Source organism: Orbicella faveolata, unplaced genomic scaffold (assembly GCF_042242905.1).
Source record: "Orbicella faveolata isolate gen_17 unplaced genomic scaffold, um_ofav_v1 contig_24, whole genome shotgun sequence".
NCBI lineage: Eukaryota > Metazoa > Cnidaria > Anthozoa > Scleractinia > Merulinidae > Orbicella > Orbicella faveolata.
In genome coordinates, this window is record NW_028301552.1 from 35,241,349 (window position 1) to 35,383,420 (window position 142,072).

General features: G+C 39.2%; 10 protein-coding genes, 1 non-coding gene and 3 pseudogenes across 15 annotated transcripts in view; 5 read left to right on the forward strand and 9 right to left on the reverse strand.

The window, feature by feature from the left end:
* Positions 1-8,827: 8,827 nt before the first annotated feature.
* Positions 8,828-10,388, reverse strand: LOC110056862 (uncharacterized). Its single transcript, XM_020763419.2, has one exon. It carries the CDS (start codon positions 9,979-9,981, stop codon positions 9,229-9,231), a length of 753 nt encoding a protein of 250 aa, XP_020619078.1. The 5' UTR covers positions 9,982-10,388; the 3' UTR covers positions 8,828-9,228.
* A 206-nt stretch (positions 10,389-10,594) lies between these two features.
* Positions 10,595-18,724, forward strand: LOC149111410 (uncharacterized; annotated as a pseudogene).
* Positions 18,725-20,616: 1,892 nt separating this feature from the next.
* On the forward strand, positions 20,617-23,007 carry LOC149111411 (uncharacterized; annotated as a pseudogene).
* Positions 23,008-23,083: 76 nt separating this feature from the next.
* LOC110056653 (endoribonuclease Dicer-like) lies at positions 23,084-41,431 on the reverse strand. 2 transcript variants are annotated; one of them, XM_089291040.1, is made up of 11 exons: positions 41,094-41,431; positions 34,446-35,812; positions 33,805-33,971; positions 33,027-33,168; positions 32,343-32,488; positions 31,267-31,378; positions 30,430-30,609; positions 27,040-29,661; positions 26,329-26,506; positions 25,410-25,485; positions 23,084-24,627 (listed from the first exon to the last, which is right to left on the reverse strand). In XM_089291040.1, the coding sequence occupies exons 1-11, from the start codon at positions 41,305-41,307 to the stop codon at positions 24,456-24,458; spliced, it is 5,376 nt and encodes a 1,791-aa protein (XP_089147166.1). In that variant the 5' UTR covers positions 41,308-41,431; the 3' UTR covers positions 23,084-24,455. The 2 variants fall into 2 exon arrangements, with proteins under 2 accessions (XP_089147166.1, XP_089147167.1); XM_089291041.1 differs by lacking the exon at positions 41,094-41,431 and adding an exon at positions 36,070-36,167.
* A 2,032-nt stretch (positions 41,432-43,463) lies between these two features.
* LOC110056839 (putative RNA/DNA demethylase ALKBH6) lies at positions 43,464-52,692 on the reverse strand. Of its 2 annotated transcripts, none has more exons than XM_089291053.1 (9): positions 52,622-52,692; positions 49,763-49,870; positions 49,601-49,669; positions 49,288-49,348; positions 48,683-48,702; positions 47,999-48,025; positions 47,421-47,525; positions 46,820-46,933; positions 43,464-45,642 (listed from the first exon to the last, which is right to left on the reverse strand). In XM_089291053.1, the coding sequence occupies exons 2-9, from the start codon at positions 49,811-49,813 to the stop codon at positions 45,367-45,369; spliced, it is 723 nt and encodes a 240-aa protein (XP_089147179.1). In that variant the 5' UTR covers positions 49,814-49,870; positions 52,622-52,692; the 3' UTR covers positions 43,464-45,366. The 2 variants fall into 2 exon arrangements, with proteins under 2 accessions (XP_089147179.1, XP_089147180.1); XM_089291054.1 differs by lacking the exon at positions 52,622-52,692 and adding an exon at positions 49,983-50,032.
* On the reverse strand, positions 50,005-50,076 carry Trnag-ccc (transfer RNA glycine (anticodon CCC)). The gene has a single exon. It is a non-coding gene; the product is annotated as a tRNA-Gly (tRNA).
* Positions 50,619-53,504, forward strand: LOC110056840 (uncharacterized). The gene is made up of 2 exons (XM_089291052.1): positions 50,619-50,843; positions 52,454-53,504. The coding sequence occupies exon 2, from the start codon at positions 52,540-52,542 to the stop codon at positions 53,266-53,268; it is 729 nt and encodes a 242-aa protein (XP_089147178.1). The 5' UTR covers positions 50,619-50,843; positions 52,454-52,539; the 3' UTR covers positions 53,269-53,504.
* Positions 53,505-54,108: 604 nt separating this feature from the next.
* On the reverse strand, positions 54,109-55,817 carry LOC149111412 (uncharacterized). Its single transcript, XM_089291051.1, has one exon. It carries the CDS (start codon positions 55,643-55,645, stop codon positions 54,494-54,496), a length of 1,152 nt encoding a protein of 383 aa, XP_089147177.1. The 5' UTR covers positions 55,646-55,817; the 3' UTR covers positions 54,109-54,493.
* A 2,225-nt stretch (positions 55,818-58,042) lies between these two features.
* LOC110049057 (uncharacterized) lies at positions 58,043-60,741 on the reverse strand. The gene is made up of 5 exons (XM_089291400.1): positions 60,604-60,741; positions 60,479-60,522; positions 60,299-60,376; positions 59,901-59,952; positions 58,043-59,084 (listed from the first exon to the last, which is right to left on the reverse strand). Exons 1-5 carry the CDS (start codon positions 60,670-60,672, stop codon positions 58,344-58,346), a joined length of 984 nt encoding a protein of 327 aa, XP_089147526.1. The 5' UTR covers positions 60,673-60,741; the 3' UTR covers positions 58,043-58,343.
* Positions 60,742-63,146: 2,405 nt separating this feature from the next.
* Positions 63,147-67,130, reverse strand: LOC149111413 (uncharacterized; annotated as a pseudogene). Its single transcript, XR_016207817.1, has 5 exons — positions 66,985-67,130; positions 66,860-66,903; positions 66,680-66,757; positions 66,282-66,333; positions 63,147-65,465 (listed from the first exon to the last, which is right to left on the reverse strand). The product of XR_016207817.1 is annotated as an uncharacterized LOC149111413 (transcript).
* Positions 67,131-69,501: 2,371 nt separating this feature from the next.
* On the reverse strand, positions 69,502-80,850 carry LOC110049059 (uncharacterized). Its single transcript, XM_089291401.1, has 7 exons — positions 80,686-80,850; positions 79,334-79,831; positions 78,741-78,824; positions 75,221-75,449; positions 74,551-74,772; positions 72,986-73,540; positions 69,502-72,268 (listed from the first exon to the last, which is right to left on the reverse strand). Exons 2-7 carry the CDS (start codon positions 79,823-79,825, stop codon positions 71,175-71,177), a joined length of 2,676 nt encoding a protein of 891 aa, XP_089147527.1. The 5' UTR covers positions 79,826-79,831; positions 80,686-80,850; the 3' UTR covers positions 69,502-71,174.
* Positions 80,851-88,921: 8,071 nt separating this feature from the next.
* On the forward strand, positions 88,922-109,698 carry LOC110056719 (disheveled-associated activator of morphogenesis 2-like). Its single transcript, XM_020763233.2, has 31 exons — positions 88,922-89,245; positions 90,315-90,404; positions 92,692-92,760; positions 93,865-93,953; positions 94,345-94,422; positions 94,838-94,895; positions 95,586-95,676; positions 95,958-96,064; positions 96,689-96,799; positions 97,139-97,242; positions 97,702-97,768; positions 98,020-98,137; positions 98,510-98,642; positions 98,748-98,794; positions 98,999-99,063; positions 99,446-99,568; positions 100,084-100,470; positions 100,839-100,883; positions 101,536-101,598; positions 102,067-102,141; positions 102,492-102,599; positions 103,121-103,227; positions 103,450-103,538; positions 103,779-103,892; positions 104,428-104,528; positions 104,835-104,896; positions 105,396-105,456; positions 105,644-105,778; positions 106,254-106,349; positions 106,735-106,809; positions 107,523-109,698. The coding sequence occupies exons 1-31, from the start codon at positions 89,084-89,086 to the stop codon at positions 107,799-107,801; spliced, it is 3,309 nt and encodes a 1,102-aa protein (XP_020618892.1). The 5' UTR covers positions 88,922-89,083; the 3' UTR covers positions 107,802-109,698.
* A 1,155-nt stretch (positions 109,699-110,853) lies between these two features.
* LOC110056721 (kinesin-like protein KIF6) lies at positions 110,854-131,933 on the reverse strand. Of its 2 annotated transcripts, XM_089292449.1 has the most exons (27): positions 131,692-131,925; positions 130,919-131,028; positions 130,085-130,159; positions 129,321-129,363; positions 128,462-128,566; positions 128,075-128,184; positions 127,393-127,475; positions 126,836-126,882; positions 126,601-126,719; positions 126,387-126,474; positions 126,198-126,277; positions 125,611-125,674; positions 124,677-124,763; positions 124,180-124,283; positions 123,631-123,736; positions 123,216-123,265; positions 122,444-122,545; positions 116,970-117,195; positions 116,785-116,860; positions 116,159-116,258; positions 115,617-115,672; positions 115,108-115,158; positions 113,983-114,067; positions 113,500-113,635; positions 112,633-112,958; positions 111,951-112,066; positions 110,854-111,281 (listed from the first exon to the last, which is right to left on the reverse strand). In XM_089292449.1, the coding sequence occupies exons 1-27, from the start codon at positions 131,749-131,751 to the stop codon at positions 111,271-111,273; spliced, it is 2,616 nt and encodes an 871-aa protein (XP_089148575.1). In that variant the 5' UTR covers positions 131,752-131,925; the 3' UTR covers positions 110,854-111,270. The 2 variants fall into 2 exon arrangements, with proteins under 2 accessions (XP_089148575.1, XP_089148576.1); XM_089292450.1 differs by lacking the exons at positions 110,854-111,281; positions 111,951-112,066; positions 112,633-112,958; ... (5 more) ...; positions 116,785-116,860; positions 116,970-117,195 and adding an exon at positions 119,412-121,132 and having other exon boundaries at positions 122,417-122,545; positions 131,692-131,933.
* An 89-nt stretch (positions 131,934-132,022) lies between these two features.
* The window catches only part of LOC110056652 (legumain-like), a 13,770-nt gene continuing 3,720 nt past the window's right edge, over positions 132,023-142,072 (forward strand). The window contains exons 1-11 of the mRNA XM_089292451.1: positions 132,023-132,254; positions 134,381-134,478; positions 134,885-134,915; positions 135,699-135,749; positions 136,408-136,493; positions 136,915-136,990; positions 137,427-137,489; positions 138,487-138,556; positions 139,672-139,790; positions 141,003-141,092; positions 141,436-141,528. Of these exons, the coding sequence (XP_089148577.1) occupies positions 132,144-132,254; positions 134,381-134,478; positions 134,885-134,915; positions 135,699-135,749; positions 136,408-136,493; positions 136,915-136,990; positions 137,427-137,489; positions 138,487-138,556; positions 139,672-139,790; positions 141,003-141,092; positions 141,436-141,528 (888 nt within the window). The 5' untranslated portion in view covers positions 132,023-132,143. The remainder of the gene's footprint in view (positions 132,255-134,380; positions 134,479-134,884; positions 134,916-135,698; positions 135,750-136,407; positions 136,494-136,914; positions 136,991-137,426; positions 137,490-138,486; positions 138,557-139,671; positions 139,791-141,002; positions 141,093-141,435; positions 141,529-142,072) is intronic.

The window sequence follows — 142,072 nt, forward strand, 5'->3', positions numbered from 1 at the left end:
CTACTCAACAACAACAACAACAATTTGTTAAGTTATTTCCATTACGATACATGGTATTACCTATTTAAAGTGAAGAAAATATAAAAACAACCAAAAAAAGAAAAGAAAACTTATTTTACAAACGAAATCCATGTCTAAGCTTTGGGACTTCGCTTTGAAAATTTAAGGTAATTCCTCTGAAATAAAAGTGACAATAGATTTTTGTTCAAACTTTGTCCACTGAATATTTGTCATATGATAACTTCAATTTTGAAATAAAAAAAGGGGTGCCCACGCTCATTAAGGAGCAGTGAGGCGTTAAAAATGCCCCATTTTGGCATTATTTAATGCTTATTAGGGACCGTTCATTTTTTATGAGGGAGGGGGGGCTGGTGGGATTTGGTCAGCACCATTTAAAAATCGCATGACCCCCCCTCAGCTTACCAATTTTTTCACATGGCCCCCCCTTATAGCGGTCATTTTTTGGGATGACCCCCCCCCCCCAAAAAAAAAATTGAACAAACAATATTTAGATTTCAACTTTTTTAATATTTCTCTATTATCCCCCTACTTCACGTTTTGTGCTCACTGTGAAGACAATATTTACAATCCCTATACTACAGAGAGCTGTTGTTTGAAAAACAAATCAAAAGAAAGAGAAGTCAATTTCGGATCTCCTCATCATGGCTCGCCCTGAGCGTGTGGCATTTGGCCTCTCATTGGCATCTCGCTCATCTGAATTGATGAATGCCCACAGTTTTAATGTAAAACAGATCAAATGTATAGAAGCTAAGTTGACGAAGGTCACGCAGGACATGGAAGCACTAGAAAATAAGAGCAATTATAACAGCATATTCAAGGGCATACTCAAACAGCACATCAACAAAAGGAGAAGGAAAAAAGAAAACCGCAGAAAGTCAAATGAAAGAAAGAGGAAGCGGACTGAAAACAACGTCCAACGAGTTTATGGAATCTGTGTTGGAAACCCGCTAGGAAATGATCTTCCACAATGCCTTGTGTACCCTCTTAGAACGGCCGTCCCGGAAGAGTGTATTAAAGTTGAGGATGTTCCCACGTCGTTATTTAGAAGAGATGGGCCATACATCGCACAGCTCTTGGAAGGAAATTATTTCACCAATGCTGCAAGAAGCAGAATCACCACCAACCTTGAGCAGGAAGTCAGAGATCATGTTTACACCTTCATGTACCCTGAAGAGTACACTCTGACGGAAAGGATTGCTGCTTCTTGCAGCATCGGTGAAAGAGACTCCCATAGCAGCACAAGCGGCGACGAAGAACTCGACGACAGCGAAGATGAAGATGAGTGCCAGTGAAAGTTGCATTCGAAAATAACTGTGTTAAATACTTTGTTTCAGTAGCTACAAATGCTTTTTGTCGCCAAACGTTTTTTTAAAGCAGAAGGAAAGTTTGTAATAAATTTGTATCCTGCCTTCTATGTTTATTCTATAGCAATTTTTTTGATATTCAAACATTATGCCATTTTAAAGTTTTAGTAAAATATTTCACGTGACCCCCCCTTTTTCCCTTATTTTTTTGGGATGGCCCCCCCTCGAAAGCCATTTTTTTTCGCATGGCCCCCCCCAAATCCCACCAGCCCCCCCTACCTGATAAAAAATGAACGGTCCCTTATAAAAACGCATTCCCAGTAATTGTAAAATCTTTGTGAGCCAAGACTCATAAGAAAACGCATTAAACTACAGTCAATACATTGTGTCGGACACAACTAAACATTTTAAGTTTGATTCAGACAAAAAGCTAAATCTTTGATTAAAATTTGAACTAAATTTCTTGACGTGGTTACCGACTGCAAAATAGAAAAGACCACAGTGTATCTGCTATTTTTCTTATTTATTAAATTTTCAGCAATAGAATTTAGATCAGTCTTTTCTCACGCGAAGCTTATGATTAGTTGATTACAATGACTGGAAAAAAAAATTGGGGTGCCCGTGCTTGTTGGTGAGCTAGAGCCATTTTTCAACTGAAAGAGCTCAATATCAAGGCAAATCCGTCATGTTTTCAATATGCGCGTGCACGAGCGCGCGCTAATGACGCCATAAATTATGCGCAGTAATGATGCGCAATGCAAATGTGAGGAATGACCTTAAGTAGCAATTTCAATTTCATCCGGTATAGTTAACAACATTCACTTGTACATGCACAAATTTTCTACGCTCAAAATTATATTCTCTATAAAATCTTAGCCTCGGGTTATTCTTAAAATTTCTTAAAATGCCAGCCTCGACGATCTATTTATAAGATATATTCTGAAAGAACGAAAAAATGTGTGTATCTCAACATATCACTGAACGCTTCAATTCCTGAATAGATTTATAACGCAGAGCGGTGACTGTCAACCGTACCTATTGTTAGGAAATTTTCCTAAAAAAGGTCCTAAATATCAACTCTTTGCTACGTCTGTGCGCTAAGAACGGTTTACAGTTAAAGGATTCTGTATTAGAAATAAATGGTTTTCAAAGTGCAGACACACGAATCAAGGTAGAACCCATCACGCCATAATACTTTTACTTCCACTTCACTGAATAACTGCCAAAGATGCAAAGTCTCGTATAGCTTCAAATGAATAAGCCCCGGGGTATTTTTTATTTCAAATAAAAGATGTGGTCTTCCATGTTCTCAATGAAACACGCATACGATCTAGGTCTTCTATTTGTTTTGGAATGTAGCATGAAAAAGCGAAAATATTTACATCTGAGAACGGGTGGCCATTACGCTGCCAGCACATGAAACATCTGGGGGATACATGCCTTATAATTTCATGTCATGCATCTATTAAAAATAAATGAATAAATAAAATGCACGCTTAGTTCCAAAGCCGCTTTCTTCTCATTCAGAATATTCGCATCGTCAAAAAGCTTCAAACAGTAGTTATGGCTGCTGTACAAGACATCAAACCGTTACCCTGCAGCAAGGAAGAACTCAGAGAAGTGGCTTCGAAGTACAGGACTCCGTTTTATCTTTACGACAAGGAAAAAATAGTGAACGGAGCCAAGAACTTCTATGATAGCTTCGCCTGGGTTCGATCGCTAACTGGAACGCACTTTAAGAACCACTTTGCAGTCAAGGCAACACCGAATCCGATGATTTTAAAGATTCTGCACGAGGAGTGTGGTATGGCCATGGACTGCTGCTCACTTGGAGAGCTCATGATCTGTGAAAAGGTTGGAATTAGAGGTGAACATATCATGTTTACTTCAAACAACACACCTTTAAAAGAGTATCGCAAAGCTTTTGAGATGGGAGCCATTATCAATTTGGACGACTTTTCCCAAATTGACAACGTCAAGAAAGCGCTGGGAGGTGCCATGCCTGAAATCATTTCATTTCGTTTCAATCCAGGTTCAAATAACAACATTAAATATAACGAACACATTGGTAACCCTGCTCAAGCGAAATTTGGAATGACTGAAGCCCAATTGCTCTCTGCCTTCAAGAAGTGCAAGGAATATGGCGTGAAGCGCTTTGGCTTGCACATGATGATACTTACATGTTCTCTGAATGTCGAGGATCTCGCTGAGACTGCTCGGATGATGTTCACACTGGCGGTGGATATCAAGAAGGAGACAGGAATCAGTGCTGAGTTTGTCGACATGGGAGGCGGTATCGGTGTGAATTACCATCCTGATGACAAACCTATCGACCTTCACGATCTTGGTGTCCGAGTGAAATCCTTGTACGAAGAAATCGTATTGCCACACAAGGATCTTCACCCGCTACAGATAAAGTTTGAATGTGGTAGTGTCGTGACCGCTGACCATGGTTGGCTGGTGACTCGTGTTATAAACATGAAAGACACTTACAAACGTTTCCTTGGCCTCGATGCTTCCATGACTGACTTCTCGGTTTCCGGGCCCTACGGTATGTACCACGCGGTTACCATTGTCAAAGATCGGTTTCTTTCGAATGAAGTGCGAAAGAACCTTCCTGATTACAAGACCGTAGTTGACGACCCTTCCTATGCCTGTCCGAATCACGAAGGTGACAAGAGAGAGCGAAAGTTTGACGTGGTCGGCTCCGTTTGCACGAAATGCGATAAATTTGCTGTCGACCGAATGCTGAACGTAAATCCTGAAATTGGTGATCTCTGCATCATTCACAGCGCTGGCGCTTATGGTTACGCAATGAGCTGCAACTTCAACGCGAAATTACAACCCGCAGAAATTTTGCGGGTTGGTTGCAATCGTTTTGAGATGATTCGTCGAGCCCAAACGTACGACGACTACTTCGCCACAATGCTCTTTCCTTAAAACTGCGGTGGAACATTAAATCTCTTCTGGTGTCTTTTTATGTTGTGAAGTTTCTTACTTCAAGTTTGATAAAACCTTGTAAATATCAAATTAAGACCTTTTTTTCTGCTTAGGTCGTTGAGAACTTGTTACTGGGATTCAAATAGAAAGGCTCCGTTCACACACCCCCCCCCCTCCCCCCCCCCGGAGGAATTTGATTGAAAACGGAGGTTTCATTCTGAAAATGCGTCAAATGGTTTCCGTCCACACTACGCCGGAGAAATTTAAAAACTGATCAATCACCGGTCATTTTGAATTTTTGTTTGAGGAAAACTCGGCCAGCTTAGTGCTTGTATGGGTAATTGCATGACCACTATAAATAAAATTCACATTTTTACATCTACAACATGGGCATAAGCATAAGAAGAACGCCCATGCTTATGCTTATATGGTCATATGTCGCAGCCGTCCTCAGCACAGAAGCTTTTTTCAGCTTATACTTAGTGCGCTCGTCCCCGGATCGAGAGGGCCGGGTTCGAGCCCTGGCCGGAGACACTGTGTTGTATTCTTGGACAAGACACTTAACTCACAGTTCCTCTCTCAACCCAGGAGTATCGATGGGTACCGGCGAATTGTTGGGGAAACCTAACAAATTGCGGGGGAGTGACCTGCGATAGACTAGCATCCCGTCTAGGAGTAGTAGAAATACTCCTAGCCGCTTCATGCTACAGAAACCAGGATAAGCTCCAGCAGCTATGATCCATTCCGCTCCAAGGCTTCACTTCTTATGCCTATGCTTTTGTCGCTAGTGAGGACCGGGCTTTAAGACTATTTTCCAACTGTAAGCCATAAATGCTGCTTTTCACCAGCGCAAAATCATAAGCATAAGTAGAATACGCAGGCGTGGTAACGTGTTGATAATTAGCGCCTCTTTTAGGAAAATTTCATAGCAAAAGATAATTATATTCCTTAGCAGCACAAGGAAGAGGCGGCGTGGCCGAGTGGTTTAGGGCGCTGGATTTGAAATCTGGAGGTCCCTGGTTCAAATCCTCCTCCTACCGCTATCTCGATTTGCTCTCTGTAGTCCCGAGTTCAACTCCTCGACTGCATTGTGTAAATAGCCAACTGGTGGAAGGCTGACCAGTTGGAATTCTTAATAATTTGTGTTCTATTTGCAATATTTGTTTGGTTACAGTGTCCTCAATTAGCACAACAGTGCTAAATCAATTTGACACTTAAATAAAGTTATTATCTTACTGCCTCTGCCGCTGTTGCTTATTCTCGCTGTTGTTTATTCTAAACTCGAGCCTTCTATCGTTTGTTAGCTGGTGAGCAACGACGTTGACAGAAACCGAGAGTGAGCTGTTATTGATTGCAGATATCAGCGACGGAAAAGCCGGGCAATGGACCAATTTTTTATTAGTAATGTATTATATTTAACTTGGCTCCAAGGCTTCGAATGAAAACAACAAAGAAATCGCACGAAGGCTGAGGGATGAATAATTAATCTCCTTTGTTTTATTGCCCTTAGCCTCGGAGCCAAGTTAGAAGTTAAATATGTTGAAACTGGCCTATTCTGCCTTATATTGACAATTTCTCCTCATTTATATGCCTTTTCCAAGAAAATAAGTAAAGATAATTTCTTAGTTTGCGTCAATGACAAGACTAGGTTGGATAAACTGAGAGTAATATTTCGGTCATATAAATGGCGTGTTAGTAGTATTTAAAAGACAAAACGAAAAGAAACAGTTAAGAGAAAAGGCAAAGTTCTCTGTTGGATTCTGACCGAAGAATCAAACAAAACAATATTTTAATTTCAGCAACTTAATTTACGAAACCGTGAAGTACGATAGAAGTTTAATTATTTTATTGTAGATGCATTCAATTTTCATAGATTGATCAGCCCCTTGTGCCGTATATCGGTAATTAGTAGAATTCTACTAGTCTGCTAACGCAAATGCTGTAACCTGACTGGCTGAGCCATTGCATACTATCAACCATTCGTGTGCAATGGCTTGGTGTGGTCGACAAAATTGCAACGTTTCCTCGTTTCTCCAAAGTTTTGAAAGAACATTCAGAAACAAATGAATAAAAATTCCTGAGAAGGCTAGCTAAGACTAAAAGGAGGTCATTTACGGTACGTTTCTTGAATTTAAAAAGCTCGAATTTTTGAAAGAAACTGATAATCGCGCGTACACAACTGCAAATGTCAAATTGACAATTAATTCAGTCCGCGCGAATTCTCTAAAGCGTCAAGTTTAATACTAAGACCAGAAATAATTGAAATCGTCATTTGAAGGAAATTTCAGTTAGCATTCTTCTAAAATAATTAGATATTCGTTCTCGATTTCTATGAAGCGATAGTTGATTCGGCCTTTCGATCTCATCAACATCTCGAGCTCATAATAACCACCCCCGTGTAGCCAATCAGATTGCGCTCTTACCTTATATTAGTCGGCCAGTGAATTATGCTAGTGTGGGATAGCGTAGCCATTCAGATTACGGCATTAACCCTAGTATAGCACTAAAATATTGCAACAAATATTTATAACAAAACAGCATTGCTCTTAGTGAACGGAGTTCAAAGTGTCGTTTGAGCGTGTAAATGGGGTTCAGTGCTGGTATCTAAGCTATCAGGTAAATTTTTTCACTTCTTTGTAATTTTTGCCTCTTGTCCACGTGACTAAAGTCACTTGGCCCACGATGATAAAGGGTGTTTCCCCTGCATTCCTGTGTAAGGATTCCCGTGTAGCCACTCTTCGCGTTCCTAATGTAAGTTTCCTGTGAAGGGTGGCTCTGGAAAATCGCGGGTTAATCAATTTTGTCCGCGAAAAACTGGCATAAAACATTGAATTGACGGCAGTTTCTGTTATTGATTTTGACAACCAAGCTGCACAGATTCAAGACATTCTATTTATTGCTTTTTTACGGGTACTGACATGAAGACCTTGGAGACTCAAGCATTTGTGCCAGGCTGTTTTTAGCGTTTTATTTTGTTAGTGTCCGAACCCACGGTTCCAACACAACTCCCTCGCGATTCAATCAATCTTAATTTGACAACAGATGACAGGCTAAAACGTTGAAGTTTCGGATTTCAGTCACGCAGACAAATATAATTAATGATCACGATCTAATCTAATGATCGGATTAGAACTAACAACCAATGCGTATTAACAAACAGCCAAACAGAGAAATATCAATCACAAAAATTTATTGTCGTTAATGTATGCTATGTATATTTCAACATGGGTCAGATCAGGGCATCAGGCCAGATCGAATTAATTCAAAATGATACCGCAAGTGTAACACTTGTATTCTGTTTGCTTTGCATTTTATTACTGCGCCTTTCATTAACATGCAGACTCTAAAATTCAGGGTTCAACCCACAAATGCGTTTTTCGCTACCGTCAATCAAATGTTCGGCGGCTCCTCCCAGCTTCCGACTAATGCCGAGCGCGCGATAATCAAATCAAATCGTTGAGCACAGTTCTGACAACATAGTCGGAAGCTGGGAGGAGCCGCCGAACATTTGATTGACGGTAGCGAAAAACGCATTTGTCGGTTGAGCTTTGAATTTCAGAGTCCGCATGTTATTGAAAGGCGCAGTAAAAGCATGAGGTATAGTACGAGGATCACGCTACTGTAAGCTAGTGTGCTTGCATTAATGGGAGCAAGTGAACAAATCACCCGGAACTGATTCGCGCTAACTGGTTTTCTATTCCTTTGATATCAGTATCATTTCTCTCCATGAAATAAAGCAAGTATCAAGAGGTTAAAGCTCTAAGTTGGCTTCGACAAAGAGCCACGTGAACGTTCCTGAGATGAAATTCTAACTGGTGACAGTGACAATCTGTTTTCATAAAGGGTCGTAGATACTGAAGTCACAAACATCAATGCAACCATCCGAAAAATCAAGAGATCGCAATGAGCCTATAAAAACTTTCATGCAATGCGCACTTTCTGGGAAGAAATAAGCGGGCATAAATCACAAGAATTAATTGAGTCAGATCGGGCCAGATCGAGTCAGATCGAATTGTTTTCCTCAAAAAACACACCGGAATTAAGTGAATAGTGCGCTCCTGTTTACTATGTCTAGCGTTGCGACTGCATTTTACATTTGTTTGGTTTAGCAGTGGATTTCTTTGCGCTCTAAAACAAGTGACGCGAGGCCAGCCAAAAGGGCCCTTTGATTATTTTACGCCAGCTAGTTTGCTGACAAAGATTTGATCAAGAAAAGTGTTGGTCTTCTGGTAGAAATTATAAATGTTATCCAGAATTTTGGTCCGAGTTCAGTTTGATAATAAGAACTACCTTTGTCAGAAAAGAAGCTTTTGTTATGAGGAGACATTGAATTAAACCCAGGTCCTGCAGAGATTCCTAATCCACTTACCTACGGCCGTGGATTCATGTGCTCATCGAGCACCTATTTTTCAAGTTTGGCATTTCGCGCTCACCTGAGTTTATCAGGATTTTTCAAGTCAGACGTCTTATTTCATTAATTCGACGCAGCTCGGCCTCAGCTCAGCCTGTTTCCCACCTCTTTTCCCCCCCTCCCTCCACCCCCCTTCCCCTTAGCCGCTAAATTTTGTTCTCATGATAAATAATGATGTCCTTGATCTAAGTAATAAACTAAAACATTTTTCACGAATTTACATATAAGAGAGACAAAGCTATTCAACCGCAACCCACGCCGTATACAACTGCAGCTGTTCCAAGTCTTTGAAAGAGTCCCGCGTCTATTTAAACCAAACATGCAGTTTACGATATATTACAAAGGACCTCAGTTCTCGTTAGTGGTAGATAAAATATGTTTGATTATATGGAACTGATCTTCAGCTAAACGTCTCATCCTAGTTTGCTCCTGACTACATAGGAAAAAATATTGTAAAATACCTCGATATAAAACGTTGAGATTTTGTTCGCCGGATTAAGACCTGTTTTCATTAGCAATGTTCACTGAAAATGTTTGTGATCGGCTGTTAATTCATTCTTGCACTGTCATATCCTTTACTGTCGGTACGTCATCGACGTCATTTAACTTCGCCCATGATGGTTCTGTATGAGTGTTAAAGTCTTTAAATTTCAACTCCTTGAACAAATCAATCAAATCTGCACTACCTTCAGCTTTTTGCTTCCTCTGTTTCCGCGCGTTGATCTGGTCAATGAATTTCTGAGTAGTTAAAACCCATTCTGTGGAGCGTGGCAGACCCAATTCCTCCGCCCAATCTTTATGTATAGGCCTTCCAACCGCTTTTCTTATTCTTTTCTCTGTCTCTGAAAACGTTGTGACATCCACTGCTCCGATTGGCAACACAAACAACACAGATGCGTTTGCCTTTCCATCCCCTCTCTTTGATTCGTATTTGCTCTCTATCTCCTCTTTAACTTGCTCCATTCTGTTCCCTGCCTCTGTCGCTGTATTAACGTGAGTAAAGCCAACTTTGCAAAGCTTCCACTGAGCTTTGCCTTCTTTACCGGGAAACGGACCATCGTTTAGTACGATGCAATAGATCGCTGGTCGCTCTTTCTCTCGGCGAATGTAATCATCTCCGTGAGACTCACTACAATTCAGTTTTTTAATTAGTTCATTGCCATTCGTCCCTGACCAGAACCATTTCACAAACTCTTCCCTTGTCTTCGGCCATTCTGTTAGAGTACTTATGGGGCTTTTTCCTTTGTTGGGGCTTTTTCCTCTGCCGGAATTTTTTCCTCTACCAGGGCTTCCACTAGCCGCCATGTTGAAGTCAATTTTTCAGCTCTGAATTCGGAAAAATATAACGCCCGGGCGGAGTATGGGGTTGGACGCCTGGATGTTGCTTATACAAGGTAGACGTGTTAATAAACCGCTGTACATGTTTACCTTGCTTGCTTGCAGTTAGCACGGTTAGGTTTGCTTGCGGTTAGTGTCACTCCATTTTGCTTGCGGTTAGCGTCACTCCATTTTGCTTGCGGTTAGCGTCACTCCATTTTGCTTGCGATTAGTGTCACTCCATTTTGCTTGCGGTTAGCTTTCATTTGTATGTTAGGGTAACTCTATATTAATTTATATTACTGTTCATTATATGTAGTTTAAATTTTCGATTTTCCGGCAGCTAGCAGCCCGGTGGTACAGTGGTAAGTGAGGGCACAGTGGCCCGGGTTCGATTCCCAGTGAGGGCAAATTTATGTAGTTCTTTTTCGTCATAAAATAGTTACAAGACTTAGAATTTAAGTCATATTTAGTTGACATACTGTTTCTTCGTTTAGGAACCCGAGAGGAAGTCACCCTCAATCTACGCCCGTGAGGTAGAAACACCCTCTGAATTCTCTACTTCCGCACAACCATAATCCTTTGCGCCTTGGGGGGTTGCAGATGTAAACAAAAAAATGGCGTCGCGAACTGTCAAAGACGAGGCGAGTTCAAAACTCCCAAAAACCTTCAAGGAGGTTCCAAACGTGACTAAACCAAAACTAAAGCAAATATGTAACATCTTGTGATTATCTTATTTTTTAATATGAGTTTGGAGTAATTTTTAACTAGGTATACAATCATACAATCAGACACTAAGGCGGCCTATATTAAGGAATATTGTATTCTGTTTTAAGCTGTCCTCAAATTCATTGGATTGACTTGTTCAATGTAACGTAATTTGGAATTTGTATTAAAGATTAAAGATTAAAGATCTTATTTATTGATTTCGAAAAGTCAATCGGGAAAAAAGCTCTGGTCAACATTTTATGCAGTGCTTTGAAAATTTCAACATCTGGACCTTCCAGTAACGACTCGCAAGGCTCTACAACTTCCTACACCGGTGTACCTTCGCTTGTAGACCTAGAGAAGTTAAGAATGGCTGACTGTTAGGATCGAGAAACGCCGGTCAACGTCCCATTTGACAAATCGCTCATATTTTGCCCAAAGATACCCTTAGGTGACCTAATTCTAAAAATCATATTTAAAGGTTCCAGCGAATTTTTATTTTTCAGAATTAGAAATTCGCGAAAATTTGAAAGCGCGGTCAAAGTGCGGTTTTTCGTGTAATAAAATGACCGAAATAAGGTGCGAGGACGAAGCGCTGCTTAAGTCTTAAAATAAACTCAATTGACTTCAAACTTCACACAAATGTGGAACAACCACTCTAATTTACTCCTCGCTTTAAACTAATCTCAGATATGTTGATATAGTGGTTTTCCGAACCATTTTAAAAACAGCTATGAAGCCTGTGAAAAGTAACGGCAAAATATAGGCCATGTTTAACAGCATAAAAGTGCATCTGGTACCTCACTTTCCGATTATTTTACTTTACAGCCTTAAAATATCATTATTAAAGATATACCATGCCAAGTTTCATGCTCGAACTCCCAGTATTTCCCTTTGTGAAACACGAAAATCTATGTCAATGTGTTGGGCGCAAATAACACAATAATTATGCACGAACCAGAGACAAATCAATTTCAATGGCGAAAGTAAAAGGCTATCATTAATTAGAATCCCGTCAATTCACTGCTATCAGTAGAAACATAATGTCCACTGCATAAAAACTGTTTTTAGACGTTTTCGAACCATCGCGCGTTAACTTTGTTTAATTTCGTGTCCGCCGTCATGTCTAGTTTGTCATCGCGTGTATTTCCTCAATGTCAACAGCACGTGAATGGTTGTCACAACAAACGCAAGAGATTTCCTGGAAACTTAATGTTTTCGATTCACCAAAACGCTTTAAGTTCGTTAAGACACAATAATGGGTCAACTTGCAATGCTGTTTAGCATCAAGGACGTTAAAGGACTGTAAATTAATCGAGTTGAAATATCTTGAAGCAAATCAAAATCGCGCCCTTATTCTAATTTGGTAAACAGCCGATCTCCGTTAATCCGGCAATGTATTACCGGTACAACAACAAAATCAAACCGAGGTCATCAAAAGTGTAAGTTTAAAAGTGTAGTGGCAAGTTCCAAATAAATTTCGCCTATATAAATTGGAAACAAGATGTGAAACGGTCTGACCCGAAACAAATAAACAAAATATTAATACGACTAATTTAACCCGAAAATGTTACAGAAAACATACCTAAAAGCCGTCGATTCCCCTCGATACCACTCCGCATTGCCTTAAAGAGCCCAAGCTTTCTGCTGTAAGAATCAGGGGCCTCATGAATCTGTATTTATTATATCGGCAACCATGCTGCGTGGCTGATATTCGAGACTCAGTAAAAGTTGTCAGACAACCGTACGAACAGCCCAGTCACGCTTTCGCTGCTCTTGCGCAAATGTTCATCATTTCGCAAGTTACATAAACCGACTACAAGTTTAAAGTAGTGACAGTAGATTAAAATGCGCTTTTTAACCGCGCGGCCATGGGCCAAGCGCGGTTCTAGGTTTACCCGTGGTTTATTATTTTTTTTTTTTGTCGGTGACCAGACGCAGACCTCCGCTCGGCCAAACTTTGAGTCACGCAACATGTGATGTTTTTCCGCCAGAAGCTGTTAAAACATAAATACACGGACAATTTTACGGATATTGTTTTCTTTTTTGTGGGTAAAATATATTTTCTTTTCGCTTTATCAAAGCGTTGGATTTAAAGGGAATAATAAATACGCTGAAAAAAGGTATTACGTCAGCCATGGAATGCGCTGACGTTGCAGCTTTCACTTTCACTACGTGACAAATAAGATCGTGTTTACTTTGCAAGTTTATTTCGGCAGAAGCGACGGTCATTAATTTATTTGTAATTTTACGAGTATTTCTTGCGGTTTTAGGCAAATGAAGTAAATCCTTTGACTGTTACATCGCAGCGAGTTCATAGATCGGAAAGAAAATTAAGTATTTGCAAGCCAACCAAAGAACGTGTCAGAACGTGCAAAGATTACGTCATTGATAGGGAAATAACCACCGTACTAAAGATAGCCGTAGATAACGCAATTCTTGAATTATGTGACTCGTGTGACTTCTTTGCTAACCCTTAACTCAAGAGAAAAAAAACAATTAAATTTAATCGTGACTTTAAAGAAAGAAAGCGGTTTGTAATAGTGTTCGTATCTTCATGCCCATACATATCCCGAAGAAAGTTCCAGATTAAGACTATTACGTCATCGGAGATGTCACAACGGCTACGACTGACGGTGCGATAATAAAGTTTGTGTTGATCAAGTGCTGTGATGTCTACAGTAATCAATGAATCATCAAAGATTGCTTTGGAATATGCACTGCGTTGCGACTGTAGTACTAAGAAAACAGTTAAATTTTAAAAGCGCGGTTATAAGATCTAACAGATCTTCTTGTTAAAGCTGTCCTATCGAGGAACAATTATTTCTTGTTTTTGAATGGCTCTTAGTTGTAGCTACAATCGGGGAGGGGGGGAGAGGGTATTCCCGGAAATTTCGGATATCTGTATGCCGTGGAAGATTAAGTGGTCTCCAGCTCTTAACGCCAACACTGAAACACTAGATGATTCTCGAAGTATCCCAGGGGTCACTAAGCTAAATAATTTTGAGTGTAGCTCCGCTGAGTCAATTAACCGTTGGCGCGCATATTGCATTGACCGTGGACAGGTGGAAAAACAGTTAAACCGGAGAAGCTTGTTGCACATTGTAATTTAACGTTGTCCAACACGCAGTCGGTCTCGTTGTAATGTTAATCGTATTTGAGAGAATCTCAAGTTTTCTTTCGACACATACTGGGGTGACATACTACTAGATGGGCGTGGCCAGGAGCCACGAGTCAAGTCAGTCAACTCGCCATGCTTAACCGAGAGGAGTGACTGCGACCTTAACATCAGTGCCATTATCAACGGGTGTGACCGAGGAAGCGTCTGCTGAGGTTTCCATAGATAGTAACCATGCACGGTAGGGGTGTATTAATGTCTTCAAGGCCGCTGCATTCGTGTCTTTTATAGGCTGTCTACTTTAGAGAGGCACTTGTCGCTGGAGAAATGTACTCAGTCCCTGGAGAGCTATTCCCTTATGGACTTAGCCAAAATGTGCTACAAACCTTGCTTGGAGCAGGCGTTTGCGCTTAACTCAAAGCCACAATAGTTCACCAGGAAGCCCTCGTTGCTTTAAAAAAGGTTTGGGCTCTCAGGGCAGTCAGTGACAAGCAGCAATCGTATCTTATGGCAAAATTCCGCGTTGGTCAAACGACAGGCCCAAAGGTTGACGCCGAACTGGTGGCGTGGGAATGCGCAGTGCCCGGGATCCTTATAATATTCGTCTTTTTCAGGTGCTAGTTTTTCTCTCACCTAAGTGCCGCAATGCGCCAAAGTGATCCTGATGAGATGCATGTTCAGGCATCTAAAGAGGAGAGAAATTTTAGTCAGGCAAAGGAAGTTGTAGAAATACTCCAGCTCCAGCATCTTTTGGTACACGACCAGCAAGACTCCTGTGCCTTGGCGATGGAGGGTGGCCTAAAGAACCTGAAACTGTCTATGCTACCGTACGGGTGCGAAGACATGGGACTAGATATACCTCTCCCACTCGTGCGCGGAAAAGCTCCAAACTCGGTGCTTCTGAAGTATTTTACTAACAACTGCACTTGGCGGAAGTATTCTTAGGAACTGTCGGTGTTTGGCTTCTTCGGTATTTAGCAAACACCTCTTGCGGTGGGGGGGGGGGGAGGGGGAAGGATCGTTAAATTTTTGTAGAGAAGGGGAGGGAGTAGAGGAGGAAGACACTTTAGAGGAAGAGCTAACGGTCGAATCGTCTCAACCTCGTTCCCAGGGTCTCTCATCTCACCGCCCCCCTGGAGCGAGCTCAGCATCAGTTCATTAGAATAACACAGAGGCCTATTAGGGTAAAGCGTAGGGACAATCTGCAGTCCTTCCACTAGTGGCTCACTATCACTCTTCTCGGTTAAGCATGACAAATTGACTGACTTGACTCGTGGCTCCTGGCCACGTTCATCTAGTAGTATGTCACCCCAGTATGTGTCGAAAGAAAACTTGAGATTCTCTCAAATACGATTAACATTACAACCAGACCGACTGCGTGTTGGACAACGTTAAATTACAATGTGCAACAGGCTTTTCCGGTTTAACTGTTTTTCCACCTGTCCACGGTCAATGCAATATGCGCGCCAACGGTTAATTGACTCAGCGGAGCTACACTCAAAATTATTTAGCTTAGTGACCCCTGGGATACTTCGAGAATCATCTAGTGTTTCAGTGTTGGCGTTAAGAGCTGGAGACCACTTAATCTTCCACGGCATACAGATATCCGAAATTTCCGGGAATACCCTCTCCCCCCCTCCCCGATTGTAGCTACAACTAAAAGCCATTCAAAAACAAGAAATAATTGTTCCTCGATAGGACAGCTTTAAAAAGCGCATTTTAATCTACTGTCACTACTTTAAACTTGTAGTCGGTTTATGTAACTTGCGAAATGATGAACATTTGCGCAAGAGCAGCGAAAGCGTGACTGGGCTGTTCGTACGGTTGTCTGACAACTTTTACTGAGTCTCGAATATCAGCCACGCAGCATGGTTGCCGATATAATAAATACAGATTCATGAGGCCCCTGATTCTTACAGCAGAAAGCTTGGGCTCTTTAAGGCAATGCGGAGTGGTATCGAGGGGAATCGACGGCTTTTAGGTATGTTTTCTGTAACATTTTCGGGTTAAATTAGTCGTATTAATATTTTGTTTATTTGTTTCGGGTCAGACCGTTTCACATCTTGTTTCCAATCTATATAGGCGAAATTTATTTGGAACTTGCCACTACACTTTTAAACTTACACTTTTGATGACCTCGGTTTGATTTTGTTGTTGTACCGGTAATACATTGCCGGATTAACGGAGATCGGCTGTTTACCAAATTAGAATAAGGGCACGATTTTGATTTGCTTCAAGATATTTCAACTCGATTAATTTACAGTCCTTTAACGTCCTTGATGCTAAACAGCATTCCAAGTTGACCCATTATTGTGTCTTAACGAACTTAAAGCGTTTTGGTGAATCGAAAACATTAAGTTTCCAGGAAATCTCTTGCGTTTGTTATGACAACCATTCACGTGTTGTTGACATTGAGGAAATACACGCGATGACAAACTAGACATGACCGCGGACACGAAATTAAACAAAGTTAACGCGCGATGGTTCGAAAACGTCTAAAAACAGTTTTTATGCAGTGGACATTATGTTTCTACTGATAGCAGTGAATTGACGGGATTCTAATTAATGATAGCCTTTTACTTTCGCCATTGAAATTGATTTGTCTCTGGTTCGTGCATAATTATTGTGTTATTTGCGCCCAACACATTGACATAGATTTTCGTGTTTCACAAAGGGAAATACTGGGAGTTCGAGCATGAAACTTTGCATGGTATATCTTTAATAATGATATTTTAAGGCTGTAAAGTAAAATAATCGGAAAGTAAGGTACCAGATGCATTTTTATGCTGTTAAACTTGACCTATATTTTGCCGTTATTTTTCACACGCTTCATAGCTGTTTTTAAAATGGTTCGGAAAACCACTATATCAACATATCTGAGATTAGTTTAAAGCGAGGAGTAAATTAGAGTGGTTGTTCCACATTTGTGTGAAGTTTGAAGTCAATTGAGTTTATTTTAAGACTTAAGCAGCGCTTCGTCCTCGCACCTTATTTCGGTCATTTTATTACACGAAAAACCGCACTTTGACCGCGCTTTCAAATTTTCGCGAATTTCAATTCTGAAAAATAAAAATTCGCTGGAACCTTTAAATATGATTTTTAGAATTAGGTCACCTAAGGGTATCTTTGGGCAAAATATGGGCGATTTGTCAAATGGGACGTTGACCGGCGTTTCTCGATCCTAACAGTCAGCCATTCTTAAAAGACTGGCAGAAAAGTCTAGATAGCGTCCCTCTGGTGATGGAGGAATCCGTAGTGGAACAGTTTTTAATCGGAGCTGGTTACAATGAGCAAGCAGTTAGAAAATATAAAACGCTTCGTGCATGGGAGCACAAGGAAGGAATTCACTCAGTAAAGTAAGTCTATAATTCTTATATTTTATTTATAAAAGTCTACATATTAATTTATTATTTCTCTGATTTTAGAATTCATCAGCGACCAAATCACAAAGATATTTGGGCTGTCAGAGGAAGCTGTAATCCTTCGTTCTCGACAGACAATGAGGAAAGCAAAGTCATGTACTTGGTGATCGAAACTTCCACTAACAAGCCAGTATATTCTTACTGTACATGCACTGTTGGGTATGCTATAATACTTTGACGATAACGTTTTAGTCTAGCTATAGAATTACTTAGTTCTTTAACTAATAGCTTGCTAAATTTTGTTTATTGGTTTGAGAGGAGATTGCAGCCATGTTGGAGGATTGATGTTTGTACTAAGTGATATTGTTGCTGAGGGAAACCAGCAATTACCATCAGATCTAACGTGCACTGATTTGCCATGTTCTTGGTCAGACCCTAAAGGTAATTTTAAAAAAAATAACTGGAAAATACACAGTATGCATTATAAAAACCCAACGTTTTTCATGTTTCCAGGTGCAAAAGTTGAACCAGTCCTGGTAGAGGATATAAACTTCTACAAAGCTAAGTTTGGCAAGATGCCTCCTCGTAAGAGAGTAAAGCCTTCTCCAGCAGTGACAGAAAAACATCATGGTATTGATAATCTAACCAAGCTGAACATTGAGCAACATAAGATGAACTTAAAGAGAAACATTTATCTTGCAAATCAAGGGAATTCATTACCACCAATATATCACATATTAGGAAATAAGATTCACTATCAATAATGGACAGAATTTGTGTTGATGATGAGAAGAGTAGAGAGATTGAGGAGTGTACTCGAGATCAGTCAAAAAGTTCCATGTGGTTTGCCCATTGCTCTCTTAGAATCACTGCCTCTAAATACCAGCGAGCTCTGATGAAAGAAACAACAAGCCCTTCAAAAGCTATGAGAGAAATCTTATACAACAGCAGCTATCAGTCAGAACATATGAGGGATGGCATTAAATCTGAATCAGAAATAATCAAACAATACTCCAAACAAACTGGCAATACTTTGCAACAGTGTGGATTTTTTGTCTCCAAGTCACACCCATTTTTGGGTGCTTCTCCAGATGGCCTTATAGGCAGGGAGGGATCAATTGAAGTTAAGAAAATTCACCCAAGGAAGGGAAAAACACTGGAAAGTGCTCTCCTCAGGCTTAACATTATTGAAAGAACTGATGGCTGTTTGTCTGTGAATGAAAATCATCAATATCATTACCAAATGCAACAACAGCTATTTTGTACTGAAAGAAAGTGGGTTGAATTTGTGGCTTCTGATGGTTATGCAATATTTGTAAAGTGCGTTTTACTTGATTATGATTTTTGGAGCAGAAATTTGCCAAGACTTGAAAGTTTTTACTACAATGTAATTTTGTTAGAGCTGGCATATCCAAGAGTGAAAGATGGGCTTGAGAGAAGCTACAAGCTACAAGCTAGTTTCCAGGTACGCCACGAAATAGTAAAGACAAAAATCAAAAAACCCTCATTGGAAGTGTATAAAGTTAAGATAAACTACAATTAAAAATGAATTACAAATGAAGACAGTTTAGTTGCAAGATATGTCTAACTACGTGTAACATGTAAAATTGTCATAACAATTGTCACACAATTAGTAAGTAATTTGAATAACCAGATCGACATTTCACTGTTTTAGGCCTAGGGCAAACGTCGAATCTTAGTCGAATTTAATTCGTCGAACCAATTAAAAAATTTTGAAATAGGTGCATGAATGGTGCGACGTTTGCTGCAATTAAATGCGACTCAAATTAATTGGTTCGACTCTAGCATAGGTTCGACTTGCCAAGTCGGATAATGCGACAGTGGTTCAGCGTTTCAGCAAACGCCGCTCTAAACACGCGCTGAACTCAATTCATAAATCATGCAAATTACAAAATAATTGAGTCAAATGTATGGACTGGGCACACGTTACAAAAACAACATTCTCCTCCATCTGCCAAACGCTATGTTTCCCCCTGACGAGCATGCGACCGGGAATGCATTCTCGCCCTCAGAGGCCGCGCTCCTTTTGGTCAGCACCAAAAGGAGCGCGGCCTCTGGGGACGAAAATGCCGGGAGAGAATGCCGAAAGTCATTGCTGACATCGCACAGCGTAATGGAAATGTGTTGTTCCTGTTTCATTAACACTAAATATAAATGCTTGAAAAGCGAATTGCCTACTTGCAACAAATGCTCAGTATTTGAAGAAAACGAGGACGTTGAGGGATAGACAGCCGATAAAAGCGTTCCATACTGCGAGGCTTGTGACAGGGACCTAAAGAGAGCCGCGCCGGGCTTACCGTTGTCTGAAGAGAAGAGTATCGACATTTCGCTAGCAAGTCCTAGCAGTAACTAGGCGTACACCGAGTGAATAGCACGGGGACAGGTGCTTATTCCCTTTGTTTAATGAAGTGCAACTTGTGAAATAAGATCGACGCTGGTTCGACGTTTGCTACCACGCTGGAATTAAGTCGACTGTTTGTCGCACCTATTTTTAATTTATTCGACGCGACTTGGATTCGGCGTTTGCCTTAGGCCTTACTCACTTGTGCTAGCTTCCTTCACTTTGGCTTGGATTTGAGGATAATTACTTCTGTAGTATCGCTCTTCAAACTGTTTCTACTCCTTCGTGAAGTATTGGAAACACTATTGCTGTGACTTAATATCGATGGAACATATCCTTCGGCTTTTGGATCGTCTGACTTTGCACCACCAACGAAGTGCTCAGAACAAATTCGAGTGTTATCGGTCGGAGTGAAGTTCTCGCGTCGAATTCTTTTCAGCCATGCTTTTCTTCGGGATAAATCTCCCGGAATTCTATAGAATTGTAGTTTAGGATTTCTCTTGCGGTTATTTGAGCAGCCATGAGCACAACAAAACTCGTTTTTTTCCCATAACCAATAGCGACTCGCTCCCAAGACAAACCAATATGGCGGCAAATGAATACAAGCTACCCCCTAAGACGCAAAGCATTATCGATCATGTGCAAGTAGAGAATAAAGTACCATGCATAATATGGACCTCGAATTGATTGCGTTTTGGCCTCGGATTGTGAAGTCGCAACGTAACCTCGTTCCCGGGGTCTCTCTTCTTTCCTCCCCATCTTTCTCTCTTCTCTCTTCACCCCCCAGGGTGCATTCAGTGTAGGTTACACCGAAGATCCAAAATGTTGCGGCGTACTGGTGTGCGATTGGGGTTTTTGACGTAAAGCGCCGTTCACATTTATATTTGCTGTTGCTGGCGTACAAACGTGATAACTATGGCTTCTTAACTTCTATCTCTTTATCCCCCGTACTGTATCCTGGCCGATAACGGGCATTTTATACAACCCATTCCAGTCCAAATTTTCCCAGTGAACATATTGTGAAGAAAATTGGAACTATTTGAGCAGACCACTGAGAGAAAGAGAATGAGAGTATGGCTGGCCGTTGGCCGCGTTGCTGCATTAAATTTAAAAAGCCTTGGCGTACCTTCGGCGTGGAAGTCTTGCGGAATACAACCTGGTCCGCCCCTAGAGTGTGGGAGAAAGAAAGACCTGGAAACGAGGTGAACGCAACGCGCTGTGCTCGTGGGAAACGTCTGCAGCGAGTGCCAAAACGGTATGTTAGAATGCGAAGAGACGCTAAAGAACCCAGCTGCCCGCTTTTCATAATATATTTGTTACATACAGGAGACAAAGGAGTTTTATTTGAGGTTAAATCCACGATAAGAGCATCGTTACGCGCTCACCCTACAGTCATTTGCTCTATATGGTGTGAGTACAATGGAACCCCGTTAATACGGTCACCAACGGCCCATGAAAATGTGACCGTAACAACGGTATGGCCGTAGTTACGGGGCAGGGCCGAATTTCATGACTGGTCTATTCTTGGGTTTCGCGTGACGTCACAAGCTTTGCTCAAATCAGTGTCCGCCATGTTGTTGTCCCTCGGGTGTCAAATTTATGCTAATAATAGGCCATTTCTATGTAAAGTGAAGCTTCTCTATTATCGCTCTATTATTCGAAAAAAACGCTAAAAGCGCCGGGCATTCATCTTAAGGTATCCCAGTGCTCTCAGACTATGCGAAAAGCTTAGAGAGTCGAGTAAAGGAAAGATATTCGCAAAAGATCTCGGTCATAAGGGTTGACCCCGCAAGCATACCAGCCGAGCAGTTCAGTCCAGAATGCTTGCCTCCTGCGGAAGTCTCAGACTTGCTGAGTTACCTCGTTCTTGAGACCAGCTTCTACACCAACAAGCAGTTCAAGGCGTTCAAGAGTCTGGAGGCGTATAATCAAATGGTGTCGGGATTTGTAATCTCAGTTGTAGGCAAAGTAATCGCCGACAAGTATGTCGTGAGAGCAAGTGTTCGGCGCGGCATTCACAGCGTATGAATGATCCTTTAGCGAACATTTGGGTCATTTCCGAAAACGATGGGACTATTTTGTCAGCTCATTGCTTGGGAAGCAAAGCTGGACTGGCTGATTCATGCTCAAATACCGCGAGTGTTTTATTTTATTTAGAGGCAGCTACACGAATTCATGGCAAGCTCGCTGGCACACTGGTAAAATGCTCATGGATTTTGCTGACATATGTCAATGAAGTGCCGTATGCGAGGGTTAAGGACATCGATTTTTCATCGGCTAACAAACTCAAAGAAAAGCTCGACCAGAAAATTGGGGATCTACAACAGCCGCAAGCCTCGAACCATACAGCAGCTTCTAGTTCTGGGACTGCATCGGCCGGCGCATCAGCGCCTCAGCACATGCAGCGCACATCGGCGCCTTCGAAAGAGGAAATGGGTCAGCTTCATGTCAAACTCAACCAGCGCAAAATTAAAGCAGTAGCTTTAGGTTTAATCGATCCTTTTGCTGACCAATTTATCGACCAAAGCCGCTCTGTTCAGGTAGTTTCAGACCGAAGTGTTTGCTACAAAATCGTTCACTCTCTAGCACTCTCAGGTTTGTAACGTCGCCGCGACTCACCGCAGAAATCCACTCGTTTCTCCTCTTAGTAGTGAGTTCCTTCTGTTCTTCCCCTTGATTTGTGATAATCTTAGGTATACAAAAAAACCCTAAGCCTTTATCCTTTCCAACTTTGCTCGAACAGCCAACAACAACGCATAAAACCATCCCTTATTTCTCACATGAACTCTTCTTTAGATACGGTTTGTTTACGCTTGAGGGACACCAAGATGGCGGTTAGTAACCGTTGCTAAGCTATTGGTCACGTGGGTGAAACCCAAAAATTTTAAGCGACATCTTGAGCCGAGACATCACAGTTGCACTTCTCCTGACTTCCAACCAACTGTTCTTTAATAATTAACATTCGATATGCAGGTATAAATGTTAAAAGACTCAGTAAAACTTCAATCAGTACATACAAGATTAACAATGGAGAGATGAACATAACTGGTTTGAGTGACCGTAAAAAGGGGGTAAAATTGTAGATTATACAGGTTGGGTTTTCAGAATGTAGTCGTTGGCCGGATTAACGGGATTTTCTTGTAAGAAAATGTAAGGGAATTTCGCCGGGACAAGAAAAAGTGGCAGTAATAACGAGGTGACCGTAAGGCGGGGTTCCACTGTATTGTGATACGCCCAGGGCAAAACAGCATTTTTTTTAGCCAAAATTCTTACAATTATTCCAATAATTCAGTTTGTTCTATCGCATTCTTAGAATTTCGATTGCATTTGGAGTTTTTAATGCCCCTTTTACTATTTCACCCGTTGAAGACTGTATTTTAAGCAGTCGAAAGCTTGTTTTTATAATATTTTGAGCCAGAAAACGTTTTTAAATTTGCTTGAATAAAGCTGCTAATTTTAAGTGATTAACTGTCATTGCCGATATTGAGCATATTAATATTATACAATAAAAAATGGTTTAAAATTTACAACTCCACTATCTTGTGGCATACGTTGATGCTGAGTTTACTGATACAATGATGGAGCTTAAAATGAAATATATAACAAATAAAACGAAAACTTCCCCAATATCTTATCTTCACTTAGTGTTTTTTCCTGTCCTTTTCTTCCCTCTCTGTCTCTCTCCCTACCTCCCTTCCTCGCCTCCCCCCCCCCCCCGGCGCTCCTCCGTGTCTGTTCCGTCATAGCGGTAATAAAGCGTTAATGTTTGCATTTGCGTATATTTGATACGACTTGAGTCCAAACTCTTCAGGGCCCAATAACCGATCTAAGCATGGGTTGCTAAAGAAGTGAAATTTCACTTCCGGTTAATTGCGTCAACTTCCAAGGAAAAGCCACTCTCTTATGAGCACGAGAAATTTAAACAATTCAATAGCTTGAAATTAGGTCACATTTTAGTTGTTTTTTATCTGTTTCACAAAAAACAAAGTAAAAAGGTAAAAGCAGAAAGAAAGTAAAAGAACAAAAAATCGGCCACAGAACGGAAAAAGAAAAACTATTTTCGTATGGGAAAAATACAATGACAAAATCTATATAATCTAAAATTATACAGAGTAGCATATAAGCGAGGCTGTAAATCACTTTAATGTCATAGGGCGTTTTCCATTTAACCAAAAATTCACGTTGTTCAGTCCTTCAGTCAGGCTGTTCCATCCGCATTGCGCCTGACATCAGGGAGTTTCTCTTTTAGTGACTTCTTTAAAAGTTTCAAAAAAAGCTTCATTAAAGCAAGGAATCTCCAGTCCTCCTCATAGGGACAGGAGCCCATCACTGCTAAGACCCATTTTTTCGTTTCAGTTACTTTTTAAAATCGCATTGTAAATCAATTTAAAGAATTACTTGAAACGTTCTATCACGTATAATACGGTTTTGGATTCAATAAAAAGTTCAGTAGGAGTTCAACAGCAAGGTAAAAAATGAACATTACTTTCGGGAAGCCGTTATTTTCGTGTGGTTAATTTTGGAATTGTACGGTACTTCAAAACCGTATCGCACATTCACCTATCAACTTTACTGTCACCAAACTAAACTGTTTACATTAAGTTAGTTCAATCTGTTAAAGGAGCTCAGTCACGGTATTTTGAGTTATTTTGGCTAGGTAAAAAAAATAACATTTAAATTGAACGAAAACCTGAAAATAGTAGTTTACTGAGAGAGCAAAACACCAAAGAGATAGCAATAAACCATAAAGAAACAAAGATGGCTAAGGATGGAGAAGATTGACACGGATTACAAACGACGAAATTGAAAAATTAGCGTCAAGCTTTTCAGGATGCACAAACCGTGAAGTAGCTCCTTTAAGAGATACATTAAACAAGTAGCTGCACTTCAGAAGCTCTCAGAAGAGTGCTAATTAAGTCTTGTCCACTTTCATTCCAGACTCTCTCTTTTGAAAAGCATTCAGGGCTCTCTGCGCAGCAGTGGACTTTGCAATTCGGTAATTTCTTCCAGTGGCAACGAATTTTCCACAACCTGACACCGTCAAAGTACATTTGAATTTCCCATTCACCATTCTCTCCACCGGCCTGTAGAGTGAAATAAAAAGAAATAGTCAATAGCATCCAGCTTAACATCACATAGTTGCTACAATTTTACTAACAATGAGCAGGAAACGATTCAACCGCGAGCAAAACGTAGAGAGTAGGCTGTGCAAACTGTGGTTTTCGCAGTACAGCTTTCCAGTTTCCAGTTTACCATTAATGCGTATGAAAGGAAACCGGTTGGTTTGTGCAAGTAGTTTCGACAAATGGTATGCAAACATCCCTAACGACAATCCGTGTTCGTTGCGTTGTAACTGGCAGAAGGCCTGTAGCTGATGAATAAATTACAGGCATTTAAATTTCGGATAGGAATTTTAGACTACATTCTTAGGCGCTTTGTTTATTTTGGAAATATTCCGGTCTGGCGATCCAAAATAGTCTTACAACTTACACCCTAACCGATATTAACGGATTTCGTTGGTAAATGGTGATCAACATTTTACCCCTTGGTAGCACACTTTATCCCCTCGGCCATAAGTATAAATAGGTACGGCAAAGGGACAAAATACTGGGTCGCTAGTAGCCGGTGTTAGATGAGCATCTCATCTGGGGGGGGGGGGGGGGGGGGGAATTTTATCGGACCCGTCATGCACCGATGAGCTCGAAATGCGCTTTGCTTTGTACCCAGATTAAATCCCATACCATCAGTTTAAAAACGATATTTCTATAAACAGGTCTGACTTGACAAAATAAAGAGAAACGTTCATAAAAGCCAATACGACGGCATAATATATCCACGATATAACCTGTTAAAACTTGATACTTACGAAAACTTTACACCATTGGGCATCATCTCCAACAACCGTCTGATGGCCGACATTGGGGGGTGGGCAGAGTAGTAATCTGCGCGAATTAAACAAAAGCATCAAGAGCTGATCACCAGTTCTTACCACAACCAAATTCATAATTAGCCAATCTAGTACAGCAAAATCTTAATGGTACCTTTCTGGTAAGCTTCACAGGACGTATCACGCGCGTTTGGTCTGTCCATGGGCGTTTGTTCTACTGCGTATCGTCAAAATCCGAAACATGGTTCAATTAACCTCGCCTGATATGCAACCGAAGCTTACCAAAAAGGCACGGTTAGTTATCAAAATCACGTTAACAAAGCGTTTAAGAAAGGTGTTAATGTAGACCCGAATTAAGTCTCTTTACTAAGTACTTGCTTCATTACGACTAAAACGTGGGTGTTGTTTCACCTCCGTATTCGTTTGGGAACCTTATGCATAGAGCAAATTGACAGTGCCTGCCATATAGTAACTGTAGTAAAAACTAGGGATGAATTAACAATAGCCTCCAATTGGCGCGAAAATTTTCTGTTCGGAGAGGCAAACAGTTAGATCCGAAAGCGAAGCTCTTGAAAAACTGTGAGCTTCGAGGACAAATATCCGAGCATATTTTTTAAGTCAAATGGGGGCTATCGTGTTTGTTATCCTTAAAATATTTTTCGCAACACGCGGAATTTTCATAATTGGGGAATATCACTCGGATATTCCCCAGTTTTAGCTGAAAAATATTCAGTCACGTGACGCGTTTACACCAATCGCGTTCGAGCGATAATATTTGACGGATTATTAAGTTTGAATATTGAACAGCATATCTCCTATCGAACACCTTGAAGTGTATAGGCATTCGTACTAAATGTACTAAGATCAACAAGGAGAGTTACAAATGTTGACTACTAACCGATAGAAGGCTTGAGGATTGGCTGGTAAACTTGCCATACTCTGTCCAGGTCTTGACCACAGTCCACGTACATGGCGCCAGCGACTGCCTCAAACAGGTCGCCTAATGCCTTGGGAACCTCTACCTGCACGGAGTCCTCGTCGCCTTCACTTCCCATGACAAAAACACTGGAGTAAATCTAGGCAAAGGAAGGAAAATTAAGTGTTCGAGTAAAAAAAAGAAATGCACACATTTTCAGTGTGTCTATGGCGTTTTCTATGTGGTTGTGCACAGGATGAAAGATGACGAGCAGCAGTTAAGAAAACAGCAGACAATTTCAGTTTGTCTGTAGCATTCTCTTTGTGGTTGTGCATAGGAAAGAAGATAGCGCGTTGCATTTCGAGGCAGCAAACATTTTCAGTGTATGTGGCGTTTTCTATGTGATTGTGCACAGGAAGGAAGATTTCTTGTTACGTTTGAAAAACGGCAAACATTTCCCGTGTGTCTGTGGAGCCTTTTTATGTGGTTGTGCATAGTTAGGAAGATAGCGTGTTGCAGCTGGAAATGTTATGTGGTTGTGGTTGTCCATGAGGTTGTGGGTGTGATCGTGGTTGTAGCAGATGCAAACACACCCCTCCCCCCAAGTATTGCTCCCACAATCATTTCCCTTAGCTCCCATTGTTCCCACCCGCTTGCCCCAACCCCCGAGCAATTCTAACAACATCCCTTTACCTCGTCAGTCTTCCCTTGTTGTTGTTTCATCTCTTTTTCCTTCAGGTTCACGGTAAACTTGTTCACCATGCTGAAAAGCTGCGGTGACAGTGATCGCAAGTGTTTCGAGAAACCCATCTGGACCGCCAGCGCAGCAAAACTGTAGTTGTTTACCACAGCAGATCGTACATCGGTCAGCTCACCTGGGGGCATGTGACTGTGATTTCTGTACAAATATCGCGTTACAAGGAAGTCCAAGAGGGCATCTCCCAAGAACTCCAGTTGTTCGTAGCTGCAGCGTACAGAGTTGTAGTCTCGTGGCACGGAGGTATGTGTGAACGCTTGCAGTAACAAAGACTTGTCACGAAAGCAATAGTTTAGTGCCTCCTCGAGTGTCTGGAACTCAGCAGCTGTAGACCTCTGGTTTGAGAAGAGCCAACCGGTGGAAAGAAAGGGGCTGACTGTCTCGTCTGAGGAGGAATCGTTTTCACAGCAAGTTTGACAAGCTTGGAAAGGTACTTTTGAGATGTCCTGGTTGCTTGCACTGCAATCTGATTCCAAGTCAACTGCACCGAGAGCAGAATCCTGAGCAAAGAATTCATTCACAAGGCATGTATCTTGGGTTTCGTCTTGTTTCGTTAGTTCCATGCCCAGCCATTCCACAAACTTGCAGGCTCCTTCTGGGCCTAAACAGAGCAGGTATGCCCCAACTAGGGCTTCAGTGGCATCAGCAATGGTCCTATCTGAGCAACAAAGATGCAAATGGTGGCTCAGCTGGATATCAGATGATTGGCCTTCACTAGAGAGGCCTTCACTAGAGAGGCCTTGACTATCAGGACCTTCTCTAAGCTCAGGAAGTTCTATCCCTTCAAAAGTACTTCCATCTTCATCTTCGTCGTCAAAGTCTTGAGCGCCCTTATCTGATATTAAGAGAAAATGTCCTTCACCCGATCCGTCAGTGTCTGTGCCATCTTTCTGGTAGAATCCAGGAGGCAGCCAGTTGACCAGAGGGGTGAACATCCGGGTGATCACATATGAAGGCAAACCCCGCTGCCGCGCCAGATAAAACAACTGACGGTTACTCACCCTGATTCCTCGTGTGAAAGACAGCTTGCTCTCATTCTCGTACCTGTACTTGAAGAAGACTGAAGCAGTGATGGCATACTTCAGAAATGAATCTCCAAGAATCTCGAGTCGCTCAAGGGAAAACACGTCTCCAGCCATACCGGCTGTGAGAGCACGAAGAATCAAGGTGGATGATGGGCCACACTTCTGGTACAAGCCGGAAATATGAGGATCAGTCAAAATCGTGACAGGTGACGCCTCGCTTTCCATCTTGATAGCCGTTTTACTGTTATCAATAGGCAATACCCCTCCGTTGTCCAAAGGAACGGATGCTTTTCCGTCAAAAAGCCCAATATGAAAGGAATCCTCCTTAGCTCCACTCAAACTATGAGAGACTTCACTAGATGCCGCAAGACAAGGTGTTTTGTTCTCAGTACCAGGATGCTTACCAACAGTCATGTCGCTAAAGTTTTTTGACAAAGAGTAAGTGGTGCTATGAGCGTTAGAATGATCTGGCAAGGGAAGGCTACCGGCAATAGCCACCTCATTGTTTGTTTCCTGTCTGGAAATCTGTAGACCCATTAATGCTCCAGAGAGATCTGTGCAGTATAGACTGGCGGATTTCTCAGTATCCTTCCTGGAAGAAGGCTTGTTACTTGATTCCTCTGGGGCAGACTCTGTTTGACGCACAATCTCCTCGCCCACCATCTCGCCCATTGTCAACAATGGCAGCGGAACATCACTAGGCCAGTCAACAGCTCCCATGCCAAGAACGCTTGCAATGTGAGACCTAAACTCCTCGGCAACCAGTAGTGACTCCATTCGATAGAGCACAGCTGGCAGATTAAACAACTGCCTCCATAGATATGCTGGCACTGGATGAATGGAGCATACCTCAGGAACCACATACACCTTCGATTTCCGGGACCGCTTGGAATCCTTTTCAGGTACAGATAGATGCTGGCCTTTGATGTTCTGATAGCGGGGCGTCAGGAAATTAAGTCGAGAGGATGTGTGATCGACATCCAGCATGGGTTGGTCCAAAGACACTTTGACGTCGTATCGAATCTCATAGTACTCGGCAAATGTACCGGCTGCTTCAGAGTTTGGGAAGGGGTCTGCCGGACTAAGATCGTAGCGTATGTCAGCCACGTAATAATGAATTCGGTCCTCGTTGTAAACGGCTGTTACAACTGCATCCCTGAAAATCTCCGGGTTTGTCATATCAGGAGGGGGTGGGTCAATGGGATTGTCGAAGCTACCAAGCGCATGCTCAATGGAGTGCAAGAAATCAAAGGCAATTTCTTTGTGATGGTGGGTTCCATTTGATGAAGAAGTGCAGCTATCTGGAGCATCCTTCAGAAGCATAATGTAGAACCCAGAAGAAGCAATGGAAGGGTCAAACGTTAGAAATTCTAACGATTGTTTCCTTGGTTTTGCGATCTCCCTGAAGGCAAACGCAGTGAATCTCTCCAGAAGTGCTATCTGATCAGACGTCAAGATAACAGGATGTGGACTGCACTCAGCAACTGTCGCAGTGACTTCACCAGCTCTATCAAATATCAACACGCCAGGAAGCTGCAACAAAAAAGACGTACATGTACATGAAAATGTGTGCTGCAGAACCCTCAAGCCTACTTCAGTAGACAGTCAAAAGCATGATCAAAAGACTAACAACCTGTCTTAAAACACAGTCACCAAAATACTCAACTTTGGAATGTCGTGTGATTTACACTGATCACGCCAACCTACCCTACATATATCGAGTGATGTGTGATTACTAGTGGGCACAAAGAGAGCAATGATACCAATACTTAAGAAATAAAAAAGTTAAGGTGGCATGAGTGAGTGTCGGTAAAAAAAGAACGAAAATGCTGTGTTTCTGTGTAGCTGTTCATAGTTTTTCAGACCTTTCACAAGTATTTCCTCAACTCTAAGTCACATAGCAGAGAAACAAAGTTTCTTCGTGTATTTTTTTTCCATTCATGATCAAACGTCTCCTTATAGACACCTTCAAAATATAGACGCCTCTAAGTCTTAGACTGTTCGATATGTCCAAAATAGACTAGATATCTACCAAGAACCACGCCCTAACACGGGCGTCAGCTCTAACCCTCTGGTTTCTGTATAAGAGAGGTTTGAGCGTACAAGTACGAATAAACATTGCGTTTCCACAAGCCGACCAAAAAACATAGTGTTTATGTAATACATGTACAGGTAAACGGCACAGTTTGTCAGCAGCCGGCCCCAAGCTGCATCCCTGTTGCACTACCAAGTGTACTGTGTTGCTATGCCTACGCATTAATTTCTATCTTCAAATAAATGCCATGATTATCTTCTTCTGACCTTAGGTAGTGGCTTTCTGGAGACAATCCCAAGGTAATGAGTAGCTGATGTAGACTGTATTTTACTCTGTGACCTGACAGCACGTTCAAACGTCCATGCTTTGGTTAGCTCCATTGTGATAGAATACACATAGCTTGGTTTCCCACAAACTGGAAAATTGTTCTCCAATATAGAGGGAAACTACAGATGAAAGAAATAGTTGCAATACTTTAAGAGACACGTTTCTTAATCTATATCTGGTCTAGGTGATATGCCAGTACTACTTACAGCTTCATGCTACCAAAATTGGAGCTAGGTACTGGATTGGCTTAACATTCTTCTCAGGTTGTTTTGTATGATTTCCCATTGGGATAACCAGACCTTTATTGATACCACTCCTTGTGAATATCACACCACTCAAGCCTGTTTTTCCTCACCATTGTGTAACATATAGCGTGTAACATTTTCTTATATTCCCCTTGCTTGTAACCCATATTCAGAGTGTCTCAGATTCTTGTGAATAAACTTGATTGCTGGCGGCTTCCTCCACTATTTCTTGTATTATTTGTCTCCTTTACTTAAAATAGAAATGTTCTCCATTCAGCTGAGAGAAGCGAAAGAGAATAGAAGGCACATCTGTACTAGTGCAAATAAATGACTGAATTCCTCATATGTACTGGTCATAATTTTGCCATCGTTTGCCTCCATCTTTTTGCCATCTGTCTTGTTTAGTCAGTAGCCAATACATGGTCAGGCAGTTTAAAATACAGCTGATCTCATCACAATTTGTGAGTGCAATACAGACACAAATATTTCATACTTCTAGCTATTTTCATTGTGTTTTGGAGGTTCGTATACCTTTCTCTTGTATGCTCTGTTTCTCTTGACCGACCCATCCATTCCAACACCACCATCAGCAACCTCACAATCACATGCCTCACCTTCTGCTGTCAGACGGTTAGCAATGAATCTACAACAAATAACAAATGGGGTGCTGGGCTGAACAAGTTGAGTTCGACTAGCAGAGCAGCATAAGACTAGTGGGTAGACACATCAAACTACTGAGCAGAGTGACAGCTCATTTCCTTTATAAGACTTATGTCCAACTACCAGTGAGCCCCATGAGCCCCCCTACCCCCCCCCCCCCCCACACACACACACACACACCCCATGAGCTCCACCCCTCTCTAGTCAAGCAGGATTAGGAACAGATCCATCTTTAGAGGCCTCCATTCATGATGAATTACACAGCTCCCACATTGCATCCTTCCCCCTTCCCCACCGATGAGCCAGCTTGGCATGAGTTTATCTCAACTTCTCCGCCCTCTCCCACTCCACCTGCACCATTAATACCTTTAAGCAGATCTGGATTCACCAACCCTACAGTGTCATTATTACTTCTAGACAGTGGGCAAAACAAAAATATGGTCAGACAATATCACATCTGTTAGAGGGCATTCAAGAGATGCAAATACAGGTATTTCATCTAGTTATACAACTCTCTTTGTGCCTGGATATATTTCTTATTAATTTAAAACTGGATCATTGAATAATGCAATTCAAGAGTTTTATTGGCTTAGCCATCATGGGTTATGAGCCACTATACAATGCTACAAACATATGGTATGCCTATGAGTGATTTGTTGGGGCTTTTTTATTTTTGTATTAGTTTAGTTCTGTATATTGTGGGTGGCGTTTTTAATAAACCAATTTTTCCACTCGTGCATGTTGAATGTGAGATGATTATAGCCAACTCAGCGCTACAAGCCTCAGTTGCTATCTATCAGCTCATATCCAACAGGCACTCCTGGAATAATTGTTCAATATACAATTCAGAATAACAGTTGGTACCTGGCACACACTAATGTGCCTTTAACAGCTGCTGTGTTTTTACAAACACAATACATCATTAGGTAACATGCATATAAGCATACTTTAACACAGGCTTAAGCTCATCATTCAGTTCTCCTTGCTTGTGTAACAGCCGACAAGCCTCTAAAGCAGCAACCATCTCAGACTTGATTCTTGCTTTCCTTGCTGACTCATTGTTAACTTCATTTTTCTTCAGCATTACACTACCCTAAATGGAAAAATTAATTAAGAAAACTAAGAATGGATGCTCAGAACCAAACAAGTCACTGACTTTAAATTTGTCATATTCATGTATGTTATGTTAAAAACAAAAGGTCACTTAAGTCATGTTTATGTGAAAGGCAGTTTGGCCTAGTGTCAGGGTTTTCATTAAGGGCCAGACACCAGGAAAATTGACTGGCTGGGAGAATGGTTTTGCCTGCCTGGTTTGACCAAATACTGTACATTAGTTGAGGAAAGTTTTCCTCATCAAGAAGTTCAGTTCAAAACGTTTTGCCAGCCAGGGAAAACCAGTTGCCATCCTGCTAAAAAGTAATGTTAATGAAACCCCTGCCAGTGTAGCCTACAAGTGTTTTCATACTTAAAGCTTCTCAGTCCAATCTGCATACAACCAAACTGTGGAAAAAGCTCCCCATAAGGGAATGCTTGCTACAGTACGTAGGCTAAGCATTTCTGTAAAATTACATTTAGCATAAATAACTGCCAATTCCTTAACTGTTCATAGCATTGTGAGATCGTTCACAAACCTTGATGGGTTGGTAAAGTGGAGAGTTCCTAGGCAGGTAGATTTTGCATAGAAACTCTACTTCATCATCAGACCATATTTCCTTTCTTCTACACACAACAACAGGAGCACCCATGCCACCGCCGGGAAACTTGGCACAATAACTAGCAACCAAACAGAAAACTACATTCACAATCCAACATCTCATAAGCAGAATCGCTTGGGACCATAAAAAGCATCTGCACCAACTTATGGAAATAGAAATATGACGTTGACAAGTTTGTATGTTACCATGTGAACATGACCAAGTGTCTGTCTCAAAGGTGTCAGTTAACAGAGGCTGAAATGTGACTGCAAGGGCAAATGTATGTTACATTCATACTAAGTATGAGTTTAACATTAATTTTAGAAAGGCCAGACAAGAAATTAATCTTTGGCTCAAGGTCATAACATACCTGGTCAATGCTATTATCTACCCAACAAAGATTTGAAATGTTAACTTTGTCTCTTTCCCCCTTGTAGTTTTAGCTGCTGTTAATTTCCATAGCCCTTTTCAAACAAATCTTGTAAAATTGGTTATAACATTTTTTTATATTAAACATGTGTGGAGCTGTTTAAATAAGACATGCATAGCACTAGTTTTTCAGCAAACATGGCATAAACTTAGTGTACATTAAAATCTCCAAATCATCTCAGAAATCAAATTACACAACATACACATGGGAAAGTGGATGCCCGTGACTTGTAAACAGATTCCTTATATTTCACGATTTATATATATAGTCACTGAAAACCAATACCTGTTGACAAGTGAAATACTAGAAAGAAGATCAACTCTAGGGCCTTCTTCACCATAAGGTGCATAAACATCCAACCAATCATCTTGGAATAGCTTAGTTATTTTATGACATGTTGGTCGGCAATTAGGACACCTCGTCTTCAGAAGACTCTCTATCCCCTGAAAAACCTAAGTGAAACGTGTTAATCAGTCACCAATATATTAGTCAGACGACATGTAAACAATCACAATTTTTTTACTCAGTTTCATGAAATAACTTTGTCTAAAAAAAAAGCAGTTTAATCTACGTTGGAAACAAGTCAATCTAGAAAAATGTTTGACCTATGAGTAGATTAGCTACGACCTGGGCCAATATAGACATGATTTGCAAGCCAGGGCTGAAGAATATCATGAAAAAGTTCAAGAATTAACCTTGGTCATCTCTTCTTTTACGTTTGGTGAGTAATTAGTAAAAGCAAACCACATTTGAAACACTTATTAATATGACACACAAGTTCCTGTTGCACTCAAGTCTCTTCACAACATTTTTCAAGTCGGAAATGAACTTGCAGCATTTTCTAACAACTTTAGCCTTGGCCCTCTTATTTAATTAAACACTGCTGGAAGTTTATTTTAAACATTTCACATAACACCATACTGTACCTTGTAGTTCTCTTCTGACTCAGCCCTGCTCTCCTCTTTCACAAGAATCACCAGCTTGGCTCCAGCAGACTTAAGTTTACTTTTTACTCTGAAATAATTCTCATAAACTCTTGGCATGCCCACACGTATTAAAAGGCTGCATCTCCGTGCATACAATTCATGCTCAATTTCAAAAGTTGCAATAAGAACGTTTACAGATCCATTTTGTACGCACTCCATAACATTGTCCACCATTTCATCAGAAAAACTTTGTTCAGGTATTCCCTGTTTTGCTTTGTCACCATGGATGCATGCACTTCTAAGGAAACTATACTCAGGCATGGTTTTTGACAGCTTGTTTATGACTGAGTTCAGTGCCTTAGCAATGATAGTGCTAGGGACAAGTACAACACACAAGGGGTCATCACACTGGCTGTTACTACCGTATAAAGTTTTAATGTTTGAAGTTGGAGCTGGAATTTGAGAAGGTGGTTGACCAGCACTTGAGGAGACTGCATGATGAGTATCAACCTCTTCATGCTCAAGCTTTAAATGCGTGGCCATGTGAAAGAGCAGTTTTGTTGTCAGGTCAGTAAGGCTGACCTCAGAGCCCTCCAATTTCTCTTCAGCTCCTGACAAGCTGATGATCAAATTCATTGTTGTTCTGCAAAACTGTAACACAAGCAGATTGTTGTCTTCAGAGCATTTCTTTTCAAGTTTGTTGATCTCTTTTATGACAATTCGTGCAATAGATGCAGTGCACCATTTTCCCAACAATGAAAGGACCTTATGGCACTCAGTCAAAATGTGTTTGACAAACCTCACACATGTCTGAGTTTCTTTGCATACTCTAAAGTCTTTTAGAAATAAAACAGCACTTTGAAGGATTCCACTGATTCTGGACATGAGTTGATCCTGAATGTGGTCACAAGTGTAAAAACTAATTTCTTCATCAGCTTGTTCACCATACCTGTTCACAGCCAGAAGGTCACTAGAAATAAGCACTTTACCATCAAATGACTCCTCTAGAGTACTAAGAAACATTTCCATATCTCCAGGACAAGCTTGATGACGAAGAACTGCTGATGTAAGACCAACTATGTGAGGCCTTGGATCAAGTCCATATTCATCAATGTGATTTAATATGATTGCAAAAGGATGCCCCTTGTCAATGGCGAGATGACTTTCATCAAAAACAATCAAACTGAAGAATTTATATATTCCTGCTTTTAAAATCTGTAGAAAAACTTGTCCTGTCGTAACCACAATGTCACAATCAGACGGTAAACATCCTCCTCCATCTGCAACTTCTGCCTCACTAAAACATGTTTCCACAGACATTGTACTCTGGTTGGATATTCCACTCAGGAATGGTTTCACAATCCCAGCTAAAAAAAACATCAAAATATATACAAAGAAATTATGTCCATGTAAGACAGTTACTGGCCATACAGGGCTTGAAATTGTGACTCACTGATCGCCAATGCGACCAAAAATTGAGCACTGGCAACTAAATTTTCAGAACTGGTCGCCAGCTGGCGACTCACATTTTGTCCGATAACTAAAGAATACCACGACACCACTTTTGTTTTTAAATCTTTATATCGGGAAATCAATCGGATATGGTAGCTGGTATACAACTCACCTTTCCGTTCCCAGTAAAATAATGTCTGAATATTACAAGATAATCGAAAAACTTGAACGTATTTCGACACATCGACACCGCATTCACGGCACACCATATTGTTTCAGCGGCTTCTTCCAAAGCTGGGATCACAGGTGCACTTCAACACCGTGTGCTTTTCATTTGCCATGAAAATGGCGGCAGATACCAATCAGTTGAAGGAATTAAGTGAGTTTTTACGTGGGGAATGAAGATTCAGCCAAAATGTTATTCCAAACTTTGAATCCTTCATCAGTTGTTGAATAAAATACGAAAATATCCAAGGACCAGCGTTTGTCTCATAATGAAAACCACGGACTTAAAACGTTTTATTCTTCGCTATATTTAAAATGACTATGGAGACAACAATCACCTTCGGACCAGAGACATATCACCTGAGAACAATGGTAGCTTTATAACTAAGTGTTACTCATGTTGTTTCTAATTGTTTTCGCTCTTCAATTGTGACTTTTCTTGCATGCAAAGTAAACTATAAAATCGTGTTCTTGTGTGAGTTATATATAAGATAAGTTGGCGACCAAAATTTACGATCTGGCGACCAAAATTTTTCCATTACTCGCCTGCTGGCTCCCAAACGAAAAAGTTAATTTCGAGCCCTGCCATGTAACCTGGCCGTATCATGTGTCTCCATCCACAAACCTCTGACATTAACAAGAAGGCAGTAGCTATACAGGACCAAAGTTTCTAAATGTAATAAGCAGACTGTTGCAGAACTTGGTAATCTTAAAAAAGCAGTCATGACAGAATGGATGCCAGAATTTAAGATGTGTGATGCAATAGCTTAAGAGTCCCTGTCCATAAATATGGAAAATAACTCGGCAAGGGTCGAAAATTCGATTTCGCTCATATTTCTACGGTAGATAGGCTAGGGCATGACAAAAACTACTGGATAGCTTTTTTGGCAAAATATCCGTTTATTTCAAAGAAATATGCAAATTAACAAATTCCGTTAAAATCGTCATTTGACGCACCATTTTATTAAACAAGTTTGAGAGCCTCGCATGCAAAACCACATCATTGTTCCGTCTTAAAAACACTCAAATATTTTTCTGCAATGTTTAAATGTGTACTGGGTTGATTTTAGGGAATGTTGCGGTTTTTGTTGGCTGCAAAATAATTAAATTTCGGAGACATGTATTTTATTCACTTAAAAGTACTTCGTTAAAATAATTGATTTTCATCATGTGCAAAACCTTCAAATGGATTAAGCTTCTGGTGGTTGAATAGCAGAAGGATGGTCTACAGATTCCTGTAAAAATTTCTTTGGGCAAATGATTGTGAGCGATGCGAGAGCTTTTCAAAGTACATTAAAAATGCAGATATTTGACCATCCGTCATCAAATTTCAATTTACGGGTTAGATATATATTTTAGCACGCGCCACATGTCTTGAGCTATATTAAGTTGAAATAGACAAAGAGCTAATAATTTCGAAATGTTCTAACCTTATTTGCTGTAAAAGGCAGGTCCAAAAGCCGATTTGACGTGTTTCTGTCACCATTCGTCGCACGTAAAGCAGAAGTCTGCTTTTGCTTACACAACGTCAGATGTACATCGCCAACTGTCGACTTATTTAATGGTCGAATACCATGAATCTATGACCCTCTTTCAACACATATGATCACCACTGCATCTAGGTCAAAAACAGATAAGTGATTTGTAGATAGTTGCTTGCTTTGCACTACACCAAATTATTACGTTTGATCATGGTTTGATCTATTGCTGATTGAATCCTTGCTTGCAGCGGTTCCTTTTTTGTTCGTCACGCAATGCTGTCATCCCATTTTAGGGGGTAGGGGTAGGACAATTTCTTTCCTAATACGTAAGGTTCCGTAAGGCTTTGAACCACAGGGAGCACACAATCTTGTTGAGTAGGAAGAGATTAAATTATGCAATGAAAAGAATGAATAGTTAACCATTGCCTGTGTTGTCATCTTTTACTAGACCACCACTACCTACACACCCTGCTTAAATAGTGTAGTGCTAAACTCGTACCTACAATCCCGGCCAAAAGTAGTAGGGACACTTGAGCTGTATCACGTACCCCCCTTCCTCCCTAATCAATGTTGGAGAATATCGCGTTTTTTCCCAACAAAAAGGGGAAAAATTACCTGATTATCAACATTGAAAGTGGGGGGAGAGAACTTGCTTCGTGTCCTAACTCTTTTGTCTGGGATTGTAGGTCTTTTTGCGCCATGCAATTATTTTTGGTTTACATATAATACAGTGCGCTACCCTCGGAGGAATGGGAGGTGGCCGCTTAATAAAGGTTGGTGTACCTTGAGTATTTTTTCACTATCGGGTTATAAATTTCTTAGTGAACATGGAGTCAATTCAAGACAATCATTATAGACGTCATCCTCGGAGACCCAGGGGCAGTTAGTGGGAGCGGGAAAAAGTCTAAACAGGTGAGAAAAAAGTTCGGGCGAAGACCTGTTTAGACTTTTTCCCTCCCCCCACTAACTGCCCCTGGGTCTTCGAGGATGACGTCTGCCATGATTGTCTTGAATTGACTCCATGTTTACTAAGAAATTTAGCTAAATTTATAACCCGATAGTGAAAAAATATTCAAGGTACACCAACCTCTATTAAGCGGCCAACCCCTATTAAGCGGCCACCTCCCATTTTCCCGAGGGTAGCCCACTGTATTATATGTAAACCAGAAATAATTACACAGCGCGAAAAGACCTAGGTACGAGTTTAGCGCTACAGTATTACGCAGGGCATGTAGGTAGCGGTGGTCTAGTAAAAGATGACAACACGGGTAATGGTCACCTATTCATTCTTTTCATTGCTTAATTTAATCTCTTCCTACTCAACAAGATTGTGTGCTCCCTGTGGTTCCAAGCCTTACGAAACCTTACATGTTAGGATAGAAATTGTCCTACCCCTACCCCCTAAAATGGGATGACAGCATTGCGTGACGAACAAACAAGGAACCGCTGCAAGCGAGGATTCAAGCAGCAATAGATCAAACCATGATCAAACGTAATATTTTGGCGTAGTGCAAAGCAAACAACTATCTACAAATCACTCAGCCGTTTTTGACTAAGATGCAGTGGTGATCATATGTGTCGAAAGAGGGTCATAGATTCATGGTATTCGATCATTAAATAAGTTGACAGTTGGCGATGTACATCGGACGTTGTGTAAACAAAAGCAAACTTCTGCTTTATGTGCGACGAATGGTGGCAGAAACACGTCATATCGGCTTTTGGACCTGCCTTTTACAGCAAATAAGGTTAGAACATTTCGAAATTATTAGCTCTGTGTCTATTTAAACTTAATATAGCTCGAGACATGTGGCGCGTGCTAAAATATATGTCTAATCCGTAAATTGAAATTTGACGAGGATGGTCAAATATCTGCATTTTTAATGTACTTTGAAAAGCTCTCGCGTCGCGCTCAATCATTTGCCCAAAGAAATTTTTACAGGAATCTGTAGACCATCCTTCTGCTATTCAACCACCAGAAGCTTAATCCATTTGAAGGTTTCGCACATGGTGAAAATCAATCATTTGTACAAAATACTTTTAAGTGAATAAAATACATGTTTTCGAAATTTAATTATTTTGCAGCCAACAAAAACCGCAACATTCCCTAAAATCAACCCAGTACACATTTAAACATTGCAGAACAATATTTGAGTGTTTTTAAGACGGAAGAATGATCTGGTTTTGCATGCGAGGCTCTCAAACTTGTTTAAGAAAATGGTGCATCAAATGACGATTTTAACGGAATTTGTTAATTTGCATATTTCTTTGAAATAAACGGATATTTTGCCAAAAAAACTATCCAGTAGTTTTTGACATGCCCTAGCCTATCTACCATAGGAATATGAGCGATATCGAATTTTCGACCCTTGCCGCGAAATTGAGAATTTGTCTGATTTTTACAGGCAGGCACTCTTAAACTGTAGTCAGTGTAAAATGCAGACTGTGGACATCAGACTGCAGAATGCAGACTGTGGACCAAGGCTAAAATGCAGACCAAGTGTGAAATGTAGACTTCAGACCAGGGGTAAAATGATGACTGCAGACTAAATGTACTGACTTTATAAGTACAAGTATATATCATGCTATTTCCATTATTGAGTGCGAACCCTAAATAGGGTTATTCAGGCTAATCGCACTGACAGTAGCATGAATATCACTCTAGTTAAACTGAATATCCCCACGGGTAGCCTGAATATCACTCAAGTGAGCCCAAATAATAGTAATAGTAATAGTAATAATTCATTTAATGTCAAAAACATGGGAAGTGTTGGCACAATCGTCAAAGCCAGAGCTCGTGTTAAAAACACTTGACAACAAATAAATAGGATCTAAGAACTAATTACAAAAATGAGGTATTAAAATGCTACTAAACACTTTAAATACTAATCCTTAAAAGAGATTTACAAGCAGGAGTTACAAGTACACCCTTTAACTTCCGTAATATATCACTAAGGCATTTACGAAAACGAGCAACTGTCTCACATTGTCTAACATACATGTAGTTCAGCAAACTGTTCCAACAGTGTGAAACAATATAAGAAAATTAATTATGTACTACATAACGACTATTACACGAATAATGCCCCGGTTAGCCTGTTTAGGGTTACATGTAGCTCCCAATGATGGAAATGTTAACGAGACTCAGTTAAAAAGTCAGTAGTCTGCAGTGTACATTTTACCCTCATTCTGCATTTTACCCCCACTCTGCAGTCTGCAGTCTACAGTCTACAGTCTGCATTTTACACTGGCCGTTAAAACTGCCAATTTTGAGATCAGCGCCTAAATATACTTAATTCTTATAGCAGTGTTAACATGTATAAATGTAGACAGTCAAAGCTCTAATCTCCGTGAGACTAATCTCGAATGTACAGGTGCTGCTGTTGTATGACTAGCGTTAGACATAACCACACGTTAACGTTTGAACTGTCAATCAAACCTCCCTTAAGCGACCAGATAGAGTGCAAATAGCAATTTGATCTTCAGACTTTACCTTTCTCGTCGTCTACCAAGAGAACCATCCCTCTAGCTGGTATATTTCTTCTCCAAAACTCCTGGAACACCTTACAAGCTATAAACGTCTTGGACTCCTTCCTTGCAACGCATATAACACTGGCGCCATCAACTTCCATCGACCGTTCAACCAAATCCACCGCATGATGAGGCCATTGAAATGACAATTCCTTGGCCCGTTTATTATCCTCCATGGCAACAATCTGAGAATAGTTTGCTTTAATGGCTAAAATTGAGGACTATCCCGTCCAAACCACAAGGTTTTCCGTTAAATCCTTGTAAAAACCTTTTTAAAAGAAACTTCCCGGGGGCAGCCATATTTGTTTTCGTGCCCAGTCTTGCGCAAAGAATTAAGTTTGTTTCACAGGGTGGTAGTGGGAAGGTAACGGTGCTTTGTCATTCAGGAAAGAAAAATTTTGTCAACTTTGAAAGGGGAAAGAATTGGTTGAAAACAATCAATTTTGCTGCAAGAATTTTCGACGTGTGACCAAATTTTCGAAAAAATTTTGTTTATTTGTTGTCCTCTTTTCTCGAAAATTCGGAAGTAGACTATAGGCCAGGGGTGGGTGTTTCGATGCGCCCCCGCGGTCCTCTCTACCTGATGGCTGGAAACTGACATTAAACCTAGTACAGAGAAATTTTTTTTTATCTAGCTGCTTGTTTTACTTTGTCATTTACTTGTCCGTCAGTTCCGGCTGGCGAGTATACCTCATCCCTGTATTTAACAAGATGTGTCCGCCATGACAGCCGTTCTCGCGAACTCGTTTCACTGGTTTGTAATTAATATTATTATATGGCTAGCTCCGTGAGCGGGCAAGATGAATCAAATCCTGCGCTGTGATTGGTTACCCGAGCGGGCAAGATGGAGCTATCTTGCCCGCTCGGGATTACCCGCCGTGTCCCGCATGAGAAATTTCCCCGAAAGCCATATAATAAATCCTTTATTGACCAAGCTTGTTCGGTCAAGATGGCTGGATATTGGCCTCGTTCTTTTTTTTGCGAGTTTATGGACCTCGACTCCGTCTCGGTCCATAAACACGCAAAAAAAGAACTTGGCCAATATCCGGCAATCTTGACCTCACACTTGGTCAATAACCCATACTTGTACCTGGGCGCGGATAAGAGTCTTGAACAAGCCTTGTACTGAAAATGCCATTTACTTCAATGACCTAATCATAGTTACAGACCTACAATACGGAAGAACAAAAAATGTGCGTCACCTATTTGCGAGTGCGGTCTTGACTCTGAGTCGGTGAAACACTGTTTTTTGTTTTGTACAATTAAGATATGCCACTCAACGTTATGTCCTCCTTACCTCTGCTGCGAATAATCTCCGTGAAACATGGTCATGCTAAGAAGCTAAATTTGTTACTGTACGTGCCCAGTCTGTAAATTAGGATATCGACTGTGCTTTTTTCGAGAAGTTCAAAGTTTTATAAGTCATAAATTTGTTTTCGTTGGCCACTGTTGACTTTAAATTAATATGATTTTTCTAGATATGTAAGCTTAACTCGTTTTTAGTGCAATTTCTATGTGTTGTTTGTGTGTGAGCCTGAATAAATGAAGTAAAAATTGTAATATTGTAATCCCCCTTGACAAGCCTCGGTGTTTTTGGTGAGAAAAATAACAATGATAATAAAATGAAGCCATACGCACCAAGAAATGACAACATTTATTAGCATAGGTAAGTGTTTCACCGTATGAATGATATGTTCATGAGAACAGTGACATTAATTGCCCTTGATGGTGTCCACCTTTTACATGAACGTGTCACGTGACCTTCTCAATCATAAAAACTTGTAAGGAAAACAACCTGCTGCTTTTATAAGACTGTTGTACAGCTTACCTTGATGCTGTAATGGTGGTAATGCCGTGAGCTGACCAGCTGGCCTGGGTTTGCCGAGTACTTGTCTTCGTTTAACAACTCACATCGGTATTTTCCGTCTGAACCAGGAGAAGAGGCCACATTAAACGAAGAACATGGCGGAGTGTTGACACAGCTCAGAGCACATTCTCTGTAATTTTTCACAACACTCGATGAACCAACTGATACTTGAAGACGATGGAACTTGTCCACTGCAAAATTGCCGTAAGACACTCGATTTCTCTGCACATGAACGCCTCGCTTTAATCCACGGCTTCTGTCAACGTAGTTGTGTGCCGCAATTGGCGGGAAAACAAGAGAGAGAAGTAAAAAGAGGAGCTGTGAATTGAATATTCTCCAGGCATGGGAAAGCAGTTTTGTCGTTCTAACGTTACATTCCTTGTCTTAGGGAGGACATCTGCATGTCACTTATGGCAGCTGCTGAAAACAACTGCAACTGATCAATTGTTGAAACACCCGAAGATATAAAATAGCGCTCTTTTTAATGAAAGAATAACAATTAACACATTCGGCAAGTGAACTTCGGCGAGTGTCACCTGACTAAGTATGATTAATTATTAATACCGTGAGGAATGGCAAGCCGTGAAATAGCTGAAAAACCTTTATCTTAAGTATTAAGTACCACTGATAACTTAAATTATCTTAAACGCGTTTAATTCTAAAGGAGCACTAATTTGGCGCAGTCTTAAAGACTTCAATTGTATTTTGCAATTTGTTTACGGCTGCAACCGTAACTTGCTTCACAACTTAGATTCAAATGGTTGAAAAGGAGAACATAGAGCAGGCCAATTCTTTAATTTCTGCACTTGCAGTGGATTCAACAGTGAATTTAAAATACAAGGGATGTGTACGGAAAAAGACCTCGATTAGAACTTAGACTAAGTGGGATAGGTGGAACTGTCCGCACAGAGAGAGCCAGAATCAAGCCAAAATCAAGCTTCACTTGTTCCAAAGAATTACTGTTAATTAACCTAACAAAATTAATCCTGCATTGTCTGTTTTACCCACAGAAAACGGTGCTTGGAACTTTCGAATTTAAGGGCAAACACCCCTGAACGCTCAGAATAGAAAGACAGGGCAGTATACGCTCTGGAAAGCACCACTTAAGGTAAGGTAAGGTAAGGTAATTTATTTTACGTCAAGAACACGGGGAGTGGTTGCCCAAGTCTCCCGAGCCAGGGGCTCATGATAGAAGTGTTTGACATACATGTTAAAAAAAAAGATTTAAAAACTATATATTAAAAAATACAAAATTATCATACTATTAATATCTTAAAAAATATGCGTTAAAAATACAATATTAAAAAACGATAAAAATACAACATGTCTATAAAGGAATCATTTAAGACAAGAACTGCATTGGCAGCCACCAAAGTTTGCTGTATTAAGATGATTGATAAAAGCTGGAACGTTTGCTGCATTTTTTGCTGCCGGCGGTAACTGATTCCAAATTCTAGAGATGATATAAGAATACGAGCCGTGGAAGAATCTACTATTGTAAAGGCGTTGTTCGTTCCACTAGAAATTTGGACGAACATGTCTGGCAAAAATAGATCAAAATTACGGTTGCTGTGGATTCTGCTTCCCCACTCTCCCCTTCCCTACCTTTTCGGCCTAAATAGGACTAAAACCTAGTGGTAATTAATCAAAGGGGACCTTACGCATATAAGACGGCGACGACGAGGACGACGCCTAGTAAAAATTTTCTATTTTACTTTGAAATTTCGCATTTATTTGGAACTTTTCAATGTGTCTGTCGGTATTAAAACTTGCCCCTGCTGAATATGCTATGAATGCGTTCAGTTCCAAATAGAAATACGAAAAATTTGCCGTTGTGGTTCACGTTCTCCAGACAACGCAGAATTTGGTCATTTCACGTTTCTGTTTTGCAGAGGAAGGCAAAGAAATATACCTAGAATTATAATGCACGTGCACAGCCATTGTTTTGCTCATTAGACCTTTTGTTTGGTGACGTTCTCGTTGCCGTTGCCGTCGCGTTTTGCGTAAGGTCCCTAGTTCCCTAGTGTGGACGGTAGACCTAGCCGTAGAAATAAAGCTGCGTTTTCAAATTTCTCCAGCGCAGTGTGGACAATATGAGATATTTAATTACGGCGAAGAAAGCAAAAAGAAAGATATTATTACAATTATTGAAGTGTAATTTAGCAGGTAGTGAACGGTTGGTTGAGTATCCCGATATGTTTTGTATCAAGAGAACCCTTCGACCTTAAACGTCGAAGTTTCTTGTCCCTACATTTAGGGTCCTTATGCGCAAGCAAGGAAGCAACGTGAAGTATAATTTAAGTACAATACTAAGCTACATTAGTTCTGTGTGGTCTTTTTCTTAACATATGTTAATAAATTACTTTTACTATCTTCCCAAATTAATCTTGAATTTAAGAGTTTTCGGCACATTTCTAATGGTTAGAGAAATCCTTGTTCCTCGTTGTAGCGTCTCTCCAAGTGTTGCGTTACAAGCGTCTATATTTGCCACCTTCTCCGTGACAACGTCACAAGTTCTTTCCGCGATACCATGCAAGTAATTGTGATAAAGGTCTTGTGTCAAGAGAAACAAGCTTCTGGGTTCCAGTAAAACAGACATGAAGTAGCGATCGTCAAGTGTTAGTGACGTCTGACCTGAGTTCTCCTGGGACAAAAAAGGTATAAAAAATGTAAATAGATGCACTAGTAAGCCCAGAAGGGGTACTCTGTAAATCTTTGAGTAGGGGGGTGCCGCTGAGACACCGAAAGCCTTACCCTATACCAGACCATGATTTTGCAACCCTATTCTAGACTAGACTCCAAAACCCCCTACCCTACCCCAGACTAGCTATTATCAATGCAACAACTTTATCACTATCGTAGTTCAACATACGCTAACTAAACCAAAGTCACTTCCGAGTTTCGATTTCTATTATTTGTTTTAGACGAAATCATTTATACACTGGCCACTTTCCCGGTAAATTATAAACTATTCTAAAACAAACCTGTCTGATGTCTATACCCTATCCCAGACTAAACTGCCTGAAAACCACACCCTTCACAGCGGCACATACCCATATAACTTATATATACCTATGGGAGTACCCCCAGGGGAGGGGGTCCCGGGGGGGCAGCATGAGAACGATATTGAGTACAAGTACGACTTCTGAATTTCATTCACGTTAGGTTTCCCTGTCCTCACTTCTCTATATAGCCAACCATTTGAATGGGAGACTACCAACACGAGATTTGTGTGAAACGTAACAATCGAAGCATAAGGGCAAAGACTGAACGGTCGTCCTCGAATTGCGACCTAGAGGTCCTTTCTAATCAGTAACCCTCGAACGGTTTAATTTGCAGTCTTAGGTGTGTTCAAAATAAAGACACTAAACAATCATAATTAACCAATCACAACACGCCCAGATACTCCAATTAACCAATCAGAGTTACGAGAAAAATATTGCAAACGGTAACTAGTATGAAGCACGGGAAAATCTGATTGACTAAGAAAGCCACACGTTTGTTCTGATTGGTTAACACCAGGTGGCACCAGCATTTTGAACCAATCACAAGCTAAGCAGATAAAGTAAACTTTCCAAACTCCATCAAAAACTGCTCTGATGTACTTCAAAACAAGAACAAGACGTTTAGTTAGAGCAAAAACAACTTATAAGTACCTGTGATAACTAGAAAAAAGATCTCATCCGAAGTCAGCAATAATCTTCCAAACCCAGCCCTGGTAACCAATAGGTTAGCTTTCCCTGAGCAATCCTGTACTCTCTGCACAAAATACCAAACAAAAAAGTTCAACCTATACTAAATCATTGCTCACGTTCGCTCACCTCTGCAGTATTCCCTATTGTTTTGTGTAAAGGATAATAAAAATCAAGAAAAGTGTGGGAACCAAGATTGATTGTTGACACTACTGGATAAAACAGAGGTCCATCTTCATGAGGCTGAAAGAAGAAAAGTAGAGACCTGTTGAATATCTCATGGACTGAATCAATATTCTATCTGTTAAATCTGTGCATGAGGCCCTAGTGTATGACCATTCAAATGAAAGTTAACAAGCATTACGTTCATGTGGTACTGTTTATTATATTGTACAAGGTGGTTCCAACTTTTGTCTGTAGATGAAACCATAGTGTGTGACCATTCAAATGAACGCTATTGTGCAGTACTTTCATGTGGTACTGTTTAGTAAGCTGTACAAGGTGGTTCTAACTTTTACGTCTGTGGATGAAACCCTAGTGTGTGACCATTCAAATGAAAGCTATTGAGCAGTACTTTCATGTGGTACTGTTTATTATGCTGTACAAGGTGGGTCTAACTTTTAGGTCTGTGGATGAAACCCTAGCGTGTGACCATTCAAATGAAGGCTATCAAGCCGTACTTTCATTTCATACTGTCTATTTCAATAAGACGTTAAATGGAAATCCTTACCATGATCCCTTGTCCAGGTTCATACTCATTTACAAGGACATGATTTGGGGTGACATTGTTGAACACTGACAGAGATCCAACTTTGGTGGCATATTTCTCTAGCCACTGAAAGGAAAATGAAGTACAGTAAAAAAAAACAAAACTGATTTTAGAACCTGTTTGGCTCAGGATTCTCTATTTAGACCCCTTTCATATAAGAACCTGTCATATTAACTACTTATTAACCAAGAGTGAGATCTTTCAGGGAAAATCTCAAACTGGGACCGTACCGTATTGACCTAGTGATTCCTCAGTCAATACAGCAAGACCAGTCTATGAGATTTTACTGTAAAGACCGATCATTCGAGGTTAATAAGTTGTTTATCATGAGGCTTTTTTCTTCGTTTTTGCAGGCCCATAATTGGCCTGTGGGCATTATGGGAGAATAATAAATTTATTTATAGAACCTACTTAGGCTTCCTTGAAAAATTCCAGGTTCTTATATGAGGGATTTTTACAGTTACTGTATTAAAAGTATTATTCAAGAAAGGCAGCATGGAAAACCTCTGGGATAAGGCAACTAGTAACAGCATACTTACTGCTGGAAGTTTTTCCAAAACCATTCCCTACAAAACACAGAGAGATAAATTAAGCCATTTTGATTTCCTTTTTAAGCAAAACTAAACTTTTTTAAAATTGTTTTAAATGCAATGTTTTATTTATCTGTAAACAATGTGGCTTTTTATTGAAAGGAATTTCACACTTGATGTTATGTTATAACATTCAAACCATTGAAAAATAAATTATGCTCACCATATCTTATAAAAACACTTGATAGAGGTCAAGGAGATTAAAAATAACTTTCATCTTATTCAAAACTTGTAACATGAATTTTACTAACCTAATGATAAGTGATAGTAAGTATTACAAACTGAATTCTACAAATCAAAGTACAGTTTCTCTATTTCAACATTAATTGTACAGCTGTTTTGAGAGAGATTGTCCTACAAAACCATGAAAGCATACAAGACAATGCCAAAAGCAATTATGCCAGGTAGTATCAGCTTACTACTGGTTGATAGACGTTTGTGGTATTTCAGCACAATAGAAAGAAAATTCCTGAATACATGCATTTATAGTTAATTCTCCTTCTGTCACACCAACAGACCGTGACCATCAATCAAGTAAAGGAAAATGCTACCCATAAAACCTCAGCATTGTCGCGTACACTTTCAAGGTTTTGTAGGGCAACCTTTCCTGAAGTGGTTGTATTGTTTGGTTACCTTTGGGTGAGGTAAGCCACCTGGAAAATAGAAAGAGAACAAAGTTTGAAAATATTCACAAATTATTTCTAAGACAAGATTATTTTTTTTAGATATGTATTACTTGCCCCATTTCAGCTGATTACAAGAATTTCTTCCCCATGGGAAGGGAACACCCATGGAAAAAGGAAGGGGATTCTCATTGGGAATTTTTCAAAGAACCCCTAAGAGGTCACTACCAAGATCCTGTTTTGTGGGTGTGGCTAGAATTTTTTTCACCCCTAAGAGGCACCAATTCTACAACAACACATTATCTCCTGTTATATTTTGGCTCACCTTTTTTTTGTTTAGTTCTTTTCTTTTTTACAAACTAACTTATGGGAATGAGGCATGGCTATTTGGTCTCATGGTGAAACTTAAGCAAGCAAGTTAACACAGCAACATGGTGATGACTCAAGCTGAGAAATATGTCTTAGAACAGATGCAGTCTTAAAACATGATTGGCCACGGCATTTAGCAAGACAAGTTAAACCCTCTTATGAGGTAGCATAACTTAGAGGCAATTTCTTGGTAATACAACTATGATAAGCCTAATGTTTTTAACAGTGAAAACATTTGCATTGTACCCCAGTTTTGAAGTCGCCTTCCAGAAAGCTTTGTCCATTTTGGCTTGGGAGCTCCATTGACCTAGTAAATGATGCACAAAATAAAACATAAGTACAGTCTTTTTAACCCCAGGATCACTGAGGAAAAATCTCTTTCAAAGGATCAATTGTTTATAAGTAATTTTCTAATATCTCTAATCATTTGCACACAACAAGAACCCACTGTTAAAGCCCGATTAGGGATTATGTCATTCTCGTCATAACAAACACTTAGGCTTTTCACCTGCTGTTAAAGCTTTAAAGCTTCATTTGTCCTTAAATCAAAAAGACTCACCTGATCTAATAGATGTCTCTCCTCGTCTTCTGAAATGAAATTAGGAATGTAGTATGCTTTCGGCGGAACCTGAAATCATGTACCATATAAACGATCCTGACAGATAAAACATTTGGGAAATAGCTAATCTGTGTCTAGAGCAAATTAAGCAAATATTTCTACCTTCTTAATGGCGAAGCTTTCCAGCTCAAACAACTCAGTGGAATCCGCCATATTGCTTGTTTTTCTACGCCCAGTCCTTCCCCGACATCCGAGATTACGTGTTTGCTACTGAAAAATTGAAACAAATCAGAAAGTTTCTCACCAAATAACCTCAAAAAATTAGAAAGAGAACGCTGCACTACTGAAAAAGAGATGCCACAAAAGCTTTACAAAGTAATACTTTGGGAAAAAAGACTTTACTGTGCGACAGCCGGGAGTCGAACCCGGGTCAACGGCTTGGGAAGCCGCCATGATAACCGTTACACCACTGTCGCCCACGTGACAAACGATGGCAAATTTAAGCAATTTAAATGCCCTACATAGGAAATTATTAAATCATAATTATTTTATGCTGATTTAGTTACTGCGCCTCTGTCTTCAACAACAATAACAACAACCTCTGTTCGCTTATCTTCGCGCTAAACTTGGTTAAACTTCGTCGTAATGATCCTAAAATCCTTCTAAAACGATTACAATATCATTCCACGTCACTGATAAACATTTTATAACTTGTTCCGACGTTCCAGCTCTCAGGCTGGTGGACTTCTAAATTATTCGTTGCATGCCTTTTCGCGTTTTCCTTGCATTGGAAACTTGTGAGCCTCGAGAATTCAAGACGGAGGTAAAAACGAGTAATTTGGATCTATGGACACGGCGATGTGACAGGTGACAATTAAAATTCGTTCAAATTTTTTAATCTAAGAAAACTGAATACCACAATTTGACAGTTCAAGACAAAAAGCTTTGTGTAAAGACGTAAACATTTGGCCAATGCCACCAACCAATCACTGTGCTTCTCTTAACATTTTCCCTGAAATGTGGCAAAACAGAAACAACAAGTTATGAATACCATAATCATCAACGAAAAACCAAAATGTGCAGGTACTAGAAGTGAAGAGCATCTAAACCCGCTGTGCCAGACAGAGAATATTTTACTGCCTAGCAACACGGAGGTCGGTATTCTTGATAAAATTTCGACTTTCGTACGCGTGGACATATTTGATGTCAATGACTGATGCCCGACATCACCTGTTTAAACTAGGTGAGAAAGACTTTACATTTACTTCGCACTTGTTTGGGCGGAAATTTCGCTTCAACATCAACATGATGTACAAATAGTCTTTATTCAGTTCGCTTTAGTGCTTTTCACTACCTTTTCGCGAGGTGGACAACTTTTTTTTTCGCTGTTGGTAAGTCCAATTCAGCGTGTATAGTAATTAGACGTTTCAATTTACAATGTAAATTTTAGAGAAGCCATAGTTATAATGACTACATATACTAAACCGAAAAACCAACTGACAACTGACTGCTTGTAATGTTTCAATACTGTAACAATTTTTGCTTGAAATTTCCTCGAGTTTATCATCTGTACAAGAGATAGAGATTGTACGCTAATTTAATTTGAATACATTTTAAGGGTTTGTTGTCCTATTTCAGAGAATTTTACCCTTACGAATCTCTCGAATTCTATTAGTCTTTAATAGATGAGTACGTCCTATTTTTCGCATGCAAATCAAAGAGTGAGCAGCATACATTTTAGGACTGTATACTCCTTCTTTATGCAGCCAAAACCTTTCAGAAATATTTTTTCGCAAATCATGTTTGCCATAGCGGAAGTATCACAACTCATTAATTTAACAGATTTCGGTCGCTTTAATGTTTTCTCCTCGAATTTTGTTGTAGTTGTGATAATAAATTGGCAACAGTACTTTATTTCGTTCGAGTGTCTGTTAACGTACTACTGTAACTAACAAACCTCCCGCTTCGAAGGGATATAGTGAAACTCATCTAAACTGGGAGGAAGAGATCGATAAGTGTTCGGATGTAATTCTACAATAACGAGCATTTTCCGAAAGGGCACAGTTATTCGGCATCCTTTACACTCTCTTTCCTGTAAAAATATATTTTATAAGCAGTATCAAGGTTGAAATTTGCGAAATTTTAAGAATATAAACACGAAGCTGAGATGAGACAAAAATATAATTTTATGTATTTAAAATTTGTAAACACAACACAATTATATCATGCTTTAAAGTAAACCTAAAACTCTTCCTTTCTTTAATCTAGACATCTAGACAGCAAACTAGCCATCAAACAACCGCAAAAACAGCGCGTACTAGCCACATGTTCAATGCTGATAACATTGCTGCAAGAACTGAGTTATAAGTTTCATATTAGGCTTTATTGCCTGCAGTCTTGCCACAAAATTACTTCAATGCTATCAAAGTCAATAAAACGAAAATTTCATACACTATAATCTAAGAATATTCACAAGAATATTTTCAGCCTAAGATAGGTAGGAAAATAAGAAAATTCAGCCTGGGCCGGAAAAACAATATCCTTATGGGAAGAAAAGATGTAATTGGCATTTTTGTATTCCTTCTCCGAGATTCCTGTGAATAATCTTAATTCTATAGTGTCCTTCTCTAAAAAGAAGTTATTATCGTTTATTATTGAAGTCACCGTTTTAAAAGTCTCTTAAGCATAACCAGTCGAGAACATTCAAACAACCTCTCCTGCCAGAGGGATTACCAGATTTTTCATGACGACAGAAACCGCTTATTAGTTGTGTCTTAGTTCATGACACTGCAAGATTGTTTGTCTTTAAAAGCAAATATTTTATTTTTATTCAATGTATTTTGTTCCCTCCAGAAAAAACATCTGCTGCGCTATTTAGTTAATAACAATAATACTGGACACATACAGCGGCAAATTGACAAGTATGGACGCAGGAGAACATGGAGCAACGCTCTAGGAATAGAAAGCGAGAAAGTGATCAACCTCAAGACCGTCGAGGTAAAATAACAAAAAACACCTTACCACTTTACTTTTACCCGCCACTGCACAACGGTCGATTCCCAGTTGCCGAAGATGCGTCGAACTATAAAGTCGCAAAGACGACGGATCTGCGAAAGGAAAGAAGGTTACAAGATGAACAACACATGTCTTTGCCTTCGTCTTTACGCGAATACTACAAAGAGGAGTTGTTCCACAACACTCGAACAGACAAAGAGAGATTAAACTGCAATGGGAAGAGAAACTTCTTGACAAAAAATGGTGTAAAACGACCATTGTTGTTACCACCTTTGACAACAAGAACGTTTCCAAGACGAAATTCCAAGCAGGCCGACGAATTCGCAACTCCCGCGCGGCCCGTGAAGACTAGAGACTGTCAGAAAACGTTTCCTAAACATCTGCCAAAAATCAAAACAAGGAAATCAGAATCATGGAAGGATATTAATCCAGGGATGCCTGAGATGGGAAACGCGGAGGAAACGGGAAAACCGCAAAACCTTCCGCTTTTAACTAAAAGAACAGTGAAACCCCTACGGGCAGCAATATCTTCGTCAGCCACGCGAAGAGGTCTAATAACATTAGATTTAGAAGAGCAATTCGTCTTAAGATTTCGCCTTTCAAATTATGATGCTAAAGACATTAATATCGCCACTTTAAATGAACCGGTTTAAAGAATGCGGCCGCAATTTTTTCTTTTAATTTTGTTCAGAAACAGGTTTTCTACACAGACCACAAAATGTGTCCTTTCCCACAGTCATTTATACTTGAGGCCATAGCTACGTCATATACATAATGCGCCACAAAAACGACCGACCATTCTCAACGTAATTTCAACATCGAGAAAAGAGAAGATATCCACCTTTTAAGAGCTGATATTTTTTGCTTTATTAAAACCTTCGTTCTGATATCACTGTGTCAGCGATAAAATCTAATCGATGTTTTTTTGAAACGAAGCTACTTTTAATTTCCTGTGAAAAAATTACGGTAACTTTCAAATCAGTTTCCATATCAAACTCATTTTCAAGAGAGATAATTATTGTCAGGTCTTTTATGTTTCCCTGTTTTGTTGTGTTGGTGCAGTTGATCCGGTCATTGCAAAAAGAACACCGCTTTATATATGGAAGAGTGAAAGAATGGAACAGAAAGTCGATAAAAATTCTACATTTTTCATGTTTTTCGGTTTTTCACCTCTTCACTTTCGTAGAAGTTTAACTATATTTGATCCGCTCCATCTAAAAGAAAATTAATCCCTGCTCATCGCGAGAGAATTTTAAAAACAACCGCCCGCGAGCGTCAGAAATTGGGTTTTTTCCTCTCCTTTCACAATCATGCGCGCGCGATACACGCGAACCACTTTTCAAGCCGGCGGAGTTATATGTCGGCAAGCTCCCGTTTTCTAACGACCGCTATTTATCAAATACTCCCTGTAATATAAATCTTGCCAGAACATGTTTATGTTATCTTGTTGTTCTGAAATGTCTTTCATAATTTCAAAAATAAAAACACACACATTGTTAAGCCTGTAAAATTGAATTTTAATAATTTGACTCGGAAGCATTTCAACAACTGCCTAATTTCATTTATTTTGATTTAATTTACAATCAATTTGCACCAAAGATAGATCATAAGTTCCGACAAAAGCCTTGGAAATTGGCCTTTTGTTGTTTTAGCATTTTTGGCGCAAACTGAATTTATTTACCAAATTAGCATGTTACCTTTGACTCAAACAACGTCAAAACAATTGCAAACCAATGAAAATATATTTAGCCAGCAAAAACAGGCACTTCAATTAAATTCATCGACATAAGAAATACAAACTAAACTGCAACTTTAGCGACCATGCAGATTACAGTAACTCCAATAATTTGGTTTGTTGTATTCGTCTTATATAGTCTGTCATCTGTTCGGTGAAAACGTTGGTGTCGAAGGTGTTGAATTTCTTTGTTCGTCCCATCCAGCATTAGGCAGATAGACGTGAATCGAAAGTTTTCGCCCACTTTCGTCCTCTTCCAATTGTTCTTTTTCCTCTGGACTCAAACTACGTCCTTTATGGACAACGTGGCGTGCCCATGGTACGGGCAAGAGTGGTGTTTTCCTATCCAGGAAATTTGTTCTTTGGTTGCTTCGAAAACGTGCTCGAAACTTTTGTAAAAGTTGCAAACCTTCCTCGTCCGAATGACAAAATATCGAATCTCTGGACTTCAGTTCAACGCGCCATTCTTTTTCCAACAAGTTCAGACCTTCTGGATTGATTTGAAAGCGCACCGGTTTCGATTTGCCGCCAAGGAGCAAAAATATCTCTTCGCGTTCACCGCGTGTTTGAGCGGGGCTCGTATTGTTTGAGGCAAAAGCTCTCTGGAAATAACCCCTTCTGAAACCAGGTTCACGGCCATTCATGGCAAACGTTGCTAAATCATCGTATTGCCCAGCTTCGTTTCTTCTACCTTTCATTTTCTTTAGGCAAGAATATAGCTTGTTAAGAGAGACAGAGTGTGAAGTTGTAGAGGTTGCTCCGTTGCTAACGACTTGCCCGCAACTCAAACTGTCTTTTACGGCTTCGTCTCCACTCGAGGGTAAGCTTCCTCGTTTAGGCAGATTCTGTTGGGATTCCGCTAGACTCATGCGTTGTCCCGTGCACCGCATGCCAGCTAATGGATATACATCAAAACTCTCGAGTGCTGGACCTGTTAATCGGGTTTGTATCGAGCGTTGTAATTCATTAAGCTGGTTTCTATTCATGTCTGTCTTTTCAACCTCGACTGACTTGTCAACTTTCTCTGGTGCTGCTAATTGCTTTACTTTTGTGTTTCCTGACTCCAGAGAAGGATTACTTTTCCCTGGCTTGCTAACAGAAGGAAGACTATCCGATTTTCCTAGAGATCTTCCCAGAATCGTGCCATCCAATCCAGAACTCAACTGTTGGTACTCTGTGCTGTATTCGTCTTCGTTACGCCGAACTGTTGCTTTTGCATAATTGCGTAGATACGGTGGCACCTTGAGCTGACCTCTGGGAAATATGTCTTCCCCTCTGAAAAAAGCAAAGCTCATTATCTTGAAGTAGCCTTGAAGTCAAAACCTTGCATCTCCATTTAAAATAGCTTAATTTTTTTTCATTTAAGTATCCGTATGAGTCGCGGCTGTGATTTTACAGCCAGAAGTGCGAGCGCGTACTTTTATGTAATGTAAACGGCGGGCAAACAGTGTACTTAAACAATCAGTGCGCACAAAATTGTTTGCTTTAATCCCTTTTTTCCACATATGACTGGAAGAACAATTAACGTTTGGGCTCCACTTGCCATCACAAAGGATTTAAATCAAATAAAGCGACGTCTTCATTTCCATAATAATTGGTCCGAAGTTTAAAGGATTTCGTTGCTTCTTCATGAATGGTTGCGCAAAGACAGCAAAATCTCCGCAGATACAAGTTGAACAAAACTAAACTCAGACAAACAAAGGATGTGACCCGTATCATCACGGCTTCTGTCATGTTAATTGTTAACTATTCGCTCGATCTTGTTTAAGAGCAAAGAAAGTTGTGTTGCAGTCAGCTGTTTAATATGTTGGTCGTGGGCCGCATTGTAAACAACTCGATTTTCAAACAACTTGATTGAAGGAAAGTAAACCTTTTCACGATTTAATTTTGTTATGAATATATCATATATATGTTTAACAATGACTCTCAAAATATTTCGTACAGCTGCTCATTCGATAACATCTTTCTATCACGAAAGAGTGACTCAACCAAATAAAAATTGCTCGTGTATCGTTTTCACGTGGAAGTTGTTTTCGTTTTTGTTAAAAATAAACCAAACAGTCTTACTGGACCTTACTACATTTGAATGTCATGAAGCAATTTCAAAATCTAAAATTTAACATCAATACAATTAAGATAATGTATTCAGTGGACAAAAATGTACGAATATGAATTGACATGGTCTAAGCTGGTTCAGATTTGCAACAAATTGATCAAAAACCGTGAAAGCAAACTACAATCTGCAAATTTTGCTTTGGCGTGTATTATCTGTATCTCTTCAGATATATAGCGCAGTACATTGGAGCAAAGGTCATTTAGCCACCAAAAATTCCTGAAGTTACTTTTTTCAACAATACAAGCGTGCGTTGTTTGAACAACAAACACTAAAATAGGGCATAATAATAATAATAAAAAATAGGTGAGAACACGGTTTAATTCTGAAAGTTCGCGAATAATGCGGCTTGTACTTGCGTCAGCAAAAAGTATCGTACAATGCCTGTGCTGTTTGCGTCATCCTACAAAGAAATAAAACGGCTCTAACTGTGGCAAAGTTGCAATTAATTTTAGAAACTTTTTTCTGACGTACGAAGGGCTAAACACTCGAAACCCTACATATACATAAACATTAGCCTTTATTTGGCGAGGAAATATGCTCGAACATTTGTCCTTGGACATTATCTGTTCCTCAAAGCTCACTGTTTTCCTCGATCGAGGAAAACTGTGAGCTTTGAGGAGCGTATTTTCGCGCCATATTGAGGCTATTGTGTTTATTACCCTTCAAATATTTTTCGCAACAAGCGGGTTTTAAAAATTGGGAAATAATATGTCTTATTAATGTTTTGGTGGGTAGCATCGCTGTATATTTTTACAAGTTGTGCTAATAAGAAAGATTTATTATTCAACTGCTGTAGTCAATAAATTTATCAATGAAAGAGGGAGAGTGTGACAGTTTTGCGTGCGCGCACCAACCTGTACGGCAAACAGCTTTTCTACTGCACAAATAACTGTAAAAAAAACTCGCTGTATATTTGTACTGTTATTTGGACGGTATTCGGCTGCAGTTGGATAATAATTAACAATTATTCACCGAAGTGGAGGAAAACATCCATCACTTTGACTAACACTGGGGTGAATAATTGTTTTAGTATATACCACACAAGCTGAATAATTAGCGGACCAAACCCTTATTTTATGTGTGACAAGCGGTCGGAAATTTTAAAATAATCTCTCGTGCCGGCTCCTCGGAGGTGAATAGTACTTGCTAATCACCTCGGAGTTAACCAATCAGAGCGCGCGAAAAGCACTATTCACTTGTGTGCTATATACTAACACTTGAATCTTCTCCAGTTTTACCTGAGGAACATTCAGTGCCGTGATGCGTTTAGGCGAATCGCGCGCGAGCGACAATATTTGATGAATTATAATGCTTATAATAAAAAACTGGGTCACTGGATAATTAACATAGCCATCATGGTACGTGAGCCATTATAATCTGGTTGGTCGCTTGTAGTTGTTGGCCCTTAGAACTAACTTAGTCGTGTAAAAAGTGGTGTTTCAACTGTTCCTTCTTACAAGTTGCGAGAAACATTCTCAGCTGTCCGCAGGTGTAAAAGGGGCGGTATAAATAACTTGCGTAAGCCAAGGAGCTAGACGTTTGAATGAACTTGCCACTCAACGTAAAACACATCTGCGAATGTTAAAAGGATTGTTTAATAAGCACAAGTTACAAATCAGCTCTTTCTTTCTTTTTTTCCTCTTACGCAATCCTTCGTTAAATTAACAATTAGTTACCCTAACCATGAACTTTTCCTGTTCATTTTTTTCTTTCTCTAACTATCGTAACGAGTCAACTTTATCGTTCAGTGTAAATAAAGCGTCACTGCTGAACGCATAAATAACGTAAATAGTTTATTTTAAACCTCTTTTGTACTTTTTCAGTTTACTAGTTAATTCTGGTCCCCATTTTTCTCATCTGATTTCCTTCTGTCCATGTTATCCGGGCCTATCTGGTTCAGGGCCATAAAAGCCTTCGTAAGCAGAACATTCCTTCACTGTAACTGTCCCTCTTTCCGTGGTAACGTCTGTGATTATCATACTGTTGGCTAGGAATTCAAATCGCGAATACCGTGGGATCACCGGGGTGTTTTTGACTTCCGAGGGGGCAGGGAGAGGGGTTTCATTCCGTGTAGTGGGTAGCGGGTTTGTTGAAGCCGTCGGAACTGCATCAGCGCTTGTGTTCACTGGTTTATCTTTGTCGTTGACTGCAGCTTTTTCAGCTACCACAGTTGTGTCGAGTATGTCTGTCTTTGTATTACTACTGCTACTCGAAGGACCGCTCATGACTTCGTCCACTAAAGAGGTCGAAGGCACCGCAATTTCCTTCGAGCAGACTTCTTCGGCTTTCAAAACCGAACCAGAAAAACTGCCCTCGCCGGGTACCGCGTTCTGTAGAGCTTTCTCTTCGACGTTGGTGGCACAAATTTCCACATCTAACTTTTCGGCTTCTCCTGCATCGTTTACGGCGAGGGGATTTAACTCCTCCGAGGCTAAAGGTTCCGGCAGAGGAACCTCGCCACTGCCTTCGTCCATCTTCGGTATCTTTCGTTTTTTCCGACGTTTTCTTTTCACTGGTGGATCGGGAAGAACTTCCTGCGATGGCTCAGCGATTTCACAATCCCTAGCATTATCATTGACGTCTTCAATGTTTACAGACGGTTCCACATCCTTGGCTGCCTACAAAAACACAAGAAAAATCGTGTGTAGGTCATTTGCATGTTTGGGACAAAATCTGTTTCCTTTAGGAGCAACAAACAAAACATATACGGTAGATATCGTAAAATCCGAGGAACAACCAAACGTGCGCGAATTTCAGCTCTAAAACAGCCGGCAGAACAAATATCAGTGATTAAAAAATGTTATGCATTTACATTTGGTAAAAGGACATCAACAAGTTAAGGTAGCATTGTTTTGAACATTGGAGTCATAATATAACAGAATAAATGATTTAAAAACAGATTTTTGCCATGAAGAGCAATAGTTTTGACTTTGTAATTGTGAAGATGTTATTTCTGAATTTTGTCACGTTTTAAAATTAACACAGCGCAATCGAAAACTGTGATATTGGATTGAAGCTGGGTGAGTTGCAAATTCCAAGACGCTTAATCTCAAAAACATAGCACTGATACGAAAATCAATAATACTTTTGTTTACAATTTTTAGAAAAAGAACAGCTTTGCCCGGAGAATAATTTCAATTCAAAAAATATAAAAGACGACCATGAAAATTAAAATGAAACTGACAATTAAAATGTTCCACGTTTTGAAACCGACATCTGGCCGGCAAGTTGTGCAAAATAACATTTACGAACTTGCTCCCGTTTGAACGGTGTTAAAAAATATCTACATAGAATGATGAAAATGATTAGAATTTAAGCCTGGTTTTGCAACGATTATCGGTTTTTAAAAAATTCTAAGTTAGACACACTCATAAATCGCAATTTTCCTATTACAACAGGAAGTGCGACTCATGTTTTGTTACTAGCGTACTTACGGTTTCATCAGAGACCAAAACTCTCTTCTTTTTCCCTTTAAATTTTCCCTTTCTATTAATGACAAAAAAGCAAAAATTAGCACCACAACAAGTTGTAGAAGAACTTGAATAGCCACGTTCAAGTACAGCGAGGTGAAAAGCGTTGAAATCGACATTGTCGCGTCGATTTCAGTTTTTATTTCGCTCAAATTAACATCAACTTAACGATAAACTATTTCGAAACTAAACCGAATTTACGGCAAAATTATTTTCCAGACCAAGTGGTCGAAAGTCTCAGCTACTCCGAGTTTTCCTTTTCGATAATCTACAGTTGCCTTTGTATTCCCTACATAATTTTAACACACATGAACGCTTCGGCGAAGAACGACAGAAAGTGAACTTGTTTAAACGTGCTGTACCTCGCGGTCAACCTTTGTCGAAACGCCCGCAATAATCTTGGATCGAGAACATTTTCCTCAGGTTCCCAAGTGTTGTACCTAAGTGGATTTCAGCAGGAGAGCCATCAGTAAATACAACAACAGATAGAAACGTTCAACAGTTAATTTATACACGTGAACTACACGATGCCAAATACTTACTTTTGTGAATATCCCTTCCATTTGATGAAGTACTCAACTTTGCCCTGCAAAACAAAGCCTTGTTAATGGCTAAATTACGTCGGATTCTCGACAACAATACAGCACATATTGCTTTGTCGACATACCTCTCGAACTCTTCGCTTCAGGATCGTTTCGGCCGCATAGATGCCGTTGTTTTTGCCAGGCCGATTCATGTCTCTGAACTGATGTTGGTGTTTTGTATTCGTATTAAATTACGGCTCCGCATCCCATAATAATGTCATCTTGTTGACGTCACGTGCGCAGCTGTTTCAGTCTGGACCGGATGATCGCTTTTTTGCTTGAACAATTTTCCCGTTTCTTTTTATAAACCGCAAAAAAAATGTGAACAAGGGAAAACAGCGGGCGAAAATCACCTTGCAAGTTTTTATTACAGCGTTACCCTCCGTAGCTGTTTCCCGATTAACATGATGTTATTTTTTTTTGGAAAACACCTTTTGGAAGCCCACGGGGACATAAGCCTCCTCAACGAAAGCCAGTTTCGAATTCTCCGAAAGTGCCAAGGGAAATTTGATTGCCTCGTCTGTGAGATGCTTTGCATAAAGGAACGGAATCCAAGCTTGAACACGCAAACTGACTCCATCCGTGCGAAACTCTTTGTTTAATTTTAAACATTTTAACACATCCATTGAACTATTGTTTTACTGACTATTTATACATTTTTGGTCAACTATCATTTTGACTTGATAATGACGTTAGCTCAACGTCGAAACGTCGTCGTTTTTTAACAAAATTTTTAACTTTCTCAATATGCTTAGAAATATTTTATCGCAATTTTTTATAGTTAAGTGTTTAGAAAAATCGCTTCTTGTTCGTTATTTTTTTTGCCGGCATTTTAATTTATAGTCAGAGTCGAGAACCTCATCATGTGGTTCTGTGGATTTCTAGTTTGTTAATCTAGTTTTTCCGATTCCCCATCCGAACATCATAAAGTTAAAAAAAATAGATATATACTGTTTCATGAATTAAGCCGTGTAAATAAGGGAGTAAAGCTTTAAGTACCAATGAGTTTTAAAATCGGTGTATGTTTTGTAACGTTGGCTAAAATAGACGACTTCCTAGTCTCCCGAGGGACTTTGTAGGTTTGAAAGAATAATACAGTCAAACCTGTATATAACGGCCCTGTCTATAGCAGTCACCCTGTGTATAACGGTCACTGAACAACTTCCCAAAAATCGTCCCTTATATTTACTGTTAAGTTGACCTGCATAATAGCGGTCACCTGTATATAACGGACTCGGTCACCCTTTAGACTTCCTGAATCCACAATTTTATTATCTTTTACCTGTATATAACGGTCACGAAATTGGGTTACGATTAACGAATAATGACAAGCTTTATTCATCAGCTCGTTAAATAGCAGCCACTAAGGCAGGGGTTTCACAAAAATACAAATATTAGTACTAAACACAACTACTAATACATGTCATCGCCTACGTCCAACACATGCTTGCGGCAGATAACATTTAAGTGCCGTCGCTTTCAAACAATAGTTAGCTAGTGTAACTGTAACAACAAAACCGTGCCACACTGTTTTCACTTTCGTCATAGCTCCCAGATTATTACACTGTACTGTACTTATCAAGTTGACAGCGGCGGCTTTACACTGTATTAGGCTACTGTTTATAGACCAAGACAGCGCTCGGCATCAAATTTCTCTTCTATCAGCTTCCGATGCAGCCACTCACAGGAGACTTAAATCAAAGTATACTACACCTCCCTCAAAGTACACCACGGACATTTTATTGGCCTTTTTTATCGTGTTTATTGCGTTGCTGTTACTCGTTATTGTCATTAAAACGTAAATTGAGTGATTATTTGCTCATAAAAATGCTATTTATTGACTTCCAGGGGTGTTTAAAGGAAACCTGTGTACAGCGGTCACCCTGTATACAACGGTCACCTGGCCATTTCCCAAGGGTGGCCGTTATATACAGGTTTGACTGTATGCTATCCCGTATTTTAAGTTAAGAGCCCGTCTCACTCAATATACAGCACAATGAAATGCATGAAAATGCTCGGCGGAGAAAATTGCTGACCCCAAGTACCGTACATCAAGCGTGACCAAACTGTGCTTTTGGCTGTGAGCCAGACAATAACTACAGCTTATTAGTTTTACAACACTAACTTCAAGAAGCCATACGTTAGTCCATTTAAGCACTGCAGAATATCCGAAGACCCTTCTTGTTATTTTCCAAGTAACATCAAAATGATGTGATTATATCCTTATAATCCTAAAATCTGTCAGCGTCAATATTGGATTCGTCTATTGTTCTTAGCCTGACCTGCAGATACACGGGAAGTGTTTATTCTTTCATTGTTTCGAAGCCAAAAAACAACTGCCGGCCAAAATAATTAAATAGTTTGTTCCTTTTTTGTTTTTTGGCCATTCAATGTGATAATTAAGATATATTTGCTTTTATCGTTTTACGCTGGACGAAGAAATTCACTCCTTCTGGCCCATCCATTCTGAATAAAAGACATGACAGGGGCCGGGCAACAACCAGTTTCTTGTGTCTTGTCACGGACACAAGAAAATGTTAGAAAATTTATCAATTAAATAATATTAATATTAATATTAAAATAACAAGTTTAATTTATTGAATGATCGCATCAGGAAGCCTTGAGATATCTAAATTTTCTCTCGTGAGTATCACTTTTATTTTACTTTAATTCAACTTTACTTAAACTGATAAAAATTGTTAGAAATTTAATAAAGTATGAATCAAAAGAAGTCCTTCGTGGCGCGCACGGTTTCTTTGACAAATCTGCCCAAAAAATAGCAGCAAAATGGCGATTTATATTCTATTGTATAGATATATAACAAACAGTATTTTGTTTCGCCAATAAAATAGTCTTTAGTTTGTTTTGTTCTCTGTACAGTTCTTGCGAAGCAAAGATGTGACACTACTTGCTTTTGTTGTCAAAAACATGTTTACATTAATACTTCCGGGTCATATATAACTCTTCCCGTCTCGCTACTTTAACTTCATGTCACGTTTACTGTGCAAATATCGCATAATTTTACTCCACTTTGTTAACAAATTCAGATATATTTAGATCCGTTCTATTCCCCATCTGGCAATTTGAGAAACGACTCCCTCGCATGAGTTATCGTGCTCCATAGCGGTAGGCCTGCAGCCAGAACTTGTCCTTTTCGCTCAAATTTTGCGGTCTTGAGAAATGAGCGGCTCTCGCCGTGTACGACAAAGTTGTTTTTTTCTGCTTTTTAGGAAGACTAACAGATGATTCTTGTGGCTTGTAAGGCGTTTGACCTGTAGAAACTTTCGACGACGCGCTTCCATCTTCGCTAACTCGGTCCTGACCTCGGCATTTCTTTGCGTCTCGAGTCCGCTGATGTTTTCTTCTGGAGAACACGAACGGAAAGCATCCACCAAACAATATCAAGAAAACAAGAATCCCAGGCTTTTTCATGCTGTTGAGATTGTTTGCAGGGATCAACCTGAATCAAATGAATTATTTCAAAGGCTCCTGTCTTTATGCCACTGAGAGGGTGGTTACTTGATGCGAAAACTACAGCCTCGAATCAAACGCGTGTTGGAATCGCTGAAGCGATTCTCCCGGCCTAGTCTCGCCACAAACCAGCATTCGTTTTGAAACCTGTCAATAGACCTAATGGATTATCACAATCATCAAATGTCTCGTGACACAAAGACACTTATGTAAATGATGATTAAATATTTATGACAATAATATCACTGCCTGCGTTTTTCTAAGTTTAATAATTTCATGAATTTTCGAGGCGCAACAGTTCTACAGGAAATGACTTTTAAAATAGGTCTTATTCACGGTAGCCGCTACAATATAGCAAATGAAAATTGTTAATCACGTGATTTCTGAGAGGAAACGTCTTCAAATCGATCGATCTTCAACAGATAATCAAATCGATAGATCTTCAGCAGAATTTTTTTCACATACATTGTAAACCGACTTACGACATTACCGCTGTGAACTGCGCGGTAAAAAAATACCTGCTTATGAGGTCTTTAACAAGTACATACAGATACACCGTTCCAGACTAAGACGATATCATTATAATTGTCTATTGTCTAATATGACACTCGATGTGATTTAATTTTGGCACAGATGCTGGAATGTTCAGGTAACCTGATTTTCTGAGAAATGTCGTCTTTGCTGTGTTGCCCCTTGGCAGACCTCCACATGCGTAACTTGCACCATTCGAAATCTGGTGCTATCCAGGATTGAAAGAGTTTTTCAAAGGATATCTATTCTGTTGCTCCAAGACACATATTAGCTGTCACGGACACAGTAGCAAAACTTTCTCAGATGTGGGTGTGAGGTCTTTATACAATCTGGCTGAGATCCGTAGATATTTATCCGGCTTATGTGTTCATTCACTGTAACTGTCCCTCTTTCCGTGGTAACGTCTGTGATTATCATACTGTTGGCTAGGAATTCAAATCGCGAATACCGTGGGATCACCGGGGTGTTTTTGACTTCCGAGGGGGCAGGGAGAGGGGTTTCATTCCGCGTAGGGGGTAGCGGGTTTGTTGAAGCCATCGGAACCGCATCAGCGCTTGTGTTCACTGGTTTATCTTTGTCGTTGACTGTCCTTCGAGCAGACTTCTTCGGCTTTCAAAACCGAACCAGAAAAACTGCCCTCGCCGGGTACCGCGTTCTGTAGAGCTTTCTCTTCGACGTTGGTGGCACAAATTTCCACATCTAACTTTTCGGCTTCTCCTGCATCGTTTACGGCGAGAGGATTTAACTCCTCAGAGGCTAAAGGTTCCGGCAAAGGAACCTCGCCACTGCCTCCGTCCATCTTCGGTATCTTTCGTTTTTTCCGACGTTTTCTTTTCACTGGTGGATCGGGAAGAACTTCCTGCGATGGCTCAGCGATTTCACAATCCCTAGCATTATCATTGACATCTTCAATGTTTACAGACGGTTCCACATCCTTGGCTGCCTACAAAAACACAAGAAAAATCGTGTGTAGGTCATTTGCATGTTTGGGACAAAATCTGTTTCCTTTAGGAGCAACAAACAAAACATATACGGTAAATATCGTAAAATCCGAGGAACAACCAAACGTGCGCGAATTTCAGCTCTAAAACAGCCGGCAGAACAAATATCAGTGATTAAAAAATGTTATGCATTTACATTTGGTAAAAGGACATCAACAAGTAAAGGTAGTATTGTTTTGAACATTGGAGTCATAATATAACAGAATAAATGATTTAAAAACAGATTTTGCCATGAATAGCAATAGTTTTGACTTTGTAATTGCGAAGATGTTAATTCTGAATTTTGTCACGTTTTAAAATTAACACAGCGCAATCGAAAACTGTGATATTGGATTGAAGCCGCGTGAGTTGCAAATTCCAAGACGCTTAATCTCAAAAACATAGCACTGATACGAAAATCAATAATACTTTTGTTTACAATTTTTAGAAAAAGAACAGCTTTGCCCGGAGAATAATTTCAATTCAAAAAATATAAAAGACGACCATGAAAATTAAAATGAAACTGAAAAATTAAAATGTTCCACGTTTTGAAACCGACATCTGGCCGGCAAGTTGTGCAAAATAACATTTACGAACTTGCTCCCGTTTGAACGGTGTTAAAAAATATCTACATAGAATGATGAAAATGATTAGAATTTAAGCCTGGTTTTGCAACGATTATCGGTTTTTAAAAAATTCTAAGTTAGACACACTCATAAATCGCAATTTTCCTATTACAACAGGAAGTGCGACTCATGTTTTGTTACTAGCGTACTTACGGTTTCATCAGAGACCAAAACTCTCTTCTTTTTCCCTTTAAATTTTCCCTTTCTATTAATGACAAAAAAGCAAAAATTAGCACCACAACAAGTTGTAGAAGAACTTGAATAGCCACGTTCAAGTACAGCGAGGTGAAAAGCGTTGAAATCGACATTGTCGCGTCGATTTCAGTTTTTATTTCGCTCAAATTAACATCAACTTAACGATAAACTATTTCGAAACTAAACCGAATTTACGGCAAAATTATTTTCCAGACCAAGTGGTCGAAAGTCTCAGCTACTCCGAGTTTTCCTTTTCGATAATCTACAGTTGCCTTTGTATTCCCTACATAATTTTAACACACATGAACGCTTCGGCGAAGAACGACAGAAAGTGAACTTGTTTAAACGTGCTGTACCTCGCGGTCAACCTTTGTCGAAACGCCCGCAATAATCTTGGATCGAGAACATTTTCCTCAGGTTCCCAAGTGTTGTACCTAAGTGGATTTCAGCAGGAGAGCCATCAGTAAATACAACAACAGATAGAAACGTTCAACAGTTAATTTATACACGTGAACTACACGATGCCAAATACTTACTTTTGTGAATATCCCTTCCATTTGATGAAGTACTCAACTTTGCCCTGCAAAACAAAGCCTTGTTAATGGCTAAATTACGTCGGATTCTCGACAACAATACAGCACATATTGCTTTGTCGACATACCTCTCGAACTCTTCGCTTCAGGATCGTTTCGGCCGCATAGATGCCGTTGTTTTTGCCAGGCCGATTCATGTCTCTGAACTGATGTTGGTGTTTTGTATTCGTATTAAATTACGGCTCCGCATCCCATAATAATGTCATCTTGTTGACGTCACGTGCGCAGCTGTTTCAGTCTGGACCGGATGATCGCTTTTTTGCTTGAACAATTTTCCCGTTTCTTTTTATAAACCGCAAAAAAAATGTGAACAAGGGAAAACAGCGGGCGAAAATCACCTTGCAAGTTTTTATTACAGCGTTACTCTCCATAGCTGTTTCCCGATTAACATGATGTTATTTTTTTTGGAAAACACCTTTTGGAAGCCCACGGGGACATAAGCCTCCTCAACGAAAGCCAGTTTCGAATTCTCCGAAAGTGCCAAGGGAAATTTGATTGCCTCGTCTGTGAGATGCTTTGCATAAAGGAACGGAATCCAAGCTTGAACACGCAAACTGACTCCATCCGTGCGAAACTCTTTGTTTAATTTTAAACATTTTAACACATCCATTGAACTATTGTTTTACTGACTATTTATACATTTTTGGTCAACTATCATTTTGACTTGATAATGACGTTAGCTCAACGTCGAAACGTCGTCGTTTTTTAACAAAATTTTTAACTTTCTCAATATGCTTAGAAATATTTTATCGCAATTTTTTATAGTTAAATGTTTAGAAAAATCGCTTCTTGTTCGTTATCTTTTTTGCCGGCATTTTAATTTATAGTCAGAGTCGAGAACCTCATCATGTGGTTCTGTGGATTTCTAGTTTGTTAATCTAGTTTTTCCGATTCCCCATCCGAACATCATAAAGTTAAAAAAAATAGATATATACTGTTTCATGAATTAAGCCGTGTAAATAAGGGAGTAAAGCTTTAAGTACCAATGAGTTTTAAAATCGGTGTATGTTTTGTAACGTTGGCTAAAATAGACGACTTCCTAGTCTCCCGAGGGACTTTGTAGGTTTGAAAGAATAATACAGTCAAACCTGTATATAACGGCCCTGTCTATAGCAGTCACCCTGTGTATAACGGTCACTGAACAACTTCCCAAAAATCGTCCCTTATATTTACTGTTAAGTTGACCTGCATAATAGCGGTCACCTGTATATAACGGACTCGGTCACCCGTTAGACTTCCTGAATCCACAATTTTATTATCTTTTACCTGTATATAACGGTCACGAAATTGGGTTACGATTAACGAATAATGACAAGCTTTATTCATCAGCTCGTTAAATAGCAGCCACTAAGGCAGGGGTTTCACAAAAATACAAATATTAGTACTAAACACAACTACTAATACATGTCATCGCCTACGTCCAACACATGCTTGCGGCAGATAACATTTAAGTGCCGTCGCTTTCAAACAATAGTTAACTAGTGTAACTGTAACAACAAAACCGTGCCATACTGTTTTCACTTTCGTCATAGCTCCCAGATTATAACACTGTACTGTACTTATCAAGCTGACAGCGGCGGCTTTACACTGTATTAGGCTACTGTTTTGTAGACCAAGACAGCGCTCGGCATCAAATTTCTCTTCTATCAGCTTCCGATGCAGCCACTCACAGGAGACTTAAATCAAAGTATACTACACCTCCCTCAAAGTACACCACGGACATTTTATTGGCCTTTTTTATCGTGTTTATTGCGTTGCTGTTACTCGTTATTGTCATTAAAACGTAAATTGAGTGATTATTTGCTCATAAAAATGCTATTTATTGACTTCCAGGGGTGTTTAAAGGAAACCTGTGTACAGCGGTCACCCTGTATACAACGGTCACCTGGCCATTTCCCAAGGGTGGCCGTTATATACAGGTTTGACTGTATGCTATCCCGTATTTTAAGTTAAGAGCCCGTCTCACTCAATATACAGCACAATGAAATGCATGAAAATGCTCGGCGGAGAAAATTGCTGACCCCAAGTACCGTACATCAAGCGTGACCAAACTGTGCTTTTGGCTGTGAGCCAGACAATAACTACAGCTTATTAGTTTTACAACACTAACTTCAAGAAGCCATACGTTAGTCCATTTAAGCACTGCAGAATATCCGAAGACCCTTCTTGTTATTTTCCAAGTAACATCAAAATGATGTGATTATATCCTTATAATCCTAAAATCTGTCAGCGTCAATATTGGATTCGTCTATTGTTCTTAGCCTAACCGGCAGATACACGGGAAGTGTTTATTCTTTCATTGTTTCGAAGCCAAAAAACAACCGCCGGCCAAAATAACTAAATAATTTATTCGTTTTCGTTTTTTGGCCATTTAATGTGATAATTAAGGTATATTTGCTTTTATCGTTTTATGCTGGATGAAGAAACTCACTCCTTCTGGCCCATCCATTCTGAATAAAAGACATGACAGGTTTCAAGCTTCCGCTTTTTGAAGGATCAGGCAACAACCAGTTTCTTGTGTCTTGTCACGGACACAAGAAAATGTTAGAAAATTCAGTATCAATTAAATAATATTGATATTAAAATTAAAATAACAAGTTCAATTTATTGAATGATCGCATCAGGAAGCCTTGAGATATCTAAATTTTCTCTCGTGAGTATCACTTTTATTTTACTTTAATTCAACTTTACTTAAACTGATAAAAATTGTTAGAAATTTAATAAAGCATGAATCTAAAGAAGTCCTTCGTAGCGCGCACGGTTTCTTTGACAAATCTGCCCAAAAAAATTGCAGCAAAACGGCGATTTATATTCTATTTTATAGATATATAACAAACAGTATTTTGTTTCGCCAATAAAATAGTCTTTAGTTTGTTTTGTTCTCTGTTCAGTTCTTGCGAAGCGAAGATGTGACACTACTTGCTTTTGTTGTCAAAAACATTTTTACTTTAATACTTCCGGGTCAACTATAACTCTTCCCGCCTCGCTACTTTAACTTCATGTCACGTTTACTGTGCAAATATCGCATATTTGTACCCCACTTTTTTCGTAAATTCAGATATATTTAGATCCGTTCTATACCGCATCTGGCAATTTGAGAAACGACTCCCTCGCATGAGTTATCGTGCTCCATAGCGGTAGGCCTGCTGCCAGAACTTGTCCTTTTCGCTCAAATGTTGCGGTCCTGAGAAATGAGCGGCTCTTGCCGTGTAAGACAAAGTTGTTTTTTTCTGCTTTTTAGGAAGACTAACAGATGATTCTTGTGGCTTGTAAGGCGTTTGACCTGTAGAAACTTTCGACGACGCGCTTCCATCTTCACTACGTCGGTGCTGACCTCGGCGTTTCTTTGCGTCTCGAGTCCGTTGATGTTTTCTTCTGGAGAACATGAACGGAAAACATCCACCAAACAATATCAAGAAAAGAAGTATCCCAGGTTTTGTCATGTTGCTGCTGAGTGAGACTGTTTGTAGAGATCAAACTGAATCAAATGAATTATTTCCAACGGCTCCTATCTTTATGCCAGAGGGTGGTTACTTGATGTGAAGACTACAGCCTCGAATCAAACTTGTGTTGGAATCGCTGAAGCGATTCTCCCGGCCTAGTCTCGCCACAAACCTGCATTTGTTTTGAAACCTGTCAATAGAACTAAGGGATTATTACAATCATCAAATGTCTCGTGACACAAAGACATGATTTAATATTTATGAAAATGATATCACTGTCTGCGTTTTTCTAAGTTTAATAATTTCATGAATTTTCGAGGCGCAACAGTTCTACAGGAAATGACTTTTAAAATAGGTCTTATGCACGGTAGCCGCTACAAATTATTAATCACGTGATTTCTGAGAAGAAACGTTTTCAAATCGATAGATCTTCAACAGATAATCAAATCGATAGATCTTCAGCAGAATTTTTTTCACATACATTGTAAACCGACTTACGACATTACCGCTGTGAACGGCGCTGTAAAAAAAATACCTGCTTATGAGGCCTTTAACAAGTACATACAGATACACCGTTCTAGACTAATACGATATCATTATAATTGTCTATTGTCTAATATGATACTCGATGTGATTTAATTTTGGCACAGATGCTGGAATATTCAGGTAACCTGATTTTCTGTGAAATGTCGTCTTTGCTGTGTTGCCCCTTGGCAGACCTCCACATGCGTAACTTGCACCATTCGAAATCTGGTGCTATCCAGGATTGAAAGAGTTTTTCAAAGGATATCTATTCTGTTGCTCCAAGACACATATTAGCTGTCACGGACACAGTAACAAAACTTTCTCAGGTGTGGGTGTGAGGTCTTTATACAATCTGGCTGAGATCCGTAGATATTTATCCGGCTTATGTGTTCATTCACGAAAAAATGTCCCTCAGTGACTTTAACAGACGCCTCAAATATTCCGAAGCCTGGCTTTGTTCGAAATTTTACTTGATAACTGCATTCGCTGGGGCTTGACCTCGATGATGGCTGAAAAAGCGGCTTTCCGAAACCTAAGCCCATTCCGTTTTTAATTTCCCTAAACGTCTGTACTTTAACACTTGGCGCCTCCTGCCAAGCGCTTAAAATTTCATTCACTGTGAGTCTTGCACAAAGACGGCGTACTCTGGAGTCTTCCGCGAGTAATTTGTTAATGTGATCAGCGGCATGTAGAGCGCTCATGCGGACATGCGCGTGCGTCGTATTGAGAGGCAACCACTGGACACAAGGACAGAAATACTCCGGAATCTTAGCTTCTTGACATGTTCGGTTTTGATGAATTGTTGAAAAGAGGCTGGTGCCTCGAGTGAGTTCTGTTTGCGATGGGTCGGCAGGATACTTTAACACGTGCATAAAAGTTGCGTGTAAATCTAACGGGGTTATAATGATTTTCGTGTTCTGCTCGAAATTCTTCACTAATTGTGGATATCTTGCGCGGAAGCTAGCTGGAAGAGCGATGGATAGAAATGGCAACCGCTCTTCCAGTTTCCCCTGAATTGTTGATCGGAACTCGCCGGTTCGTGCACCATGGTCTCCCATAACGACAAACATGGTGTCATTTAAAAACCCGGCGTCTCGGATGGATTGAAAAAATTCAAAGAAGTCCTTAGCGGCGGCACCAAGAGGCATAATTGAGTCGTGATGACATAAACTACTCAGAAAAGTAAAGCCAAACTTCGGTGTCCTGGGATATGCTCTAAACAGGCTTTTTAGGTATTCCAGCTGAAGTGTGTGTTGAGGTTGTGAATTGAGACATTTCTCATGAAGTCCACTGTCAGAATTGTGTGGCACTGCTGACCAAAAGGGACGCGCATAATGGTCGCAAGGGGGCTCGCGGAAACCTTCGAGCCTCAAGTTGAAAGCACCTGAAAGAGGCAAAGTATAAAAGATAGCCATAACAAATTAGGTTGCAGGTTGAACTTTGCCATTGCACACAAATGCATGGAAGATGTAGATTGAGTTGCGCACGATGATGTTGAAACAGAAAGCGATTTCGCTTCTAAATCTGACTTACGTCATGTCTGGCGCAGCAATTTCAAGGGTGCACATTGATTGCAATGTCGTGTTGTTTGTCCGGGTAATAAGTCACATAATTATATGGCTAGCTCCGTGAGCGGGCAAGATGAATCAAATCCAGCGCTGTGATTGGCTATCCGAGCTTGCAAGATGGAGCTATCTTGCCCGCTCGGGACTACCGCCGTGTCCCGCAAGGAAAATTTCCCCGAAAGCCATATAATAAATCCTTTATTGACCAAGCTTGTTCGGTCAAGATGGCTGGATAGTGGCCTCGTTGTTGTTGTTGTTTTTTTTTTTTCGCGTTTATGGACCTCGACTCCGTCTCGGTCCAGAAACACGCAAAAAAAGAACTTGGCCAATATTCAGCCATCTTGACCTCACACTTGCTGAATAACCCATACTTTTTAAAAGGAAAATCGACCAGCCGCGCACACGTAAAAACTATTCAATTCGTCTGTGCACAAGCACGATAACGGCACGGTTTAACCTCATACCCAGGTCTCACTCGGTTTTGCCGTGGGAGATCTGGTGTCGAGATGAGACACAGAAAGAAATCATTTTCTTACCCATGGGTGGCGCATCTTCACTGAACAGCGTAACGTATCCATGCTCCTTTAACGCCTTAAAAATAAACGGCCACTCGTCCACGGTCCTCGCGCCGGCAAATCCAGTCCGCGCTTCGTGAAGTTTATTATTTTCTTCCACAGTCCTCCCGGTCAAAAGCGCTGTGAGCTGAGGCGTGGTCGCTTCGCCAACAAGAGAAAATCCTTTGAACATAAACGCTTGTAGCTCATCGCGAAGAAACTTGTAGGAGTCAGGCAACAGCCTCTGGAAAGTTGCCCGCGAAGTTTGATCTAGTCCCAAAATAATGATATTCAATGGTAAACCAGCTCTTTGACGAGCTTTTCGCTGCAAAACGGCAGGTTTTGGAATAACCTGTGCATGAAAATCAGTTTGAATCATTCCATTGGGAAATTCCGCACGGATTTGAATGAAGTCGTGGTTGGGTTTTAAAACAGGACCTTTGTATTTGAGGGACGTGGGTTTTCCTAAGTTAAACCCCCAGTCAAGTCCTTCCTGTCTATGTATGGTTTGGTAATAAATCGACTTTAAAGGAGCACCTGTGAAATAGAAGTGTTATAATTATCATTATTAGGTCATTCTATAGCCAACCTCCTTTTCTTTTTCTCCACAATTCTCTTTTGCAAAATCTGTGATACAAGAAACTTAAAACGCAGACGCAACTGGTAAGTACAGTACATACGAAGGACGTGAACTTGTGCAAATGTAAACGGCGCCTGAAGAATTCACACTTATGTCCAAGATTACACACTAATGAAATGTTTTCTCTTTATCATCGCAAAGTGTCATTTTCATATTACTTCATATTCGACAGAATTATTGGTGTTTTGGTGCCTTCTTACAAAAAAGGACACTTTGTGAAGCTTATCATGATAGGCGTGTGTCTTATATAATCCTGATCTCCCTGCTCGCCAGACTTCAATTCCCGCCTTTTCCGCCCGGTTTTTCGAATGCCCTGAGATAAGATTTGATGTTTCAACACGTTTTCTGCGACTGCTTAATAGTTTAAGATACCGTTTGACATTGTCTTAAGTTAGAAATGTTGGCCACATTAGTAAGAAAAAACCTAAATTAGTCATTGCACTTGCTATTATCGCAGTGGGACCCAACGGATCGTTTCGGTAAATTATCTGTTCGGAAAGCCTTTCTTCCCCTCCAATTTTCGTACGAGAATTGTCACCTCGAACTTTTGTGATACGAGAATTTTAATGCCTGCTGTTTTCAGAAGGATAAAAAATGTCTTTTTGGGTATCAAAAAAAGGTCAGTTATGATTTTCAGTAAGACAATAAGGCCTAAGGTTTTCGGGAAATGGACAAGACAAGCCCTAATAAATTCGAATAAATTCGAATAAATTCGAATAAATTCTCCTAGAATGACCGAGCAGATAAAGATTGTAAAGCGAAGCCTAACATTAACCTACAGAGCTTTAAAAGCACTCCAGATAACCTCATGATAAACAGCGTTTTAAAGCATTCGAGACAAAACTGTCGTTGGATGATATGCCCCTGTTCTCGTTCACAAGTTTGCAGCAGTTCACAGTTAACTCACCTCTATCATGATTCGTGACAACTTCCAGAGAACCGTCGAGGTATCTTGTAAAGAGTACTCCTTCTTTTTCACAGGTCATGGGAACCATGGTTAGGAAATACTGCATGGCATTTTTGTCAAAAGGATCGATGTCCGGAAGCCGGCAGCCTGCTTCAGTCGAACTGGACGACGACATTTTAGACCGCACCACGGCACATGAGAATACTTCTTTGGTAATAAATTCTAGACGAAGAAAAGATCAAGAAAAAGCTTAAGTCTGCATACGAGCCAAGCTGGAGCTAATCCCGGTTTCTGTAGCATGAAACGACTAGGAATATTTCTACTCCACCCTGGCTGAGATGCTAATCCACAGCAAGGTTACCCCCAGCATTAAGTTTGCCGGTACCCATTTATACACCTGGGTGGAGAGAGGCACTGTGAAAGTTAAGTGTATTGCCCAAGAACACAACGCAATGTCCCCGGCTAGGGCTCGAACCCAGTCCGCTCAATCCGGAGACGAGCGCATTAACCATGAGGCCATCGCGCCTTTTCAAGTGGCTATAAGGCTAAGATGAAAATACCACAAGCATAAAATAAAATCCCTGAAATCCTGGACCAGTAGCAAGATATGTGTATGTTTTAGAGCGGAAATGAAAAATTGCCTTCCCACGACAAATATACCGGTACTTACTAACTTTTTCCCTGAATTCAGCTTTCACGTACAATGTTGAGTTTGCCTCAGTGAAAAGATTCAAGTTCGATGCCAATGTATAAACGAATGTTGTTTTTTCTTTGAATTTGGAGATTGCTTGGCAACGTTCCCCAGCAAGTTCACAAGCTTTGACAGCGTCCTGTTCTGAGTAGAATACTTGAATAGGAGCGTCACTGCTACCGGTTCGTTTTGCATTTGTATGCTGCAACTGAGGGTGGAAAAGGGACAAACGTTAATGTACTGAGTGAAATACACTTAGTCTAATGTTACTCGCAATTAGGTCTATTGGCTGGTGCTTGAGTCCGGCTTCTTTGCCGTAACTTGATCTAAAGCCACTTAGCTGGCGCGTCTCTGAAGAGAACATGAAGAAACAGCTTGTTCAATCAACACTTGTTTTAATTTATGATAAATGTAAGGTAAATATTAAGTCTGCATACGAACCAGGTGGCCCATCATGCTGCCGCGTAACTCCGGTTACTGTGGCACGAAACAACCAGGAGTATTTCTACTTCCCCCTGGATGGTATGTTAGTTTATTGCAGGGTTACCCCCTGCATTAAGTTCGCCGGTACCATTTATACCCCTGGGTGGAGAGAGGCACTCTGAGAGTTAAGTGTCTTGCCCAAGAACACAATACAATGTCCTCCACCAGCGCTCAAACCCCGACCCCTCGATTCGGACTAACCATGAGACCACTGCGCCTCTACAAAAAATGATCAATGTTGGTAAATTCATGGCGGAAAGTTTTAACTATGCATTTCAACACGGATCACTTTCTATGTCTCAACGACAAGGTATTATTTCTTTAATCCCAAAAAAGAACAAGAACGCGGAATATTTAACAAATTGGAGACCAGTTTCGCTACTTAATGTTGACTACAAAATTGCGACCAAAACTATCGCCCTTCGCCTGGAAAAGATCTTGCCAAGCGTAATACATCCTTGTCAGTCCGGCTACGTAAAGGGTAGATTCATTGGAGAAAGTATCAGACTAATAGCAGACACAATGGACTTCACTAAAATTAAAAATATACCAGGTATAGCTGTTTTCTTAGATTTCGAGAAAGCTTTTGATTCAATTGAATGGGACTTTATCCAAAAATGCCTTGAGTCTTTCAACTTTGGACCAAATCTCCGGCAATGGATCAGCGTGTTCTATAAAGACATCTCTAGTTGTGTCATTAACAATGGCGTTGCCTCTAAACACTTCTACTTAGAACGCGGTGTCCGTCAGGGTTGTCCCCTTTCAGGCATACTCTTTGTTATCGCTATGGAGCTTCTTGCCCAAAGTATAAAACGGTCAAAAGACATCAAGGGCATACATATCCAGGGAAATGAAGAGGTCAAGCTCACACAGTATGCTGACGACACAACTGCCCTTCTTGCTGATGTCCAGTCAGTTTCTAATTTATTTGACTTACTCTCACTGTTTGAAAAGTGCTCTGGCCTAAAAATAAATCAGGCAAAATCAGAAATGCTATGGCTTGGCTCCATGCGCCATGGGAAAGACGCAATTTGCAACCTCCAAATCAGCGATGATCCCGTTTACGCGCTCGGTATGCATTTTACCTATAATATTGAATTGTCTCATAAGAAAAATTTCTTTGAAAAATTAGGATCCCTAAAGAAAACCTTAAGTGTCTCGTCCCGAAGAGACTTATCTGTATACGGTAGAATAAATATTGTTAAAACGTTAGCCCTCTCCAAACTTGTATTCATCTCCAGTGTTATGGAGACTCCAAACAACTTTGCAACAGAGGTCAATAAAATAGTGTTCGATTTTATCTGGAAGCAAAAACCCGCCAAAATAAAAAAGACAACCCTCATCAAGAAGAAATCGGATGGCGGTCTTGGCATGAAAGATTTTGTACTTTTCGATAAGACTTTGAAACTAACTTGGGTAAAACGGCTGTGCTCAGACTCAGATGCACCGTGGAAGTATATTCCAAAATCGTTTCTCTCTACTGTCGGCGGTACTGAGATCTTTCAATGTAATTATGACTACAACTTTCTTGATCTTAATGGCCATCTTCCTGAATTTTACAAACAAATTATTCATCATTGGCAAGAAATCGTGTCTACGACACCTCACAGCAAGACCGAGATACTGTCTCAGGCAATCTGGAACAACAAATTCATTACGATTGACAAAAAATGGTATATCTACCTCATTGGCACCGAGCAGGTATAAAGCAAATTTCAGACCTTTTTGACGAGCATGAAAATTGCTTCCTGCCTTTCCTTTCCTTGCGCAATAAATACATGCTAAATTTTAACTTTTTACAATATTATAGTCTTTTATCAGCGATCCCTCAAAGTTGGAAAAAGCTCCTTCACGTTAATTCTGGCGACTCTACTACACCCCCGCCGCCAATCTGTACTATAACGTGCAAGATGTTATACGACAAACTGTTAACCTTAGAAAATCTTCCTCCTCCCACTTCAGAAAAAAAAACTCTTATCATACGGCATCGCAAAAGAGAATCTAAATAAAATTTATCTTCTGCCTTTCACAGCTACAAAAGAAGTTACATTGGCAATGTTTCAGCACAAAATTATACACAACATTTTAGCCACGAACAGTATATTATACAAAATGAACAAGGTTGCCTCCCCATCCTGCCCTTTCTGTCCCTCTGATAGTCAAAACATACGTCATTTGTTTATTAGCTGCCCGCAAGCGTCTTCCTTTTGGTGTAAGTTCCAAAGTTGGTATTCTACCGTAAGTAACGCGAGTTTACTTCTCTCCAAGCCAGAGGTATTATTTGGAATTACTCGTCCTTGTACTCACCGTTTGACCCTCAACCACCTCATAATACTAGGCAAATACTTTCTTTATATCAACGCTCTAAATGATACTATGTTCGTTTTCAGCGACTTCATCTCATTAGTGCAGGATAAAATCGAGATAGAAAAATATATTGCTGCCACGTTGAATGGCGAAAGGGAATTTCAACAGAAGTGGAAATTCCTTCTCACCATTTAAGGCGTTTCCCTTAGTAATTAGTTGCAAGGTCTTTGTTTCCCTTTTTTTGTTTGTTTTGTTGTTGTTGTTGTTTTTTTTTTTCTATAATTACATTGTATTGTAACTCCTTAAGTAACGTAATGTGTAAGTCATAATAAGCAATTAATGTGTATTGTAAGTAAGTAACGTAATGCCAAGTATTGTAAATAGGTGTTTTTTTTTATGTATTGTAAGTGACGTTTGTAAGACAGTAAAAGCATTAGAAATAATAAAAAAAAAAAAAAAAAATGATCAATGCTCTAGGCATATTAGAAACAGCTTTCTTAATTATGCGACTAGAAAACGCATAAATGAGATTGCAAAGCAATAATTGCTACCAAGAGTTACACATCACTGCTCAGTCTCCAGCGATTCACCCTTTCTTTGCGTGTGATTTGTAAAACAGTGACTTCCTCCTTTATGCTCAAGTACCAGAGATATACCTTTCAACAAGTCTTTCAAAGTAGGTGATAGCAAAGACATTTAAATCACTCACCTCAATATAGTCCTCTAAATCCGTGTCTTGGAAAAGACTCTGGTGGGCATGATCATGGCCCGCTTGTGATGTCGCCACCTCTGTCTAGTAAAGAAAAGGCAATCTCAGCGCACCTCTTTATCGATAGCTTAAGAAAGTTTTGCTGGCGTAGAATGAATCAGATACACTCCATAAATTGAATCCTTATACGGCGAAGACGACGGATGAAACGATTCTTCTAGCTTTTTCCTTTAGTAAGCCGTCCTTCTACTCCCATGTTTTTTTATGTTCACTCAAACGAGATGGAGGCTAACTCGATAACCTCGCGATTCTATTAGCCTCTATGCACAAACTTTAGACCATTGTCACCTTTAGTTGTTATATATGTATCTTTTTTTCTTTTTTTATGCTAATATTGTAATTTTAAAACTGTTAATGCAAAATAAAGTGAAGTTAAGTTGAAGTTGAAGTTGATGCGAAAGGAACACAAGTTATATCTGTGTAAAACAGAGGAAGCAGGCTGTCGCTTCAAGTTTTCTTAATATCCAGCACACGTACGATTACAAACCGAATTCGGCTCCACTCCGCTCTTTTACCATTACTAATTTTCTCACCTTGCTAATAATTCCATTTCGCATTGGCAACCTTCCAGTTCTGGCAATAAATTGTTTGTATTCTTTGGTAGCTGGGCCACGATCTTCTTTCCTTAACATCGTTTGATAGACTTGACTTACATGATTCTCAAGTTGGTCCCAAACGGGGCTGTAATGAACCGTCCTTAAGCTTCGAGTTGGTTTGGACCGTTTCCGTTTGGTCCATCTTTGTCCAGACTTCGAATGATCCAAAACCTCTGGATTAGCTTTTGACTGCCAGGCAGCTTTCGGGAAGGACTTTTGATTAAAGCTTATTCTCTTTCTCAGGAACGTTAGTTCAAATGTATTTAACTTGAACTCGTTATCTTGCCATTTCCACGAGCACAGCAGCAGGTTGATAAAAGCCAGTATCAGCACAAGGACGATGATGAGACAACTGCGTCGGCGAAAACGAGTCATGCGCAATGAGGGACACTTCATATCGGCTATTAAGATGTTTTGCAGGTATCTCATTTAGTTCTGCCCTCAAACAAAGAAACAAAATATCAAGTAATTGCTTTGTAAGCATGCCTAAACTCAAATCTATTGACATTTAGAGGGATTTAATAAGAGTGGGCTTATTGGACTTGCCTCCAGCCGACCATTCTTATTATACATAAATTGCTTTTAAATAGTGTACTCTTTTATCGCCGAACCTTGTCAGCCGGTTCGCTCACTGGTTACTAATATAAATTGCTAGCACTGAAGGAAAAACAAAATAACTATCAACTCTTCTTGAACCAAAGTTATAAGATCTATTGTGTGATCTAGTGTTGCTAGATCATCCCATATATAAAAATATATATTTCAGCGTAAAATAATTCCATCTCTTTTTTCGTTTTGTCTTCTTCGGTGGTAACGATTTTCCGGTAGGAAGGAAGAAAACCGTGCGGCCAAGTTAACACAGAGACGATAAGGAGTTTAAGAAAACCACGAAGGCAACGGCGACGGGAACGCCGCTAAACAAAAGGTTTAACGAGCAGAACAATGGCTGTGCACGTGCGTTATAATTCTGGGTACATTTCTTTGCCGTCCTCTGCACAACAACAACTTGAAATGACCAAATTCTGCGTTGTCTGGAAATCGTGAACCACGACGACTAATTTTTCTAGATTTTTGTTTCAAATTTATCGATCACCGCATGTGTCCCAGATTTAGCTCTGTGATAGTTTTGACTTCAATAAACAATAAGGTAAATGGGCCTTTGGAGTACCGCGAGATTCGTAGGTAAAATATAAAATCATTTTTAATCGACGTGGTTACTTAAACTCCTTATTTAAACTTAGCACCTGTTTTAGTAAATAAATCTGTAGATGAAGTTAGTTATTCTCTACCTGTGCTGATGAGAATGGCCAGCGTGAGTCGAAAATGGAATCTTCAGCAGAAGATAGAGCCAGTTGAGCCAGAATTACAACATTGCCGTCGTAGAGTCCGTTAACATCGCTTTTCAGTGAAATACAGTGGAAAATGGCCACGCTATATTTGCTTTTGATGAATTATACAGAATCATTAATAATAACGCGAGAAAATGAGAAGCCAGCTGTGTCAACAGGGAAAGACGTGTAACGTGACGAAAGAAGCTGTCTTTCGTTGATCTTGAGAAATGCCTCACATGGGCAAATGTTAATGGTCAGCGCCGGATTACAATTAGCCTGTTCCGAGAGCGAAATTAGTCGCTGATTGCTCGCTTCCAAAAAAACTTAACATATATATGCTTTTTTTTCATAAACGTAAAATACTCGGCATTACTTTTAAAATAATTAATTTCCCTCCTTGCATTATTTTGTAAAAGGTTGAGCAGTCTTCTTTACTTTCTTAGCTGTATATAGTAAGTTCCGATAGACATGGCAACGGGCTAAAGGTTTATGATTCGACAAACCTAACGGTATTCTTGCAGATTACTTAAAAGTATTGAATTATTTGGGTTCTTTATGTGATGTATTTTTCAGGGATTTATTTAATTCTTTTGACTCAATACACACTGTTTTGCACTAAAAATATGAAATAGAGCGGTTGTATAATATTGAAAAGATTTGGTAATATGTTTATGAAATGATAACGTGGGAAAATGATAATAAGGTCTGTGTGAATAAAGACGACATTCTGACATCAGGGTGAAACTGGACTACGATATAAAATTAACTTCCCTGATTTGTTAATCTTTCTCATAGAGGATGATTTTTTTAAATTGATATCTGCTGCAGAAACTCCGAGCTATGATAGTTTTAATGTTAATCGATGTACAATTTATTTAATGAACATTTGCCTTAAGAGAGTTCAGATCTGATATCTGCACATATTTACGACTTCAGTCTCTTGATGCCAAAATAAGCAAGAAAACCAGCTAAAACTTCAACTAAGTATGCTTCACGTTGCTTAGCAACTACACTGACCAATGACATCGGCACAGCCGGAACTCTGACAACCTCGTCCCCAGGGTCTTCTTTCACTTTCCAAAATGGCGCCAATTTGAAAAGTTGCCAATGCACTAAATTCCATACTGTTCATTTGCAAAATCCAAGAGAGTATGACTGTGTATCAGGCGCTCGCGCGAGTAAATAGCTGGAGCGGTGATCGAAAGCGAAAATGCGCGCGTGGGCGCAAACACGCAAGGAATAAAAAGAAATTTCGACACTGATGCGGTTAGTTATAGGATGCCAGCCACCATTGCTGTCTCAGCTTACCTGCCAAAACTACATGTACACACAAAAAACAAATTTGTACAGATTATAATTAAATCTTTAATTTGGGAAATAAAAACCAACAGAAAAGAATCAGTTTGTTTTAAAGACTCGAGCATGCGGTGAAAACCTGTTAGTTTTATTAATTTTAAGGGAAAACAAACAGAATGGCACTAGCTGATTCAGTCTGACTTGTTTCCTTGATTCACTTGTAATTAGCCTTCAAGAATACAAAACATTTATCACTTTTCGTTTTCGCGTCATGTCGCAATTCCTCCTTTATCAACAAAGTTCATTTTTTCACCCAATCACAAAAAACTTGTTATTTGTTTTAGCTTGTCAAATGTTTAAAAGTCAGAACATCTGTTCTGTTCGCATCATTAAGTTGCAGTAGTTTCTAAGCGCTCGGCTATTGTGTTTTGTTTTGTTGTAGCAATAATGTGAGTTCGCGCGCTTCTCTCGAGACAAAACAAAAGAAATGGCCAACCTAAACAGCGTGAATTTTTTCAGGTAGCTTTGTATGGCTTCTCACTTTATGATCAACAGAAAAACAGCGGCCTTTTACGATCCTATGAAAAGAAGTGTCACAGCTCATCATATCCGTATGTATCCAATGTTTAACATGGGAAGCATAAGTGCTGTTGGTACAAAACTACATCACAAAGATGTCCCGATTAGGGGCAGAAAAATGCACAGTTTTGTTCAGAACGTTGAGCTTCAAAGAAATTTGTCTTTAGTGAGTCCAGGTGGATTTTTGTTCCGTTTAAACAAAGATTCACACAAAGATGAAGGAGTTCAGTCACACCGGCAGAGGAATATTAAACGAGATAAAAAGCGAATCCACGACAAAACAAGCCAAGAAGAGTTTTTGTCAAGTGTGGTTAGTTACGATCAACGAGACGTATCTTCAATTATCCAGAACAGCATTTTACAGAGAAGGAATCTCGCCCTTAAATCTGCAAGCAGACTGCAAGAGCTGCGAGTCGAAGGCGCTAATAAATTTTTGTTGAAAGGTGATAATCTACAAAACAAACGCGTAGATGCTTTGTCGATTGATTTTAAGGCAAGAAAAGACGGGGTTAACCTTTTGCCACGACTGAGAAAACCCCAAACTATGAAAGACATCGATATAAAAAGAAGACGAAAGTTAACGGATTTGAAAACACGGTATTCCCCGCTATCTATCAACAGTAATCAGATATTGCTAAGGCAACCAGAAGTCTCCATAATGAAAGAACTTGATAACTATCCGGAAAAACAGAGAACAGAGACTAATTCAAACGCAGATTACGCGAGGAATGTTCTTCAATATGAAAGCCATGGGGTTATTTCGGAGCCAGAACGACCTCAAACCAGGCGAACCATCAACGTTTTCCTACCAGCTATTGCAACAGACGAAGAACTCTGACAGATTATTCCGTTCCTGAACTGTCATAACTAAAACGAGAAAAGCTACATTTGAGTTGACAGCAAGGCCGGGCAATGTCGATATTAAGGTTCAGGTGTACACAAGACAAAATGACAGATCCGTGAAAAGAAAATGTCAAAATTGTCACTTCCAGTTTAAGCAAATTTACACTGAAGTGAGAAATCTACGCAAGCAAGGCCGGAAATATAATAAAAACTCATACAGTCGTGACCAAAAGAGGAGCCGAGTTTTACGTTGGAAAATGTTTGCCATATTTTTCAGACCATCCGTTTAGTTAAACAATGAATGCGGCACACAGGACATGCTCCAGATGAATATGAGAATAAGGTTTCTGCTTCTTCACTTAATATTTCGGATAAAAAAAAACTTTACATGTGCAAATTACCTGTAGATACCTACACGGGTGATCCGCGCACGACAGCGGAAGGAGCGTGTATGACGCAGGCGTGAATCAAGCGAGCCTCGCACGTTGTGTGATTTTCACCCAAGAGCCACCAGAGAAGGTACACAAGAAAAAAATTATTTTTACCCTACCGTCGAAGTTACAACTTGTAAAATATAGAAACATATTTGTAATTCATCCAGATTTAACACATACCCATTTATAATTATAACGCAAGTAGTACTTCAAAGGGCCTAAAATTCTGTGGGCACATCAGAACATTGGTGCTGACTAAGACTTTTGACATGGTTGGTTGACATGGTATGGACGCATAAATGGTCAAGAACCTTTGCCTCTGATCATGCGTCACATTCATTCAGTTGGAAGAAGAGAGGAAACAAAGCTATGTAGATCTCTTGCAGACCTTGCAGTCGCCTTTTCTTACATGAAAATTAAAAGGCAAATGATCCCACAAAAGCGAACATGGCCTCGAAAGAGCAAAGGCGGCCCCTTTCCGTTCTCCAACACTTCGAGCTAGAGAGAAAAACTGTGAGACTGCAAATAGTTTCTGGAAGGAGGAAAATTAAAATCTAGCCTTAAAACATTTCATGAAGAAGAGAGGGGTGGCATAATTTCTAAAGCATTAATTTTAAACACGATATAGCTTTGGGATATCATTTTGAGCAAGAGGTTCAGCAACCTTAATTGTTTTTTTTGGGGGGGGGGGGATCATATATTGTCACGTGACTTGTCAAGGCTATTTTAGCTCAAATTTCTTTTTAGCCAAACGGCACTGCTTTTTACAGCATCTAGGAAGCTGTAGCCTGTGTACGACCGCCTCCTCCTCTCAAAAAAAAATCGGGGATTTTTTGAAGGGAGGGGACGGCTGTATACAGGCTAGGAAGGTGGCATTAGCTCTATAATATTAATCATTTCCGTATCCAGACTTGCTGAGTTTTTTTAAAATCAAATCACGTGACCTGATTTGCATATATCATCCAGATAGATAAATGTGACAAAATTTGCAAACCTATTAATCTGAAAAAGTTTTAGGTCAGCGCGGTGAAAACCTTAGAAGATAGACCACCCCACTTTGGTTCAATAAAGTGAGGGCCATGCCTTAAATTGTCCTGAAAACGGCATAGGAACTCGCAGAAGGTCAAATAATGACTGCGCGCAAATTCAAGGGATTAGGGGTCGCCGAAAGATCATATTCTCTTGGGTTCGCCCGTATACTCTTTCTTTATAAGAAAATTGCTATTTAGGCCGGGGCTGAATATTCTTATTTTTCTGTCGATTTTAGGCTGGAAATATTCTTGTGAATATTCTTAGATTATAGCGCACGACATTTCTGTTTTCGAATGTAACTGGTGTCTGGAAAACCTGATACAACGCACAGCACTTCATGCAGAAATGTTATTAGCATTGAACATACGGCTAGTGCTGTTTTTGTTGCTTTTTGGCTAGTTTTGCCGTGTAAAGAAAGAAATAATTTTATACGATCTAGTTAAAAACATATAATTGATTGTATTTACAAATTTTCAACTAACAAAGTAACATTCTTTTCAAAATCTCAGCCTCGGGTTTAGTCTCAAAATATTCTTACAATTTCGCAAATTTCAGCCTGCATATTCTTATGAAATATATGCCTATAAAAAACAGCGTATTTTCCTCCTCGATCCCACGCCAGCAGATAAAGGCGGATTTGGATTTAAAATCGCCTCAAGAGTATTAACTTACAATATGTTGAACGACATATCGACTTCAATTGAAGTCTCCTGAAGGTATCACGGATCTATTTCCACGAGATGTATAAGCTAATATAACAAAAGATGAAATTGTGAACCCATATCATGCTATAGAATACAAACCATTATGGAAAAGATTTGTCAAATAACAAGTGCAATCTCTTTTCCGGCGGCTTTGTGTGGTTGATTTGTGCAAACGAGAAAAGGATAAAAAATATTAAGAGATACAATTAAACAAATTAGTGAGGTTCTAAGCCGATTTTCTTTCAAGACGGCGCGGACGTCTGTAAAGCCAATCCAGTGTGTCGATACAGGTGTTGTTACAAGATAACATGCAGTTATGAACTTGCACGATATATTTTTTCTCACGAAAACTGACACAATTATAATTAAAGAGTTCAAAAAAGAAAAAATCCACACATCTTTATTTTGTCCTAGAGACGGCTGAGATAGACTCGCTTATAATTAAACATCATGTAAGTGATTGCTGATTGTCTATAACAGATTACGGCAAAATATTTAAATAAATTGCGATTGAAGACATCTTCCAGGGGACCCATTTATCAAACCTATTATTAAGATATAGTTTTTTCCTTTGTTAGATCAGTAAGGCAGGTACTCCGGTCTGTAATGCTGCTTTCATCACGGCCTAGACACAAAACACAATTGCATGACTGATCTTAGATTTGCAAAACTATTTTGAACAGACTCTACACGAAGTATGGCGCCATTTTCATCATGCAGTGGAGCAAAATTAATTGTCAAATGCAGTAACTGTGAGTGATATTTTCACGCAATCTACTGGAATATAAATCAGAGATTCCTTAATTACATGTACCTGAGACGAGAAAATTAAGCACCTTTCATTACATTGTCTAATATAGCGGTTCGTAATGATATGCCTAAGACGGAAGTGAAACATTCAGTTTTACATGTACAGCATTCTCAAGTCGCTACTTACTGAATGGGATTAAAAATTGGACGGTGATTAAGTTTCAAAAATCTTGTTAACAGCATTCAGGGTGTTTTATGAAATGATAATCCACGACCGGCTTTATTTTGAGACAATTCTACTAGAGTAAATGCCCACGGTGCAGTTCTGGAAAACCACTTGTGTTTGGAACTGATAGTTGGGAAGTAACTGGGCAAACTGCCAGGTTGCTTGAACGTGGACTTATTGTCATTAATTGACTAACAGATAAAATGCCAGCCCTCAAGTGAAGCCAAGGCCCGCATTGAGAGATTCACCAAAGAGATTTTGGGAGTGACAGGAAATATGTTGCTAGTAATTACAGTCTTGAAGAAAACGTTATTGCTCCAGACATAAGAAAAGGTAATCGAACATTTGTTGTTCGAGTTTAGCTTCAGTAATTGATATGGCACTGGCTGTTCAGAGCAAGATTAAGCTTATCCGGGATTATAGGATTTTTATAACTATTCAGTTTTTTGCTTATATTTTTTCCTTTAGGTTTGACTTCAACCGATAAACTGAAAGGTGTTTCAAAGTTTTCTTGTGGTAAATAAAAGAAAAGAAACACACACACTTTTAGTTACGCAAATGAAATGGAAAAAAAAAAAATTCATAAACTTCCAATCCTGGATTAACCCTAATCGGATTTCGAACGAAAATGCCCATCCCTCATGATGTTTGACTAAGAAGGTTAGGAGTGCGGCAATTTAGAACAAAATCAGCTAATATGAATGTTTTAACCATCGTAAGGTTACCCTTCAGTATCAGTTAAGTTCGTTGGCACCCGTTCCAGCACCTGGTCAGGTACAGGTAGAGAAAGGCACTGGTAAGGGGTGAAGTGTCTTGCGCAAGCTAAAGTTCGAATCCAAACCCTTCGAACCGGGATTCAGCGTTCTTAACATTAGGCCACTCCCTACAGAACATGCAAGACTGAAAAAGAAGTAACACTGATAAGCTAACCCTGCACTGGCTGATCTCACCAGAACGCATTCTGACAATTGCCAACCGTCTCGGTCGAAAATGGTTGGAGAAATATTCTAGTAGAATAAAAGTATATTAAAAGTCGCGATCAGTTCTACTTTGTAAGTATGTTCACCAACGAAGAATTAAACTCGGCTCGTGTGTGCTAAATAGCGAGATGCACCCGGCAGATACTCCAATATAACCGAATCAACACCCGAGCAAAACCGGGTTGCGGTCGAAAGACTTTAATTTGACCACGATGCGTTGCGTGCTGAGCGGTAGAAGAAACCCCTGGAGGAGGAGAGACGGGTCTCTCCACGCTCGCTCCAGGGGGCGGTAAGATGAGAGACCCTGGGAACGAGGTTGGAAGCCTTCTTTTACACTAGGAAGTGGAATTAGTGGCTACGCCGTGAAAAGACTTCATATAGCGCTCGTCTTTGATATTGCTCCCGTCAGATTAACAAAGACCGTGCACGTAGGCGTGTCCCTTGCAATTAAAAACACTTAACTACTCGGACCACTCACTAGATGTACATCAACATGTGTTTAGATATGTTTGCTTGCTAAAACCAGGGTTAAATATGGTACGTGCGGCCCCTAATCGACAGGTTTTTGCTAGGAAAATTGTACTTTTTAGCTGGAAAGATAAGGGTACTTAATTGTAATTTATTCGGACATTTCAGCGGCTTTGAATAGTTCCATAACGTGATGTACGTCACAAAAGTGCCGAACTCTGAATAACAATGTGTTTTCAGATGGCCTTATCTCTTTAATTGTACAGTAATTCTTTTTCCGGAATTCGGTCCTTTGAACCTCATTTGCAAGGTATTTTCACATCCGCTTTCTAACCAAGGGCGGGTCTGTTTTTTCTTTACATCGGAAACACGGAAAAAGCTCAAGAAAATTTACATTTTTAATTTCAACTAATTCCGCTTTGCGAGTTACAGGCGAGTTCGAGCGGCATAACGCGAAAGTCTAAAAATAATCATTCTCAAACCTCTGTTGTGAAATTCATCAAAAGTGAATTTCTTTTAAATCTGCCTTTGAATGCGGTCAATACCTAATCGAGTTTTCTAGACGAAAATAATTTATTAACCAAACGAGAAAAGTTTAGTAAAGCGTTGAGCTGACAGCTAAAGCTGAACCAATCAAAAGTAACGTGTGAGCCGACAAATCTTTTCTCTCCCAGGAGAGGGATAGTATGAACTGCGCCTTTTTGTTCCAGTTATAAAAATGGTTATTATTCTTCAAAGTTAACTAGCTGTGAATTCTTAAATCAGCGAAGTCAAATTTTTAGTCTTGGAGTTAAATTTGCTATCTCTGAAATAGTTGTGAACGAACTCTCTAAAGTTTGATAGTCACCTCTCCCTGGACAGTTTCCATTTGAATGCCGTACTTCTGACTGGCTCTCGCTACTGTTGTATTTTGGTCATTCAGCGAAGCGGCTGATTCTATCGGTCGCTTCTTGTCCTTTATTTCCCTGTTTATTTTTGCTCCGAAGGATTCTGTGGCAGCGTAAACTAATGATTCATGTGAAAAGATAATACTGGCTTTGTAAAATGCCTCGTAAACGCGGCGTAGGCTGTTTTGGGTCTCGCTCAAATCACCCCGAAATTCGCTATGGCATCGACCATTCGAAAGGAATGCAGTTACAACTTCAAGAGTTTTCTCAGCCAATGCCAGAGGAGAGTGAACTCAATGCCAAGTTCGCCGAGATTGTGGTAAGTGAGGAACAACTGAACTTTTGATTCCTATTGCCGTTTACGCAAGACATTTGAAGTTCATTCAATTTTACGTCGATATATCTATTCTTTGACATATCGCGGAGGCGGTGGCGAATGCTGAAGAGTGAATTTGTTGTTGATATTTCTTACACGTGCTTGGGGACAGCATCTCGCTTTTTCTCAACCTAATAATAAGAACAGAGGTTGTTTTCTATGGAAAAAGAATACATAAAAAGTAGGAGGTCAGATTCATACTCGAGAGATTCCGGGGAAATATTCCCAAAGGACTTGACTTTGATTGCCTATAAAGCTTATATGACAGAGCCATATCTCGTCTTTCATGTCGGCTCAGTAGATCCTTACAATTCGCTGTAGCGTTTCTTGATTTAACCCGTGAATTTTCCACTAACCACGTTGTTATTCCGTTCACAGAGCGATTCTGTGACTACAAAATCATTTCGGAGTCAAATTTCTTTAACTCGATGCGAGATCTGTACCCATTGTTTATGTTAATAAATTTATGCCGAGACTTCAAATTCATTTCCGACTATTTTACGAATCCGACTAGTCAATGAAGTTCTGTCTCTAGACATCGACGTTCGACGTGATGAAATCTCCGATCACTTATTCTGAACATTGCCATTCTAATAAGTTTATCGATCATGGAAATTAGTCGTTCCAATGTCTCGTATTATGTTCGCGTGTCTTGTTCCGTTCCGGGAATCGAATAGTTCAATTTCACAACGCAAAAAATGCTTCACTATTATCAGCTACTTTCGATCCTTTCCTAAAATCTGTAAAGTAAAATACAATTGCTGTGTACACACAGTGCCTATCGTCTGATTTCTAAAAATCACGATAGAAATTTGCAATTTGTAATTTAAGCTAAATGTTGATGTGACCCAGTAAAAATGGTACTTGACATGAAAATCGAAGACAAATAAAAGATTTAGAAAACACGAATTCCTTAGAAAAGCAGATCCTCAGGCTTCTTTTTGCAAATGTTTCGGTCTAGGATTATTTAGATCTCACTGATATTTTATCAATATTTGTTTGTTTTGTGTAGGAAGAGCTTGACCTCACAGCCGTGCATAAAAAGGCTATGTTTGAACTACCGCCGGAGAAAAAATGGCAGCTTTATTTATCGAAAAAGAAGGTAAGATGGGTTGGATTAATCAAGCTTTTTCCTGCTGTCGTTTGAGACCTGTTGATTCACTGCTTGATATTGAGGGACTCCATATTTACACAGTATTAATTCACCCAGGTTAAATATTAATGTCTCCTGTGTTAGGCTGGGGGCTTGAAAATTATGCAAAGATCTAATAAATACATGCAACCATCGCGGCTTCTATTTTATTTTATTTTTTTAAATTTATTTTTGACATTTTTGTTTATATTCATGATGAAATTTAAACTGACTTTCTGAATCTGAAAAACAGCAGTCAAGAGGAAATTTTAAATAATTTCTTTTCCTCAATCCTGTTCCTTAGTTCATAGGAAATTGTGAATAACTTATTTGCATAATTGTTTAAGATTGCAGCTGTCAAAAACATTTCAGAAAGGGTTTTAACACTTCTGTGAACCCAGACAGTAGACACATAGTAATTATTGTCATTACCTGCCATGAAAATGTCTTGTACATTCAACACCAGTTTTACGTATTTACATACATGTAGGTACATCTCTGAGGAATGTTTGACAGAAGAATGTATAAAACATTTCTTATCATTTGAGTGAATTGTTTTGACATGGCTGTTGTTGTTCACTGGGTGGCTCTGTTGTTTTTTTTTTTGTGGTCAGACATAACATTGTCTCTCCCAACCATCTGGGCAAAACAAAATTGCTTTACGTTTGAAAACACCTGTGAAGGTTTTGTCATTACTTCTTCAATTCTGCTCTCTTTGTAGAGTGATTGTAGTCAGTAATTTATAAAACTTTTAACTCTTTAATGAAACATGGTTTTAATTTTTGCATTATATTTCTTGTCTTTTACTTATCTTTAAACTTTTACCATTCAGTTACATAAAGACTTGGTTGTTTTTGGATTGGCTTTAACTTTTCAGAGAAAACATTTATTCTCACATGATGTTAAATTAAATTTGTTTCTCTATACACAATTAAATTTATTGTGATATTCATTGTACAATCTACTTGTACAGTGTACCTAAAGTAATTGTTTGGTTGTGTTTGGGGTTGTTTATGGGCATATAGAAGTCATTTTCTTCTCTGATATTACCACTCATTTTAGATTCTGCCATTTAAGTCTCCACTCGTTTATTGAGCCTTGTTGTTCACTGGCATTTATTGGCTTCATAAATCATCACTCTGAAATGGAGACATTTTGTTAAAATATTGATAGCAACAGATTCTTCAAACGTTTCACTCATATATTGCAGCGATTAACATTGGGAAATTTAGTGGTAGAAATTATGTGGAAGACATCTTGAGAAAATCCCTTGTTCAGTTGGCAACTTTGAATTTGTTGTAAATATCAGTAGAGGATCTTGTACAAACTTGTGTATTGTAACTGAAAGATTCAAACTGCATGGTAGTCAACTTGAACAAATCCAGGGTTTATTCAAATCATAAAAAAAGTTGCCCATCTTAGCAATCCAAAACATAGTTCTGCACTTTTGCAAACAAAAGAAAACAACATTTATTTGGTGATTTTTATGTAAATAACCCTTTCGTCATGTGCTTGATATTGCTATAAGAATACCCATACAGTTATATTAAACAATATATCAGCATTAATGAGCAAGATGGGCCTTGAAGTTTCTCAAATACTGTGCGAAAATCACCTTTCTAGACAGATTGTCTTCATTGACATAGTAACAAAACAACAATTTTAGCTTGTGATACAATACACATGAACAAAAACAGAGATACTTGAACGTGCACCACTATAACTAAATGCCAGATTTAAAGCTTGTGTCTACTCAGCCAAGTGGGCAACACGTACCTGTGATTTCTGTACCATAAAGCCATCGAGAGTATTGCGGCCACATCTACTCATCTTGAATTGGATGTTAGACCATTATAGGTTACTTGATGGCATTTTGTTAGTTTTCCCAAACAACTTGACAGGTGGGAGTAAAATTTCTTGTCTAAGAACACTTCGTGTACATAGCAACTGTAACATAGGTGGAAACCAGAGTTCTTGATCCAAACTGTAGTGTTCTAATCATTTAGTCATTATGCCTTCCAAAGATTAAGTGATACCATATTAATTTAGTGCTGCGAATAACAATAGATATTAGTAGCCTACAAAGGAGACAGTTATTAGATCCAGGGCTTTAGAACTGTGGGAAAAATGGTGATATGAAAGGTTGCCATCCGCAGTTTGGTCAGGCATTGTGATCAATGTGTGGAATGAATACTTTCAAGAAAGCTGTGTTTAGTGGATTTTATATATTGATTCAGAATATCTTCATTTTTTTCAGGAACAAGAGGAGTTAAGCTCAACAAGTTATCCAGAGTACTACATAGATCAACTGAAAAGCCTTCATGCTGTAAGTGCAGTTTGTCAGCTAAGATAATGTGTATCTAAGTGATTAAAACTGATCAGAGATCTATAGAGAGGGGAAAGGACTGATCTCAATAAGGATTGATAATGAACGTGCTACATGTAGATTTGTTCTCAGCCTCACCTCAAGCAACTCTCACACTTCTCATGCGCTCTCCAAACTCCTGTGTGCATCCAAACATAATTAGCATGGCCTTAACATTAACCAGTTCCTAATTATTAATTAGTGGTTGTGTTTTCACTAGCCAAGGACAATTGGCTAGATAAAGTCGGAAAAGTCTGGAAATGCAGTGAAGACAGTGCATCTTGAGTTTAGCGAGTTAAAAATGCATGCTGTTTTCACCAGAAAAAACAAGCAATTATTCACGCCAAGTTATACTACCTCGCGAGATGGTATAACTAGTCCTGGTAAATGCTGGAGCCAATAAAATTGTGCGTAGTGACAGACACCTGCCAAAGAACCTGGCAATATTATTTACCAAATGCTTGTACGGTATCACGGTTCGAGTTTGCAAAACAGAACTTTTAAAACAGCAGAGGAGTTCAACAGTTATTCTCATTTATTTTGGTTTACCATTCTTACAGTCGCGTTAAATTCTCCAGTTCCTCAGCCAGGAACCTACCAACAACACAGCATCACCGTGTAGAACGAGTTCCTGCATTACAACATTTCATCGCATCTTCCTTATTTCTGGGAACATTAACCGCATCCTCTGGAAGAAAATGCCTTCTCTATCTTCTTTGTATAAATATAGCTAGAATCAATACAAGAGAAGTCATTGAAAGCGCGTCCTCTCTCAGCCATTTTTTAAAGTTGCGTGCTTCTGTAATTTGAATCTTCTGAGTCAGCAGGTTAAATTCTGGGTTAAATTTCCATTGAAAACAGATGTCACGTTTAACTAGCAAATGTTGGTTTGTAAACAAACACCTAGGAAGAATGTTCAGCCAGTTTATCGGCCTAGTGAGAACGCAACCAGTGTGCTGTGCCAAATCAATCATTCTTTTTGTCCGACAGAACTGAACAAAAAATTCTGCAACATGGTGAAACAGCTAGTATACATTGTACCTTCTATTGTTGTCATTTCGACAGATTTTTGTTTCCAAGAGTGATGAAGAGATAGAGGCCAGAACAAAGCTAGTCGATGGACTCAAAACAGCACTCAGGACTCAGCCCTTGAGGTGATTGTGATGTACTGAAATATTACTCAACAACGGCCTTCATTAAATTTTCATGATTAATTCACTATGTACATGCATGAAGTAATTCCATTTCGTGGGTGTTTATTTGAATGGATTTACGCAATCCAATATGGTGTACAACTGATGGGGTAGTGTTTTGGTGAAATACATTCTGTAGTGCCAATCTTAAACTTTTTAAAGTGGGTTGAAAGAATATCTCTTATTCTAGGACAAGATGTTATATAATTTATATGTTTGTTTTTCAAATTCTTTTCTAGCCTTAGCAGTGACCATTGCTCGAGCAACAGTAGAATTTGAACTTGGTAAAGCTGAAGAAAGCTCACATTGGTTACTGAGAATAATGAATTGTACTCGATGTCTTTTCTTGCAGATTTGTGCATAGGTTTATTGAATTAGATGGTTTAAATTGTTTATTAGAATTCCTAGAAAATATGGACTTTGCAACAAGGTGAGTGGAATTTGGCGAGAAATTATTCTGCACATAATAGTTATTTTTAATTATTACTCATGAAGTAAGCTAGAAAAATCAAAGTTTAGCAGAATTTGGAAACTTTGTCTCTCATTCAGTAGCTTAGAACAGGACATGAAAACACATGTACGGCACTTACTGAATTAAAGGTGGATGTGAAGAGTTCTTAAAAAATAATTCAGCTAAATATTACAATTTATGATGACCTTAATGCAAACGTTAAGGTTTTTGTATTGGCCATGCAGATAACACACATGTAAAGTATTTGTACTACGATGTACATAATGATACTGCTGTACAAAGTTATATTGCAAATTTCTGTTGATACATGCACTGTTTGAATGATATCTTTTGTAATAATGGACTGAAATTGAAATTCCTGTATTATTTTCAGCCAAAGTAAAATTCACACTGCAGCAATAGGATGTTTTAAAGCTTTGATGAACAGCTCAGTAAGTTGTACACTCACGATTTGATTGCAATAATAGTACTGAACATGTATATCACATGTATCTGTGGTGGTTCAATATTACCCATTTACCTGTGGTAATATTTGGTATTTTCCTTGTTTCATATACATTATTAATATTAATATTACCCTACAAATTGTACCAACGATAATATTTGAATCATACAATATCTACGTATGTACCAAATTCCAGTCAGCAGGCATGTAAATTGGTGTCCAAATCACGTCAAAAGATGCTTTGTTGAAGAACCAAATTCTCTTTTAGTTGTTTCTAGGTTTTCATAATCCAATCTGTTTTCCTGTTCTGAATTTTTGGTGGCTTCTGTCCTCCTTCATCAGAGTTCCAATGTTAAAGATTTGTTATTACTCGTACGTACTACAAGTCCGTCAATTGGTTGCTGTCATTTTATTGATTTTGAATCAATGGTAAGTAAGTGTGAGGGAGGGTTTTCCTCTTGTACACAATAAAGTGACAACACAGAGGCTTGCAGTGCAAGCAATGACTAACCTTCAACACTGCAGCTCCAATGAAGGTGGACAGAAGTCACTGAAAATTAAGAACAGAAAAACATTTACCTAGTAACATGGTACATGTCTTCTTTTTCTTAAATATATTCTGACTGTTAAGGATAATATTGACATCTGATCAGTCAATGTTTTTTTGGTGTTTTAGCATGGTAGAGCTCATGTGTTGGCCCACCCCTCATGTATTAACATAATTGCTCAGAGCATGAGTGCAGAGAATGCTAAAACTAAAATCCAAGGTAGGCAAGTAATATTTTTTTGTATAGTCTGGAGTGTAAAGAAGAATGTATAATTCGAGCATTCTTTCGTTAAGAATTTGATAAAAGTAGAGCTTTCACCTTCCTGTCTAAGGCCTTTAAAAAACTAAATCAGAAAAGCAAAAGATGAAAAATATATTACACAAAAGGAAAATGGGGAAAAAATGTAAAATGGTAACGTAAGGAGCAAATGAACTAATTGAAAAGAATTAATTACCCCGTTCTTGTACTACCCATACTTGATGATTATTTGCTCTTTATAGTGCTAGAAATCCTAGGAGCTGTTTGCCTTGTTCCTGGAGGTCACAAGAAAGCTCTGGATGCCATGACGCACTTTCAGAAGTTTAACGAGGAACGAACAAGATTCCAGGTGAGCTGGTTGTTGCACTGTGAAGCTTTTTCCCACTTGACAGATGTCTGTCAGATTCTGCCCCAGAAATCCTATCTGATGATTTCAATACAGATAACCATGGTGTGTGTTGGGTTTGATGCCAAGTTTGAAGTCAAGTAACAACCAATTGAAGGGGTACCTCAAAAAAAAGTCCTACCTGACTTCTGATAAATTTCTAGATTCTCCTTTCACATTGCCTTGTATTCCCTTGTGAAACAGAGAGAGTTTGAAATTACATCATAGAGCCTCATTCTGTGCATCCCTATTGAATTATGGAAAGCTGCAAGTTAAATCTTGTACAGTGCAATGCAAACCTTCACCCAGGTGTATAAATGGGCACCGAAGAATTTAATGATGGGGGTAAGCCTGCAATGGGCTAGCATCTCATCCAGGGGGGAGTACAAATACTTCCAGTCACTTCATGCTACAGAAACCAGGAGATAAGTACCAGTCTTATGGGCCACTTGGTTCGTATGAAACTTTTACACCCAGTACATTTAGTTTATGATCAGTTGATGGGTGATGGTCTAGTTTTTGTAGGCACAGTGATTGATGTTAGACCATATGCTAACCTTATATAATAAATACTTTGTTCCTTTTCAGACATTGATCAATGATCTGGATCGTACCACTGGACATTACAGAGAGGAGTTTAACTTGAAAATTGCAATAATGTCATTCATCAATGCAGCACTGAAATACGGAGCAGGGGCGGTATGTTTGGATCACTTATATGTATTTTTTTTAAACCATTATGTGTTCTCTGGGCTTAGAAGTGAACATTTACATGTACTAACAACTTGCCAGAACTTAGCACTGTGAATTTACTTAGAAATGTACACCAGTGAGGTAGAATATTCTATTTACGTGTTCAATACACATGTGTGTATTCTATACTTATATGCAATCACATATTGATTTTTATTTAAAAATATTTGAGATGTTTTGAACTTCAGTGGGTTAACAGAGCAAGTAACTGAAATTGAAGACTTCCAATAACGTCAAACTTCCATCAGAACATAACTTATTTTAGAATTTTTTTTTGTTTGACAGGAACATCTTGAATTTCGTATTCATCTTCGGTTTGAATTTCTTATGCTGGGAATTGAGCCAGTGATTGAGAAGCTGCGCACTCTGGAGAATGCAACTCTTGATAGGTCTGTCTTAAGTGTCTTGTAGCAATTATTAACAAACAAAGCAGCAGGTCTCACGCAGTGCTCTACTGGGACACATGAGGTTGCAGTAATAGTGCAAGGTTTATTATGAGTGTGCCATTACTGATTCGATGGCACGAGCTACTGAGAAATCAAGACTGTTCATGCTTCCCTCATCCATGAGGCCAGCCATGCTTGAATTACATTGTTATACATGGAACACACCTTGAAAATTATTAATAGTTTGTTGTTATTATTCCGTGCACAACATTACATTGTACGTTCATTACATCACAAGTGTAAGGGTGTTGTCCACAGTAAAAGAGCCACAAACTCTACATTCACATGTATCAGTGACATGGCAGATATCATGTTCTACATCACAAGTAATTTTACTTCCACATGAAGGGGTTTAAGTCAAGTACGTATGATTATGCATATCTTACATTTTTTTTCCTTCAGGCATTTAAACTTTTTCGACATTGTTAGACTTGATGACGAAAAGGAACTTTCTAAGAGATATGGAATGGTAAATATCAACTCAAGCTTTGATCTTTTCTTGTTTTTTTTTTTCTTCTTCCATAAACGTTTGAAGTAAACTGATTTTCAGATATTTATTAAGCATTCAACGTATTTCAATGTGGGATCCTGATTTTCGAAGGGCTTACCTACTTCAGAAATTTATGATACTGTACTTAGTCCTGATTGCAAGAAAGAGCCAACTGCCGATGTTGTTTAATGCTGAGACTTTTTTTGTGTTTGCTTTCTTTTGTTCTGTAGCCATATATTGATCTACGGAGTGCTAGCTGTATGTTTGATGTTATCAGAAGAAAATTGTGTACAACATCAGCGTACCCACACCTGCTGTCCATTCTTCATCACTTGCTTCTTGTTCCAAGTGAGTCAAGATATTTTTTGATTAGGGCTTGAAAAAAGTGTTGTCTGGTCATTTGGTACTACATCTGTAGTAGATTTTCTTGCTGGGCAAGTGACTTTTCATTCTCACTGGCCTGATGGGCAAGGACCAGAGCAAGTCATTATTTTGGCAACTAAATGAAAAACAAGGAAACTAAGACTTGCCCAGGGCAGGCAAAATTTGAGAGCTGCTTGTCTGAAGGGCAAGCTGAATCCAACTGAAGTTTTTTGTTTCCAAGCCTTGTAATGATAATATCTGTATAGCTGCTTCTTAAAGGTCGAAGTCCATCTTTCATTTCTGTCTATCTGTCTTGTAACAGTGATGATAATGGAACCTTTGCTGTTTGTCTTATAGATGATCATGGTGTTGCTAGGAGACTATGGCAGTTGATTGACAGAGTCGTCCAGCAAATCGCTGTTCAGGAAGATGATGGCAGTGACCCTGATGTGGCTCCCTTAGATATCAATGTTAACTACATTCTCGACACGTGAGTGGATCTGATTTTTTTTATCAAAATTGGAAGCTTTGTTCAGCTGATCTCATAATTTACTATTCGAATGTAGCTGATGTTTTTGTTTTGTTGCTTTTAAAGATTACTTCACGAAGATGAGATACGCAGGGAAGAACTTGGAGAAGATGGTGAGATGATAAATATGTTTTATGCCAAAATACAAAACTGCACCTGATTTTTGCTCACTGTCAACCGAGTTATACCCTGGGTTACACTCATTGTATACAAGTCTCACACGAGACCAAAATAGTAGCAGGGCCTCCCCATGTTGTTTTCCAAGGGGCTGTACAAGTATTTTGTATAACTATTAATACTGTATGTTGCTGTCACAGTTGAAGGTCTTAAAGCCAAGCTTCAAAAGAAAGAAAGAGAGGTTGATAACAAAAAACAAGAATTGGTAAGCAATTAGGATTCCAAAGACCCCCTCATACTGCAAAAAAATCTGCAGTGTATAAGACTTAAATGATCTTATGTGTATCAGGTTCGTTTATTTATGGACCTTCGTAAATTCTTGAACAATTGGTTATTCTGGAGAGCAAAATTTCAGTTCATCCTAACTTTGCCTGAGAAGTTTTGATAAATTCTAAAAAAATGAATTTCTAGACACCAAAGTTTCATGTGTGAAACAAGAAACTAGTAGCGTGCAGCTCTTGGGGAATTGGGACCTAGCACAGACACCCCACCTTACACAGTTCTTTCATCTTACCTCGCTAAAACCAACTGTAATCCTTCATTTTGATTTCAAGACAAAATGAGAATATTATCGTACCTCCTTACAGGACGAGCTGAAAGAGGCTTTCGATAAAATGTCTGTCAAGCTTGAGAGGGAAGCCCAGGAGAGGGAAGAAGCCATGCAGCAGATACGTGAACAAGAAGCCAAACTGAATGAAGCTAATGCAAGAGTAAGTAAAGAGAACTGTAACGCAATATCTAGATGCTTACTACATTAAAAGGGCTCGGATAATAGTAGTTAACCGATTCACTTCAACAATTTATATCTACATTACAATGGCTACCAAATTCTGACCTTAATAAGTTAAACAGGTTCTTGAGAAGTATTTAAGAAAATCATGGGCTGAAGTTTTTCTCGGGCAAAATGAAATTGTGGTGTGCAGTCTATCTAGATTAAAGCATTGTGTGTTTAATGTTGTTTGGTCAAATTCAGTGTGTTACTTTTACCGCTTGTCGTTTGGATTGTATTTTGAGTGTAGCTACATGTGTTTCTTGCATGCTGGGTGAAGTTTACAATATCGCTCCATTTCTTACCACTGGGCTTTAACTTCAATAAAGATACAATTTTTATGTCGCCCGTTTTGCGCGCAATGTTTTCCGTTCTGTAGTTTGGGTTGTGTTTTTGGTGTGAATTCTTCAAGTTGGCTAGCTCTTATAACGCTACTTCTACTCTATTTTTTCCAAGATTGAGCTTGAAGGTCAAGAAAGACACAAGTTAGAAGAAATGTTGAAAGGAGTTGGTGCCTCAATACCAGACGATGCCAAGATTTCCAACCTGACCAGCGCTGCAGCAGCGGCAAAGTTGTCACCAATGGCTGGTGTAGCGCCCCCACCCCCTCCTCCACCCCCACCAGGAGGAGCACCACCCCCTCCCCCACCTCCCCCTGGAGGACCTGGAGGAGCGCCCCCACCACCTCCCCCACCTGGTGGACTTCCAGGAAGTCCAGCCCCACCCCCTCCCCCTGGAGGCAAGACAGAGGGGGGATTGTTTGGTTTTAGTAAGCAGCCGAATCGAAAAGCACCCAAGCCTTCGCAACCGCTCAAGTCATTCAATTGGGCTAAATTACCTGATGTAAGTGAAACCTGTAATACTAAAGTGCTATGTGTAACGTCTGTACTCAGTAAAGCAATCTTGTTTGCTTTTGAAATCTGCCACAAGAACGTTCCCTATGTCTTTAAACGAGTTACGTAATGGTTTGCATATCTTGAAAGGTTTAGCCTAAATTTTTCAAGTTCGTCGTTTGTAATTCGTGTTAATCTTCTCCATCCTTAGCCATCCTTGTTCCTCTATGGTTTATTATTATCTTTTTTTTGTCTGTCCACCTTAGTAAACTGCTATTTTCAGGTTTCCTTCAATTTAAAGGAGTCGGGGAGAGTTATGTGCAAGTGACTGTAAAATGATATTTTTCGCTTTTCTTAGTTCTTGTTTTTCATTTTTAGTCCAAAATTAAAGGCACTGTTTGGACGGATATTGACGATGCAAAGGTGAGATTTTTCATATTAATTTGTAAATAAGATAAGTTTGAAAATTGTCATGTCTGTTTTAATATATTTTCAACCCCAACACACAAAAGAGATATATTGTGAATAACTGGAAAGTTAGCTGAAGTTCTTGGGTAGAGATCAAACATGCATTTTTTACCAAAATTTTGTGTTGTGAATAATGCTAGATTGTCGAACTTACTACATTACATGTAAGAGACTGTTAGTCGATAAATGTAACAAAACGTTTCAAACGGAGCGTTTTATCGCGAAAATAACAAAATCCATTTCCGCGATAAAAAATTAAAACAGTAAAAAATGGAAACCTTTACTCCCATCAATACAACAGTAGCTGTTATCCAAACTTCGTTCTTCTAAGATTCCCTCAATTACTCTTTATTTTAGTTACGTAATTCTTGTAGTTTAGTTTAGTGTAGTTTCTTTGTAGTTTGTAACTAAGATAATTTTTGTAAATTTTGTAATGTTTGTATGTCTCCATCGGTACATTCTTGTACTATACCTGTAAAAGAAAGAAAAAAAAAAACAAAGTGCAAAAACAAATGTGTGCAGTCAGGTAAAAGGAAGGAAAAATGCCAAAGGATTAGATTGAATTTTAACGAACTTTTTTTTCAATGACAAAACCATTCCTTTTCAGGTGTATGCTGTCATGGACTTTGAAGATTTTGACAGAATGTTCTCTGCCTACCAAAAGAAAGAGGTAGGTAGTTAAACGGACAACCTTGAAACAAGATTTTGAACGGAGAAACGTTTTTTTTTTTTAATTTGAAAGAAAAAAAAGCATGGGAAATTGTAGCAAGAATAGTTTGATTTTGTAGAAAGTAAGCCCTTAGGAACTAGCGATTACGATAGAAAATAACGACAGAAAAGGCATCAGGCTTGTGTTCCCTAGTTCAATTCAGGGAGCTGCGCGCTTCTCGCTAATTCCGCGTTCGCTCAGGTCAGTTTTGGCGGGAAAAATATTGAGACCGAAACAACTAGGTAATTAATATACCCCCAACTTAAATACGTTTTCCTATTGGAGGAGAACGTGTCACATGTCATGGGTCAAAACTCACTAACTCCTCAGGGCGAACAAAACTCACTAACTCCCTAGGGAAACAACAGCAGCGTTAGTTTAATCTAAGAAATGTTATTAAGTTTAGCATTTTATTTATTACTACTTTAGAAAGACAACAAGGATGCTGTCGATAGTGTATCAAGACCGAAAGAGTTGTCATTCGTTGATAGCAGACGTGCTCAGGTATGCATTCCGTGATAGATTCTCCCTCATAATAACCTGTGCAAGAGTTTTCTTAAAGTTGACTCCGTAAAAAACTTGCAGCGTAAGGACACCTCAAAGAACTCCTTTGTTCCATCCCGCAAAAGCAGCAACTCAGAGAGAGAAGAGTTTAAAGAGTTAAAATCTTTAACGAGTTATACTTAGGAAAACTCACGTTGCATTCGTAACAGACAACTCTCAACAGTTTGTACTGACCTCAAGTGAGATACAGTGGACGGTGTCGTCACTAATCATTTCAATGTGCTAATGCCTACAAAATGGTTTTTTATTCTTCTCTTTCTTTCTTTCTTTCTTTTTTTTTTTTTTCCTAGAACTGTGGCATTCTACTCACGAAGTTGAAGATGACAGACGAGGAGATCACAGCAGCCATACTTTCAGTTGATGAAAACGATGAGCTATCGAAGGACATGGTAGAACAGGTATCTGGAAATTGTATGAAAATTAATATTTATGTCTGAAATAAGTCACAATCATAGTCTGGTTGGCAGTGGCTCCACAATGAAGGTGCTTTATCTCTGGAAATTTCTTGCCCAAGAACACAGCACAATCAAAGCCACGCTAGTTTCAACCACAAGTCAGTAGCTCTCGAGTCCAATGCAGGCTTGCTTTTTACACGTTTTTCTTCAATATTGCAGGAAGCAGGGATAGCGCAGGGGTGAAAGCGCTCGCCTCCCACCAATGTGGCCCGGGGTTCGATTCCGGTCCGGTGCCATATGTAGGTCGAGTTTGTTGTTGGTTCTCGCCTTACTCCGAAGGTTTTCTTCCGAGTTCTCCAGTTTTCCTCCTTCCACAAGAACCAACATCTCCAAATTCCAATTCGACCAGGATAGAGGACCTGCATGAAAACCAGCCAAGACTGATGTGGCTTCCTCTCTAAATATCGCAGTTTATGTATAGTTTCTCTGAAAATGTGTATAACACGTGTTTTTCTGTTTGCCAGCTTTTGAAGTATGTCCCGACATCAGATGAGAAGAACCTTCTGAATGCTCACAACAAAGAGATTGAGCAGTTTGCTCGAGCGGACAGATTTTTATACGACATGTCAAGGTTAGAAATAAGAATTTTAAATTAAGACCCCTTTTCTCTTCGTATCGTATAGGACGCCTTTTTTGTTTTTCCGTGCATGTAATTGTTTTCTTCGTAATCCCAAATATTGCCTTTTATCAGATTATTAAATGCGCCCTTTATACATATGTACCATGGTGATAAACCACATTGTAAAGTTTCATATCCTTTATATCGTAAGCGAACTGAACCTTCATTTCACAGAATTGTTCATTACGAGCAAAGACTGAAATCCTTGTTTTATAAGAAGAGATTTCCTGAAAGAATGGGCGAGGTTAAACCAAGAGTGCAAGGTATGTGGATCTCATTTCACGCGAGCGCGAATATGAGTTATTAAATTTTGAAGTTGGTTGCACTTTACTCAACACGCGACTACAGTTTTGTCCAATATGAAGGTAATTTAGTTCTAAACCTTCGCCGGACTTCCAAATTGGACTCGGCTGATGACCTTGTCTAGCATTAGCACCCCTCGGAGGTTTGTAAATTATTTTACTTTTGTTCTTGTGTCTAAAAACTGTTGTTTCCCGTTACAGCTGTTCTGGAAGCATCCAAAGAACTTCAGAGAAGTAAAAGACTTAGAATATTGTTGGAAGTTGTTCTGGCGTTTGGTAACTACATGAACAGAGGTGCAAGAGGAAATGCTGTGGGTGAGAAACTGCGCTTTAACTGCGTACTCTTTAATGATTCTGTGCTCTCTTCATTTTGAGCTTTTTATTAATGAAGCGAAGTAAGGCCCCGCTCACACTACGCTGGAGAAATTTGAAAACGCAGCTTTATTTCTACGGTTAGGCCTATCGTCCACACTAATCCGTCATGAAAACGGTCTTCAAACCGGAGAATTTTGAAAACGCCAGCTTTGCGTTTTAGTGTGGACGAAAAACATTTTGAGTAGCCTCGTGCTCCACTCACAGGAGCGAAGAGGATGGGTGAGTGAAAACATTTTGAAAACGGCGGTTTCGATGACGTCACGTTAATCATACTATTTCCCTTCCTGAGTTTCCTCAAACACAAATCCAAAATGACCTGTGATTGTTGCGTTTTTTAAATTCCTCCGGCGCAGTGTGGACGGGGCGTAAGAATGGGGCTAGGAGTACTCACTCACACTCATTTTCTTTGCGTGAGTGGAGCTCAAGGCTGTATGGAGTATCTCTGATGGTAGGTTTTATTTCTTTTATTTGTTAGGATTCAAGCTGGGCAGTTTAAACAGAATTATCGATACTAAATCCAGCTCCAATTCAAAAATAACTCTTCTTCATTACCTCATTATGGTACTGGAAAGAAAGGTAAGTTTTTTGGAAAAAATGTTGGGTCTGTTAATTTAATGGTACTCTGTTGTTATCCTGAAAACTCGAGTTCACAGCTGCCAGGAGATTACTAGCCTCCTATCCAGACGTTCTTTAGGTTCGTCACGCAATCTCATGGGGAGGAAGATTGCGTGACGGGCCCTAAGAGCGTCTGCTTTGGAGGCTAGGGGATAACGTGTGTGCGAAAAAACCGTGTACAGTCTCAAGTTGACCAGATATAACAGAAAGTCTAGGTGATGAGGAGTATGTTGTAGGTAATTAAGAAGCACTTTTCCTTCATTTCAGTATCCCGAGGTCTTAAAGTTAGAGGAAGAGTTGGCGAACGTTAGGACAGCCGCTAAAGTCAAGTGAGTATAACTACAATACTGTTTGTGTTCGATCACGAAAAGACTAATAGCCTCAGTTAAAATTATCTGGAAGACGTAAGATTGAAACAAACTACAATTATTGACGCACTTGGTAAAACCAGGTTTCAAATGAATAGCAGCCTAAGTTTTATTTTTCTGGATCGAATGGCGAAGGTATCCAATAACAGATTTGCACGTATTCGTCATTTGACTACAACTACCAGAATTCCATTCGTCTTTTCTTTATTATTTAAATTTTGAATTCCTAGTGGGGTTTAAATTTCAATTGCCCTAGTTAGCATAAGAAACAGAAAAAATGAAGGATTCTGGTAGTTGTAGTCAAATGACGCCATTATGCAAATCGCGTATTACAAAAACCTGAAGTTGGACACCCACGTGATCGCGCGCTAATTAAATGACAAATGAGCGCGCTGAGAACCAATCACGATTGAGAATACGATCGTTATAGATACGATTAATACTGTTGGTTCTTTTTCAGTCTGAGCGAATTAGAGACCGAAGCGAACGCTATTAAAAAAGAACTCAAAGAAGTTGAAAAGGTAAGCAATTAAAAACAGCTCGATAAACTTGGAGGATTCAACAAAGACTTGAGCTTAGAGCAGCTTTTAATTGAGTGTCGTAAAACCTAAACCAAACCGGTTACTTACCAAATCCGAAGTAATTGCCTGATTACTCGACACTCAATTGAAAACCGCTCGAATGTCCTGTGTTCTCTGTGTTCTGTAGGAGCTGGAATTCCAACACAAGAAGAAGGAACGTATTCATGGCGACAAGTTTGTGGATGCGATGGGCTCCTTTGTGAAAGTTGCACAGTTCTCGCTGTCTGAGCTGGATGAAACTTGGAAAGATATGAAACAAAAGGTGAAATTTGACTTCTTAACTTACAACTTATTAGTAATTAGTATAAATCTACTAGTGTTCTTTCACCAATGCCGTTCTCTGATTGGCTATGCTATTCACTATCTATTTTGTTGAAGACAGTGAAGAGTATAACATGTAGTGTGCGGTTGTTGGCGAAGTGGCGGCCGCTTCTTTGGGTTTTCGAAGTGTCTGTGAAGAGGATTTAGATAAAATGTTCCCAAATTGAGATTTATATTAAAATAACCAAAAGGAAACGCACCTCAATGAGTAACAAACAACTAGATTATTAGACAACTATCACGCGATAGAAATCTCGAGCTCATAATCTAGTTGTTTGTTACTCATTGAGGTGCGTTTCATTTTGGTAGGCTCTATTTTCTTCATAATCAGGAGTTCAATTACATGTAAAGTAAATTACTTTCATTTTTCAATCACTCATGGTATAACTGATGTAACTTTTGTTTTGCCTGTTTAGTACGGCAAAGCAGTGGCCATGTTTGGTGAAGATCCTAAACAGCTCCAGTCTGATGAGTTTTTCGGTCTGTTCTCTGCATTCCTGGTGTCGTTCGCGGTAAGTCCCTCACTGCTGGCTCCATAAATTCATGCAGTGGAGAACATACTAGGCCTCGCATTTTTTATTGGCGGCAGCGTGGCCGAGTGGTTAGGGCGCCGGACTTAAAATCCGGGGTTTGCAGGTTCAAGTCCCTCTCTGACCACTAAGCTGAAGTTGTTTCTCGGTAGACCCTAGTTCAACTCCTCGGTCATGCTTGTGAATAGCCAACTGGTCTGCCTCCCGCCAGTTGGGAATTTTAAGCCTCTTATTGTTAGTTTATACTATTGTTTCTTTCAGTTTAAGTGGCATGCCTGTGAACTAGCTAGGTATACCTAAGCGCACTGACCACTATAAACGACAACCGTGACATGTGAACATTTTTTTGAACATTTTCCGTTCACAGGAAGCGAGACATCAGAACGAGGAAATGAAGAAAAAGAAAGAACAAGAAGAGAGAAAAGCACGCGCCATGGCTGAGGTAAAATAATTTCTCTGTTTTGAGCTATTTTCCTTGTCGTTGGAAATCGATAACTATGATATTGCCTTATGAATTCTTTTTAAGCATGACGTCATTCTACTGAGTTGTTTCCAAAACAGCCAATCAAAAAGCCGACAATCGCACGTGCCAGGCACGTGCAGTCACTACCAGACTAATTTTCCTTTTGATATGGTAAGCCAGAAAGCCAACATAAAGATGACAAACACTTGTCAAAATTAAGAACTAGCTGACTTGCTCTCGCTAGAGTAGCAACGATACTCTTTTATTGAGCCCCATCCATGTTACGCCGGACAAATTTGAAAATACAGCTTTATTTCTACGATTAGGCCTACTGTCCACACTAATCCGTCACGAAAACGGAGCTTTTCAGAAACGCTCTTCAAACCGGAGGAATCTGAAAACGCCGGCTTTGCGTTTTAGTGTTGACGGAAAACATTTTGAAAACGGAGCTTTGCGAAAACGATGACATCACGATATTCATGTGATTTTTCCCTTCCCGAGTCTTCCTCAAACACAAATCCAAAATTATTGTTGCGTTTTCAAGTTTCCCCAGCGTATTGTGGATGGAATACAATTAATGCGTTTTCAGAATGAAAAGGCCGTTTTCAAATTTCCTCGGGGTAGTGTGGACAGGGTCTACTCTTTGCTAGAATAGAATGGCTGTTTATTATCCCTTTCGCTTTACGCTTCAGCAAAAAGAACGAGATCGGCAAAGATCAGCCGCCAAGAAATTCATTCACAATAATCAATCCGTTCCGGAGAAGAAAAACAACCGGAAAGGTAGTGCCCCAGGAGAGAACAGAGGTGAATTCGACGATTTAATCTCCGCGCTGCGGACTGGAGACGTTTTTGGCGATGAACTGAGTAAAATGAAAGGTCGGAGGCGAACGGCACCGCCGAAGCAAGCTCGGCTGGTTGAAAAAGTTTCCGAACGTGAACGAGCGTCGCCGAAGGTGAACACTAAGTTTTAAAAGGCGTCAACAAGCTTCCTTGGACAGAATCCGTGTCGTGTTTTAAGCACTTCCCATATAATGGAATGCTGTGTGTATTTTGCTTAAACGAGAAAGCGGAAACACACGCAGATTCTCGTTAGATATCTGAAAATTATCTAGTTTTCTGAGTCAATTGAGACCAAAGTTTTATTCAAGTTAACAACAATGCGACTGGGTAGACTTAAGATACACAAACTTTTGATCTTCTTAGATACAAAGTTAGACAACAAGTAGAGGAAAAGATAGGCTTAGCACGAAGATCGAAAATTTAGAGAGAAAAAGGACAAAAAATCCCAACCTAGTGTAGATCTGGTCAAACTTGTAAACGAGTGAAAACAAATCAATAGTTTTGATAACAAGTATTACTATGGAACAAGCTAAAACTTCTGATAAACATCAGGATTTGTTTACCAGTTGTGCTTTTAAGTTAGTTTGTGCAAACCATCGCCTAGACAACTGAATGTGAAGGCAAAACGTGTTTGCAGTATTATGGTGACACTGATTCGATTTGTTAAGATAACATTTTCCTCATAGGAGATTAGGTTTACAGTTTTTTAAATTTAATTGGTTAAGAGTGGTTTTGCAGAACGGATCTGGGATGTGCTGATGGGCAATTATTAAAATTGAAGCTCAGTTGAATATATGTTAAGGTGTAATGACCGTTTGGGTTTTACAATGCTACATGCTAGCAAAAATGGCGCATACCTTAAAAAAAGTACCAAGTCTAGCCATCAGGTGAACGATTTATTACCGCAGTGTATGTTAATATTAGAAAAGAACGATCTGTTTTGCCCGTTTCAAAGTGAGTCCTGGAGCAAAAACAATGTGTTTTACACCCATACGAAACAGGTTATTAGCCAAGGTTCGCAAAGTGGGCGTCCAAAAATGTGCTATAGGGAAACCAACATTTGAAAAGTAAAACAATTTTCTTTGAAAGGAGACGTCCAAAAATGTGCTATAGGGTAAGCAACATGTGAAAAATAAGACAATTTTCTTTAACAAGTGGGCGTCCACATGAAGCTTGGACGGCCATCTGGCTAAAAGCCGGATGTGAATATTCCACAGGACTTCGCATTGAAACCGAGGCAACGGGCTTGTGGACTAGGTTGATGTAATGTTTTCGGCAAAAAATACCTGTAACTTGCATGAAGGCGGAATTTTTGACGTTATTTTAGTGGTTTTTTGGCCAGCAGCAGATTTTTCTTTTGTTCCTTAGTCAAGAAGATAACATCGCCACATATATATTTAGCTTTAATTGAGTCGCTGCCGTTTCTGTCAACGGTCTACATAAATTTCCTTAGGTGTACTTGGCAGCGCATTTAACCGGTCAAGCAGGTTTTCAGCGTGCTCGAACCAGTTTATAAAGTAGAAACGCAATGTGTGCAAATTCACCGAGACGATCAAGGTTATGACTGCAACGCCTCATTTGGGTCTGTTGCGGTACAAATCTGACCTCAAAATTCATACATCGAATAGAATATGTCTAAATCGTGATACAAGTTAGTATCATCAGATAAATATATAAATATAAATTATATTGTAAGTTAAATTAATTGCTAGTGCCCTTAATTATTTGATAAGTTCTCTCTCGTCTCGGAATTGTATTGCCGTATTACAAAGTTGAATTCATTTTGTCGAGTACGAAGGTTATTCAATTGTTTTAGTACATGTATTTTTTGTACGACACAGCTATTGGAATTGTCACTATTCTGTAGATATTTTATTTCTGGATTCTTTTGGCCTTGCTCTAGAATGGAGGCGTTTTAAAATTTGTATGTATGTATGCTTCTTTTGTAAATTAAGAGACGTTTACCCATTTGTAAATTAAAGAAATAAAACAATTAATTTGAGGCCTAATTAAAATGTGGCAAATTAATTGCAGTATGTCTGTTTGGAGACTGTTTCCTAGAGGACCAATTTTGTAATGATAACAAGCCGTTTTCGAGTTGCTTTTTACCCCTGTTTCAAAACGAGTCTTAATGCACAACCTTTCATATGGAAATGAGTTTGATTTGTAAGACAATGAACGTGGAAGAAAAGCTATGGGGAAGAAAGGCTGTGCACTAAGACTCGTTTTGAAACAGAGGTAGGAGCAACTCGGAAATAGCTTATTCTCAGACCATCGTAACTGGCGAAACGTTTGAGATAACTCACATCATTTATACCGGAAAAACAACAACTTGAAACACCGGAACGCACGGGAACGGCATAGCGAACACGAAAAATGTACACGATATGAAGTCTGCAACGCACAATAGACGAGAAATAGACAATAGACGATGAAACGTTGGGAGGAGGGGGGGACCAACAGCGGAAGCATGAGAAGGGAATCCCTGGGGCAACGCAAAAGGCTCAGATAGATTAACGCAGAGGGGAACGCATGGACAACGCATAGGCGTTTGTAAGAGCGAACATACGCACAGAAGAAACCTGGATGTAGGTGGGAACCATACCCATGGTTGCCACAGGCAATACTTTTCAAAATCCCCTGACTTTTCCCCGATAAAAATAAGATTTCCCTGACCAAATAAACACAAAATGTTAGATCTAGTAGAGGCTTCTGGCCTCAACTTGCAGCCTCCCTTTCTACTCGTTCATTAACACTGATGAGTTTTCAACAAATCTTCCTTCTTCATTAAGGAAAAATATCCTTGACATCACACTGACCCCAGATGTTTCTTCCAGCCTTTATTAAATAAGCCGTGTCAAATTATTCAATTTTCCCTGACTTTCTTCAAATTATCAATGTTCCCTGACTCAAAATAAAATTCCCCCACTTTTCCCTGACCTTGAAGAATTTTTCTTTTCTCTGGCCATTTCCTGACCTGTGGCAACCCTGATAACCCCAAGGTGAACCCACGGTGAACCCACGGTGAACAAATGACGGAACGCGCGAGAAACGCAGGAAAATTGACAATCTCGTATTGAACGCACGAGAAAATGACGAAGGAAACTCACTTTGTAAAGGAGGGAAAAAAACTCCTTGGTGAACCCGCAGTGAATACAGGAAGTAAGCAGGAAGAAGAACCTGTTTTCATTCGCGCTTTGCTATTTATTTGAGCTCACTTAACGGATGAGAATGGAAAGGAGCGTAGTGAACACATTTTTAAAATCTGCCACATTTTTCGCGTCCAACGAAAACGATGTGTTCTTTACTTTCTTGCAATTGAGAGCATTCGTTATCTGTATTTCCAGAGGATAGAAATGTTTGCTCCGAAGAGAAAAATATCCATTGCAATCTATTTATCTCAACAGTCAGTCTTTCCGTGGTATGAGCACCGAGAACGTGTTGAACGAAACGTTTCATATTTCTCTTCCCTCGTGTATCTGAAGCTTGGTGCCAATCACTTTGGTGAACAGATAGAGCGGCCCGTCCATGGTGGGGTTGGCATAGAGGGCCGGCCTCTGTTACTGATCTTGGTTCCCTTGATAATAGGACCAGTTGCGGTTATCGATGACCTGCAATAAAGAGAGACGATGACCTGATGTGGAACTCCAATTTCACCCTGCGAGGGGAATGAAAGTCAAATAGCGTATTCAGGCGGACAGAAAACCTCCTGGGGGTACTCCCCTATATGGGCTATATAGGTATATGCGGTCCTAAAGGGTTTGGTTTTTTGGTCGTTTTGATCAGAAACAGGATATCGATTTTAGCCATTTTGGTATCAAATAGGGTGTGGTTTTTGCACTCTAGTCTTGAATTAGGCATGTTCTTTTAGAAAAAGTTACTTTTTCATCATTACCGATAAAACCATCACCAAAAGCCCTCAAAAGGTCTTTAACATTGGTCTGAACTAGGGAGCTAATTATAAGACAGGTCTGAGGCAGAGTATTGATTTAAGGGTCAGGTCTTAAATAGGGTATCAAATGTTTGGTCAGGCCATAAATAAGGTAGGGAAATCACAGACAAAGGTAAGGGTTTTGGGAAGCGGGCCGCACACCCCAACCAAATTTTTCTGGGAGTACCCTTCGGGGGGGCGGAGGAGAACTCTCGTCAACTGAATAATTCCACAAGACCACTCGGTTGTTTTGATCTACTGTAGTTAAAATTGTGTGTTTACTAAACAGCACCTAAAACATAATAATACTGGAGTCTTCATAAGTAACCTTAAGTGTGAAGCAACAAACCTCGCTGCTGTAACAAATTCTGTCTCGCTTTTATAAAAGCCAAGATGTCGGCATCAGCTCGGGTGTCACCAGTCAGTTTCACTGATCCAGAACCAGTGCTGACGTCACTAGAGGAACTGTGGAGAGATTCAAAGTTATAACGTATCGATTACATCATGGTTTTCAAGTCGCTTCAGGTGGGATTTTCAAATTATGCAAAGTCCAAAAATGGATACACCACTTGAAAATAATTTCGGACAAAACAGTGTCCACAAATAAAATCGTCCAAATTGTTTAAGCGTTGGAAATATTTACAATACAGTATAAACTTCTCAAGGAGATCCAAAGCTCTTAGTTTCCTTTATGGAGCGAACTCTAGTTGAGACATGACTTGATATACGTAACGGCTTGATAGAATTTGTGTTCTTTATTGTCGATGTATCCGTAAAATTTGAGGGTGCGATATAACTGCAATTTTCATTAAGGCCCCCGGCGTCCGCACTACGCCGGTGAAATTTGAAAACGGAGGTTTCATTCTGAAACCGCATCAAATGTTTTCCGTCCACACTATGCCGGAGGAATTTGAAACGGAGGTTTCACTCTGAAAACACGAGTAATTTAAAAACGGTGGTTTCACTCGGAAAACGCATCAAATGTTTTCCTTTAATAACTTGACCCTATCTTATTGTCATTAACTACGCACCCCGATTTATTTCTTGCGGCGATTCCCACACTCGATACATCAGCTGCTACTGTTGCTGCAGATGTCGACCAGCTGCTTAAACCACTGTCTGAATTGGAACCATGAACAGACGGACGGGTAACAGATGACACCACTCCTGAAGACGCCAGATGAGCCTCGGCTCGTAGCTTGGATACGAATTTCCCTGGTCTGGTGCTACGGGAAGACTCGTCTCCCCGGGGATTTGATAAGCCACCCGGGTCTGGATCACGTCTCCGAGGGGCGGATGGAGGTCGAACGGGGGATATCGGAGGGGTTTTCCACGCTGCTCGCACTTCATCAGGTGGCTAATGGAAAAAAGTCATATAAACGATGGATAGAAGGCGAAGTGAAGACCTAATATTTTTAAGACCACAAAGCAATAGGAAGATATCTTTGCTGACGTCATTGTTTACATTTTACGACTTTTCGCAGAGAAGGCATCACACCAGAAACGAATTGACTACAAACATTTAAAGAGCTTGTGAAACTTAGTGGCTCTTTGGGTGTAATATTCGAGGAGAAATTGGCTTTCAACAACTGAAAAATTTCTGGGTGGCAAAAGCGCTAATGAGCTCATACATTCTTTTAAAAATTTTGAGTTTTAAAACCTGCGACGCACAAACGGTATTCAGTACATCGGGTTCAAATTCCTTGGGACTGTTAATCGTGCTGTACTGTTTCAATGATATTCAGAACTAATGTTTTTGCAACTCCATCAGAAACTGTATCGCTTACGCTAATGAGGCAAATATTGTAAACAAAGATTATTTTATTGTTAGCATTATTCAAGCGATTATTTTCGTTGTACATGAGTCCAATCTGACCAAGCTCGTATTGCTGTCATACCTGGGTGAAGGCCGCCTGTTCTGCCCACCAGATCTCAAAATCTTTCTGCATCTTGACTTTGGATTTCTCTAGCAGATGCTGAAGGTGTTCGATCTCAGTCTTGAGGGACCGAAGGCGGGTGAAGCTGTCCTTGTATCTAACCAAGGAAACAGGCAATGTTTACCCCACAAACTCAACACAGGACAAAAGCAGGAATTACGTCACGGTTTGCGCATCCCGAAAAGTTAAGCTTAAATTTTTCAAGTTCTTCGTTTGAAATCGGTGTCAATCTTCTCCATCCTTAACCATCCTTGTTTCGTTAAGGTATAATATTATCTCTTTGGTGTTTTTCTGTCTTAGTTCACTATTATTTTCAACTTTCCATCAATTTAAAGCTGATTTTGTTAGTGGCCAAAATTACTCAAAATGTCGTGACTGAGCTCCTTTAAAGAGCCGAGAAGCATTTCACTGTCAGAAAATCGCCTGGAGCATTCTATCACTTACTTTGCTTTTTCCTCCTCAATAGCTTGCCTTAAGTTCTGTTCCACGGGATCGACTTCCTCCATCCCTTCAGTGCCATTAACAAAACCTTCCACAAAAACAGCCATTATTGTAAACGTTCTCTTGTGCGAAATAATTTCCAGAAAGTTCTACCAATACATCCAGTGTGAAGGACGAGTAATCATCTTCTATCTTTCACTAAACTATTTAAAAGTTTTCGTAGGCTTTGTACAACAGATTCACTTTTTACATTCTTTTTTTTTCTCTCATAGATTCGAGTGTCTATGGACGGAGTAAATATACTGAGAACCGTTATTAAAGGCTCTATCTCGTGTTACACGAACGTTTATCAGTAGCATGTAAATAAATTCATCAAGTAACTATTTCATTTTGCTTACACTCAATGGTGAAATTTAACTGCCGTGTGGCACGAACTTTTTGCGGGAGTTTAATTTTGGAATCGGTATTTTTTGTATTTTGCGGGAACCAATTTTTTCGATTGTAAAAGAATGGTTTTTCTTGCTTGGTATTAATTTTTGGATTATCAGGGAGTCGCGTTTACTTGGAATAGCAGATTTGCACGACAGCGTCATTTAACAACAACTACCAGAATTTATTTCATTTTTTCTCTATCATTTAAATTTCGAAGCCCCAGAGGGGCTTTAACGACAATTGTCCTAATTAACATAAGAAGATTCTGATAGTTGTAGTCAAATGACACCATCGCGCAAATCGCCAATTGCAACATTTCACATTTCACTACGAAAAATCGACCAGTCGAACAACATGAAGACATGTAAAACACGGTACTCAGTCTCATTCCATTACAATTACATCTTGTCCTAGTGTGGTTGATTGCTCCGACGATGGATCATCAAAAACTACGGTACATATCTCTCGAGTTTTGTTTCTGAACGAAAGAGACGTTTCGTTAAATAAATGGTTTCAAGATTCTACTTGTGATGTTTGTATGTCTAGTTTCGCCAGTGGAGTAAATTTTTGCGGAGAAAACTTTTGCGGGAACTTTTATTCGCGGGAACTTATTTTTGCGGATCGTGGAAAAAACCGCAAAACTCGCAAAAATTTCGTGCCACACGGAAGGCCTCCTGTCTACTTAATACACCGTACCTTGCATTGAACGACGAACTCTGTGCTGTTCGATTTGACTTTTTATAGAATCTGAAATTTAAAAAAATCGTCAATTTGAAGTCATTACTAACAAGATCATGTTCTTCCGAAACCAGCCCCCCAAACACTACAAACAGGCGTTCTTCAGTTTTTGTCCCAAAGCCAAGGGAAGGAGGAGGAGGAAGTAGCCGAGTGGTTAGGGCGCCGGACGTGAAATCCGCGCGGGTCACCGGTCGCGGGATCAAGTCCCGCTCTGACCACTAAGCTGGAGTTGTTTCTCGGTAGAACCTAGGTCATAGCCAACTGCTCTGCCTCCCGCCAGTTGGGATGTTTAAGCCTTTTTCGTTTGAAATATTTGTTCCTTTCAGTTTAAGTGACATGCCCGTGAACTAGCTACTAGGTGTAGGTAAGCGTATTGTTCATTATAAACAACATTTGAACATGTATTTGAAGGAAAATTGTGTGACGAACGTTTGCTTGGACAGAAAAATGCACTGAGAAGGACTTACTTATTTTTTGTCGTGATGAGTTCACTTGCTCTCCGAGTCTCTTAGCCTCCGCATATCTAAAGAAAAAAGAAAGAAACTTCTTGATCATTCGACAATATGTCATTTGATTTAGAAAAAAAAACAATTTATAACTTGCGCCTTGATTATTTCGCTGTCGTGAATGGTTTAAAGATTTGTTCTCAAATTATACAGTATCATGTCGACTACAACAATACGAAAGCTTAACGCGCACTCCACGTTTATCAACGCTCGACAACTGAAGAACACGCACGCAATTTCGACGTATACGCGTCTCTTCCCATTCGCGCGTTGCCCACGCGCGCACGTTCCGCTCACGTCCAGCGTTTACCACCTGCACCTGCTACACGGATTAAACTTCTTCGTTCTAGATATCCAACTCTTTCTTGAACTCTCATTGGGTGAATCTCTCAGTTAAGGTTAAGGTGATGATCAGATACTTGAATCCCATGACTGGTTAAGCGAAATTGCTGCGCGGAACAGGGGAAAAGACAGGAGCAAATCACACCTAGACATGCACTAACCTTTGCTTGAGTGTTCTTTTATTCTCCTCTATCGTGTCGTTGTGAGGATAGTCTCGCCGGAAAGTCTCGAAAGCTTCCTTACGTCCAACTGACATTTCATCTAAGTTAGGGGATAAAGAAAGGATTAACAGTGGAACAAAAATGTCCCTTCTGCGAAATCGGTTTCCTTTCCTATCATCTGAGCAAGTGCTGACGAACAAAAACTACAACAAGTTTAGGGCTTTTGCCTACTACCAGGCCTTAATTTCTCCTTCACTGGGTTAACCATCCACCAGTTGAAAAATTTGACTCCTATCTTATCTGACTAAAAAAATATCCCTAATAATGCCAGTCCTATCGCATTTTAAATCAGAACGCAATTTCTGGATTAAACTGTCCGGATTCGATCCCTGACAGGGGTCACTGAACCGCGTTCTTGGTCAAGATCTGTTACTCTCACATTGCCTCTCTTATCTCCAGTAGGGCAAGCTGACCGCTTTTGCTGCGGGGGAGGGGAGGGGGCCTGTATTGAGCTCCCATCCCGTCAAGTCCAGTCGCTTCTCTCGCAGATACAATGTAAGGTTCGTTTACTGACTTTGACTTAATTTCAATTTTAAATGTGGCCAGTAGTTATTAACGTTACTTACCCAGCTTTCTTCTGTAAGCAGAGGGGGGCCTGTGATTACTGGCGTCATCGCCGGGCGCTTGAGGGTGTGCACGATTCTACGAGAAAACAAACAATCAAGTCAGTGGCGGCCGTGGCTAATTGAACGTTCGAAAATTGTTACTGAATAACAAAAACAATCTGAACACAAGAGTTATTCGTGTAAACCTCAGTGGTATCTGAAGACGGTCTGTCTTTCACTCGTGCTCTACCCGCAGATCTCAAGTTGGACAGTTCACTCTCTGAATCATCACTCAGGGGCTGACTGGTGCTCCGTCTAATGCCGTCTGGTACCCCACCCGTCCCGTCTGGGATTCGCCCCCCGCCTTGTTTTACAGACATCTCGAGGTCCGCGGTGCGTTTCTTCTCCTTCTTCAGCATGCCTACCAAAATGTCTGAACGGTGGTTAAGGATGCATATTGACTGATAAGGTATAATATGATATGCTATACGTTAACCTTACAGTTAGTAGAGGTCTTTAATTTCAACTTATCAACGTTTAAACAACGCAACTATAAACAAAAACACGTCCACACTATTTAAACTTGTTCAGTTTAACTACTTGCAGAAAGCTGAGAAAATACACGTTCAACCTATCCCCACCCACCACCCCATAAAGTTCCTCTACCGCGGAGATCACGTGGGTTGAAAATTCCTTCAAAATCCCACAATGCAGTAGAACTTATTCACATGACCTATCTTTTATTCAGCCTCATTAATAAGATCTAAGATTTATGTACACACAAGCGTTTCGTAAGCGAACGGATCAAGTTTCTTGCGACACGAAAGTTTGCCGTCCGCCGCGCAAAACCACCTCTCACTGGATTCACGGATATTTTTGTTATGGTCCAAGAAGACACCATTACAACTTCAAATAAGAATTGCAACAGCAGTCATTTCAGTGGAATACCATGCCAATGTTGGTATGTTCCGTGAATTTCACGGCTGGCAAAACGAAGAATACGTTTTTCGGGCTAAGAAAAGAGTTCACCATACTTCAAGTGTAGCGGCGGGTTCATGTTTTAAAGTATATAGCATTAAGAAGTTCTTTTGCGTTGGAATTAAGAACCATTCTTTATGTCAGGTCAAAGATTATTTAGAAATCAAGAACCAGTGGTACAGTCTGATAGAGAACGCTTCAAATTAACACGTAACAAAACCACGACGGCGACGGCAATAGGAACGTCGCTAAACAAAAGATTTAATGAGCAATACAATGGCTGTGCACGTGCGTTATAATTCTTGGTACATTTCTTTGCCGTCCTCTGTAAAACAACAACGTGAAATGACCAAATTGCGTTGTCTGGGGAACGTGAACCGCGACGGGTAATTTTTAAAAAATTGTGATCTACTTCAAATTTATCGCTGTGTTCAAAATTTAGTTTTGAGATAGTTTAACAGCGATAAAGAAAGTCAGTGACTTAAGAGTAGTATCGCGAGATTCGTAGGTAAAATATAAATTCATTTTTTAATCGACGTTGTCCTCGTAGTCGCCGCCTTAATTACCTAAACTCCCTAATACACCGGCAACGCTACTTAACAACTTATTTATTGAAATGACCATTCAACTGCTGCGGTAAGTTGATTTTAGAACTTTCCGAGTGAATTATTTCAAAAACGAAAGCAATTTAACAACGTAACACTGTAAAAGCTTATATCGCGAGACTGTGTTTTTGAAAATTCACCAAGTGTTACGAACACCAGTAATTCATGGTAACAGATGGCATGCCACATGTTGTACCAGTTGATGAGCAGCTATCCAGCCATACTGTGAAAGTGAAACCTTCGTTGGTTCAGTGAGGTGTCAAGCTTGTACCATTTCAAGCTTATTGCTTTGACATGTGCCATTGTTCTCCATGTGTTGTAGCGGCGACAGGAAAAAAACAGCTTTTCGGAATCGTAAATCTAGTTGTCAAACAAAGGAAATGACAAAACAAATAATATTTTTTCCGAGGTACAAAAACAGTAGAGAAGTACCGCAGAGAGATCACGAAGAAGACTTTTTTAACCAAGTCTCAAGAGAGATCAACGTCAAATTTCTCCATACAGGATCAATATATTGTCAAATAGGCAGGTAATGAGAATACAGACAATCATCTACTAGTAATTATATTGATGTATCACCAGAATTTCAGAACCAAAGTGAAAAGAATATGTGGCAAACGAGAAGGACAACGAATACTACCGGTCTGAGAGGATTTCGTATTTAAACTGACCAGTGGAAATAAAGGAAAATCAGTAACGGAAAAAACTTCACATTTCACGGAACGTTGAACAATACGGACAAAATAAACTTGTCCACCGTGTTTTGAATTATTAACCTAGCGCTCCCTAATATGGAATACACCGCACGTTTAAAATAGCTTCACACCCAATAAATGAGATGCTGGTACGCCAGAGCAAATCAGAGCGCAGAACACGTGGAACTGGAATTTACTAGGGTTTTGATCATGTTCCGTTATTCAAATGTGATATGTTGATAGTTACCAGTATAAGTGACCAAATGTCAATTCCTCCTCAGTAGACTTTAAAAAGTGGCTGGAAAGCAGCCAAGAGAATTTGAAGGAGATGTGACAGTACAAAGATCGAAGCTGAGCAGGAATGCGACCCTTATGTTTAGAGTCTGTGTTTTATTTAACGGTTTAGAATGAAAAGTTAATTAAAGCATTTACATTGTACCTTTGTTTATGTTTCAGCTCTATTTTGTAAAGTAGGTTTTATTTCAAAACAAATAAGTTAATATTTCCCTCCAGCTACCGTTAACGATACGTTTAGCAAGTTTATGAATTTATTAGTTTAAAAAAATACCTCATTTAAGTTGAAGACTTGTATTTGATTACTACACTCGTTGATGTGCCTTCACGGGAACTACAACATTCCCCTTGTATACCCTACATAGCACAATTTTTATAGTTCATAATGAAACACAAGGCCACAATTAATTCCATGTACATAACTTCCATTACAGCTATTACAGCCAGCAGTTTATTGTTCGATTTAAACAGGACTAATTTTAATTGTTACTCCGATCAAAAATAGATGCGACTTGTACCCTATTCCTTGCACGTATTATACAAATAATCGCAAATTGCTGGAAATTCTGGCTACGTCAAACGAATTCTCTCGGATAGATTGCTTGTAGTAAAACTAAAATCTTTTCAAACGTCAATTGCCTGGATTACTTCAGCTTTTAGCCCCAGTTTGGTCATAACTATTATTTTGGTGTACGCAAACTGGTGCACCCTGAAGAACAATTTTGTACTACTGTATTGACATTTTCTATCATCTTCAACTTGCGACTGTTCCGTAAAAGACAATGCCCCTTCCGACACAAGAACGCTTTCAACTCTAGCAGTTAATTTTTCTAACCTCGGAGCAACTAGTAAGAATCAAGTAACTGAGTAAACCAGAATCTTGATCGAGAATTAAATTCGCCCAAAAAGAATTAAAGAACGTGTACAAAAAACGGCGAGTCCTGAGAATATTGAAGTTGAACATTGAGCAACAATGGCTGAACAACAGTTCAGCCACCAAGGCATTTAATTCCTTGGTCGAAATTAAATTTAGACTCACATGGACTTGGCAACAGTTTCGCGGCGTTGCAAACCGCGCTACATCGCTTACATCTCTTACTTAAAAAATAGTTTTTACATGCACTGAATAAAGAGACAGCTACAGTGTAGTGTGGTGCGAAACCTAAGTGTAGATTCATCTACATCGAAGTCGTCCTCCTTCGACTTCTGCCACCATGCTGCATTTCAATCACGGATAAAACCTTCTTTTTCTCTTGCTCTGCTCGATTCAGTTCCATCATGGCTTCGATATATTCCTCCTCAGCTTCCAATCTTTGCTTCTCGGCATCCCTGAGTTTGTCGTGTGAGTTAGAGCATCGCTCCAAGGCTGTTTTATAACTAGCCATAGCTTCTTTGTGAGCGATGTCCAACCTGCGCATTTTGTGTTGTTCCGAGTCGAACACAACGTGACTCTCCAAAAGCTTCATAATGTGCTTATGAATGTGTAGGTTATTAGTCATTCCAGCTTCAATAGCTACCCGAGAGCGCCTGTGAATTTGCTTCAACTCTCTGAGAGTGAAACATTCTACATCGGCGGAGAGTTTGGCGAGAGTACGCATCGCCTCTCTGTCCATTTGTCCAATAAAAGCATCTTCTTCTTCTCCGTGTCCAGCCGTGAGAGGGCGGTGCTGGTCTCCCGTGGTCAATTCTAAACTCTCATCCAGATTATCCAGTTGAAACAGGTTTGATAAGCTGTCCACTGTCCCGCTCGCTAGCAAAGCGATGCGCCTAGTAAGTCCGGTCGTTTCCCAGTTTAGCCTGAGAAACACAGTTTTTAAGGTTAGTTTTGCTAGTTTCATTTCAATCTTGTCTATTTCAGTGAAAGGCTCAAGCTGTGTTGTCAAACGTTCCCGCAGCATTCACTATTATTATTGCAAGCAGTTTTGTCGAGTACCACTCACAATCGGCGATAACTTTGCACCCTCTTAACTACTACAACCTGTTACCCAACATCGGTTTTTTTTTATTTTAATTTAATTCAAGAGCTTATCTGTATAAAGATAATTTATTGATAACACTAAGCTATTTTCGTTACGATCTTTACATTACATCAAAACTTTACTTGTGTAAACTGTTAGTAAGTATAGTTATAGTTATTATATCTTTAACCTGTATTGTTATTTTTCAGTTATCGGATCACAGATTTTATTAAGCAAACTAAAAGTTATTGTCAGTGGTTATTTCGAGTTTGAGACAGCTTTTAATTTATTTACGTTAACAACTGATACAGTATCATAATTAATAATAAAATAAATAAATAAAACACTTAAATAGCTGACACAATTCTCCCTACTGATCGTCACATATTTCTTTCATCTCCGTTTTGAGAATTTGATCCTACATCAAGACAAACTTCTGTCGGTGATAAATTTCTTCAATCTCCTCACCCGTCTACTTCACATTGTACAGATTATGTAAGGAGAAGTTAGTTACCGATCAAACTTCAGAATCGAAAAGTCAAATGCCGGTTTATAGTAGAGGGTTTATTACAAGATTAATGAAATACCACTGGACTTACATTTTGCAATTAGAAGAAGAACCCGTCACCAAACAACTTAGCCGGAGCGGACGAAAATGTAACCATCTTGCCAGGTTAGAGAGGAAAGGTGTAAATATCCTCCAAATCATGAATTTAGAATTTCAACTTTTGTACCGTTTGCATGGCTGCGTGGATAAAGTTTTCACACAGTCGTACAAACTTGGAAGAAAGTTTTAACGCTTTTTCCAAGGGCATGATCTCTAGTTCAATACTTCACTAATATTCCTATCTTATTCTCCACTGCATTTACATGTAAGTGTCACAGGCTCTATATATAATTTCACCACAATTTTACTGGTTGTGAAGAGAGTGGAACCGTGTATTATTACACTGATATCTATTTTTTTGTCAGGAACATCCCAGAGATATCTCAGTTTAAACCACATTTTCAGAAAGTAACGTTCTTCCTTTAGTTAACAGGTGTTTAAGAGCCTAGTAAGACATATGATCCTCGAGTTAACCAGTTCATGCAGCCACAACACAGCCATCTGTTATGCCAATACCTCTTTTCAAACCGATGATAAAGGATATTTATCTCGTTATCTCGCTGTCGGATCAGTTCTTTCAGTTTGTTCACTTCCGAGTGGTTTCCCAAATAGCTGCTGTCAAGGACGCCATCGATTGCAGGGGTCCTAGTAACAAATAAAAATTATAATTTAAAAAAAGCATTTTCTTTCCCTAAATTGCGCATGTGAAGTTTTTCCCATGCCTATCGCTGGTAGATTTTTATCAAGATTTTTTCAAGTATTGCTTTAATAACCTTTGCTTTCAGCTACGTAACGTGAACTGATGAAATAACGCGCGTGGCTAGACATAAGTGGGATTGACCCATCATATCTCTTTAGCGAGCATGGTGACCTATCTTTTATATTGTATTTTTCGATACAGCGTCTGGTAGGGAACATTCATGGAAAGTTTCAAAAAAAATTGTTCGGCAACTTTTATTTCTGAGGAATAACCTTAACAAATTTACAGAGCCAATCACTACGAGGACAAAATAGTGATAGAAATGAAACAATCAGAGACCAAGGAGCGCGGATGGGGAGCAAGGTAAAGCAGTGTAAACAATGGCAGGCGCGGGAAAATTGATCAACCCTTGGTTTGTATGACGTCCTGATTGGTGAAGGGGAAAATTGACTGTAGCTTTGTTTATCCCTAACCAATCCCATTCAGTGGAGATTACGAATTACATTTTAATACTAAAACTAGCGAGAACGTTTAATTAGCCTTAAGTCAATCTTGCATTGCGTACTGTGATTTTTACGTGGCTAGAAATCTAGCAATACGCTGAACGAAGTTTACCTCTGTGAGGGAGGAGAAGGACTCTTTTTGCTCTTTTCCAACACATGACTCTGCAATAAGTAAAAATGCAATAACGATTTCGCTGGATAGAGCCTTTTTGCTCATCAAACTTTAATTTCTCCCTACAATATCAACACAATGTCTAGCAGAAGGTAATGAGACAAAAGAATATTATCAACTAATTGATCTCATCTTGAAGTACCGGCACTAAACTACTCAAAACTAATACTAAAAGAGTACAGGCCATTCAGGATCAGCCAGGACTATGCGTTCTGTAGTCCAGTCCCCTAACCATCAGGCTACCGTACCTCCGTGGAATTAGCAAAAACAAAACTCTCCTGCCGTTAACCTCAGGGTCGATAACAGACGGTTTCATTGCTTTCCCTTTAAATTATACACAACAAGGACTCTTTACCTTGAGTAGCTGAAAGCAGTAGTTGATCTTTCGCATGTCTGCACCAACACTAAGAGCTGAGTCAGGATCACCGTCTTCAATGTAACTTTTCACCACCCTGCGCAGTCTACAGAGGACACAATTATTAATAGTATATGATTTGAACCCAGGAGTATCAATACTTTGTTAAGTCCAGTTCTGGCCCTTCCTCTGCTACACAACAGTACGCGAGAGCGTAGCGTTTCGTGACAGAGGGTGTGACACAAGAGTATAGAGTTCCGTGACAGAGAGAGGGCCAAAACTGGACTATAGTTTGTCTCGTGTGATCGTCTGGGGGAGACTAGTTCTGAAAAGAACTGTTTTTGGTGACTGACGCTTCAAAAACCAGAGCAGAAGTCTCGGAGTCCTCTTGGGAGTTGAGTGTAAAATTATTTGTCAGACGACGATGTAGTCTCTGGTCTTTAAAACTGATCTTGGCTGACGTATAATACTGTCATATTCGTGGATAAAACTGCACACACAAACTCTTTTTTTCTCGCTTAAAGTTTTGTGTCAATTAAATCTTATTACCTGTCCATCTCATCTTCTGTCAGCTCGCCGGTGTACTCCTGTCCTGACGCCATTGCCAGTTCATCTTTGAGTCTCTGTACTTCTGCCTTAAGCTGCGCAATCAGCTGAGGAATGACAACAAAATAAAGTTCACAATCTCAACTACCAGACACAACGTGTGATCTTAACTTTCCTCTAAATCCAACAGCACTGAAACATAAACCTGGCAACACTACTAGACAGTTTGACATCATAAGATTTGAATTTCCATGTTCCCAATGATTTCCAAATTCTATTTTTATTAGTACTTGGTTTCTTAATAGACCTTTTCATGCAAGTTTTTTAACCAACACAAAACTCTGGAAGATTTGCACCCCAGCAATTCTCTCCCCCCCCCCCCCCCTCCCCCGCCCGCCCAATCCCTACAGTATCCCTGGGCATTTCGGCAATGTGAACAGGGAAGTCTTCACGTTGGCGACAAATTTGTGTGATTGATTAGGGAGGCAATCTCAACTGACCAGTTTAGGATCAATTTCTTCATTGAGCAGTACATCATTCTTTATCATGGCCACTCTTTGAGCAAATCTGCACGTTGAAATTGATTCCTGCAAAAGAAAATACACTGAATTAATATAAATCTCCAAGTTATTTTTTCATGTCTCAATATGACAGTTACAAAACGATTTAATAGTTCCTTTTGCCTTTGTTCTAGCAGACAAATAAAACTTCTTGTTAATTACGTTGGGCTTTACAATGTACACCGTATGTCTGCATTGCAGATTACATGTACCTCGTTTGTACAACATCAAACAAAAGAACAAATTGCAGCTCTTGGAAAATCTACACAAACATACAGCTCTGCTAGTGCTGTAACTTAAAGTAAAAAATATGGTAAACCAAATCCAGTACTTGAATGGTATTATATTTTGATGAACATTTCAAAATAAAAATGAGTGATAGAAATTTTACACAGCGTTTCGATGTCGTCATGACATCATTATCAAGTGACAAGAAAATAACGGTTCAAATCCAGTACATCCTGTATAATGTTGAAAATGACTTTATTCAACGCATGACCATGATCTTGCAATTGAATTAATTTTGAATCAATTATTATGAAACAAATGTAGTTTTAAATTTTAAACAAAGCCAAGAAGAAATCTGAAACTTTGCACTGGTGTATAGAAGCCTCCTGGCTAAACACAGGCTATGGAAACAGATCCCACACAACAAAACGATTTCGACTACCACATCACACATAACACATAAAGGCCTTAAAGCAAAAGAAGAGTAAATAAAAATGTTGAAAAAATGATTCTAGCTCTTCATGGCAAAAGTCAATGTAACTCTTACACCAGTAGTCACACTGCAAAATACGTTACTACAAGTTCTTTTGTTAAATTGTCCAGTTGAATTTTACACCCACATTCAAAAATGAATACCATAGCTTACATCTAAGTTTTTCTTTTCAAGGGAACATGTTGCTATCATTGTGGTCATACAATTTCCTCCAAGACTGAAATGAAGAAGAAAAATAACCAAGTTATTATATGCAGAATATCTGAGAAAAGTTGGAAAACAGAGGAGGTATCTGGGCTTTTTGCTGCTGCCTCAGGTTGTTTTGCTACAAAATTAATCCAACTTGCTCAACAACACTATTAAAAGTAAATTTGTTACACAATCTGCAGTTAATTAAATTATCAAACCTGTGGTTCATTTGTAAACAAAATTACCCAGACTCAGTTACGTCTTGTTAGAGCAAACATTTTGATTCTGCTACTAATGGACTAAGCCATACATGTATACATATATATCCAGTAGACTGGATCTCCAAAGAAAAGCAGTTTTGAGAAATCAAAAGCTGCAATTTACCATGTTGAAAGGACAGAGTTTTGAAGTGAGCAATTTAGATTTTACAAGCTAGATGACATCACATGCTAACAACCTACATGTAATGTTTAATACTCCTTTTGTCACAAACAGATAGGAAGACAGGTTCCCTCTGACATCAGGTACAGTGTGTATACAATGATCTTTACCTGTCTCTTAAAACTGAGGTCATCATAGAGTTTCTGTACGGAATGTGGCTTCTTGATTTGTCTGATAATGCCACTATCACCTTCAGGTATAAGGTAAGATTAAAAACCAAATGAGAATTCTCTTTAGTAAGTTACAAATAAAAAGGCAATTTAAAAGCACAGCAAGCTACATGTATGTGCAGTCTTTACCTGTTCAAGGTAGTGAAGAGATAAATTAATATATTTGGCTTCAGTGAGAAGAGTACCACCCACATTGGTCTTTCCAACTCTTTCAGATCTTCAAGCAAAGAGAAAAACATGTGATCAGTCCAACAAAATATTAAATAATTTCATAACATCATTCTTGTGAGCTATACTTGCAACAACCCCAATCAAAAGCTATTAACCAAATGATTTTCTTTACCCTGCAAGATCAACCAAATGAAGCTTGGCTCGTCTGACGGTAGCAGATCCAGGATCACGTGACGAGATATGGATGGTGAAAATGCAGTGTGATCTGGTGGACGCTTGATTCATGGGTGTCTGCGGGTAAAAACATTGCCAGATTATTTTTATTTCCATCTAATTACCTGTTGTAGTAAATAACTAACAATGTATGTTATTATAAGAGCTGCAGTTTTGTACATGTTAGGTCTCACCTCAGCAATCATCCTGTTTGTGTCTCCAAGAAATAAAAGATTGAGAGCTGAGAAAACATGGAGATAAAAAGATGCTTATCAATGGATATTCTATGATAAGCTGCATTAAGAATTAGTTAGAAATTTTTCAGCATGTTTTTATTAAAATTTTATTCCATAGTCTCATATCCATTAATGATAATCTGGAACAAAGGATTCAACTAAAAACCTAACTGTTCAGAAAATTAAAAGGTCAAACTACTGTGCCTTCATAGCATCCAAACTCTGCCCAAACAATGTTTTTGTGTTTTGCTGCCATCAATCATCTTAGTAGACCACTCGGAAAACAGGCAGATGTTTACTTTAAGAGGTTCAAGAGGTCACCTCTGTGGGTGCAATTGGTAGATTTTGATCCATTTTCTTTTTATCATTTAAATCAAGGTTTTTTGGTCATTGCAAAAAGATTTCAACACTGTTTGCAATAAAAGCTGTGAATTCTTCAAGATTTGGGAAAGTGATCTCGAATGTTTCCTCATTAAAGTTTGTTAATATTAATTTTTGATAAAAATGCTGCTCACCTTCCTCTTCGTTACTGGCTTGATGTAGAGAAAGATTCTTCAGATGGACATTATTGTCACTGTCTTCAAACAGGTTCACTTTCCTACATTGAGAAAATAAACCAATTGATCTAGCAGAAGTGAATTCTCAGTTGCACTCTACATGTAGGTACAGGAAATGACCACTCCACCGCTTGCAGGACTCTGGGCTGCCTAGCCTGTGAATACAGACCAATTTCCAGCTTTTTTCGGCAGCATGAAACAAAAGCTGGAAATCCATTCCATGACCACAGGCTATGGGCTGGCTGGCTTTCTAGTATTGCTAACAACTTTCTAAAACAACTGACTATCTATGTAAATAAAGCTTTACTACTGGTACTTACAGAGTAGGTTTTAAAACAGGTAATAAATGTTTGTCTCAAGATTCGTGGCTTGTCAAGTCAGTACTTGGAGCTGACAGTGTATAAGGTATACAGAAAGTGAGTGATTCTTGACCATAATTTACTACCCACTTCATTATTAATAGCACTTCTTAGAGATCAACCACCCATTTAAGATCCAGTCTCTAGTGAAATGAATGAAAGATACTCATTCACAATTAATTGCAATCTACAGGGCCTGGCACACAAAAAGAGAAAAACTAAGGGTTAGAAATTTATCCTTGTAGCCAACTTAGTATTTAAAGAGCACCTTAGTCACTTACGGTAAATCTTCCAGCTTGCATGCTTCATGCTTGGGATCCAGAAGATCATAACCATTTTCATTGTAGATCTCAAGGTAGGAAATATGAGCAGTGAACACTGTCCCTGGATGCTAAAACATCAGAGGAGGTACATGTATATACTGTAAGATTCCTAAATCAGACATCTCACCCCAGACTTACATTATGTTCAGTAACATCTACTCTTAACAGTCTTGTACACTGTACATGTAGTTGAAATAAACCTTCTGAGCATGCACTACGGATTTTACTGGTTACCACACCTTATAATAACACTCAAACTCCACCCAGTGAATACTTGTTACTGCCCTCAATGATTGGGTAACTTCTAAGCTGCTAAAGAAATAAGAATATGACAGTCATGCTAACCTTCTCAAAGTACTCAAAGATGTATGAGAGTGATCTTGGGATTAATCCTCTGTCAACATATCGCTCAGCACCTCCTGTAATTGTAAATGTCTTACCAGACCCTGTCTGAGTGTAAACAAAACATTTCAGTTTCAAACTTACTGCAAATTACCATTAACTTACTACATGTACATGTATATAATTATTAAAATTTCTGCCAACGTTATTTTTTCCAGGTTTCTAGGCTGATATTTACTTCAGAAAACAATCCCCTACTACTGCTCTCCTATACAAGCCTTCAGAAATTCATATCACAAATATGCTAGCTATCAGACAATTGAAAGTAGACTAAAATTAACCCACAACTGTGGTCACTTGTAGCCAAACATAAACACGACATCCTCACCCCAGTAGTTCAAGGAGCCGGTAACTCTTATCCAGTAGATAAAGCTAACCAGTTTATGAATGACCGGAACCAGACAATCATATAGAATGTTTTTTTTTTTTTTACCTGAGTTGCATAACATTTTGTTTTGTCCAGCCAAAATGGTGACCAAACACCTTAAGTTGGATAATAATTTATTATAATAATTATGTCCTTTTGTCCTTTCAAACACAATCACGTAAATGTAAATCCAGGTTTAAATACAAAACACAAAAGAGCCCCAGCTGATTCCCTGCAATTCTTGCTGGCTGACACAAGACCAGTAGAGGCATCTTGAATTAGATTAATCTGGGTTATTCTGCCAGCTGAACTGACCACTACAAATGACCCAGACCAATTTAAATCAGACCTTAAATTACATATCAATTATATTCAATCCAAGAAAGCACCAACTGAAGTAATTCAGACAGACTACTCTTGCACTGTTGATCATACCTGGCCATACGCAAAGATTGTTCCATTGTATCCTGTCAAGACACTAAAACAAACAAATTAAATGAAATGTTTGGTATCCAGGCACATGTACATGTATCCAGGCAGGTGCATGTATAGTCTTGCAATCATAAAATAAAGCGCAGTGTAGCTATCTCATCTGTTTGAATTCAATTCCACAAAAAGAATATTATATAACTTTAGTTTGCTGTTAATGTGACAATGACCTAACACTAACACACGAGCGTATTTCTGTTTCTTTGGTAAAGTAAAGTCTGGATACAAGCCAAGTGGCCCATCAGGTCAGAGCTTGTCCCGAATTCTGTAGCATGAAGCAACTAGGAGTATTTCTACTCCCACTGGACGTGATGCTAGTCCATTACAGGGAACTTACCCCTACCATTAAGTTCACTGGCACCCATTATTTTATACACCTGGGTGGAGAGAGACACCGTGAGAGTAAAGTGTCTTGCCCAAGAACACAACACAAAATCTCCAGCCAGGGTTCGAACCCGACTACTTGATCTGAAGACAAGCATACTAACCATGAGGTCACCACGCCACCCACTTCTGTTTCTTTACAAGGCTTAAATTACGTGAGGTTGGATTCAAACTACATGTACACCATTGATCATCACAGCTGTATTTTACTATGAGCTAATCAAGGAGCAAATAAAGGGACCAAATAATTTTATTCAAAATTTTTACTAGTTATTAATAAAAGCAGTTCCAGCACAAACTAAAACTCAATAATGTTTTACACCTACTTGTCTATAACTCCTTGTGCTACTTCTTCAAAAACCTCGTCCTGTTTGCAGTCCTGATCAAAGACTTTGTTGAACCTTGTTTAATTTATAAAAACAAAACAATAATACATGTACCTTATCATCACTTACAGTGCTAGGTGACCCTTTTACACATGCATAACAAAATTAACTCCATTTTATCTCAATGATAATATTTTAGTATGGACTTTGAGACTACACTGCTTATAGTAATACAGTAAGTCCTGTATGAGATAATAATAATAATTGTTTTTCATTTGCATTTTTTCTTCTAATCAGTCATGAATGCTATACTGTAGGTACATTATCAAAGTTGTTGTCTAAGGAGTCAAGAAGCCAAACTTACAGACACTAGAAAAATATAAGTCAGACTACAGGAGTTTCAAGATTCAGGACATAACTATTAAGTCTAGTCTGGGGGCTGATTTTACTGTGGTCAAGCAGATTGCTAGTGTGCAGGCCGTTAATTCTGGCTAACCGCCAATTTATGCTGCAGTTAAATAATTATATAACTTTGCTGCATATGTCTTTTATAGTGCAGGCTGCTCCCATCATACAAAAATCACATACAACCTTCATTATATAGCATCACATTATTGTACGATTTCTATAGGTTTTAAAACATGTTTCAAAATCCTGTAACATTTTCTGAGTTGTACACAACAATAATTGTTGTGTAATTATTGCAAGCCAGTTGAAGACTTGATTAACACAAAAGGAAATTTGTGTCATAGACCAATCCTAGGGGTAATGGTAAAGTTGTCACAAGTGGCATAGTTATGTCTTCTAAATAAGTGCTAAGAGCATCACACAAACCTAAATTTATATACTTCTTTCTTGTTATTGATGTAACCATCGGCCAGATCTTTTGGCACAGTGAAGGCAATACAGGAACCTCCACCCTCATCTTCATAAGCTTCATAAAGCTGAAAAGACAGAGAAAGAAAATTTAACTTAAAATTTCAATTAATATTTCACAGCATGTCAATGGATGAGCTGCCAGGTCATGTCTACTGGTTGAAATTCACTTCACTGAGTCCTTAGGGAACACAATAATTTAAACCAAGGGTTGGCTGGCTAATTCAGACAACATCGGGGGTGTTTTCCCAAATCATATTAGACCAAATCCAAATAAACTACGCTTAATAATTAAACAACGTATCTGTGAAGAGAGAAGAATTTTTTCCTAAACTAATAAGCTTAAACCTTTTTAATTAGAAAATCATTGTATTGTTTGTTTTTGCCTACATTGATTAAACGAAAATTCCTTGAATTTTCCTCTACTTTTTTGGATGTAAATGTCTTATTATGAGTTGTGTTAGACTCTACAGGACTCTATAGCAATACGGCTAGGATAATATCTAATAAGAAACCTGTTTATTTTCTTTTTAGCTTAATATAATTCATATTAAGCTTGTATCACATAGCTTTCCTTATACTAGAATAATCGTTATAAATCTTTGACTTACTCACTTCCTTATTAACAGGAGGTACAGTAGCTAAAGTATAGTAACTCTTTAAATAAACTCGCTACAAAATAACGAAGCTCGTTCAAAAAATCAATCTGTTCTGGCGCCGAGCTAGCTTACCCCTGCTTTTTGTTTTGTCGGCTTTGCCCTGGCATAAATCTGAATTCCTTGTTTCACCATCCTTCATGACGATAATAAAGCATCTAATATAGCACAGCAACAACTCTGAAATCCACTGCCATGTTAAAATGGTAATTATAACCAAGTAAGTTTACAAGATTTTAGCGTTGCCTTGGTGGTCGAAGAAAGTTGGAAATTTATGAAATGGGATCATTCGGGGGATTGGGAACGACTTAGAAAATAACCGCTGTCTGAGAAAACCGCTGTACGATCATCCCAAAGACACTTCATGTGTTCTTATAACACATATAATTCTTTTTTCCTCGAAATCACGGGATCTGATCACGAGGAAAATAATAACGATTGCAGTGAAGCTCTCATCCTCTTTTGGGTTGGGTCGCCGGTCGAGTAGTTCTACAGATCTGCACTGTGCTTTACTTTCAAATAACAAAATGTTGGCAGAACTGCTTTTCCTTGGCATTTCGCTTGTGGCGGCCTCCGAAGGAAAACATTGGGCGCTTGTTGTAGCTGGATCCAGTGGCTGGTACAATTACAGGCATCAGGTATCCTGTTCCGCTGCGCTTTCTAATCCTAGTTGCTGGTAGCAAGGAGACAATCACATCCCCTTTGCAATGCACAGCTTAAACTTTTTAGAATTCGTTTAACTTCGTTTAACTTACTACCATCGCCAAAACAGTTCGCAATTGTCATATCTTGAATGTTTCTCAATTTTCTTTGTACGAAATTGATTGTTTAAGTATCTCAGGTATCGATCGTAGTAAGGCTGCATTTATTCTACTTGCCGGCCCTGCTTAAATCGGAAGAAATCATGCAAAGCTAGAATTCCGCTTCGTCACCTCCTACTATGTTAAACTTAGTCATTGCAGTGAAGTTGCCGGCGTCTGCAACACGATTACATTGTGCACGATCACGACATCCAAATTGTACTTGAGATACGTGTAAGCGTAAATCTCGTGACTTTTATTTTTGGTACTTCAACGTCAGTAGGTGTCATAAAGACTCCGGTTACATGGGGTGTGCGATCGTTTTGAAAATGAAGATGGAAACGTTTAAGCCTATGGAAGTTTTTGCAAAATATTCCAAGAACTGATGCAGATAACTAGAATTTTAGCAATCGTTTAAATAAAACACTTTCAATTTATAACATGACATTTGTTGTGAATTCCGGATCTTGAGGTTGATTATGTGGAACTTAATGATAATTATCTTAACCAGTTCTGCTACTTATTAACGAAAGATAGTCTATTCTATGTACTTCAGGAACAGTCATTTTTTGTCACTAAGTTAAATACCGCTTTCTCAAACAATTGCTTTTTTCTTCAGGTGTACATTGATTTGCATGTAATCATCATCATCTTTTGGGTGAACAGTTTATTTAATAAATTTTTGTTGGGTTTACTGAAAATTGAAATTAGAGACAAAACTGAAAGCATCAAGGGTAATACTTGTATGATAAGTAATATGAGAAGGCATTAAGCGGACCCTGGTTGTTATGTTAAGCAGTCAGACCTGACGCGTTATAAATTTTATGCACAAGGTCATATGATGTGAACATCTGTTTCACTCACACATTTAAATACCCATATTTGGTAACTTAGGAAACAAAAGCCTACACTCTGTACATGTATTTCACTTTCTGAGAAAGAATAGGAAGAATAGGATATTGTTCCAGTTAGGAAACAATCCATATATCAGCTGCGATCAAATGGTGGATCACTACTTGATTTCTCTTGTGGGAAGATGTTGAAATCTCTTGGAGACAGGTCTTTTACTGTTGCTGCTCCGCATAGTTCAATGCCTTACCCATCTCGTTAAGGAAATCAGACACAGTTCAACAGTTTAAATCTTCACTCAAAACGTGCCTTTTAAAACTAGCTTTTAAAAATTTGATATAATTTTGAAAATTTGTGATGTAATGTGCCTTTGATCATTGCATGTTAAAAGGTGCAATATAATTTGTTAATTATTAAAGAATATTACATTTCAGGGATTTGAAAGCATTGTCATAAATGTACTTTTGGAATACCTTCTGTTACATTAAAGGAAAGATCTCACAAGATGAAACAGTCTTGTCCCAGAGAATGCTTTATGTTTGTTCATTACAGAAATTATAACTTCTCAAACTCGTTAAGTTATTCATCAAGTGTAAACAAAGGAAATCATTATGATGACAGTGTTTGGATACTGATCTAAATTAGCATAACTTTTAACAATTTTATTTCTCCATTTTCTCCTTAATTAGTTTCACCTGAGAAATGATATCTCAAACACTGAAGACAGTGTGTGACCACATTTCAAAACACCTGAAAGTCTCTAACGATTACTCCGCATGTGTAATATTTTCAACTCTGTTTTTGGTGTTTGAAATGAGGTCAAACACAGTCTTTTGTTTTTGATATATTACATAAAGAATAGCATGCATTGGGAATGTGATTAGATATCCTTATATATGGTGTAGACTTAAGATACTGCCACTGTACAGTCCAACATGTCCTTGCAAAATTAAAATTTTTCTTATTGTATTTTATTTTTTCTTATTTGTGTGGATTCATGTTCAACTGGGGGCTCAATTCAGGAAGACATTGATAAATATTTATAATAATAATGGGCAGAATCCATGTACATCAAACATATAAGACAAACATTTTTTAAACATTTCTCTTTTTAGGCGGATACATGCCATGCATATCAGATTCTTCATAAGAATGGCATTCCTGATGAGAACATTGTGGTTATGATGTATGATGACATTGCTAACAATAAACAGTGAGTTTTAAGCACTCAATAAGCTACGTTTCCATAATATCCTCCTGTGAGTAGTATTCAGTAACAAATGGAGAATTGGTGAAGTGTAGATCACGCATTGCTCTTTAGCTCTACAGTCAATCAGTTACTTGCAAGTCAATCAGTTACATGTAAGTATTGATAAAGACCATGCAGGGAAGGATGAAGGGTTGAAAAGCTTATCGCTCTTATGGTTCCGATGAAATTTTGGTTCAGCATGGATAAAGAAAAGTCATTTACATGACAAAATTTATCCATACTGTCTGCCTTTCTTTGGTGTGCCTACCATTTTAATTCAAGCCACTCAAATTTTGTTGTTGACTTGTATACTAAATTAGCCTTACATTATACATTATCAAAAATAATTCATATACTTTTTTTTAATCAGGAATCCAACACCAGGCGTAATTATCAACAAGGTACATGTACTAAGTTGTGTTAATTAAAATGATTTTCATATAAATACATGTATAAGATTGCCTGACATTTAATTAAAAAGTTAATTGATTGACAGTGATTTCAATTGAGAATTAGTATATTATTAACAAAAACATAAGGTAACATGTGATGACATATGTTGGGAGACTACTCAGATCTTGAGTACATTTGGAGCTTAATACAGCTCTGTTTTGTAGGCTGACATAAAGTAAGGCCACTCATCAGCTAGTTTCCATATACACAGTGAAGCCTACTAAAATACACATCAACGATTTGGTCGCACAAGATGCAATAAACTGTTACAACAGACCGTCACAAAACATCGTAAAAACCATTACTTTTAATCAATTGTTGCATGTTCGAATGAACTTCTATAATTCATGCTACCCTGAACATGTTAATATTTTAAGTGCGAGTATGCACATGCTGAGAAAACGAAATGCAGTTAATTAATTATATCTAAGACTGAACTTTTGTCGGTGCCTGCATGCATGTAGAAATTAGTTTGTTCCGTTTATTTAGTGTTGCCAGTTCTGGTTTGGTGATGATGAAATGGTTCTCAATCATGCATAGGTTGCATCACTTAGTTAGGTTTGAGTAGGGTTTCGACTTGGCAAGGATCTTCCATGTGATGGTGTAGTGTTGCTGTTTGCTTTTAAAATGCCAGATGTGTTTGCCAAGTTCTGTGTCATTCTTGCGTGTTTTGTTGTTGAATGACACCTGGTGGTTTGAGGTAACATACATATTTTTTTGTTTTTCTTTAGCCTGGGGGAGGTGATGTGTACCATGGGGTTTTAAAGGACTACACTAAAGAGGTAAAAATTTAAAAAAATACTAAATTAAATGATATTTACATGTAAACTGTTAGTAGTAGTAAACTAAAATTATAATTATAATTACATATGGGGTACTCTCTGAGGGGTGCAAAGAGGATTCAATGAGTGAGTTAGTGTTAAATATCAGTAGTTTAACTTTTAGGTAAGTGTTGATTGATCATTCTGATAATTATACACTTTTTGACACACTGTGATTTGTGTAATTAGCAATCTATTGTTGATTATAGAAAATATTAATAGTAAAGTTAGGTAATTAAGCCAACAGCATTTACTCCCTCTGACAGTATGTATGCAATAATGATCAACATTGCCGGAGCTTGTAATTGTTTTCCATACGATGATTACGAGTAGAGGATGTTTGTCCATTACACACTACCCCCTCCCAGTATTTTTGTTTATGCACTGGCAGCTGGCCAATACCACCTGTACTCTCGCACAGCACTCAGAAAACAGCACAATGCACTCAGCCATTGCTAAAGGCTGAACAAAGCTTAGGCTTAACTGTACTAAACATATTCAGGGCCAACATTTCACCACAAAAAAAGTATTTCTCCTGCACTGTACTACAGCTTGATGTACATTCAGTTGGTAAACAAAGGTATACTGTTCTGAGTGATGTTTTAATCCCAATGTTTAGGACGTCACTCCTAAGAACTTCTTAAATATTCTGAAAGGAGACAAACAAGCCATGAGTGGAATTGGCAGTGGGAAAGTGATTGACAGGTACATAAACTACTAACAGTGTATTGGATCATTTGAAAAACAAGGCAAATGTTGCCTCTTCCGTCTTCATATTTTTCTGTATTTTTGTGATATATATATTTTAGATTATTGACCAGCTCTTTTTTGTGTCATTATGGACCGCGACGAGGTTAAGGTCTATGCACATGTACATGTATAAAAAACACAGGCATTATCTTAAGCCATCTTGTACAAACAGGCTTAGTCAATGAAGGATTATATTAATTTTATGGCATACAGGACATCATTTCTTGTTGGAAATAGTAGGTAATTCCAAGGGACCAAGAGAGCTCCATCTTGCCCTCTTGGGTAGCCAATAAATAACAATTTACAATTTGGTTCATCCAGATTGCTTGCTAAACTAGCCATATAATAATTTATTGGGATTTTTTTTTGCTTGCAGTGGACCAAATGATCATGTTTTTGTTTACTTTACTGATCATGGTGCACCCGGACTTATTGCTTTTCCAGAGAGTGAGGTGAGTTTGATTAAAAGCCAAGCCTCTGCTGGTTTTCTTGTGCCACTGCTCTTCTGTGAGCAAACACATAAACAGGAATACAATTCGTGTACCATATGTACTGAAGCATGTGCAAATGTCGCTGGTGTCACACAGATCATCTTCCATAATAATAATTGTAAAAGATGGAATGTTCAGCATGTCTTGAGTATAGGGAAAAGAAAAAATCCGAGTCCCAGTCAAACCCATCACCTCTCAGATACCCGTCAGGAACCCAAGTACAGTGTACTATTTGGAGAGACTTGTGGTGAGCCTACTAAGTCTTTACTGGGTTCATACATGTGACATCCTACATACTGTTAGAATCAGCAAGATCATCCTCTAGACATGCAAATTAACATGTATGGAGAAAAATAATGAAAGATGGTACTATCTAACTTCTAACCATTTTTTTCAGCTAATGGCAAATGACTTGATAGATGCCCTTAATGAGATGTCTGAAAAAAAGAAGTTCAGTAGGGTATGACAAAGCTTTTTGTTGGTGTTGTTGGTGTTGTTGTTGTTGTTGTTCTTGACTAGCAGTGAAAGAAGCCAAGGATTAAATCACACTTAATATTGATCATGCAATTCACCATGATTTATTATTAATAATGTTTTCATTTTGATATTTGTTTTTCAAGACGAGCTGGAATCTCAGTGTATAATTTTCTTAATCACTCTCAACACATTCAAATTACACCTCCAGCATGCACCTCCTAACATGCAGTTACTCAAACAGTCACTGGCACTTGTTTATCTACCCCGTCAAAATAATTATGCTCAGACAAGCTGATTACACAACACAGTAACCCTAACATGGCTAACTACAGCCCCTGTAGGCACAAACCTTCTATCTACAGTAAAAGCCATTGTGCCCTTATCACAATTTTGCTGCCCTTTTGAGATTGACATACACTCAGCTTGTCACCACATGTGGATGTAGATTCATGCCGAGATATAAAAATTTGCATGTGCATCAAGACATCTTTGCTATCACTATGTAAGCTACATGTACCACCAACCTTTATAAGATTAAGAGTTCACATTATGGTCTATCCCTTGGGAGGTGTGGTGCCCTCGTGGTTAGTACACTTGACTGTGGATCAAATGGTTTGGTTTTGAGCCCTGGCGAGGGATATTGTGTTCTCTTCTTGGGCAAGACACTTTACTCTCACAGTGCCTCTGTCCACCCAGGTGCACTTGTAAATGGGTACACTGGCAAATTTAATTCCGGGTGTAACCCTGCTACGGACTAGCATCCCATCTAAGGGGGAGTAGAAATATTCTTAGTCACTTCATGCTACAGAAACCAGGATAAACCCTGGCCTGATGGACCACTGGGCTCGTATGCAGACTTTACCTTCAGTTACATTACCTTTTGAGTATATTTATCTATCATATATCATATATCATACATCATCATATATCATATATTTATCTGACTCACATCAGTCCACATGTAATTCGTCTATTACTAGATGGTGTTCTACCTTGAAGCTTGTGAGTCAGGATCCATGTTCGACAAGAAATTGAAGGACAATATTAATGGTATGTCAGCCTGGGTGTCTGTCTGTAAAGCCCCTCCCTACTTTTTCTCGATCACTTATGTGTATTAACGTCCTTGTAAAGTGTGCGCGTTGCTAAGGAGGTGAAATTTCACTTCCGGTTACTTACATCAGCCTGAGTGCAGAAAATAATAACGACTCAAAAGCTTGCAAATTCGCTTACATTTTGGATGTTTTTCTTTGTGTTTCACAAAATGCAAAGTAAAAAAAGTACAAGCAAAGACAAAATAAGAGAAAGACAGAAAAACAAGAGCAATAGAAATAGAAAAAATAACTCTGTGTGGCTTTGTTTGATCTACCGAAGTGTGCTGGTAGTGTAAATTGCGCACGCGTTGATAAGGTAACTTCCAATAGATATCGGGCGCACTTCGGGTTTCTTTAAATGCTAAAGGAAACACGGTTTTTCGTTAGATCAAGCCTTTCTTGACAAATTTCAGTTAAAGCCAACTTTGGAAACATAGCTATCCATTCCTTTTTCAAAATCATACTTTTTTCAGAAAATTATGAATTTTTCAATATTTTGAAATTCTCTCAAAATCTGACCTTGTAGAAATGAAACAAAATCAATGCATAGCGTAATGAGGATTTAAATTTAAATATTAAATCAATGAAAAAAATCCCAATAAAGTAATTTGCCTGGGAGCCTTTGCATTTTTTCTGTATTAGTCACATGACCATAGGCGTGGCCTGATGATGTCATCACTTGTGTTGCTGATTATGAAAAAGCTAAAACACATTGAGTAACTCTGAACTAACTAAAAATGATGAGGTTGTATGAGAATAAATTTTCCTTAGCAACGGCGCGAAGAGATCAGTTAATGGGCCCTTAAACAAGTAATATGGTGTAAAACTCTAGAAAATTCTTTGCATTATAAGGTTTAACAAATTTGTGACCAGAAAGATGCATTGGCTTCTCAGGGCAGAAAAGTTAATACATACTTGGCCTTACACAGACCTCAGTCAAGACTGAAACACTACCCCCCCCCCCCCCCCCTTCGCAGTGGGCCTTTGGAACTGACATTTAAGATACATGTACATGCAGAAATAAGTCAGAAATAAGCAATCATCAGTGTGTTTTGCTGTTGTGTTTTGTTTCAGTGTATGCAACTACAGCTGCCGATCCCTATGAGTCTTCCTATGCTTGCTACTATGACAAAAAGCGTGGAGTATACCTTGGCGATGTGTACTCTGTCAAGTGGATGGAAAATTCTGACGTGGTATGTATCATAGCACCCATGTCCGAAAAGTCCTATGACCCACACTTAATACCTAAATGGCTGGTCCCGCTTAAACCCCCGGGGGGACTTCGATATAAAAAGGACAGGGTTGCTTGTCATACCTTTTAGGGGTTAAAAATGTGGTTTTGGTACATGTACCTGTTAGGGTGTTCAGCCCAGAAAGGAGCTTTTGCAGTACCTTTTAGGGTATTGAGCAAAAATTACAGGAGATATTTGATAATCAACTGAGTTTTAGTTTTGTCTCAGAATAGGTACCTCTAAGAGGTGAAAAAAAAAATTAAACCACACCCACAAAACAGGATCTTGGTACCTTCAAAATTTCTGATGGCCACTCCCATCCCCCAGGGGCTTAAACCTTATTGGACAAGGGTTGAGTCACACTCTTTTGAGTTGTCCAATGAAAATAGCTTTTTCTTGAACAGTCATTGCCTCTGCTATTGTCATAAAATTTTTCAACATCATCTAATCCTCTTTGTCCCATGGGAGGCATAGGACATCCACTATTGCTTCCATTTCTGTCGGTCTTGAGCTGCTCTTTTGGCCTCGCACTTACTCCTGTTGAGCTCCATCAGGTCTTGTTGAATGCTTCTGCACCACATAATTCTAGGTGTACTACGTTTCCGTGTGTCTTGCAGGTTTTAATCCACCGCCTGGCACACTATGTTCGCCTAACCTGGCCTTAGTGCAGTAATAATACAGTCCTTAATAGGGTTGCCACAGGTCAGGAAATAGTCAGGGAAAAAACATTCTTCAAGGTCAGGGAAAAGTTAGGGAATTTGATTTTGAGTCAAGAAAAAATTGACAATTTGAAGAAAAGGCGGGGAAAATCGAAATAATTTAACACGGCTGTTTTAATACCGTTGAAGACTAGAGGAAACATTTGGGGTCACCTTGATCTCAACGATTTTTTTCCTTAATGACCAAGGAAAATTTGTTGAAAACTTATCAGTCTTAATGAACAAGACGGCTGTAAGTTGAGGCAACCATTAGATCTGACATTTTGTATTTATTTGTTCAGGGAATTCGATTTTTATTAGGGAAAAGTCAGGGAATTTTGAAAAGTGATGCCTGTGGCAACCATGCTTAAATTTCCTGATGTACAATGTACATGCATGTACAGTGTCAATGATTCTGATTGTTGTGGTATTATTAGTCGTGTCTTAATTTTTTTTAAATGACGTTGACTTGCAGGTGGATCTGAATAAAGAGTCGCTCTTAAAGCAATTCCAAATCGTCAAACAAGAAACAAACACGAGCCATGTTATGCAGTATGGAGAATTGGTTCGTTGCTTTGATATTATTGCTTTTCTGGTTATATATTTATACCTCTTACTAACCTACAATCGTGGACAAAAGTCCTTGGCACACTTATGTAATTTAACGAATTATCTGTGTTTTACTACTGAAGTTTGAAAAAAGCGCTGCCTTCCTTTTTAAAAACGCGTTACTGTTCCCCCTCTCCACCCAATACAATGTTGAAAATCAGAAGAAATTGCAGGTAGTTTTGGGGGCCGAGGTTAGGCAGCTGAAGTTGTATTCGCGTCTGGCGTGTGCGCGAAAGCATCAAAAGTGCAAATTTGTCCCAAGACTTTTGTATATTTTAACTTGTGACTATAACTTTCAGGATTGGGATAGCGAAGTATTGGAAGACTACCAAGGTGAAGGGAGTGGAAAAGGATCTGGAATTTCCCCAGAAGAGTACAAAGGGGAACCAATTGTAAGAATCAGTATTGTAGATACAGTATTTCTTAACAAAGCCGGCCAAATAGTTAGCATTACAAGCCTGAAATATAAAATGCTATTATTAACTTTTCAGATAAGCAACCCTCCCCCATTAAAAAAATTGCCCTTCCTCTCAGATAAATTTTCTTTCTCTAAGCCAAAATTAGCCTCCTAGGCAGATGCTCTTTGGGTTCGTCACGCAGTCTTCCTTCGTGCGGGAAGAAGATTGTGTGACGATGCTAAATGTTGACAAAATATGTTCTGAAGCAAAACGAAATCACCACCTGGCCATTATTGAGTATTATTGAGTTCCCCATGCCCGTTTGTAAATAATCGCCCACCTTTTCCTCAATTTGAGGTTCTCAGTCAGTGGGGGACAATCTAACTACAGGGCAAGCAAAATAAGAACAAGTCAGTCTTTTTTTTTTTCTCCCTTGCCCGACTTGTCTTTCTTTCGCCCGCTCACCTTTCCGGCCTTTTCAACGGTCCCCTATCATGGCAGAAAACCTGGAACTTGTAGGCTAAATATTGCTCACTTG

Excerpts from the sequence above, each read along its gene's own strand:
- LOC149111412 (XM_089291051.1), bottom strand. The coding sequence starts at position 55,645 with ATGAGCTTTGCTTTTTTCAGAGGGGAAGACATATTTCCCAGAGGTCAG.
- LOC110056653 (XM_089291040.1), bottom strand. The coding sequence starts at position 41,307 with ATGGAGGATAATAAACGGGCCAAGGAATTGTCATTTCAATGGCCTCAT. Across the intron at positions 35,813-41,093 it reads CTTGGTAGACGACGAGAAAG|CTGGGATTGTGAAACCATTC; the intron begins GTAAAGTCTGAA and ends TGTTTTTTTTAG. Across the intron at positions 32,489-33,026 it reads CACTTTACCAACCCATCAAG|GGTAGTGTAATGCTGAAGAA; the intron begins GTTTGTGAACGA and ends TTTTCCATTTAG.
- LOC110056862 (XM_020763419.2), bottom strand. The coding sequence starts at position 9,981 with ATGGCGGCTAGTGGAAGCCCTGGTAGAGGAAAAAATTCCGGCAGAGGA.
- LOC110056721 (XM_089292449.1), bottom strand. The coding sequence starts at position 131,751 with ATGGTGAAACAAGGAATTCAGATTTATGCCAGGGCAAAGCCGACAAAA. Across the intron at positions 116,861-116,969 it reads CGTCTTCAGATACCACTGAG|AATCGTGCACACCCTCAAGC; the intron begins GTTTACACGAAT and ends GTTTTCTCGTAG. Across the intron at positions 113,636-113,982 it reads ATTGAGGAGGAAAAAGCAAA|ATACAAGGACAGCTTCACCC; the intron begins GTAAGTGATAGA and ends TTCCTTGGTTAG.
- LOC110056840 (XM_089291052.1), top strand. The coding sequence starts at position 52,540 with ATGGAGCAACGCTCTAGGAATAGAAAGCGAGAAAGTGATCAACCTCAA.
- LOC110056719 (XM_020763233.2), top strand. The coding sequence starts at position 89,084 with ATGCCTCGTAAACGCGGCGTAGGCTGTTTTGGGTCTCGCTCAAATCAC. Across the intron at positions 96,800-97,138 it reads TGAAATACGGAGCAGGGGCG|GAACATCTTGAATTTCGTAT; the intron begins GTATGTTTGGAT and ends TTTGTTTGACAG. Across the intron at positions 103,893-104,427 it reads TGCAAGAGGAAATGCTGTGG|GATTCAAGCTGGGCAGTTTA; the intron begins GTGAGAAACTGC and ends TTTATTTGTTAG.
- LOC110049059 (XM_089291401.1), bottom strand. The coding sequence starts at position 79,825 with ATGAGATACCTGCAAAACATCTTAATAGCCGATATGAAGTGTCCCTCA. Across the intron at positions 75,450-78,740 it reads ATTTAGAGGACTATATTGAG|TTGCAGCATACAAATGCAAA; the intron begins GTGAGTGATTTA and ends TTCCACCCTCAG. Across the intron at positions 74,773-75,220 it reads TGAATTCAGGGAAAAAGTTA|AATTTATTACCAAAGAAGTA; the intron begins GTAAGTACCGGT and ends TTCTTCGTCTAG.
- LOC110049057 (XM_089291400.1), bottom strand. The coding sequence starts at position 60,672 with ATGAATCGGCCTGGCAAAAACAACGGCATCTATGCGGCCGAAACGATC. Across the intron at positions 60,523-60,603 it reads TGAAGCGAAGAGTTCGAGAG|GGCAAAGTTGAGTACTTCAT; the intron begins GTATGTCGACAA and ends TTTGTTTTGCAG. Across the intron at positions 59,953-60,298 it reads CGACAAAGGTTGACCGCGAG|AAAGGGAAAATTTAAAGGGA; the intron begins GTACAGCACGTT and ends TGTCATTAATAG.
- LOC110056839 (XM_089291053.1), bottom strand. The coding sequence starts at position 49,813 with ATGGCGGATTCCACTGAGTTGTTTGAGCTGGAAAGCTTCGCCATTAAG. Across the intron at positions 49,670-49,762 it reads AAAGCTTCGCCATTAAGAAG|GTTCCGCCGAAAGCATACTA; the intron begins GTAGAAATATTT and ends ACATGATTTCAG. Across the intron at positions 48,026-48,682 it reads GTGGCTTACCTCACCCAAAG|GGAATGGTTTTGGAAAAACT; the intron begins GTAACCAAACAA and ends TGTGTTTTGTAG.